The sequence below is a fragment of the Adiantum capillus-veneris genome, chromosome 10 (genome assembly GCF_014529385.1).
Source record: "Adiantum capillus-veneris isolate H3 chromosome 10, ASM1452938v2, whole genome shotgun sequence".
NCBI classification, from domain to species: domain Eukaryota; kingdom Viridiplantae; phylum Streptophyta; class Polypodiopsida; order Polypodiales; family Pteridaceae; genus Adiantum; species Adiantum capillus-veneris.
In genome coordinates this window covers 41,841,108-41,985,286 of record NC_140940.1, presented here as the reverse complement: position 1 = coordinate 41,985,286, position 144,179 = coordinate 41,841,108, and the positions used below count along the sequence as shown (strand labels likewise).

The following is a 144,179-nucleotide window of genomic DNA, read 5'->3' as shown; positions in this document are numbered from 1 at the left end:
CATTTCCTTATTGGTGATCTATTTCACAGCTTTAGCTTCTGCCCAACGTGACAAATAATCCATTACTGTCAAAATGTAAGCATTTCTTTTACCAGTCATGGATAATGGTCCAATAGCATCAAGACTTCATTTTTCAAACACATCAAAAGCTAGAATTGTCTTTTGTAATTCATACTTCAAAATTCTCTTTCCCATTCTTTGACAAGATAAACAAGATTTGCACCAATGGTTAACATCCCACTAAATACTTGGCCACACATAGCCTCCTTGCAAAATCTTATGTAACATAATCTTCATGGCGAAATGGCCTCTACAAGATCCCTCATGATTTTCTTCCAAGATCTTATAAATTTCCTCCTTCCAAGGTACACGGCACAATACTAAATCACTTACCTTCATGTTAAGCACATCATCAAGCATTTTGTACTTTCTGGTTTTTCTTATAAAAGCATATCTTATGGATGATGGTAGAACCTCAGGTAAAACACTTGTCAATAGAAAATCTATCTCCTTTGATAACACTTCCCTTCCATGATATAAAGGGGCATTAGCCTTCAGCACAAACATACAAGTGGTCATTTCTTGGGCAGCGTCATGAGCTTCTTCATTTTGAGACCTTTCAATATGCTGTACACTCCATGCTTAAAAAATTTTGAGTAACAATTTCACCTTGAAGCATAAATTTTTAGTTTAGGATCCTTATTCTTCGATACTCCCAATATTTGCTTCACAACCAACAAGGCACCTCTATTGATTTGTAGGGGCCTAATTCCCAACTGTAAACAAATGTGCAAGCCACCTTCAAGAGCCATGTGCTTCATTGTTACTTTTTGCATCAAGTTTCAGCCCTTATTTCCTTACAAGTTTTCCTTGTGCATCATAAATGACGATTCCTCTCGAAGCACCATCATGACTTCTTCGATAAGAGCCATCAAAATATAACAGTGAAGCATTGGATATTGCAAGAGTTTCAACCTTCTTCTTTTTCACCACGTCTTCCTCAACCAAAACGGGAGTCTCTTTATAAGTGGGTAAATCTGCCAGGGTAGCCTGAGTACTCTCTTCCACTAAAATAATGAATTGAAACTCTTGCATTTCAATAACCCATTTCATCATTGTCTTTGATATATTTGAGTTATTAAATCGTTGAGGAAGCAATGAATAACTGGTGAGGAAAGTGAACGACTTTTGCAACAGGTAAGGTGTTAATTGTCTGCAAGCATAAACCATACTGGTCATCACCAATTCAATCTTTGAGTAGTCTTTTTCATGAGGAGTCTTCATGATTCCTTTCCTCTTTGCAGCAACATAGCCCCAATGGCATCATCTCCCATTGATGGGAGATGATGGCATCATCTCCCACTAATGGGTTAACATAATATTCATTTTCCCAGTCAGGAGCTTTCATAATAGGTAGTGTACTCAAAACTTCTTTGACTCTATCAAAAACATCTTCACAGTCATGTGTCCACTCCAATGGATCATTGTTAACCGCTTGTTGCAATGGATACAATAACTGTGATGCCAAAGGTATGAATCAAGACAGATATTTAACCTTCTGTATGAAAGTGGCCAATTGTCTTGTATCCTTTGGAAATGACAGCAATAACAAAGCTTCTACTTGCTTCGGATCTACCTCAATCCCATTTTCTGAAATTACATGTCCAAGAAGCTTCACTCTTGGTTGTGCCAAGTGACATTTCTTAGGGTTCAACTGACCCTCACATTCATCATACCTTGCAAAAGTCATTTCAAGCTTCTGAACATGCTATTTCCTTGAACTGTATACACAAAAATCATCTATAAACCCTTTGACAAACTTCCTAAGAAATGGGGTAAGGACCCAAACCACTTTTCTTTTAAAAGCTCCATGCCCATTTGTTAACCCAAAAGGAAGGCAGCAAAAGCAAAAACAATCCCATGGAGTGATAAAAGTAGTCTTTTTTTTATCTTTAGAAGCAAGGATAAGTTGGAAATACCCCGAATAACCATCACAAACACTGTATCTTTCAAAGCCAGCCACTGTATCCAAAAGTTAATCAATAAAATGTAAGGGATAAGGATCTCTCTTGGTCTTTGCATTTAATGGCTCCAACGACCATCTTTCTTTGAGGTGACCACTAGAGAGCTCACCCATTCATCATTATCAACTGGCAAAATGAACCCTGCATCCATAAGTTTTTCCACTTCTTCCTTTAAAGCATTCATTTGCTCCTTACCATCGGCTTTGCCCCTTCAACTAGTTTAATCTTCACAAGGTCTCCAACAAAACCTCTTATTTCTTGATATGAAGTGATGAAAAGATCTGGAATCGTGTCCAAAATTGCTAAGTACTCCTTTCTTTCCCCTTGTTTCAAATCAGTACTTAGCATGTTTTGAATCAACCCTTTCTTCACTGATCATTCATGTTTAGGCTGCATTAACTCCTCAAGTTGTTCTAAAGGGCTTGAAGCATTTATATTCCTTGACATATGAAGTGATGAAAAGATCTGAAAACCTGTCCAACATTGTTAAGTACTCCTTTCTTTCTCCTTGTGTCAAATTAGTACTCAGCATGTTTTGAACCAACCCCTTCTTCACTGACAATTTCTGTTTAGGCTGCATTAATTCCTCAAGTTGTTCTAAATGGCTTGAAGCATTTATATCCCCTGACACTTGCAATACTTCACCAAATTCTCTCTTCTCCTTGTCAACAGTAAGAATGACACTTCACCCTCATCACTAGAATTAGAAGTAGTGCTACTTTCGGAGTCTTCAAAATTGTCTTCACTCTGGTAACTTTGGATTCATCATTCTCACTCACATCTTCTAGTGCCAAAGGTTGCTTGGTAGTCATATCAAACACCCTCTTTTCACCCTTCTTGCCATAAACACAGATTGTGCCCTTGCCCCAATCTTGCACAGCACCAATAGCTCTCAACCAAGGTCGTCCCAAAATGAGAGGAAAAGCTCCCAGGCCAGCTGGCATAACATGAAAGTTCATTATAACCTTCACGATAAAGACCTCAGCTTCCCAATTCTTAATCGACCCCCAAACACTTCACTTTAGCATGGTTTGCTAGTCGAATCTTGAACCCAGAGCTTTGGCATGTAACTAAACCCAATCTCTCAACACATGACTGAGTGATCACACACACTTGAGCACCTCCATCAATGTAGGCCTCTCCCATGCCCACACCTTTGTGCCAAGCATTCACCATAGGACAAATGTTGGGTAACTCTCCAATAGCCAACACTCTGACTTGTCCATGTTTCGGCTCTTTCTCTAGATTCATAATGACTTCCATTGCCTTTTAAGTTTGGGCATCATATTCATCAACTGTCCAAAACTACAATCAACTTTCCTCCCAATCAAGTCTTCCTTTAAACTATAAATTGTTTGTCCTTCTCCCAAAGGTAAATCTTCTACTTCAAACAGACTACGAGGTCTTCTCTTTCTCTTAACTTTCATATCTTCGCCCTCTTTCTCTTTCCCTTTCTTCTTACGGGGACTTGCAGCAGCATAGCTTTCCCTCTCTCTTTTGCCTAAGGTCATCATATCTGCCTCTTTCCTTTCAACCCGCACAATACCCACATGACCACCAGAGGTTGAAGCTTGGTTTTCCTGTTCAATACCCTGATCTCCCTGTATATCCAATGCATTAGCCCTATTAGGAATCTACTGAGGAAGTGGAAAAATATCACCTCCCATCCTTATTGGCCTTGGACATTGAGTTCTGATATGACCAAGCTCACCACAATTATAACAGGTACGGATGAACCTCCTTTGTGGCACAAAGACACCTTGTCCACGACCCACATTAGCATTAGGCTAAGCTTCATATGGCTGGGCCATTCCTGTACCCCGACCACAACCACGACCACCTCCAAGGACATGGAGCCGTAATTCTTGCATCATGGTCATCATGTCTTGCATATTTTTTTGTAACTGTTTAGTGTTTGCAACCCTTTGAGCAGGTTGGGCTTCAGCCTGATTCTCCTCATTTTGGCCACCATTATCTTGCACATGGACCGCTCTCCCATACTCATTGAGTCTTTGAGATTTCCATTCTTTCTCCCTGGCGCAATGGTGACTGCTTCCTCAAAAGTAGCAGGCCTTTTCAGCTCAATTTTAAACTTCAGACTTTCCTTTAAGTTTGTCACAAAACAATCCTTCTTTAACATGGGTGGAGGGATTTCATTTCCTAAAGATCGGCCCCATTTATCCCATAGAAGAGTAAATTACATGACAAAATCATCAACACTTTGATTAGCCTTCTAAGTGAACCCCAAAATTTCATGCCAAACTTCATTAGGTACTTCAATGCTCCTGTAATGTGCCAAAAAATCATGCCTAACACAATTGTACTCCAAAAACACTCCTGGAGTGTGTGCCTGTACCACCTCTTCATAATTTTGTAACCAAACTTTTGCCTCCTCTTGTAAACTATATTGCAGCAACCGCAATAATATAGCTTAATATAATATATTCCGCAACAAGCAATTAACTTTCAATTTCTCAATAAAAGTCCGTGCATTCTCATTAGGCCATTTATGAAACTGTGGAAACTCGTTCGCCATGTTCAATTGCCAACAAAACACTTACACGTGACGTCGTAAGTTCAAGGGATGTCGATGGATTGCTCTAGTACCTAATCCACCTCACATTGGGTAACCCGGCCCCCAATGCTCGGCTTCAAAAAACCTCACGACCCTCCAAAGGCTGCAATCCAATTAAACAATTGCTTTAAGTGTTGTCCATATTTTGCACATACATAAGCGGTTGTCCATAAGGACCCACATCCCCTTTACATTCTCTGCCTACAGAATAGACATATTTCACAAGAATTGGAGCACATGACCATTAGCTCCTTGGTGGGGGCACCAAAACAAAGTTAATGTGAAAACAACAAGGAAAATGAGTGCCTCTATAGCCTTTCACGAGTCACATCGTTGGAAAGAAGAACTATTGCACCGTCGAAACCACCTGTGATAAGCACCTGTAAAGATTTAAGAAGAACCCTCCTAGCATGAAGCACACTAAGAATTAGGAGAAACCAAAGACATAAAGATGTAGCTTGTCTCGAGTATATGTTTGTAGAGCATCCATGTGCTAAAAACAGATAAGCGATGAGAGAGATATAGCCCATCCGAAGTTGGGGGTGTACTCTCTTCTGCTAAAAAATGAGCTCTCTGGAAAGTTTGCAGGTGTTGCAGCCATAAAATTGGGGCCTTTTCTTATCTTTTATCCCAAGAGATCATTTCTCTCTCCTCAACCAACAGTTCTCTCTTTGAAGGCTCCATTTAATTGGTCCATTTTTGGGCTCCATTTTGGTAGGAAATGGGAAGTCGGTGCCTTTTGGCTTAAGGGAAGGGGTGGGGCTTGTGTCCAGGGGATCAAAAATATGTCCATGCACTTGGGCAGCCAATGTGAATGCAAAAGGGCGCCACCTTCTCCCCCAAGGAGGCCACGAACCCCCATAGGCAAAAGCTCCCCTCAAGTGATACAACCCAAATGGGCTCCCAACTTGCCCTATATATCCCCCATTTCCTCCTTACCCCTTCCCATGTGGGATAATTCTCCAGTGCCACATGGAATCCTCCTCCCCAACTTCTTCCTCTCACCACAAAAAAAATCTCAACTCAACCTCCTTTCGGGACTAACTTCCCAAGAGCATGGTGCACCACTCCGGCCACCAAATGTGACGTCGTAAAGCACAACTCGAAGCCCATTACTTCGGCTACTTCCAAAACTTAAAATCTCATTATTTCAAATTTAAATCATCAAGTTTTCTCAGTTGCCTTTGTCACATGCATCTGCAACCATTTTCTAAGTCGAGACCGCCCACTTCGAACGCACATAACTCATGATGTACAAGTCCGATTCACAAGATATAAAGCATGACTAGATATGCTTATTAAAAACCATCTTTTCGGGACTCAAACAACCCAAAACTCCATTAAATAAGCCCGAAAAAACCAAACCTTTGTACATGAATTTTTACATCGTCACTCTCAAGACTTGAAGCACTCCGTACACATATATTCACGAGGCTAGTTAGCAAGTTTTTTGGCATGATTTACTGGCTTATGCTCATCCAAAAAATGCATGACAGCGAAAATAAAGCTTTTCATTGACTTATCAAAAGCAGGTGTGTTTATAAGAGGTATAGTACGACCCGACTCATTAGCATCTATGTACATGTTCTTTTTCCTATACTTGAAATACATTTTTGTTTCAGGGAACTTCACATTAACAGCCATGGGGTTGAATCATGGTGCCCCTAGGATAACATTCTCATGCTTGAGAGGGGAAATGCAAAAGTCTTCTTTGTCGACATAGTCATGGACATTGTGGGCTTTTGCCACACGTATCAAAGCAAGGGACTTGCCTGACACTGTGTGCGAGCCACAGATGGCTCCAAGCATGCAACTAGCCTAAACTAGTAAGCTCAAAGATGGCAATGGTGTGTCACTCACCGCTCTATGCTTGCTCTTGTGGAGCATTCCTCGCCGCGAAGAAGAGGGAGCCGCCGTGCTCAACCGCCTCACCGTCGTCGTACCGCTGCAATGTTCCCTCTCTCTCTCTCTCTCTCTCTCTCTCTCTCTCTCTCTCTCTCTCTCTCTCTCTCAAAAGCACACACACACACACTAGTACACAAAGGAGACGGAGAAGGAGATGGAGCAAGAGCACTCTTCTTCCATTGCACAAATTAGAGAATCGCCTATTTTAGGTTTAGATTGACTTTTATATGGGCTTGCCCGTTCACATTTGGGCACCCACACTTAGCCAATCTTACCCAAACATTATAGGTTCCAGTTTTAGAGTGCGCCTCTCATTGGCGATCACTCTTAACCATTCCTACCTGATCGCAAGCCTGGCCAATAACATAATACACTACTAGCGAGTCCGACAAACTCGGCCCATGGCTACATAAAAGGTGGTCGCTTGGTGGTAACATGCCCCCCTTCCTGATGTATATTCCGCCCTCTGAAGCTAGTGAGAGAAAGCCCATTTTTTCCATGTTGTAGAGCATCTGGATTTGAATCTGCAAGGCAAAGGCACTGTTTTATGCAAGCGGAATATGGCAATAAATCATGAGAGGAATGTAAAGTACATGTGGAAATGAGTAAATGCAAGATTTTATGAAATGTTAGACTGGCATTAAGGACAAATAAATTGCACTTTGATGAAATTAATTAATCAAGAGTTTTGGGCTTATGGGTGAGTTTATCAATTAGTTAGCTATGACTAAGGTTAAAACAATTACTCTAGTACTAGCCAAGTTAAGAAGATTATCTAAATGCAAGATTTCCTAATTGTGCTTTTCAGCTTTGATTAGCCAACTAGCTCTCACAACTCCAAACAAAAGCTTGAAATTTTATCTACAAGCTCGTTGAAAGTCTTTTAAATGTCTTTTTTTTTCTTTTTTCTTTTACTTTGGTTCAAAATCATTTGACGTGTGTGCTTATTTTGTATGTCTGATACTTTTTGTTTCCCAAGGAAAAGCGCCCACACTGGGAACCTCTAGGGCTCTAGTACCATAGACAATACATGTGAGTGAAGTACCAATTCAAGCCAGGATTTCTCTTCCAGCATAAGATTTTTCATTTGTGGCACTTATGTTTTTTGCTTCCATCTACTTGATATTCTCACTAGTGTCTTTTTTTTTTTTAAGTAAGCAAGCTTCTCTATGCCTAAAACATTCCTAAGGTCTCAAACACTCAAATAATTTTATCAACTAGGACTAGTGGCCAAGTAAATGAATTAACCTAAAGTCACGGTCTCCTAATCTCAAGGCTCATCTATAAGATTAAACTCTAGTTCAATCAACTTAAGCAAAGACAAATTTATACATCTATAATGGCAGATAACAAACATAATTATTGCACTCAAACAAACCATGAAAAACCATAACTAGCAATTATACATATCCACCAACATGAATCATGGAAAGTAGTACACCTGGAGGTATGGAGTTTCTCATTGTGTCGAAGCAGATGTCCTCAGCCATGTGGATGGAAATCCATATAAGTCCTACATAACAATATCATACAACAAGGAACTATACCTCTGGGAGGCATGTCAGTGTGAAAAAATAAAAACTTCTAGAAAAAAAACTCAAAACACGATCTAGACCCCTAACCTACCTATCTATCATCCTTTTTAGAATCATGGAAAGAGGATATTATTTAAACCGGGTGGCATCCCTAAAGCTAGGCCTCTATCCTCACATCATCTAGATAAACGAAATCATTTTCCGTGAGGCCATAGTCTTCCTCTGTCCCTATTATTTCTTCTTCATCATCCTCTTGCACAAGCGTGTTAATCAAGAACCTTGCTATGAGTGGATACTCCTCTTGTGCAAAAGAATAAGCATGTGCCACTGGAGAAACATTCGCTACTGGGTAGCGATCACTAGTTATCCATAGATGTATAAGTCATTCTAACTCCTCAAAATTTCTCTCATGCGCAAGTCTCTCTATCAAATCCCATTCGCAAGAAAGTACAGGGTAGCAGATGTAAAACACTTGAGAAAAATAAAAAGGGTACCTTTCATCAAAAATAGAAGCGCATGCCTCTGGTAAACTAGCTATCTCTAAGAATACAAATAGATTTGGTTAGGTCTTTAAAACATAAGAGTTATTTTCGTGTGCTGCTTGATGTGACATGGTGAATTTGGACTCATGTGTAGGATCTGATAGGGTGCTCTCTCGTTGCTAATCGCTCTTGCTCTTTTACTATTTGTTATCTTATTTATTTTTTTGTTTGCTAGAACTAGTTAAGGCTATGTATATACAGTCCCTCAATTGCAGAGTTCAAATGTCAGGGAAGAAAATTTAAGAGGACGGGGATCCAAAATATTGACGTGAGTGAGGACTCCCCCCTTCCTTGGGTAGGTCATATTGTTTGAAATGTGCTCGTCACCCTTTGAAACCAGTTGTTCCAGTTGGTAATAGGTGATGATTTTTACCATTAGTTTTCTATTACCTTAGGTGCCTCATCGAGTTGCAAGGGTGGTAAGATACTCTCCCAGGATCGAACTTGAAGTGGTTCATCAAGTGATTGTTGAACACTGGGAGGTGTGGATTCCTTTGTAGCTTCATGGAGGTCCACTATTGTAGGTGGAGGCTGTGGAGAAGCTTTTACCTCTATGGATGCATTAAATGAGGAGATAGAAGCTTCATGGGACTCCTCCCTTCCTGAGCTAGGTGGAATAATTTGGTTTTGCCTTGGAACCCAAACTAGCTCTGGAATAGGTGTGTGGCATTCTGTGATCTTTCCCTTCCATGGTCTATCATTGGCTTTGGAGTTACACTGATTGACTCACATGGTTTTGTAGGTGATAGGGAAAGACACATTTTATTTAGGTACCCAAATTTGATCATTTCCATCATAGTAGCCTTGGGCTTCTAATAATCGTTTTGGAATCCATTGTGATTTGGTCTTGACTCTCCTAGAGCACGCTCTTGGTTTTCCATGAAAGGTTTTTCTTGAAATGGATAGAGGGGTTGAGGTATCTGGAAGTAAGGCCTTGGGGACCCATTGATATGTACTCTTAGGTCGTGTAGATTGAGTACTTGCAATATTACTGCTTTCTGCAACTACAAGTGTTGAAGTGCTAGGTTCATGGACAACCGGCAAGGACGAGTTAACCACTTTGGTTTGTGAATCTTGGCTATCCTGCAACTTTGCTAGAGTCTGCAACGTAGGTGACTTTGCTTCAATGATAGGGGTAAGAGTCGAGGGTCGCGTCGTGACACTAGCAGTACCCCAATCAATAGTGCATTTGGTTTCCAACATCCACGTTGCTCAAGGTTTATGTTGCCCTCCATAGTTCCAACAGGCATGATCAAAAATTCTTGAGCTACAAGCCCATTGTCATAACTGACAGAAGTGTGCCAGATACCAAAAATTGTGGTTTTTTTCTTGTTGACACCCTTGAATTGGATAGTACTCTCAGATAGAGATGGCTTTCCTAACTGACTCCACACCCCATATGATAGCAGATTATACTTAGCACCCGTGTCCAATAAAGCGTTATATAGTACTTTTCCATAGGCGTTGTTTAGCTCAATAAAGTATCGTAGAGGTGTGTCAGAGTCCAACCAATCCTTGTCAGTTTCAACGTGGAATGCATGTGTAACTCCAAGGTTAGTCTCTCGTTGATGTCTTATGCATTGTTGTTGCTCCTTAGCCTCAGCTTGAGCTTGTATCTTCTTCAATTTGGTTTGTGTCTTGGCTGCCTTTTTTTTATGGATGGCACGTAGTTCCTCTTGGCTAAGGATCATAGTATATTTTAAATTTGCTCCCATTGAAGAATCCAATGGTTTCAACTGCATCAAGAGTCTCCACACGAATGGTCCCTTGTGGTGATTTCACATACTCTATATGGTCCTTTTCCCGCATATTTCAACTTTTTCTTTTCGTTATGCACTCCATACATAAGGACTTTATCACCAACATTGATATCCTTGTTCTTTAGATGATGATCAAACCATTTCTTCCTCTTATCTTTCTCCACAAGTGCGTTTTGCACAGCCGATTGCCTTTCTTCATTTAACCTTTCAAGGATATATAAGCGCTCAACTAAAGGGTTACCATCCCAACCTTCTTGTGAAGCTACACGCAGACTAGGAATTACAAACTCCCATGGCATAACTCCTTGTTGGCCATATACCATTTTGAATGATATACAATTAATAGACAGTTTGTAAGAAGTAGATAAGCCCATAGGGCTGAAGTCAGCTTCAAATCCCAATCTGTGTGATGAGCTTCCACCGTTTTGGTCAAGGTAGAGATTAAGCTCTTGTTGGTGCTCTCGGCTTGGCCATTTGTTTGTGGATAATAAGGTGTGGACTTATGGTAATCTATCATGAAGTTGGTAGTGAGTTCTTTTATCACTCCATTTATAAAAGGAGTGCCATTGTCACTCACAATCTCAAAGGGACAACCAAATCTTGTAATATTGTTCTCAAAGAGAAACTTGGCAATCGGCCTTGCATTAGCCTTACGTGTCACCCTGGCTTCTGCCCACTTTGTCACATAGTCAGTGGCACCGATAATATACCGAGATTGAGTGCTACGAGCTGCCGGACTAATTGGGCCTACAAAGTCCAACCCCCATTTTTCAAATGGTTGAGTCACTTTAACCGGATGTAAGGGCATCTTATTCTTTCATTGTGTGATCTTGTAATGTTGGAATTCATCACATCCTTTTGCAAAAAGTGATGGATCTTTGAATAAGGTAGGCCACCAATAGCCTGATTGCAACACCTTTCTAGCTGTTAGTTCCCCTGAGAAATGTCCTCCGACTATACCCATGTGGGCTTCTTGCAGTATCTATAAATACTCATCCTCACAGACACAACGCCTAAGAATATCATCCTTCCCTAGCCTGTAGAGAGTTCCTGCACTGAGAGAATAAGGTTCACATTCTTTTAACAGTTTTTGAGCTATGTCCTTACGAAGCTCTTAGGTGGAAAACCATTAACTAGAAAGTTCACAATCTTCTCACTCCATTCAGGTATGGTTTCAACTAGGAATAGAGAAGTATCGGGCCATTCATCATCAACTCCAGTAGGGGCTTCACCATTGGGTATGCGAGACAAATGATCCGCCATGACATGTCTTTTACCAGGTCTCACTACAATGGTAAAATCAAACCCAAGGAGAATTAACAACCACTGTGTAATTCTTCTCGTGGAACAAGGTTTATTTACTAGATACAACAAGGCTTGATGATCCACATAGAAAACAAACTCGTTGGCAAGAAGGTAGCAGCAAAATGTAAGGTGCAACAGAATGAATGTTGCATTTTCTCAAGATTAGTGATCTATATTTGCTCAAGGTTCCTTTTAATTCTTAGGGAAGGAGAGAGCCTTCCGTCTTTATGGAGAGTGCTATGATCACGAACAAAGTGAATGGATATTATGCGTGCAATTGAATGAGACTGAGAGAAGGAAAGAGAAGAGATATGACACCGAGAGGTTGTAAAACCCTCCTCCGAAGGCCCCACTCTCGTCGGCGAGAGTGGTCTACTTTGATTGCACAAAGGTGTACAATGCGTATGCAATGGACTGATGCAACTTGGACTATGCCGATGACGACGACGGTGATGACGACGACGACTTGATGGCTGAAATCTGTGATCTTCTAATCATTGAATTTCGGGACTGTTTCGGTGACTGAAAATGATTGTTTTGGCTGCGTTTTTATGGCTGAAAATGAGGGAACTTCTGCAACCAATCTGGGGCTGATCTGCTACGGTACCATAGGCTGAAAACGCTATGTATCTGCTGCAGATTAGGGCTGAAACTCAAAAAGGTTGATGCAAGGCTGAGCTAGCAAAAACGCTAATGTTGATCTGGGATAGAATTCAAAAACGTTGATGGGCTGATTTGGGGAAAACGGTAGCAAAGCTGATGAATCTGCAATGATGGCAGTAATCTGCTAACGCTAGGGTGCTGGTGGTGTTGACGATCGAGGCAGGGATGAAAACGCTAGATCTTGGAGGTAGGCGAGGATGGGATCTCCAAAAACGCCAAGGTGCTTGAGGGGGTACTGCTGAGAAGTTGCCTGTTAAGCGGGAAGCTTCTGCTGTCTCTTCTGCCAGAAAGTGCTAACTTGGGTTTGCTTATATATTAACTTAGCAAGATTTCCCTACCTACTTCTGTTGGAAAGTCACTTAAAAATATAAGTGAAAGTAACCAAAAATAGAAAAAATAGTCTAAATGCACTGGAAAATTCCCTTACTGAATCTATTGGATTCTGAAGGGAATACTGATGATCATGCTGTGTGCAACCGGAGGATATGCATCTATGCTAAGTGACTGGGTATGCACAGTCTAAAAATAGACTCACAAAAGTACCAGATCACTGCTAATCTAAATTGACTGGACTGACTGAACCCTGTTGTGGTGTAGCTTGTCCACGGACTTGTCCACGGACACATAGGGTTGGGATGTGTCACGTGACATCCCCTCCTTTTCAAAGTGAGGTACTGGTACCGAACTGTGAGGGAGATCACCAACAGCATCCGGAATCCTGGAAGGGACTCTTTGCCGGCCCACTCTGATGTGTGGGTCGTGCGGTACTTGAACTTCATAAAGGTCTGCAACGCTTGCTTCTTTGGGCCGCGCCGAAAGTGACACAAAGTCTTATGTGGCTCCTTCGATGCTTCAACTTCGTCTAGAGTCGTACTTCTTCCATCTTCAAGAATCTCCATCGCTGAAAATTCCTAAAACCATCTCCAACACAAAACCATGAACATACCTATTCCATGTAAAGTGAAGTAAAAAAATATTGTCTTTGCTAAAGACGGTGTATGCAATGTAGATGAACATAGACATGAAGTGATAACCCGTTCATCAAACACATGCAAACAATGAGGTTGAATCTTTTCTGTTTGATCGAAATCAATCAATTGTGGAAAATTACAATGGAAATGCCCATGCTTGGTGCTCATAGTGTCATGTGCTCTTTCGGGTACTGTGTCATGCCAAGGAAGAGACATGGAATGTGACTTCCTTGAATGCATACTTTTCAACTTTTCATGAAAAATCCGTATACATTCGTGCTCATCCGTATACATTCGTGCTCATCCATGAGAGAAATGTGCTCAACATACAATATGTCATGCCTAGGAAAAGGGATCACATTACGATGCTGACTAAAATACAGGAAATGATCACGAATGAAACATTCGAACAATGCGTTGTCGTGCAGCTCCACTGCCATGTAGAGAAACAGAGCAGAGAAATACAAGCTAAGCTTCTTTGAAGCCTACACATTTAATGGTCAGTGATCATGGATTGATAATAGGCCAAGCTTAATGATTAATGTATGCCAGATGTGGCTTAAAAGGGTCAACAGATACCTCAATGATGCTAAAAATGAGTATGCTTGAAGTGAGCACAGATGGGAGATTATGATCTAGAACTGTAGTGCTTGGAGTTCTCTATCGGCCTGTCTTTACGGCTTGTCGATTGGAGCTACGATGCAAAAGTTATGGCAGTTTGAAGTTTAAGTCGATTGCAGATCCGTACCGGATTGGGCAACTGCAGCTAAGATGATAGAATTGAAATGAATGTATGGACCTGAAGTGCTCACTCTGAGGATCGCATCGGTCTTTTCAAATCAATGATCGGAGTCCCGGTCGCCAAGATATTGGCCGATGAAGATTCACCTGGGGCCGGTTCCGTACCAGTCCAATCCGCTCGGTCAGAGTGCCATCTGGGAGTTTTTGTCTCTCGACGGGGTTTTGGAATGCAATGATTGCCGGGAAATGCCAACACGGCTATGGCTTGCTGAAGAAAAATGAGCTGCTAGGCAATGCTTGGCTGATGTGTATACTAAATGTGATGCCGTTACGAAAGCACAAAAAGTTTGCTGAGCTCTTTGTCCGGAATGTCGTCTCCTAGAGCATGTTGATTGCGGGATTTACCCAATAGGCAGTGGATGAGAGAATCTTGGATAAGATTATTGCCTTGTCCGGCATGTATGCCAAATGTGGTGCCCTTACAAGGAAAAGGCCGCCCAAAGTAAGGTGGAGTGGCCGCCCAAATTTAAAATCTAAAGCCGTTAAAAAACAAGGGCCACCTATTGTGTGAAGGGAAGAAAAAAAGAAAGGGAAAAGCCTGAGGCGGCGACGAGCAGAGCGCAGGCAGAAGAAAACAGCTCACGTGGGGAGCCATGAGCATCGCATGCTCATGTCGATGAAACGAAAGTTGCTTATAGCATATGGAAGCGAACCTATTCGGCTCCAGTTTGGCTTGTTTTCATGCAGGTCATCACCGGGCCTACCATGTCATTGATGAGGCTCCCACGCCACGTCAGTCACAACGTTGTGACTGCGTGGTGGGGCCTATTTTAAGGCATCAACGAGTGAATAGGTATAGGGTAATAAGAAGAGAGAACAAGGCTCGTAATAGCAGAAAGCGAAGAAGAGAAGAGCAGGCAAGAGGGTTATGAGGGGGGAAGGCTCGGGAAAAACAAAGCTCCCTCTCTCTCGCTCTCATGCTCGGCAAGCAAAAGCTCTCTCTCTGTCTCTCCCCCTCTCATCCTCGACTAACAAAGGAGGAAGGGAGAAGAAGGGTTTTGGAGGAAGCTCGACAAGACAAAGGAAGCAGGAGGAGCTTGCACAAGGGCGTTCTCTTTCTCTCTCTCTCGAGCTTGAACAAAGGGCTCGTTCTTTCTCTTGGCCATAAGCAGGAAGGAGGTAGGAAGGGAGATCACTCAAGAGCGGACTAGGATGACCAACAAAAAGAGCAAGCAAGGTTCTCGGCATAAATTTGTTGTGGCTATGTTCACACAAGTAATGCAGAACCCGAGGTTTTTAGCCTTTCTGCAACCTCCTCTTCCATCTCAGCAAGTTGGGTCACTGGATCATAGTCAAAAGCGTGTTAAGGCTCAAGCACAGGTGATTCATACTGCAGAGTCAATGGAAACACCTGTACACTTGACGGGGACAACATGCAGTCTCCACAACCTGTGCCTAAGGTGCAAGAACAGGTGGCTGAAATGCGAGTCTTTCAAGCGGTACCAATTCAGCCAGCCACCTTTCAACAGCCTATAGCTGGTTCTAATGGGCAGGGAATCAACCTACATGCTATGCAACAAGTCTTCCCACTACCTTCAGTACACCCTGGCTATTTTGGAGGTGGATCGGTATTCCAGAGCATGGCTGGTCATGCACCTGGAAATCAGTTTTACATGCCAGGAACAGTGTTCGGGGGTGCTCAAATGATGATGCCTAACCCCAGGTATGGTGTCATGGGCATGCAACCAGGGTTTCAAAGCACTCAGAGCCAATTTGGGATGCCACAGGCAAATTTTGGTATGGCTGGAACGTTCTCTAACCAAGGTATTACGGGAGGATATAGCAAGGGCACATGAAGCAAGCAAGGAAATTTGTGTGACAAAGGATACTCGAAAAGATGTAATCAAAGGTATACAGAGCTTGAAGGCAATAAAAATCAAGTCGATTAGAGAAGATACTTGAAGCTCGTAAGCGGTAATTAAGGCATAGTAAAGCATATAAAGCAGGGAGCATGAAAATTGAAGCAACGAATAGAATTGAAACTTTCCGATTCCAAGTGCAGTTGAAGCAGATAAAATGAAAAGAGAGAATTATCATCAACTTCATCGGTTTGAAGCTTAATTAATCATTTTATTGAGCCCGGTGCCGTTAACGGCCCGGTTAATCTGTGAAGGGAGCTTAAACTCCTATTTACCAATTGATCCAAGTGTCGGTGCTATTAACAGACCGCCTTGTCTATCGATTACATTGTATTTAGAGATTGAATTGATTAATTGATGATTACGGTGATTGCCAGAGCTGTTAGTGTCTCTTGTTCTCTCTCATTAACACCTCCCATAGCCAGAGGCCCGGTGCCTGGCCGGCTCACGTAGCAAACACATATCCCTCGACATCTTTGGTGAACCTGACATGAAACGAGCCGTGGTGGGAGGTAAAGATGGAGATGCCAGAACAGTTAAAGCAGTTTATTGAAGATTTCAGTGCTAATGGATTTGATACAAATCTGGCAGTTACAGATTTGCCAAAAATGATGGAAATTGTTCAGGGGTATCTGCAAGAAGCAAAAGCCATGCAGATAAAAAAGCAGATTGATGATGCTATAGAGCTAGCACTTGATGTTGTATGTGAGCAGTATTATGTTTTTCAGGGATATGATCCAGAAGGTTTTATTGCATGTTACGAAGCTGAGATGAAGAGCCGAAATGTTCCAGAAGATCGGATGATTGCTGCTTTTGAGGAGGTTGTAAAACTCGGATTTTAAAAAGCAGGTTCAAGAACTGGCAGAAGAATATCCCACACGGTGGGAGTATTTTGCAGAGGAATTTATTTACGAAAGCTCAAGGATTCTAGATCGGGAAATAAAGGAGATTACTGAACGAATTAAGGTTGTCTTCAGTAAAGGTGAAGGGGATCAAATGCAGATCCTCAACTATGATGAATTCTGGGAGCATATTTTTGCAAGAAGTAAAGCCAAAGAGAATGCTAAGCTGGAAGTAGCAGATTCAGTTTCAGAGGAGCTTAATTTGAGCAACAAAGAAAAGGTAAACAATGAATTTAATGTTGGAACAAATTTATAGGAATTTTTTTCAAAGATTGCTTGCATGTACGCTACCTCTAATAATGGTTCCAGTGAAGACTGTCATAGACTGTACAGCAAGTGGTCCGCAAGTTGTTGATCTTGACATGGGTTATTCTGAAGGAGTTCATCAAGCAGATGAGCCTCTACAGGACATTACTGAAACTATTTGCACTATAGCCGAGCAGGTTAACATGTTTGCTACAGATGATTGCATAAACAAAGCTATTATATACACAATAGTAGCTAATGAAGTGACTAAAATTGTGGACCCAGCACAGGATGAGCCTGAGGATGTCAATGAACCTATGATTGCTACTAACAATATGCTTGCAGATGTTGCTATCACAGAAGAGGATGCTATAATCGGTGAATTTTTGTCTAGATCTGAAGGAGATGTTTATGGCAGTATAGAAGAGCTTTCTGATGCGTATACCTCTTCAGAAGGGGTGCCAGATGAGCCTTTACAGTTCTATAATGTATTGCTAAGTGCAGATGAGTAAGCAGAGGATGATATGGATGAGTATGAGGATTGCTTAGATCATGTTGATTGTGAACAGGTTATCGACAGGGATTTTACATCTATGTTTGTACATGGACTGCATGAGGAGATAACTCCTACAGTTTTGATTAATGTTGAGACTTCTAAGAGTGATTTCCCCGAGGATGCTACGGATGAATATCTATAGGATAAAGCTGTTTTTCATGATCAAGATGAAAACCCAACAGGTGAAAATTCGTTTGATGATACAGGTCGAGAGACTCCCAAGGTTTTTCGTGATGGCTATGAAGCTAGAGGGGGTGATGATGCTAAATCATCCTTGATACTGCATAAAGTGCACATGGTTTTTCATTTGCTTGGACAATGTGCCAAATGTAGCTGGATTTGGATGCTATTCCTATTGATGCTTATGTCATTGATGTCTTGGCTGCCAGTAAAAGGGAGTCAGATTTCTTTAATGCTTTCTGGTAACAAGCTTAAGTTGCCAACAGTTTACAGGATATGGGTGTTGCACTATGCTTCAGGTGAAGCTCTAGTATATTGCGGAGCCCATCAATGCTATGTGATCTCAATTGATCCAGGAGATTCTAAGGATGTTCGTAAGTAGATTCAATATGGATGGATACTGTTAAGTATGCATAGTAATTGTGTGCTATTTGAAGTAGGGATAGCATATTTTCACCAGAAATGCTTGTGTCAGCCCAAGGGCCAAACCAATGGGGTCACGGACTCGGTCAGGGGCCGGCTGCCAGTGGGAACAGGTTCAAGCAGGCTGGAAGCCTATAAAAGGGAGGTTGGGCAGATGGATCGGGCCTGGCAGTCCATTGGTTTGAAATTGGTATCAGAGCTAAACTTAGAACTGAGGGCACGTTCTGCTTTTGGGATGCATGTTGCATGCAACCTCAAAGGGGAGGAAGAAGACGAAGCCAAAATCAGCGCGTGCAGGAGCCTCTAGTCGGGGACAAAGACGTGAGTCAACTTGCATGGTTTTGCTCACTGTTGGGCTCGCTGGGAGCACGCGGGGGAGTTGGTGAATTCCTGTTTCTTGCCCGGCCTCAGTGGACCTCGCCATCGCGAGGTATCTCTCCTAAAAGCTCTGCCCAGTCGGCCGCTTCGTCTGCAAGAGAGCTTTTCGAGTTTTTTTTTTACAAAAAGAAAACCCTTAAGGGTTGGTCGTTCACACCCGGCAAATCCTCATGGGTTTTGAACAAGGGCCGTGCCCTGCGCGATTGCGATTGCGATTCCGTTGCTCTACAGCATTCTTCTCCGAATCGGTGGGCACACAAAGCACACAACGGCTGTGGATTACTGCAAATTTTACAGTTCGAATCTGCTGAAACTCGGATTCTAAAGTTTTGAAAACCCAGCGATTGGTTGAAAATTTCCCGGTTTTGGCTTCTTGCATACGATGCAAGCCAAATCGGTGGTGAAGGTACATTGATTCGTGTTTTCAAGCTTCTCATCGGCCACAACATTTGTCGGAAAATTTCAAGTTCATCTGGCGTATTGCATAAGATGCAAACCAAATCGTTGGCAACTCCAAATTGATCGATGCTTTCAAGAACATCATCGACTGCAGACTTGATCATTGTTTTCAAGCTACTCTTGGTTTTGGATTGACGTTCTGTTTCGAATTCGGCGTTCTCTTCCATCCACGGCGTAATTATACAGTTAATTACCGTAACCGACTACGAGCTCGTCGAGAATCTGGTATTTTTCTTTCTTTTCTTGCACAGTACGTTCACAACATGGATTCGAACATAGATATGCATCATGCATTCGATTTCGAGCAGTCCGCACACGTTTCGTCTGTCGATGCCACGCGGACGGTTCCTCTCATGGAGGGTAATCGTGCCACAACGGCGACAGACGATGCGTATGAGTTGCTGGACATGCAAGATTTCCGTGCATTGTAAACACGCATGAGTGTGCTTGAAACAAATTTTACACAATTAAATCAGAATGTCACAGCATTATCCGATTTGATTAAGTTGCATATGCGGCAGCAGGCCACGGGCCCTGCTGGTCAGCAAAATCAGGAGCACGGCTCCACACCAGGCCAAGGGCCAGGGGACGGGCAAGGCCCTCCTCCGGGACTGCTGCACTCTCTGACCCAAAAAGAGGTGGACGATTTGTTGAAAAATACAAAGCCACCAATTTTTCGGGGAGAAGAGCGTGAGCAAAACAAGGACACCGTGAATATTTTTCTCAGCAAGTGGGATGGTATTCATGACCTTAGACGTACCCCAGATGCAGCCAAGGTGTTGCAGACAAGTCTGACTTTGGACGGCAAGGCCTACAAATGGTGGATGTCTCTCAAGGAAAAGGGCATCCTACCACAGACTTGGGCAGCTTTTGAGACTGTCTTCAGGAAGGAATTTCTACCGACTAATGAGAAGGATAGAAATTGGACCGCCTGGGACAAATGATCTATGCACCAGCATAAAACATTATTGGAATATATTTCCCATTATCGGGATGTGATCCTCAAGCTGGAAGGGATGGACACCTTTCAGCAGTTACGTGGGTTCATCCATGGGTTAAATCCCGAGCTTAAGAAGCACATAAAAACCCAGGATCCACAAACACTTGAGGAAGCAATAGTGCAAGCTCACATCCATGATGATCCCGATGATCGGGCATTGCATAGTTCGCATGTGCATGACACTACACCTTTTTTAACACGTCCACAGCATGTGCATCATAAAAGAAAATTTGCGTCTGCTGCATCAAAGACCTCCAAAAAGCCCAAGGGGTCTAGAGGTCCTCTCTCAACGGAAGAGTTTGAGAAAGCCAAAAAAGAAAAGTTGTGCTTTAAATGTTTGGGAACTGGACATAGCAAAAAGGATTGTCCCACTGGGAAATCTGCTGCTCAAGATAAGGGGAAGGAAAAAGCAGTGCACATGGTGCAGCTTTTACCTCTTGAATCCTCTTCCCAGTTTGCGAATGTGGAAGTAACACACACCGAGGCGGTGCATGAGTGTTGTATCACTGCCTCCATGTGGCAGCAAACTTTCAGACCACATGAGTTGGTGCGTATGCATGGCTCTATCCAAGGGCAGAGAGAGCTCTATGCAATAGTGTCTGCTTTAAAGACATGGCGACATTATTTGTATGGTGCACAGTTCGAGATTGTGTTTGACCATGAAAGCATCAAGTGGTTTACACAACAAAGTGATTTGAAGGGTCACAAATCCAGGTGGACTGAGATTCTTCAGGAGTATGATGCCAAGCTGCGATATCGCAAAGGGCGGTACAATGTAGTGGCTGATGCTCTCAGCCGAATGCCAGAGATCAACTCTCTCCTTTTCACGGAATTGCGGAGTGAGTTTTTGGAATCTCTCAAAGGTAAGTGCGAGCATGATACTGCATACTCCAAGGTGTGGAGCTATGTTAGAAAGAGGGATCCTTCTCACTCCAATGTTGGTAGTGGTTTTGTTTCCTCCACACCCAGTTCTCCTCTTTCGAGTTATGAACTGCAGAGATGGAAGAATTTTTCCATAGATGATGGGTACCTACTACACAAGGGGAGAGTATGTGTACCGACGAACGCGGACATTCGGCGCCAAATTCTTTCTGAATGTCACGATAGTCCAAGTGTAGGGCACCCGGGAATTAATAAAACTTATGCACTCGTAAGACGACAGTTTTACTGGCCAATTTGCATGGGTATGTTCAAGACTATGTCTTGCATTGCCAAAAATGTCAAGTTAATAAAGCACAGCGCCTGAAAGCAAGAGGACTCTTACACCCTTTAGAGATTCCCAATGGTAAATGGGAAAGTATCTCCATGGATTTTATTGTGGATTTACCAACCACTATTCGAGGACATAACTCGGTATGGGTGGTCGTAGACCGGTTGACTAAACTTTGTCGGTTTATTCCAACCAAGTCAACCATTAAGACTCTCGAATTAGCTAAGTTATTTGTGGACAATCTTTACAGGTTGTATGGATTGCCAAGTAACATTGTGAGTGATCGTGATCCCAAGTTTAACAATCATTTTTGGAGGGTTGTTTTTAAACGATTGGGTACACAACTTAATTTAAGTACGGCTGATCACCCTGAAACAGATGGTCGGACTGAACGAGTCAACCAAGTGCTAGAGGATATGCTACGAGCATACGTTAGCAAGAAGCAATCAGATTGGGAAGATTATCTTCCTATTCTTGAATTTGCATATAGTAGTGCTAAGCATGTTACAACTGGTTTTAGTCCATTCATGCTTATGTATGGTTTTCAACCTAGATCACCAGTGATGGTGGGGTTGGCAACTGAGAAGCTCCAACAGGTCAAGGATTTTCTTCAAGATCATATGGAAATGCTGAGACTTGCTCATCAAAATGTTCGTCAAGCACAGGATAGGTATAATAAGTATGCTGATGAGAAACGTCGGTAAGTTACCTTCACGGAAGGGGAAGAGGTATTTTGCGTGTGCCAGAACATTCAGAAAGTCTGAAGACTGGGCCTACACCCAAATTATCTCCACGTTATTGTGGGCCATTCAAGATACTCAAGCGAGTTGGTGATAGGGCCTACAAACTTGAGTTACCTGCGCACTCTCGTGTCCATCCGGTATTTCATGTAAGTCGTTTATGTAAACGCTTGCATGGGGACGACAATGTTATCGGCCAACAGATATTGGTTGATTTCACTGAACCTCCCATTCAACCGCATGAACCTGAACGCATTTTAGATTTTCATGAACTACGTACTCGTCAGCATGTACGTAGTCAAGCTTTAGTCAAGTGGAAAGATCGACCTGAGGAAGGTGCCACTTGGGAAAACATTAGTGTTCTTAAGAAGAAATTTCCCACTTTTGTTTTCGAGGACGAAAATGCTTCTCCAAGGGGGGAGTAATGTCAGGCCAAGGGCCAAACCAATGGGGTCACGGACTCGGCCAGGGGCCGGCTGCCAGTGGGAATGGGTTCAAGCAGGCTAGAAGCCTATAAAAGGGAGGTTGGGCGGATGGACCGGGCCTGGCAATCCATTGTTTTGAAAGCTTGATGATGATTGATACAGGAAATGTATGCTCATGTGGATATTATGATGCTCCAGTGTGTGGGCCATTCCTTATTATCCCATTTGATCCTGGGGGTTATAAAGTGCAAGTTGTAGATGCAGAGGATACCAGATGCCTGATGTAGCAGGCTGCATGATGCAAGGTTTTGTTTTCTAGATTATGTTAAGTCAGAAGAGTGTTTGGTTATGCGTTCAATAATATCACATGATTGGCTTCCAATTGACTTCTTTGGACAATTGATGAAGTATCTTCACATCTTTTGAGTTCGTTCTGCTACCAAAACTTGAAGTAAAGGACTTGACGGCCATTCCGTATGCAGACAGAGTAAGGCATACTTGAGCTTGACATGGTTCCTTAAAGAGAGCTTAATGGTCAAGCCGTGTGCATCATTAAAATGAGCACTTGAGTCTGGCGGGGTTCACTAAACAAGTTATCCATGATTGAATGCTTTGAAGATACGGCAGATACGGTTCAAATATTTTTGATGGCCAATTACCTAATGCTTAAGCTAGAATATTGATGATAGGGTATAAGCCTTATTTCATTTTTTTTGTACGTTTCCTAGTTACGTGAGTCTGATGATGGTAAGGAGCTTAAGGTACCTAAAACAGATGCAGATTGAAGTGCAGTTGGCACAAACCGGAGGCTGTGCAGGTTCAGAGGGGGTGGATGTCGTGCAGGTCCACTGCCATGTAGAGAAACAGAGTAGATAAATACAAGCTAAGCTTCTTTGAAGCCTACACATTTAATGGTCAGTGATCAGGGCTTGATAATAGGCCAAGCTTAATGATTAATGTATGCCAGATGTGGCTTAAAAGGGTCAACAGATACCTCAATGATGCTAAAAATGAGTATTCTTGAAGTGAGCACAGATGGGAGATTATGATCTAGAACTGCAGTGCTTGGAGTGCTCTATCAGCCTGTCTTTATGGCTCGTCGATTGGAGCTACGATGCAAAAGTTATGGCAGTTTGAAGTTTAAGTCGATTGCAGATCCGTACCGGATTGGGCAACTGCAGCTAAGATGATAGAATTGAAATGAATGTATGGACCTGAAGTGCTCACTCTGAGGAGCGCGTCGGTCTTTTCAAATCAATGATCGGAGTCCCGGTCGCCAAGATATTGGCCGATGAAGATTCATCGGGGGCCGGTTCCGTACCAGTCCAGTCCGCTCGGTCAGAGTGCCATCTGGGAGTTTTTGGATCTCGACGGGGTTTTGGAATGCAATGATTGCCGGGAAATGCCAACACGGCTACGGCTTGCTGAAGAAAAATGAGCTGCTAGGCAATGCTTGGCTGATGTGTATACTAAATGTGATGCCATTACGAAAGCACAAAAAGTTTGCTGAGCTCTTTGTCCGGAATGTCGTCTCCTAGAGCATGTTGATTGTGGGATTTACCCAATAGGCAGTGGATGAGAGAATCTTGGATAAGATTATTGCCTTGTCCGGCATGTATGCCAAATGTGGTGCCCTTACAAGGAAAAGGCCGCCCAAAGTAAGGTGGAGTGGCCCCCCAAATTTAAAATCTAAAGCCATTAAAAAACAAGGGCCGCCTATTGTGTGAAGGGAAGAAAAAAAGAAAGGGAAAAGCCTAAGGCGGCGACGAGCAGAGCACAGGCAGAAGAAAACAGCTCGCGTGGGGAGCCATGAGCATCGGATGCGCATGTCGATGAAACGAAAGTTGCTTATAGCATATGGAAGCGAACCTATTCGACTCCGGTTTGGCTTGTTTTCATGCAGGTCATCATCGGTCCTGCCACGTCATTGATGAGGCTCCCACGCCACGTCAGTCACAACGTCGTGACTGCGTGGTGGGGCCTATTTTAAGGCATCAACGAGTGAATAGGTGTAGGGTAATAAGAAGAGAGAACAAGGCTCGTAAGAGCAGAAAGCGAAGAAGAGAAGAGCAGGCAAGAGGGTTACGAGGGGGGAAGGCTCGAGAAAAACAAAGCTCCCTCTCTCTCGCTATCATGCTCGGCAAGCAAAAGCTCTCTCTCTGTCTCTCCCCTTCTCATCCTCGACTAACAAAGGAGGAAGGGAGAAGAAGGGTTTTGGAGGAAGCTTGACAAGACAAGGGAAGCAGGAGGAGCTTGCACGAGGGCGTTCTCTTTCTCTCTCTCTCGAGCTTGAACAAAGGGCTCGTTCTTTCTCTCGGCCATAAGCAGGAAGGAGGTAGGAAGGGAGCTCACTCAAGAGCGGACTCAGACGACCAAGAAAAAGAGCAAGCAAGGTTCTCGGCATAAATCGTTTCGTTCTCTAACCAAGGTATTACGGGAGGATATAGCAAGGGCACATGAAGCAAGCAAGGAAATTTATGTGACAAAGGATACTCGAAAAGATATAATCAAAGGTATACAGAGCTTGAAGGCAATAAAAATCAAGTCGATTAGAGAAGATACTTGAAGCTCGTAAGCGGTAATTAAGGCAGAGTAAAGCATATAAAGCAGGGAGCATGAAAATTGAAGCAGTGAATAGAATTGAAACTTGAAGATTCCGAGTGCAGTTGAAGCAGATAAAATGAAAAGAGAGAATTATCATCAACTTCATCAGTCTGAAGCTTAATTAATCGTTTTATTGAGCCCGGTTCCGTTAACGGCCCGGTTAATCTGTGAAGGGAGCTTAAACTCCTATTTACCAATTGATCCAAGTGTCGGTGTTGTTAACAGCCCGTCTTGGCTATCGATTACATTGTATTTAAAGATTGAATTGATTAATTGATGATTACGGTGATTGCCAGAGCTGTTAGTGTCTCTTGTTCTCTCTCGTTAACACCTCCCATAGCCAGAGGCCCGGCACCTGCCCGGCTCACACAGCGAACACATATCCCCAGACAGCGTGCATATCAATCATGCGAACACATAATACTTCCTGTGAGTGCTCTTTGGACCCAGGCTCGAGAGCCAAGATCGGTTCGTCCTGAATGATTGAATCGTCCTGTGGGGGTTCTTTGGACCTCGACTCGAAAGCCAAGATCATATCTTCGTGATTGATCGAATCTACAATGAGGTTAGCTTCGCTAGAAAAAGCATCCACTAACACACATCCTTGTGAACAATCACATCATCTTCATGCAATTCATCATGCTTGTCTTTATCATCCAAATCATCATGCTTGTCTTTATCATCCAAATCATCATCATGCTTCACACAAACATGCAAATCCTGTGTGTCATGCTGTGGAGAAAAAGCGATTGAGAGAATCTCCTTATCCCGAATCCGTTCAACCTTGTCCTGCATATTAGCAATGAGAGATGCAGAAGGAGCAATGTCCTCTTCATAAATGACAACAGGAGAATCACTGTCGGCATTGAGAGTTATAGTGTTAGTCGCAAATTTCATGAGAGCGTCATTATCACGAAACCATTGAATGCCCAAAATCATATCACTTCCTGAGAGAGGAGAAACAACAAATCTTCTACTGAAGGCAGTCTGTTGAATTGCAAACAACACATCAAGGCATTCCTCTATGATGAGAGCGTCCGTACCGGGACGAAAGCCAGAGACCTCGATAGGAGATCTCGGACTAACCTCGAGGCGGGCTCTCTCAACAAAAGAGGAACTGATCACATCATGCATACTACCTTGGTCAAACAATATGGCAAAACGGTGCCCCGATGTACGACCATAACATTTAATGAGAGAATCATCAATGGGAGGGTCCTGAAAAACTTGGGGCACACTCGTGTTATCATTCATTGCATTGACAGAGGAAGTGGGTGCTGTGGGTTCTTTAGATTCATTCGATTCAAGCTTAGGACATGTTCTTTTTATGTGACCCTTAATGTGACAATGAAAACAACAACCTTCCTTAGAATAAGTGCTTTGTTCTTCCGACGTGATGTATCCTCCTACAATTCCTTGTGCTACCTTTTCATATGGAGTAAGCTTAGGTTTAGCAGTTGTGTTAGCCTTACCCTTAGATTCATTGGAACAATTCTTTGATGAGAGACTGTTGGAAGATTGGTTAGAAGAGTCATCATTCTTACCGTTTTTACCGTTTGAAGGGTTCTGAGAAGTCTGCGAGGTACTTGTGGAAGTCTTGTTCTCCTTAGGTTTTCCCTTGTTGTGCTTCATCTCCTGTGCGAGAGCAATCGCTACCGCCTTGTTGAGATCGATTGGATCGAGTACCTCGACATCGTACTTGATATACTCGTCCAATCCAAAGAGAAAAACCTCTTTGTGCTCATCATCCGATTTTCGTAATTGAGTGCGTAGCTGCAAAACACGATTAGAAAAAGACATGACTAGCATACCATTTTGCTTGAGAGAGCGCCAATCGTCCTTCAACCGTGCAAGGTACTGAGGTGGCATAAACCACGCCTTGAGCTTGTCTTGGAAATCAGTCCAACTAAAAGAGAGGGGCGTGAAATCGTCGGCTGCCTCTAGGTGTGCGGCTAGCTGTGCCTCTTGCCATGCGTGGTACCAATTAATGGCATCACCGGCAAGGTACATAGCTGCCGTCAAAACTTTGCTATTTCTTGTTTTCTTAGTTGTCGCAAAATAAGCATTGAATTGATGCAACCAAGAATGAATAACTATAGCATCCATCTTACCGTCATACTTACTGAAAGTCAACTTTTTTGTGACTGGATGGTTGGAATCCGTATCATGGCTTGCGCCACTTGATGAACTCCCACAATCTTTGGGTGGTTCGATTTTCGAGGCTAGTGTTTGTCGAAGCAATTCTTGAGTGCATAGCTCTCGTTGAGCTTCACGCTTAGTCTCCAAAGCCAATCTATGAGCGGCACAATCGGCCTCCAATGCCGTGTTTCTTGCCGCCTCGTCCGCCTTTCTTTGTTGCTTCCGTTCTTTGCGTTCGTTGCGCTCGCTTTGTAAAGCAAGGCGATTGTCTTCTTGTTGTGCGGCAAGTTTTGTGTGTCTTTCATCGCGCTCACGTTTTTTAGCAAGGCGATTGTCTTCTTGTTTTGCAGCAAGTCTTGCGTTTTTTTCATCGTGCTCACGTTCTTGTGCAAGGCGATTTGCTTCTTGTGTATCCATCATGGCCATCATCTCCTTGACCATTGTCTCCATAGGATTTGGTGCACTTGGTGGCGTAGATGGCGAAGGGGGAGGGTTAAAGAAATCATCTCCGGGTGGGGACGAGTCTTCGTCGCCTCTCTCATGCTCATCACCTGTATGCGAAGTATCCATTCTGCTTCGGGTGACGACCATGCACTATGGTCTTGGGTTATTAAGCTCGCGAGGAACTTGGGTTCTTGAGGGTCTTGAGGTTCTTGATTCTTGAGGGTTTGAGTTCTTGAGGTTTTCTTTCGCTTGCAAATCGCGTTGGAGAAGGATCTTCTCTTCACCCGAGTTCTACTCTTTTCTATGGGCACACCCCTTGGCGGCCTTGCGCTCACACGAAGGTTGCTTTTTCCCACCTCACGTCGATTGGCCGGCCGCTAAGTGCACGGTCCACTCTCAATGAGTGAAAAGAGACACAAGAGGAGGCTGGACAAGCCCTTCTTTCTTGGGATTCCTGTCACTCTTCAACAAAACGCGATTAGGAATCGACACGCCCAAGCAAACTTGGGTTCGTGCGACCGCAACAAGCAACAAAAATTATTGTGGTTCTTGTGGTTCTTTCCTTGAGTAATGCAGAACGCTTCCAAAGCTCTGATACCAATGTAAGCTGCAGCGGAATGAATGTTGTATTTTCTCAAGATTAGTGATCTATATTTACTCAAGGTTCCTTTTAATTCTTAGGGAAGGAGAGAGCCTTCCGTCTTTATGGAGAGTGCTCTGATCACGAACAAAGTGAATGGATATTGTGCGTGCAAGTGAATGAGACTGAGAGAAGGAAAGAGAAGAGATATGACACCGAGAGGTTGTAAAACCCTCCTCCGAAGGCCCCACTCTCGTCGGCGAGAGCGGTCTACTTTGACTGCACAAAGGTGTACAATGCGTATGCAATGGACGAATGCAACTTGGACTATGCCGATGACGACGACAGTGATGACGACGACGACCTGATGGCTGAAATCTGTGATCTTCTAATCGTTGAAATTCGGGACTGTTTCGATGGCTGAAAATGACTATTTTGGTTGCGTTTTTATGGTTGAAAATGAGGGAACTTCTGCAACCAATCTGGGGCTGATCTGCTATGGTACCATAGGCTGAAAATGCTATGTATCTGCTGCAGATTAGGGTTGAAACTCAAAAACGCTGATGCAAGGCTGAGCTAGCAAAAATGCTAATGCTGATCTGGGACAGAATTCAAAAACGTTGATGGGCTGATTTGGGGAACACGCTAGCAAAGCTGATGAATCTGCGACGATGCCAGTAATCTGCTAACGCTAGGGTGCTGGTGGTGTTGACGATCCAGGCAAGGCTGAAAACACCAGATCTTGGAGGTAGGCGAGGATGGGATCTCCAAAAACGCCAAGGTGCTTGAGGGGGTACTGCTGAGAAGTTGCCTATTGAGCGGGAAGCTCTTGTTGCCTCTTCTACCAGAAAGTGCTAACTTGGGTTTGCTTATATATTAACTTAGCAAAATTTCTCTACCTACTTTTGTTGGAAAGTCACTTAAAAATAATAAGTGAAAATAACCAAAAATAGGAAAAATAGGCTAAATACACTGGAAAATTCCCCTGACTGAATCTGTTGGATTCTGAAGGGAATAATGATGATCATGTTGTGTGCAACCGGAGGATATGCATCTATGTTAAGTGACTGGGCATGCATGGTCTACGAATAGACTCACAAAAGTGCCAGATCATTGCTAATCTAAACTCACTGGACTGACTGAACCCTGCTGTGGTGTAGCTCGTCCAGGGACACATAGGGTTGGGATGTGTCACGTGACACAAAATTAATTAATGACTTGCAAAGCTAATGGGGTAGTCCAATTTATGTTCTCCTGGTTGAGCTAGAACACTCCAATAGCAAAGTTTGATGCATCAATATGCACATGAAAAATTATATTCCAATCGGGCACTCGTAAAATGGGAGCGCTTGTCAAAGTCTTTTTCAATGACTCATAAGCATGGTCACAATCCGTGGTCCACTGGAACTCAATTCGAAGCTTGTATAAAGGACGAGCTATCTCGATAAAGTTTAAAATAAACCGTCGGTAATAACCAACATGGCCCATGAACCTTTGAACTCCTTTATAGTTTGTAGGTGATGGCAATTCAGCAATGGCTTTAATTTTTCTCTCATCTGTGAAAATCCCATTTTTGGACACTATATGCCCTAAAATGACTCCATGTTGAACCCAAAATTGGCATTTGAAAGGGTTTAAGGAGATGCGATACAATCTGTACTTCTCAAACACTTTTCGTAATCATGATAGATGTTCTTTCCAAGAGGAATAAACATGAAGGTTATCTAAGAAAGCTTTGCAAAACTCCCTCAAATATTCTCTAAAAGCAATGTTTATTAATCTTTGAAAGGTAGCAAGGGCATTGGTTAAGCCAAAAGCCATAACACGAAATGCGAACACTTCAAATTCCGTTATAAAGGTTGTTTTAGCTTGGTCTTCTAGCGCAATTGTGATTTGATTGTATCAAGAGTACCCATCTAAAAAGCTAAGATTCCTTTCTTGCAACTCTTTCAAGCACATGTTCTGAATATGGCAAGGGCTAATGGTCCCTCCTAGTGGCGGCATTGACCTTCTTCAGATCCACGCACACTTTGAGTTTCCCATTCTTTTTCAGTACAATCACTATTGGAGACACCCATTCTGAGTGCTCAATAGGGTATATGAATCCGCATTTCACAAGCTTTTCAATCTCTTCTTGAATGATCTTGGCATATTTAGGATTCATTGGGTAGGGTCGTTGCTGAACTGGTTTAGCCATGCTATTCATGGGGATTGTGTGATGCACCACGGAAGGTGGAACACCTTTCGTATCTTCATATGTCCAAGCAAAAATACCTTGAGAAGTTCTTTAAGTACACACTCCTCAGTCTTTGTCAGATCGTGGGCAATGAAGACAGGCTTGGACTCTTCTCCTGGTTCTGCTAACTCTATTTCCTTAACTATCACGGGACCATCATAAACTCCATTTCTTCCATCGATAGGTTTTCTTTGAGCCTTTGTGTACACAACTTTACGTTCCTCTGTGGTGTAGGATTTGAAATGTTCAGGTGCAGGGTGTAAGTCTGTGGGGTTCTATTGTTCTGTGGATTGTGATTTCACTTCCGATTCCTTTTGTTGTTGAGCTAATTCTTGATTTTGTCGTCTCCTTACAGTACGGCTCAACTTTGGCTTCTCTGTAGCCTCTACTTGTGTGATGTCAATGGGTTGTGGACTACACCACATAACGCTTTGAAGGTATTCACCCCAGTTATCTACCAACTTTCGATGAGCATCACATGCCCCTATATAATTAACCCATTCTACAGTAGATTTCTTTTTCTTTATTCTAGCACGCACATTTGCTCGATATCGTCGCCTCTGATATCTCTTACTCTTCTTGTTTAATTTTTTATTATGGCCGATCTCTAGTGAAGAGTCACTAGATGAATCGCTACTTGTATCTTCTGCTCCCTTGGATCGATTGTCATCTAGGGTACCACTGGGCCCTAAATGGTTTGTCCCCACATTTGCACTAAGATTTAACTCAGATTCTTTGTTCTCACAGTCAATTTCAATTGATGATTCTGACCCCAAATCGTGTGGGCTATAGTCTTGTGAGACGCTACTGGTTCCAATGCTAGTTAGACCTTCATCTTGTAGGTCATCAAAAGCTATATGCATTGTTTCTAGCATATTTAAGGGTACGAGTGGTGGCATTTCATTCCCCTCAGGTGTTACCCAGGTCGTCCCCCTGTTTCCCCAAGTGTCTATAGTTGCATAAGAAGCTATATGCATTGTTTCTAGCATATTTAAGGGTACGAGTGGTGGCATTTCATTCCCCTCAGGTGTTACCCAGGTCGTCCCCCTGTTTCCCCAAGTGTCTATGGTTGCTACTAGGTAGACCCAATCCACATTGTCCGACACAGTCATCCCAGGTAGTACATCCATATAAGGAGAATCTTCCCCAACATCAGTGTCTGCTTTACACGTATAACAATACTGCAATGGGGCCGAGTGAACTGTGGTGTCAGATCTATGATCAATTATAAACATGTTTCTTAGAGGATGTGCTTGACCAGTTACAAGATCCACTCGAATGACAGAATCTTGGAACTGCAAGTAGACATGGTTTTTAGACCAATCAAGCACCATTTTTGCTTCCCTCATGAAAGGACGTCCTAAGATCATCTCAGATGCCATAGTGTGCTTAGAGAAATCCATAAAATGAAGGTAATTTTTATTTTATGTCCAAAGACCTTGATCTTGAGATCTTCTAGCATCCCAATAGGTTTAACAATAGACCCATTGGCCATCTTTACTACTATGGTTGTGGTCCCAAGGTGAGGTCTTCCCATAGTTTCCCAGTAATTTTTAGTCACAATGCTAACCCCAACGCCACCATTAAGGATTCCCTTGACAGTTAATCCCTTGGTAGTGATTGGTATGGCTGCATTGGATTCATCTCCCTCAAAGTATTGTCCCAAATTGTTAACAGGTATTTCTACAATAGGGTTCTCATCTAAGTTTGGTTGTGGATCTAAGTGTTCCTCCTTTATTGGCATCTCCCTAACTCCATCCATCTTTGCAAATTGTGGTAGCTTGACCTTCAATTCTCCATTGAGGAAATCTCGAAGAGCTAAGAATAGCTCAGGGTCTCCATATAATTTGGACATGATGGTGGTTCTAACCTCTGAAGCCATGAAATCCATCAATTTGCCAATATTTAACGGCACCTTTTGGTCCCTTGACGTGGGAAAAATGGGATCTCCATTTCTTCGATAGGGTCAGGTAGTCCCTCTGTAAACAGTCTTTCCAAGAAGAAGTGAGTACGCCCACTTTCCCATGACTTTAAGTCACTTTCTTCTTGGATGACACTAGGTATGGCTAGGGTTAAGAGCACTTGTTATCCATGAGCACTCAAGATGTGTTCTGTCTCATCTTCTCAATAAACTTATGTGAAACAAGGCTTCACGTCATGCATATTGCATATAAGCTTCCAAAGTTTGGAATATGTTATTAGCGTACGAACTTGGGGAAACTTGGCAACATACCGCCCTAATTTTTCCTTAACAGTTGGTCGGAACCAAGTCATAAGGGCATGCAAGGTACACTAACAACTCAAAAAATTTAGCACACATGGCTATGAGCCAACTTCACGCTAAGGCATCTGCTCTCAAAGGGGCAACAAGGTTAGAAAATTTCAAGTCCTACTTGTGTTTCTGTCTTTCAATTTTCATTTGAAAAAGATTTCTTTGTTGTGCAAGTAAAGCGCTTTGACAGACTTAATATGAAGCAAGGCTTTTATTTCGTGTCAAAGTATTATCATTAACTTAAGATCATGGATAATGGCACACAGGTTTGGCAATAATGAACTGTGATATATCTATGCCAGTGCAATTGTCCAAGGCATGTATGGCATCATCTCAAAGTATTGAGATCATCCTTAAAACCAAAGACTTAATTCACATGCAACATGCTATAGTTAAGTCACTCTAGTACGGTCATGACCACATACAAGGTAGGTGGGTCCAAATGTGACTTTTGTTATTTGCTAAATCTCTATGAGAGAGTGTCATGCAAGCAGATTATTGTATTCTTATAGAATAAGCTACAAGCCAAGTATAGAATGCACAGAAGCATACACAAGGGCACACATTACAGTAGGCTATGGAATTTTCCTCAGCCCAACATGTTCTCTATCTCTATCTTCCTATTTCTTTGAAGGAATAATAAAATTAAACGTGTTTTCACAAAAACCTTCTAAGTAGGTAGTCAATACATATTTTGGTTGTGTGTAGTCATAAGCCAAGGTGCTCGAAGTCTCGAGAAAGAATTGGTGATGATGTCACAAAAATTGATATTCATTGGTCAGTAGAGTGAATACTCTTTTGAAACTGGTGTAAGGGCTAAGATCCAAAAGGGCTAAGAGTCATACGGACTACAAGTCATCTGTTTTTGAAAGCCTAAGAGCCAATTGTTTTTCATCCACAAGTGACTGTTCTAAAGATCGACCAGATCTACCCAGTGGCAAACCCATCAACTTTAATGGACAAGCAAGAGGCTTGCCCGTTCCTGATTTTTTGGGTGTCACTTTAGTAGTACGTACTTCTGGTGCAAAGATCAAGTTGAGTTTTTGATTATCCTGAACTCGTATAAACCAAGGTATATAAATGAAGCATGCATTTTTTACTGCACGGCTATCTACAAGAACCCAAGATTATAGACTTTCAAGTCTAGCAACAAATTAGTTGTTGTGAATACGATTCCAACTTGAGTGAATCTCCTACTTTGTCTATATAGAACTGAGAGTGTCTATAGGAGCACAGTTTTGAGGTAAGACCCAGCTTGTGATTACTAAATCACTCAATAATTGTTGATGGTCAATTCTTGGAACCTTCACACTTGTACTTTCACGGAAAGATCTTCTCGTATGCCAAGGGGTAGTCATTGTATAATTTGGAACTTGCCCTAGGGTTTTAAATAGCCAAGACAAGAGCAAAGATCATAAGGTAACTGTCTATGTCTATTCACTAGTTTCTCTTTAGCATTTAGTTGATAGGTTGTGTCAATATTGGGCCCCTTGAAGCAGGGCTTTGGTACCCCCGATATATTTTTAACTTAATCTTAGTATCTACTTTGGTTGTGGTCTAGGAACTCAGGGAGTTTGGTTAGCCAGTGTGGAATGAGGTTCATGAGGGTCCCTCTCACTCATGGTGCTGAGTGTTTACAGTTACTTCCACACATAGGTACTTCTTGTACTTGCTGGATGTCACTTTTTTTGACATCGTTTTCTGATATATATTTCACATGTGAAGAATATGAGTCTCGAAGAGATTGAGACTGGCGCCTATTTCGCAACAGAGTCCCTAGCTGGTCGCATTAGTTTATTAGACCATTTTGAGCACATAGTATCAAGAGAAATTTCAATGGGCCAAAAATTGTTATGTACTAAGTACAAACTTGTTGAGGTTACAAGTATTGTAAACAACATTGGCAGATGGTTGTTTACATATATAGAATAGCTGAGTTCAGTTAATGAAAATATTTCATTGTTGGTACCTAGATGTGATTGAGTTTTACATTCTATTATGGTCCAACTTTTGACGCACATTTTTCACGTAGTTACCACGGAAAGCCTAGTCATGAAATGCGGGTTCGGATAGGTTTGTGTTAAATGCATGCAAACTAGGTGTTATGGTCCCTAGTGCTTAACACATGCTTGTTTGGAAAGACATGCAAATTCATGGACAAGATAGCTTACGAAGCATATTGCACCACATGTACACCATTTCTATGAGATTTATGATGGATCTACCAACTACCATACGAGATGCGAACTCGGTATGGGTGTTTGTAGATAGATTTTCTAAAGTGTATACGTTTATTTCAATCAAATTCACTCTTTAAGCAAGTTGGTTTATCACAATATGTATAGCTTATATGGATTGCATTAAAATTTTGTGAATAATTGAGCACTTTTGGAAGTATTCTTTGTAAACGGTTGGGGAGAAAACAAAAATAATACATACTACCACTCGTCTAAAGATAGATGGGCAGCTGGTAAGTATTAACCTAGTGCTAGAGGATATGCTAAGAGAATACGTTAGCGAGAAGAAACCCGAATAGCAAAGATTAACTTTCTAGTTTGGAGTTTACTCATCATGATGCAAAGCATGCTGCTACTAGTCCCTACATGTTATTGTCGGGTTTTCAACCTTGATCATCAATTTCAATGAGGTAGCCTATTATTGAGAAACCAGAGCAAGTCAAGGACTTGGTCACTGCTAATGACGTATGTAAGCATATCACTTTCATGGAAAGTTTTGATGAGGCATTCTTGCATGTTCTTGTATCTTTAGAAAGTCTAAAACCTAGTTATGCATTTTGACACCTCTGAGCTGTGGTAACTCATTTACAATACTCAAGCGAGTTATAAATTAAGTCTACATACTATTGTATTCATCCAGTTTTGGATACAAGCAGTTGCAAACGGACAAAAAATTGGAAAATCAAGATGTTTCTCTTGATTTCATTGAGCCTCTCATTGAACCTCCTACTACAACATGTATCAGCCAAATCGACAGTTGGCCTGAGTGAAAGATGCCATTGTGGAAAACATTAGTGTTCTTACAAAGACATCATCACTTGTGTTTTTGAGCACAAAAATGCTTCTCCAAGGGGGGACAAATGTTAGGCCAAGGTCTAGGGCCAAGTTAGAACTCACATGCGGTCTAGGGGTACTATATTTAGCAGACTAAGAGCCTATATATAGCAAGGTTGGGTGGAGAGTTGCATGTGCAATTACCTGGTATCGTAGAGTATGCTAGATGTGGTGTGCTTGAGAAAGCACAAAAAGTGTTTGAGGAGATATCCGTCGTCTCTTGGAACACACTGATTGCATGATATGCTCAATAGCGGCAAGGCCAAAAAGCTCTAGGTTGTTTTTAAAAAAAAGTTATGCTTGCCATTGCCTTGGTCGACATTTATGCCCAATGTGGCACGACCAGCAAGCCCGAGGATGTTTTCAGCAAATGCGAACCTAGGCGATCTCTCCAGATGCAATCACCTATGCTTTTGCCTTGTTAGCATGTGGCACTACGCAAGCCATTGACATGGACAACAAAATTCATGATGATATTGTTAGCTAGGGGCTACTGAAAAAAGAAATTGTGCTTGGCATTGCCTTGGTCAACATGTAAGCCAAATATAGTGTACTTCAAAAAGCACATAAAGTGCTTGAGGAGCTTCTTGTATGGAATGTCGACACTTGGAACACATGGATTGCATGGTATGTAAAATAGGGGCAACACCAAGAAGATGTGGTGTACTTCACAAAACACAAAGAGTTCTTGAGGATCTACATGTTCGAAATGTTGTCTCGGAATGCATTGATTGCCAGATATGCCAAACAAGGGGTGGGGCCAAGAAGCTTTGGATTGTTTCTAGTTGATGTAAAGTGAATGTATCTCTCCAAATTCAATCACCTATGCTTGCATCTTAAAAGGCACGTGGAGATTTGAAAAATGTTGAGATGGGAAAAAGAACTCACAATGATATTGTTAGTCAGGGGCTATGAAAAAAACATTATGCTTGGCACTACCTTGGTTGACATGAATGCCAAATGTGGCAAGACATGAAGCCCTGGGTTGTTTTTAGCAAATTTGGAGTGAGGACATTGCTCCAGATGCACAGGTGATTGCTCCAGATGCAATCACCTATGCTCTCATCGTGATGGCATGTGGCAATATGCAAGACGTTGATATGGCAACAAAAATCATGATGATATTGTTAGTCAGGGGCAAGAAGTTGTGGATTAGTTTTAGTTGATATGAGGCAAGCACATCTCTCTAGATGAAATCATCTATGCTTGGAATTTGAAGGCATGTGGCAATTTGGAAGATGTTGAGATGGGCAATAGAACTCACGATGATATTGTTAGTTAGAGGCTGTCAAGAAAGTGTTATGCTTGGCACTCCCTTGGCCGACATGCCAAACGTGGCAGGGCTAGGAAGCCCTGGGGTGTTTTCAGTTGAATTGAAGTGATGGCATCTCTGCAGCTACAATCACCTATGCTTTCCTCTTGAAGACATATGGCACTATGCAGGATGCTAATATGTGCAACAAAATTCACGATGATATTGTTAGTGAGTACCTTTTGAAAAAATAAGTTTTGCTTGGCATTGCATTGGTAGACATGTATGATAAATGTGGAGGGGCCAAGAAGCTCTGAACTACTTTTAACTAATGCAAAGTGAGTGCATCTCTCAAATTCAATCACCTATGCTTTCATTTTGAAGGCATGTGGCAATTTGGAAGACACCGAGATGGGGAAAACAACTCATGATGATATTGTTAGAGTCATGAGCTATTAAAAAAAACGTTATGATTGGCATTGCCTTGGTCGACATGTGTGTCAAACATGAAGCCTTGGGCTATTTTCAGCAAATACAAAGCGAGGGCATCGCTGCAAATGCAATCACCTATGCGTTCATGTTGAAGGCATTGGCACTACGCAAGACGTTGATATGGGCAACAAACTTCACAATGATATTCTTGGTCAAGGGATGTTGAAAACAGAAACTGTGTTTGGCATTGCCTTGGTCGACATGTATGCCAGATATGATGTACTCTAGAAAGCACAAAAAGTGCTTGAAAAACTTCTTATTGAAATGTTGACTCTTGGAATGCAGTGATTGTAAAATATGTGGAGCAAGGGCAGGGTCAGGAAGATGTGGTGTGCTTCAAAAAGCACAAAGAGTCCTTAAGGAGCTGCTTGCATGAAATGTTAAACCTCAGAATGCATTGTTTGCGGGATATGTCGGGGCCAAGAAGCTCTGGATTGTTTTCAGCTGATGTGAAGCAATCGCACCTCTCCATATGCAATCATCTATGCTTGCATCTTGAAGGCATGTGGCAATTTGGAAGACGTTGAGGTGGACAAAGAACTCATCTTTGATATACTATTTGTTGAAAAGGTTCTTTGAATAGCATTTTACTATATCTCAAGAAAATAAATTGTCACAAAAAAAGGCCAACCAAGCTTGTCAATGAACCTGTAACGAGAAAAGGATGGCAAAAGATAATCAAAAAAGAAGTTGAGGGCATGTTAGTTACCTTTAAGTTGAGAGAGAAGCTTCTTAAAAGGTTAATTGCTAATGTGGTTACTTCGTTGGCCTAAGGTATTTTTATGAAATGAGCCACCAACCTCCTCCACGTACCAAGTTCTGTGACGTCCTAGCAAAGTGTCAGTAGAGATCATTATGCACATAGATTAAAGTCAACATTGGATGTCTTGATTGGTAGAGGAGCAACAATTGAGATAGATTGATGGCATGCTAGAGCTATTAATCAAGGACTTCTCGTTATCGACACAGAATCCTTGAGATTGCATATGTCTCCAACCTTGATATTGCATATGTCTTTGACCTTGATAGTGCATATGTCTCGTTTGAACTTTCAAAGATTATTTCTCGATGTGAAAAAATGCCAATCATAGTGATCGCAGTGAGCTCTATCACCATCTGTCTCTTGCGGCTAGGTTTGCTATGAGGGAATGCACGCTGGGCTTCGTGAGTACTTTGTCTAAAAATTGCACACCAAAAAGAGGAGCAGTAGCAAAGGAACATGCTTGATTCCATCCCAAAGAATATAAATTTTCCTTGGAAAGATTGCATGCTAGAAATAAAAGAGAGGCATCTTGATGAGCATTCTGTTTAAAATTTCATTTCTTGGAATGCGTTGATTATAAAATATGCCCAACATGGCTATAACAAGGAAGCTTTGGGCTCATTATTCCTCTACCTCTACTACGATAGCTTACTCAACTCAACTCTACTAATGTTTTGCATCAGCTTCATTGCTCCTACGCATGTACTCCGACAGCGTCTCAAACCAATCCTAATAGATTTTTTCATCAGTCCCCCCAACTCAGTCCCACCCTATTGATTGAGCCATTCTGTTGTAGTGATTGTGTTAGAGCTTATGAACTAACAAGTCATCACTACAATAAACAGTACACCGTTTATGATGTAGAGCATAAAGTTACCTCTACATTCTTTTAAGTTAAATCTATCTCTTGCATCTTTTGTATTTGTGTTAACTCCTATTTTGTGTGTCACAAAAAGCACATATATTCACAACAACAAACTTTTTGACTACACAAGTACGACTCCAACTTGACAACATGACAAGGTCCGTTATCTACATCCAATTCCCCATACCTATGCATTTGCTTAGTTCACACATAAAGCCTACTGGGCAGGGCACGACCTCCATTTCTTATAATTTTTGGAGAGTTCATATTGCCAACTCTACCCCATACTTTTATATGGCACTTTTGCATGATGTGCACTGTATACTTAGCATTTTCACTCTATGATGTGCACTGTATACTTAACATTTTCACTCTATGATGCTTCATTGCAAGGCAAAATGTTTAACTATTCACATTGCTTTTATGTAAGTTGACTCAAACATTGTCCTCCAGCTTGCATAATTGGACAACACCCATCACGATTACCAGATCTATACTACAATGCTTTCTGCATTTTTTGAGTTTATCAATGCTTCCTTAAGTTTAGTTAGATACATGTTTTCCTCATTAGTGCATGTGCAATCTTGATCATCGTATCTATATATCAAATAGACACACACTTCTTTTCTCACAGCTCGGTAATTCAACTTATGTAGTGCAATACTCAATACACTGTGTAAATGTTTACTTTATTCCTAGATGTTTGATATAAATCTATGTATGTCCTTGTTTGGTTTGGCAATGCATCTTATATATTGCAACCCAACATTTTCCTCTGCATAACCGTTTTGGTTGTCATGAATTTTTTGGATGAGCATCAAGTCATTAGGCCATGCCAAAAAGCTTGCCAACTAGCCTCGTGTATATATGTGTACATTGTCCTGTAAGTCTTGGAAGTGACCATGTAAAAAATCTTGTACAAAGGTGTGATTTTGCCAAGCTTGGGTGCTGATGTTTTGGGTTGTTCAAGTCTCCAAAACATGGCTTTCAATAAGTGTTTTTAGACGTGCTTTATAGCTCATGAATCGGACTTGTACATTATGAGTTATGAGCATCCCAAGTGGGTGGTCTCAACGTAGAAAGTGATTGCGGGTGCATGTGACAAAGGAAATTGGGCCAACTTGATGATAGGAATTAGAAATGCTGAGGTTTGAGAATTTAAGAAGTAGCCGAGAACTTGGGCTCCAAGCCGTGTGTTATGGTGTGTGATATTCGGTGACCGGAGCAGTAAGTTATGCTTGGGGGAAGTTTGTCTGAAAAGCTCTCCTGCTTTGGGGAAAGTCTAGAAATTTATTGGGCACAAGGGATTTGGGAGGATTGAGGAGGAGGTTTCCATGTGACGGGGGATTATCCCACATGGGAAGGAAAAAGTGGAAAGTGGCCGTTATATAGCCGAAAAGGGGAACCCATTATGGGTGTATCACCTTGTGGGGAGCTCTCAAGCCTATAGCTATGGAGGGGCTCGTGGACTCATGGGGAGGAAAGGGTGCATTTTTGAGTTCCCATCAGCCTGGACATGCACTTGGACATATTTTTTGGTCCCCAACCACTTGCCCCCACCCCATTCCCTTGGTCAAATGGTCACCGACACCTCATTTTTTGCCCAAAAAAGGCAAAAAATGAGCCAATTAAAAGGTGCCTACAACTGAAGCCTTGTCGGCTGAGAAGAGATAGAAGATTTTTGGGGAATAAAAGATAAGACAGCCCCCGTTTTAATAGCTGCAACACCTGCAAAAATCTTAGAGAGCTCATTTTGAGCAAGAAAGAGAACACCCCCAGTTTTGGGCGGCCATAACTTCTTCATCTTTCATCTGTTTTTTGTCTATCGATACTCTACGGACATCTCCACAAGACGAGATTTGTCATGATGTCCTTGATTTCTCTTAGTTTTGAGTGTGTCTCATGCTTGAAGGGTTTTTCATAAATCTCTATAGGTGTTTATCACAGGTGTTTTCGGCCGTGCAATAGTTCTTCCTTTCGACGGTGTGACTCGTGCAAGGCTATAGAGGCACTTGTTTTTCTTGTCGTTTACACGCTAACATTGTTTTGGTGCCCCCACTGAGGAGCAAGTGCTCCCATGCTCCAATTCTTGTGAAATATGTCGTAGAGAATGTAAAGGGGATGTGGGTCCTTATGGACAACCGTCTATGTATGTGAAAATTGTGGACAACACTTGAGGCGGTCATATAATTGGATTGCAGCCTTTGGAGGGTTGTGAGGTTTTGTGAAGCCAAGCACTGGGAGCCGGGTTACTAAGTGTGAGGTGGATTAGGTACTGGAGCAATCCATCGACATCCCTTGAGCTTTGGACGTCACATGTAAGTGTTTTTGTGGCAATCAAACATGGCGGACGAGTTCCCACAGTTTCATGGATTGCCTAATGAGAATGCACAGACTTTTATTGAAAAATTGAAAGTCAATTGCTTACTGTGAAATATACTAGACCAAGCTATATTGTTGCGGCTGCTGCAATACAAATTACACAATGAGGCAAAAGTTTGGTTACACAATCATGAAGAGTTGGTGCAGGCACAAACTCTAGGGGTGGTTCTGGACTACAATCATGAGAAGCAAGCTTTTTAGGCACAATACAGATCCACTGAAGTACCTGATGAAGTTTGGCATGAAATTTTGGGATACACTCAAAAGATTAATCAAAGTGTTGATGATTTTGTCATGCAGTTCACCCGTTTATGGGATAAATGGGCCCGAGCTTTGGGAAATGAAATCCCTCCATCCATATTAAAGAAGGACCATTTTGTGGCAAACTTAAAAGAAATTTTGAAGTTCAAAGTTGAGCTAAAAAGGCCCGCTACCTTCGAGGAATCAGTCACTATCGCCAGGGAATGGAAGGTTCAAAGACGCAATGAGTATGGGAAAGCGGTCCCTGTGCAAAGTAATGGTGGCCAAAATGAGGAAAATCATGCAGAGACTGGAGCCCAACCTGCTCAAAGGTTTGCTAATACTGAAAAGTTACAACAAAATATGCAAGACATGATGACCATGATACAGAAATTGTGACTCAGTGTTCTTGGAGGTGGAGGTGGTCGTGGTCGCGGTTGTGGTAGAGAATGGACCAGGCATGTGAAGCTCAGCCTAATGCGAATGGGGGTCGTGGACAAGGTGTCTTTGAGCTATAGAGCAGGTTCATCCCTACCTGTTATAATTGTGGTGAACTTGGTCATATCAGCACTTATTGTTCAAAGCCAACAAGGATGGGAAGTAATATGTTTCCACTTCCCCATCAGATTCCTAAGGGCTAATGATTATGCATTGGATATACAGGGAGATCAAGGTACTGAACAGGAAAATCAATGGTGGTCATGTGTGTATTATGCGCGTTGAAAAGAAAGAAGCAGACATGCTACCCGTAGGCAAAAGAGAGAGGGAAGGCTATGCCTCCAAATCCCAACAAAAATAAAGGGAAAGAGAAAGAGGGTGAAGATGCAAAATCCAAGAGGAAGAGAAGACCTCGTAGACGGTTTAAAGTAGCAAATTTACCTTTGGGAGAAGGCCAAACAGCTTATAGATTTAAGGAAGACCTGATTGGGAGGAAAGTAGATTGTACTTTTGGACAATTGATGAATGTGGTGCCCAAACCTAAGAGGCAATGGAAGTCATTAGTGAATCCATAGAAAGAGCCGAAGCATGGACAAGTCAGAGTGTTGGCTGTGGGAGAGTTACCCGACATTTGTCATGTGGTGAACGCTTGGCACAAAGGTGTGGGCATGGCAGAGGCCTACATTGATGGAGGTGCTCAAGTTTGTGTGATCACACAGTCATGTGTCGAGAGACTGGGTCTCATTACATGCGGAAGATCTGGGTTTCGGATTCGACTAGCAAACCATGCCAAAGTGAAGTGTTTGGGGTTAATTAATAATTTGGAAGTTGAAGTCTTTAACGTGAAGGTTATATTAAACTTTCATGTTATACTAGCTGGCCTAGGAGCTTTTCCTCTCATTTTGGGACGACCTTGGTTGAGAGCTTTTGGTGCTGTGCAAGATCGAGGCAAGGGAACAATCTGTGTGCATGGCAGGAAGGGTGAAAAGAGGGTGTTTGATATGACTACCAAGCAACATATGGCACTAGAAGATGTGAGTGAGAATGATGAATCCGAAGTTACCAGTGAAGACAATTCTGAAGATTCAGAAAGTAGCTCTGATTCCAGTTCTAGTGATGAGGGTGAAGTGTCATTCTTATTGTTGGACAAGGAGAAGAGGGAAGTGGGTGAAATGTTGCAAGTGTCATGGAATATAAATGCTTCAAGCCGATTAGAGCAACTTGAGGAGTTGATGCAGCCTAGACAAGAATTGCTAGTGAAGAAAGAGTTGATTCAAAATATGTTGAGTACCGATCTGACACAAGGAGAAAGAAGGGAGGACTTAGCAATGTTGGACATGTTTCCAAATCTTTTCATCACTTCATATCAAGAAATAAGGGGTTTTGTTGGAGATCCTGTGAAGATTGAACTAGTTGAAGGGGCAAAGCCAATACAACAAAAATTAAGAAGGATGGGTAAGGAGCAGATGAATGCTTTAACGGCAAAAGTGGATAAACTTTTGGATGCAGGGTTCATTGTGCCAGTTGATAATGCTGAATGGGTGAGCCCTGTAGTGGTCTCTCCAAAGAAAGATGGGTGTTGAAGAGTTTGTGTTGATTACAAGCCATCAAATGCAGTGACCAAGAAATATCCTTACCCTTTGCCTTTCATTGTAGATGAAGTGGCTGTCTTTGAAAGATACAATGCCTATGATGGTTATTCATGATATTTTCTTGCTCTTGAAGACCAGAAAAAGACTACTTTTATCACACCATGGGGTTGTTTTTGCTTTTGTTGCCTTCCTTTTGGGTTGACAAATGGGCCTTCCTTTTGCTTTTGTTGCCTTCCTTTTGGGTTGACAAATGGGCCTGGAGCTTTTGAAAGAAAAGTGGGTTGGGTCCTTACCCCGTTTCTTGGGAAGTTTGTCAAAGGATTCATAGATGATTTTTGTGTATACAGTTCAAGGAAAGAGCATGTTCAAAAGCTTGAAATGACTTTTGCAAGGTATGACGAATGCGGGGGTTAGTTGAACCCTAAGAAATGTCATTTGGCACAGCCACGGGTGAAGTTTCTTGGACATGTGATTTCAAAAAATGGGATTGAAGCGGATCCAGAGAAAGTGGAGGCTTTGTTGTCGATGTCATCTCCAAAAGATATCACACAGTTGGCCACGAGGAATCCCAAACCCCGAGCGATATTTTCAAGCGACCCCTAAACCAAGAATAACAAGGCAAGGTACCCTATCATAAAAACCAAGATAATCAAGGAAAAACAAGATCTCGTCTCTTTACTGCCCATCAGCTGACCACCCTTCCTCAAGTCTCCTTGGTCTTCCTCTTGGCAAAACACCCCCCATTGCAATAATAGTTGGAACCACTCTGAGCACATCACACACATAATGGTGCAATAGATCATGAATAATAGATTTGTCACATTGAAACTCATTGACCTTAGGTACTGCTACATTAGCATAAACACTTGTTTGGCACCAAAACAAGACACTTAGGTGTCCCTTTTTTTAGGAATTGGATCACCTGCCATGCAGGTAAAAATAATCTAAAAATATCCTCTTGTGGAAGTCTAGAGAGAGAAAGAGGAGGATAAGGTTTTGAACACATGAGAAGAGCACGACTAAAAACAAACCTATTTCTAACCATCCACATTGTCCTTGACAGATAGCAAAAGGAAGAGTAGGGGAATATTTTTAACAAGTGAAAACAAATCTCTTCCTAGCCATCCACATCGGCGTGGACTACGAGCAAGAGAATAAGTAGGCAAAACTTTAAGCACCACAAAAAATCTATGTATATCCATCCACATCAGCATAGTGTATTAGAAAGAGAAAGAGTGTGTGAAAATTTGAGCACCCAAAAAGAGAAAAAGTAAAAACAAGTCTCTATCTAGCCATCCATGCCGATGTGGCATGCTAGAGAGAGAAAGAGTGGATGCAATTTTAAGTATCAAAGAAGGGATACGGAATGGTCATGCAATGGCCATTCCTTGTAAAACAGGCAACCACATGGCGATCGGTACAGGCTAGGAGCCAAGGTAGGAGCACGTTTTGGAGGGAATGGTCACTGCACGACCATTCGCCACTGTCACAGTCGGGGGGAGGAAAGCCACATAGTGGAGACATCAGAGGTTCACACGTCAACAAACAAAAAATTACATTTTGCATGCTGATGTGGCATTTATTATGTGCCATGAGCGACTATAGGTGATTGGACGAGGCTACAAGGAATTACAACAGCTGATGTGGCAATAATCAAACAGCTACATGCTTATATTTTTCCAATAATGGCGAGCAGATAAATGGCCAAGATGTGCTACCTCCGACCCTCGACTGTGACGAGCAAGAGAAAAAAAATCTCAATTTAGTCATCCACGTCGGCATGGGGTGCTAGAGAGAAAACGGGTGGGAAAAATTTTGAAGAGACGGTAAAAATTTTGAGTACCAAAGAAAAGCAAGAGCAAAAGCAAAAGCAAAAGCAAAAGCAAAAGCAAAAGCAAAAGCAAAAGCAAAAGCAAAAGCAAAAAATATATCTCTCTAGCTATGCACGCCGGTGTGGGGTGCTAGAAAAAGGAAGAATGGGTGAAATTTTGAGTACTAGAGAAGAGAAAGAGGGAAAAGAATCTATCTCTAGCCATGCACATTGGCATGGGTGCTAGAGAGAAGAAGAGAGGGCAAATTTTTGAAGAGAAGAAGAGTGGGTGAACTTTTGAGTAGCCTAAAGAAGAGCAAAAGCAAAAAATCTCTCTCTCTAGCCATGCACGCCGGCTATAGAGAAAAAGAATGGAATAAATTATGAATGCCAAAAAAGATGAAGGGTGTAGAAAACTCTCTCTAGCACTCTAGCCATGCACGCAGGCACAGGGTGTTATAGAGAAAAAGAATGGAATAAATTGTGAATGCCAAAAAAGAGCAAGGGTGTAAAAAACTCTCTCTAGCATCCCACGCCGGCGTGGGGTGCTAGAGAGAGATTGAGTGGGCTATGCCAGTAGCTTCTTCTTAGCACGGGAGATTTGCCAGGGAGGGCTCTGGTTAGATGTAACCCTCAAAACCGTATATTAATTACTTGCCGAAGTCTCGAGACCTAGTCAATTGCAGGTAGAGACAGAAGCCTGCAACAACGAAGGGAAAGCCCAAGGAAATAATTTCTCAAGATGATGCACAGGCTAAAGGAAACCGAATGATGGCCAGGGATGAGGAGAAAACACCGGGAGCACGAGGCAATACAACAAGCTGCAATTGCGCAATAGTTTCAACCACTGCATAATAATGGAAATTGTCGAATTTCATGATCCGCGAGTCGTATTAAGTTCTGAACTAAACGATAGGCAAGAGTGACGGGGGAGAGTTGATAGGATTTGGCTTTAACTGCATCAATCTGCGCATTTTGGAGGTTTCTGCTACAACCTAAAAGGGGGCACGCCGCATGGTTGAGGCCGGCCTTGACCTTGATAAGCACATTGGTGTTGACAGCAATGGTCATATGACGTAGTTCTGCGTCAGCAACCAGCTTATGAGCCATGAGATGGCTGCACGCCCAAAAAAATCCTTGTTTCTGTTTTCGTTCAGCATTAATCTCACTTCTTTTTGTTCTGCCTCCGTTCACTAGTGTCTCTGTGCTAAACTGAACGGAACCATTCATCGGAATCTAGGACATTCCATTCACCTTTTACTCTGTGTGTGTGTGTGTGTGTGTGTGTGTGTGAGAGAGAGAGAGAGAGAGAGAGAGAGAGAGAGAGAGAGAGAGAGAGAGAGAGAGAGAGAGAGAGAGAGAGAGAGAGAGAGAGAGAGAGAGAGAGAGAGAGATGCAACTCTAAAGATGTACTTAAACCGAAATAGCTATCCTGAGATAGAGCCACTCATCTAGCATTTGAAGAGAGAGATATAGGCATTTTCCCAATTACCATCACGGGTTGGTTCTCAGAGTGTCGTATTGCTTAGGCAGTAGACACCTTAATTATGGGGCGAGCACCTAATTCAGTTCAGTGTGTTGATGAGCATGGTGGCGGTGATGGGGCATGCCCTAGTCACCCACTTGGTGCAAATGGATGTGGCCGTGGAGTGGATGTAGTTAGGAGGGTGAATGGAACATCGTTTGCACACCTACTTTGATTCCCAAATCTGTTACTAGTCGATTAAGCCAAATTGATTCTTTGCATGCCTCTGATGTTGCAACATAATGAGCCTCTGTAGTAGACTGAGTAACACAATCTTGTAATCTAGAACGCCATGATACTGCTCCACCAGCCAATGTAAAGACATACCCTGACGTAGACCTTCGATTGTCTAAGTCACCTGCATAATCTGAGTCTATAAAACCCTTTACACTTAGCTCCTGACTCCCATAGCATATGCGCATACTCTTTGTAGCTTTCAGGTATGTCAATATTCCTTTCACTGCCTCCCAATGTTTCTTGCCTGGGTTTGACATGTATCGACTTACTACTCCCACTGCCAATGCAAATGTATGGGCGAGTAGCAATCATTGCATACATCAAACTACCCACTACAGACGCATATGGAATCTTATCCATTTCAGCCTGTTCTTCCTCAGACACAGGACAATCTTGTTTGCTAAGTTTCACAGTATATTGACAGTGTATATAGACAGTGATCGAACTCACTACGTTTGTAGCCTTGAGAAAGCATAAACTTGTGGAGCTTATGGTACCATGCCCTCGATGATTGTTTTAAGCCATAAAGACTCTTTAACAACTGGCATACCAAATCTTCCTTGCCTTTCTCAACAAACCCTTCTGGCTGCTGCATGTAAATTTCCACATCTAAATCACCATGCAAGAACGCTGTCTTGACATCCATTTGGTGCAACACCAAATCTAATATGGCAACCAATGCAAGAAAGCATCTCAATGTAGTCATCTTGACCACCGGAGATAAGACTTCATCAAAGTCAATGCTTTGTTCTTGCTTAAAGCCCTTGGCAACAAGCCTTGCTTTGTACTTTGGCTGACTATCATGAGCGGTGATCTTATACCTGTAAACCCATTTACAAGGTAGAGCCTTTTTGCCCTGTGGTAATTTAACTAGCTTCCATGTCTGGTTTTTATGCTGAGCTGTCATCTTTGACTGCATGGCCAATTGCCAATTCCCGGAGTCCTTCATTTGCACTGCTTCCTTGTAACATGAAGGCTCATTGCAATCAGTCAACATGACATAGTTCATAGATGGAACAAACCTATCAGGAGGTCGCGTGATACGTCCAGATCTATGCACAATAGGTGGCTCTCATGCTCAGCCACAACCTGTGGTTCCACTCTATCCTGTCCTTGCTCCTCTTGAGCCCTGACATTTTGTCTTGCACGTGCAGGTCCATCTTCTTGGAAGACAACTCTTCTAATCTCCTCAACCCTCTCTAGTTTAGAATGATATTTGGCTTCATTAAAGTGAACATCATTGCTGCGGATAACCTTTCTGGATTCGGGATCCCAAAGTCTGTACCCCATCTCACCAGAATTACCATAGCCTAGAAAGATGCACTTTACTCTTTGGCTCAAGTTTGTTCCTAAATTCCTTTGGAACATGAGTATATGCCTCACAGCCAAAGACTCTAAGATGCTTGTATGAGGGCATTTTGTCTGACCATACCATCTCTGCCCACTGAATCCTTGTGCAAAACCTTGCTAGGAGATCTATTTATAAGATGAACAGCTGTTGATACAGCTTCAGCCCAAAACCCATTTGGCAGTTGTGCATTAGACAACATACTTCTGACCTTCTCTTGTATGGTCCTATTCATCCTCTTAGCAACACCATTTTGAGGAGGATTGTAAGGAGCAATAAGTTCACGTTTTATACCTTTTGACTCACAAAAGTCCTGAAAGGCCTTTGAAACATACTCTCCACCATTGTCAGTGCGTAAGCATTTAAGCTTCTTGCCACTCTGATTCTCCACAAGTGTCACAAACGTTTTGAAAACACTAAACGCTTCATCCTTGTGCTTGAGAAAGTAAACTCATACTTTCCTCGAGTAATCATCTATAAATGTCATAAATGTTGAAGATGATCAAACAGGAAACAGAAGGAAGACAACAACTCAGAGTAGGAAGAAGATGGAGAAGGAGAAGACACAGAGCTTGTGTACGAGATCTCTGTAGTCTCTCTCTTTGTATTAGAATAATAGTTGTGTACAAACTCAGAGCAACAAAGCTTATATGAAACCCTAAGAGATAAGGTGTCCTTTCACACCGGATGTCCAGGGGGAAAAACCCAGTGGGAGAAAAGTGCCCCTGGTGAAGCGCGTATACACACTAACACTACTACATGTCTACAAATCCCCCTTGTAGTGATAGTGTGAATCCGTACAAGGTAGCAGATCATCATGTGTATGAGAGTAAGCCCAAAGCTTTTCGGAAAGCTTCAAACTTTTCTCGTGATAACGCCTTCGTAAATAGATCTGCAATGTTATCCTGTGTAGGACAGTAAGTTAGTGTGATCTCCCCTGCATGTAGCCTTTCCCTGACATAGTGGTAGTGAACCTCTATGTGCTTTGTTCTTGCATGAAATACTGGATTCCTTGCAACTGCCATAGCACTCTGACTGTCAGTGAAAATGGTAGTGGGTGCCTGTTGACACTCACAAAGATCTGCCAATAACCTACGTATCCATACACAATCAACTGTTGCCATGAAAGCTGCCCTGTACTCAACTTCACAAGTTGATGTAGCCACTGTGGGTTGCTTCTTGCTTAGCCAAGATATACATGCATTTCCCAAGCAACTGCCTCCATCCATAGCTTATGAGGCAAACTCTTAGACTTGAGCATACATCTAGCTGTCTCCATTAAAGACCTGTTCTTCCTTTCTGCAACACCATTCTGTTGTGGTGTGTATGGCATAGTGCATTGGTGTTTAATGCCTTTCTTTCCCAAAAAATCCTTAAATGCACCTGACATGTATTCACCTCCTTGATCGGTACGAAGAGTCTGTACTTTGCAACCTGTTTCATTTTCAACCATGGCGACATAATGTTGAAAAACTGCAAACACGTCTGACTTTGCTTTGAGTGGATACACCCAACAAAACCTGGAAAAGTCATCAATGAAGGTCACAAAATAAAGGCTGTTTCCTATAGATGGCGTCCTCATAGGACCACATACATCACTATGTACAAGCTGCAACTTTCGTGTCTCTCTAACTGGACCATCCTGCAAAAATGCAAATCTGTGCATCTTTCCAAGAACGCAACCTTCACATACATGTCTTGGTGGCATCTCCAATAAAGACAAATCATGCACCATATTATGACGTTGTAAAGTCACCAAACTGCCATAACTAACATGCCCAAATCTAGCATGCCACAACTCAGCATCCTGCATGGCCTGAGTCTTTGTTTCTGCAATACATACCTGAATCTGCTTTTCATAACGATCTAGCACAAATAGTCCATTTTCCAGCGTACCTGTAGTGATAAGAGAATAACCATTCTCTCGATCTCGTACAACACATCTGTCATCCTCAAAAATGACCCGAAGACCATTTTTTGCAAGAGAGGATACAGACAACAAATTCTTCTTGATCCCTGGAACATATAAGACATCTGGCAAGCATAAATCTGAACCATCTGAAATGGTAATCAAAATCTTACCAACGCCTTTGATTGGATAAGAAGCATTATTTGCACATGTCACCTTCTTTCCTGCTGGAGCTGCATCCAATGAACAAAACAAATCCTTCCTTGAAGTAATATGCCTGGATGCACCACTATCAAAGTACCAAATCATTTGTGTCTTGTCAACACTGTAAGCAGAAAAATCTGAACATACTACAAAAGCATAAGAATCCTGCACAAAGTTTGCAGACTCTTCTTTAGCTGTAGAAGAATCACCAGAAGCTGAAACAACCAAACTTGACTCTTTCTTCTTTTCTTTAGCAATTCGCTTTTTACACTCACTAATGTAGTGACCAAGTTTCTTGCAGTAGTGACATTTACCTTTCTTCTTGGACTTGTAGGAATCACCTTTAGACTTCTCTGAAGATTGTCCTGCACTAGACTTGGAGTGATGAGCACTCTCTTTACCCCTGTTTTTGTTCTGTACAACAAGAGCATGATCCATACCATCCACCTGTAAAAACTTGTTCTTACGTGATTGATCCTCCTGCAATAGCAATGCCACTAACTCTTCAAAATGAAGAGGGTCAGGATTAGCTCGCAAAGACAGAGTCAAAGAAGTCTGAAAAGTCAAATAAGATGGTGGTAGTGAATTGAGTGTTTTGGAAACCAAGTCCTTCTCTGGAATCACTTCATCAATGCTAAGCAATTGCTCTTTAAGATCCCTGATTTTTGTAAGATGCTCGACAATATCGTCACCTTCGTCTATCTGTATTTTGTCAAGTTGTTTCTTCAAAAACTCTATTCTGGCAGCGTTTCTTCCTCCAAACATAGCTTGCAGAGTGTTCCAAGCATCCTCAGAAGTTCTGCAAGATCTGATATGTGGTGTGATTGTCCTCTTTATGGTTAAGGCAATCACAGCCATAGCTTGTGCATCTTTAGTATCCCATCTCTTTTGCTCTGGAGTGACTTGTGAGGGTCCTGCACCAACAGCTGCACCACGACCAAGCGTGGCAGGTGCAATGCTACCTGGACGAACTTCATCTCCAGATACATAATCCCACAATCCTTTACCAACCAAAACATTTTTGGCCATAAAAAACCAAAGAGAATAGTTGGTACCATCCAATTTGTCTTCGGATGTAAACGCACCAAAAATCTCTTTCTCCGTAGATTGAGCCATATTGTGGATGCACACAAGAAAGCAAAAGAACCTCCAAGAGATTCACAAATCTCCTCTCCAATGCAAGCAAAACTCTACACAAAATCTCAGCACAAAGCTAAGACAAGCTGCTTCCCAAAAGAACTGTTTACCTGAAGAAAATCTGTCAAAAAGCACACCCTCTTGATCTAAACGCCTCCGAAAAGTAACTTCTGCTACGCTGCTCAGAACAAAATTCTGATGGCTCGAACGGCTTCGAAAGGGGGGTAAAACCCCAGGTCGCCTACGCAGAATACTCCCTGAACGTCGAGGATGCTCCCACGAGCAAATTTTCCGAAAACTGCCTTAAAACTGCGATTGCGCGCGCAGACGCGAAAACGCAAGTAGAGGCTCTGGAAATCACCTCGCTCTGATACCAATTGTTGAAGATGATCAAACAAGAAACAGAAGGAAGACAACAACTCAGAGTAGGAAGAAGATGGAGAAGGAGAAGACACAGAGCTTGTGTACGAGATCTCTGTAGTCTCTCTCTTTGTATTAGAATAATAGTTGTGTACAAACTCAGAGCAACAAAGCTTATATGAAACCCTAAGAGATAAGGTGTCCTTTCACACCGGATGTCCAGGGGGAAAAACCCAGTGGGAGAAAAGTGCCCCTGGTGAAGCGCGTATACACACTAACACTACTACATGTCTACAATAAAGTAAGAAGCTCCCCCTAGAGATAGGTTAGGCATAGGTCCACACAAATCACTATGAACAAGTGCCAACTGTGTATCTCTTCTACTGCTTCTATGCTTATGTGGCTGCTATGTTTGCTTACCATACAAACAATGTTCACAGAATTCAAAATCATTAAATGACAAGCCAGGCAAATAACCAGAACGAGACAAGATTTCCATTCCCTTCTTGGACATATGTCCTAACCGGCTATGCCACAAAGAAACGTTCGGCTGCTCGGTTACATTGATTACATTTTTAGAGACATTTGATACATAAATCATGTAAAGTCCTCCAGACTTTACTCCATGTGCTACTGTCATAGAACCCTTGGATATCTTCCACATGTTCTGTCTAAAAGTGGTGACGCAGCCAGCATCATCAAGTAAACCTGTGCTGATCAAGCTCTTTGTAATTGCAGGAACATGTCTCACATTCTTCAGCGTGAAAGAAGAGCCATTTTGAAACTTCAATTGAACACCTAAGATCTCACATGTCTGCCCATTGCCTAGCCGAACATGATCTTTAGTGGTCACATAAGAGGTAAACCACTCCTTGTTTGGAGACACATGAAGTGATGCCCCTGAGTCTATAATCCAGTCACTCAGTGCATTTCCATCAGATGCTGTAAGAAGAGCTGAGTCCATTGTATTCTTCAAGAAGTAGATGTCTCCTGACACTAGACTGTCATCCTCTGCAACAGTCTTTGTCACATTTATTTCTTAAATCTTCACTGAGGACTTGTTCTTCTCACCATGGTCTTCAGCTTTCTCTTTGCCTTTTTCTGCTTTCCATTCTCTGCAGTCTCTTTTCATGTGACCCTTCTTGCCACAATGGTAGCATTCTATGTCACTCTTGCCTTTAGCACTGCGGGACTTGCTACGAGACTGATCCCTCTTTCCACCTTTGTACTTTTCTTTGGTCCTTCCTCTGACAACTAAGGCTGTTCCTTTGCCTTTGTCCATTGTCTTTCTGTTGGTTTCTTCAGTAAGCAGACTGCCTTCTACACCTGCTATGGTCAAACCATCTAGAGGTGCAGAATTACTCAAAGCTGTGCGAAAAGTGTCCCAACTTTTCGGCAATGTGATCAACAGGAACATAGCTCTAACAGGTTCATCAAACTTGACACCTTGAGCTGACAACTGATTGTAGATGGTGTTGAATTCATTCAGATGATTGGACATAGGGGTCCCTTCTTTCATCTTCAAGTCAACAAGCTTCTTAAGCCAGTATACTTGTGAAGCTGCACTCTGCTTCTCATAAAGATCACTCAACTTTGTCCATGCTTGATAAGCCGACATCTCGTCTGCTACATTGAAGTAAACGCTTTCTGCCAAAGTCAACATAATGGTAGAAAGTGCCAATTCATCCATTTCGCTCCATTCATCTTGGTCCATATCTTCTGGTTTTATCCCCTTGAGCTTTATAGGTTTTATCTGCTTCTTTTGTACCAACACGTGCCAAATCTGCTTCTTCCACAATGGGAAATTGGTTCCATCCAGCTTCTTGATATTGTAAAGAGCAGTGTCCTGTGATCCAGCCATAACTACGCTTCACAGTAGTTTACTTTCCTGGGAAAATTTCGACAGAGTTTCCCTTGTAAACTGTCCTTTGAACCAATATCAACCTGATGAACTAGTGGATGTCGCCTACAGTCTGTGTGTAGGTGCGCCCGTGTCGTATGTGACACGCCTCCAAGAACTGTAAGCTGTCCTTCGTTGTGTAGATAGCCACAAATCAGCAGTCTGGAAGTGCAGATATCCTCAGCACTTGCAGTCGTAGGCCGAAACCCCAAATTTGCAGAGTTGAATCTGCACCCGCCGAGACCACATAGTCGAAAATGGCCTGCGCAGATCTTCGTCGAAGCCGAACGGTGGCCGAGACGACCTCAGAATGAAATTCTGAGAACACCGAGTCCTTCGGGCTCACTCACAGGAGTTGGGGCCGTGTCTTCGCCTGTCGAATCTCACTCCAATCTGTGCAGGTGACTCTGGCTACCTGCAAATGCTGCCCCGAGCCTCGATCTGAGCTCTGATACCAGTTGAAGGAGTACAAGCGAAAGTGCGACGCGAGAGAGAGTGCGAGAAGAAGAGCACGACGATATGGTGAACTCGCTCTACTGTAATGTGTAGAGCATAGTGAGTTCTTATTACGTTTTTACAAAAGAATATGTGTACATACCTGGCGGCCCGCCCACTTACCTGGGCGACCACATTGGGCTTTATACCCCAACAAATAGTAGGCTCCACTTTAGGTGCACAAGCAGTCCAAGGCAGGACGATTTAGAGCAGGCGTGGGCAAATCTTATTCATGCTGGAGACGGTTCAATCCTTGTTGGCGCTCGTGCCTCTAATTACCCCCCAAAACCGTATTCTATTCCCCCCCCCCTTTTTATTACAAAGGATTTCGAAATCCATGTCGCGTTTGAGCTATGGAGTAGCGATCATGCTGCCGTCTTTCGTTGCAGATGTGCGAGGTCACGATGCATGAGACGCACCCTCCCCGCCTAGAATGGTTCTGTATAGCTGGAGCTAAAGGCGCCAAGATTTCACCGCCTCTAAACTGGCTCCTCTACCCTAGTTTCTTTTATATGCCAAACTTCCAATTTCCCAATTTACAACAATGTCGACCAAGCATGTCTTGTCGTAAAACCTGAGATTCAAATTTATAGGTTTGTCCCGACGAGCATATAAGTTGTCTCATCAACTCAATATTGCATTAATGGTCGTGGTAGCTGTTGCTTCGTGCTCTCTTTGGCTTCTCTGGCGTCGGGAGTCCATAGCTAGGGTTTTCTGCACCACAACTTCTCTTCAAGGTTTGCCCTGACGTTTTCGGAAATAACGTAGCATCATGGCGGAGAATCAGCCAACAGCTGTAACTGTTGAGGGGATCTTTGAGGGGTATCAGGGCAGGAGGCATGGAATGCTGAAAGCTCTTATTACTGGTAATTTTGTTCGTAGTCTTCTTCCTTTATGTATGTGTGTGTGTGTGTGGGAGAGAGGGAGAGAGGGAGAGAGAGGACCTATTCTTACCCTTGTTTGTTGTGGCAGAACGAAAGAAATTCTTTGACCTTTGTGATCCAGGTTATTCTCTGCCCAAAGCTTGCAAGTCGTTTGTTGATGGTGTTGTATGTGTATCGTACAGAACCCTTGTTTTCTTTATTTTCTTGAAGTTGGATATGAGCCTCTGTCTGAGCTTCTCTTGTCATGCATGCAGCACACGTCAATCTCTGTCTGTACAGTTTTCCAGATGGCGAGTGGGAAGTGTCAAAACCTGCTGACGAGATTCCGTCTGAGTTACCTGAGCCATGCCTCGGAATCAACTTCTCAAGGGATGGAATTTCTAGCAAGGACTGGTTCTCGCTCGTTTCTGCCCACTCAGATTCTTGGCTCATGGCAGTCGCATTTTTCTATGCCGCAACTATCAGCAAAGAGGAAAGGTTTGGCTGCCACCCCTTGCTTTTCTTTTTGGTTTCGTAGTGGATCTGGCTTGTTCCTAATTCCATAGCAACAATTGTTTTGAAATAGTAGTCACAACCATACTTATGGTGTCAGGGTCTGACTGTCTTTGGCAGCCGAGTGTTTTTTATTTGAACTACTATCTTTGGGGAAGAAATTATGGAAGCATTTTTAAAAAGGTTATATGATGTTTCAAAGTTCAAGCTTTAGATATATTTGTAACTTTGATAGTTATGCTTGATTCAGATGAAGGGACTGAATCAAACTGGCATCATACTTTCGTACTAGTCTACGCTTGAGATTTGATTGGCATTTAAAGAGATGAGCAAACTGCCATAGGTCTCTAGCCAAAGATTCCTAAAAGAACTCTGGCAAGGCAAATTTGTATATCGAATCAGGATAGGACAGCTCAATCTAAATTCATGGTTTTACCAGCTCTCTGAACTGGAAATGCTGATGCCAGAAAGAGAGGGTTTCAGTTTTGCATAAGCGTCTTGCATGTTGCTTGAGTGTGCTTGCCTTAGCCTTCTTTGAGATCCTTGAATATCTTCTATAGCCAGTTAACTTATGAGTCAAATTGTCTGAGGGAGCGTAAATTCCTGTGTTGAGGTTCTGAGCAGCCAACACATTAAGCTACTCAACTAGGTCGAGTTCTCTGATCTCAATAGTGAATGAATGAGATGTTGGCTGTACACCCCTTGACCCTGTTATGGTTGGCAATCATTATGCAAGCTTCTTCGAGGGCCTCAAAGATACGTCAAATAAAATTTCAGTAGTCTTTGGTTTGCTCTGTTTGCTCTTTTGTAGGACCGGTGTGCTTTTTACCACCTGGGGAATCGGAGGGGGTAACAGTAGTTTAAAAATTTTTGAAAACTTTGTAGCATCGAAAGATTCTGTTGAGATGCCGTGAAAGAATGTCGTGAAGCTCGTTGACCAAAAATTGCAAATATTCTGCTGAATCCATGAATTCCTCGTCTTGGGTGCTTTATGGCTTATGCCCTGTAAGACGGACGATGAAGACAGGAGCGCGTTCGATGCGCGATGAAGTAAGGGTGGGAGTGCCTAATACGTCCAGGGTAGGGCCTCAAAGATACTTCAAATAAAATTCCAGTAGTCTTTGGTTTGCTCTGTTTGCTCTTTTGTAGGACTGGTGTGCTTTCAGAAAAGCACTCTTGATGCTCTGATACCACTATCACAAGACGGGCACCACATGCCAATAGAAAATAACAGACTGAACAGACTTTTAGCACTTCAATAACAACTGAACTGAGAGAGAGAGAGAGAGACGACACACGACACGGAGGGGCGGAATTTCACCCCAGAGAGCATTGGCCCCAAATCTTGGCGTCCCTTTCGGTATTTCTTTATATTGCATCAACACAGTACAAGCCGGTACTCTAGACTCTACACCTTCTCCAGGAAGCATGCTAGAGAATGAGTCCTAACCTCATATTTAAAGGCCCTTGGTCTGAAAAGCAGTTATAGTGAAAAGCCTTCAAAACTCAAAAGCTTTTGGTCCAAAAGCAATGCCAAAAAGCTGCCAGTGCGTCTTGTGGAATTCCGTACAACTGTCACGTCAGTAGTCAGCGCAAAACGTGGAGTGTCCGTACAACTACCACGTCATCAGCGTTTGCGCGTGCATGTGTGGTCCTGCTTTATTTTACTTCCTTTATGTCACTGGGGCCCCATCGGAGAGGGTCTCCATAAGTTGATAGGACTTCTTCTTCTGTTACTTGTTCTTCTTAGGGTTTAGGCCTCTCGGCCAGGATCTGCAAGTTGGCTCCATTCTTCAGGGCTTTGACACGTCAGCAGCTTGTGACATCTTTTCACTTACAGCTTTTGGGGCTCTGCTTTTGGGGTTCTGCTTTTGGGCATCTCTTGTAACCTTTAAATACGTGGGCAGGGCCCTCACAACTTAGAGCATCTCGATGCAGAGTTTGAGAGTGAGAACCCTCCCACTCTCTTGTACTTTGAACTCATATTAATACAAAAAGAAATACCGAAAGGGGTGCTAGCCTTTGGGGCCAACACCTCTAGTCACGGAACGTCGTCGGGCCGTGTCGAATCAATTGTGAATTGTGAACTGTTTTGAAGTGAATCTCTGCTGTGTCGCGGTAGAATCTTGACTTAGAGTGTCCAAGTTTGTTACAGCTTGCTCACACTCAAGCTCCATAGTTGCCCTTCTTTCTTCGCGGTCGCGATCCATGGTGGCGCGTTGTGCCTCTTGTAGCATCATGTCCATCATTGACTTGACCAAAGCCTCCTTAGGATTTGGTGCAGTCCGAGGCGTAGATGGGGATGAGGGAGGATCGGGGAACAATCCTCCTGGTGTAGAAACTTCTTCTTCACCAACTCCACTCTCATCACCTTTACGAAAAGTATCCATTCTACTTCGGGTGATGACCATACACTGGGATCTTGGGTACTTAAGTTCTTGAGGAACTTGGGTTTCTGAGGTTCTTGTGTCACGAGGACGTGGCAGTTATTAACCATGTCACAGAGATGTGGCAACTGTTAACCTTGGTTGTTGGTTTCTTTCCAATGGGGTTTATTTTATTTGTTTAAGACCCTCTTTTTGAAGTAGCAAACGGTCGGACATTGTATGGCCAATGTGAACGGTAGATTCACCCGCAGACGGGAAGTGGTCGGCACTGGAATTCGTATGGTAAGAGGATGTCTAGGCTCAGAGCAAGATCATATAGGTCCCCCCGTCGCACTTAGCAAGTTGGTGGATACTAGGAAGTGAACTCAATTAAGGCGTAAAGTCAAGGTGGGACTACCAACAAAAAGTATGCGACAGTTGGGCCACATTGCATTTTTGGATGCGGTCCCAATGAGGATAGATGGTCAGAAGACCAGTGGGAGCCCAACGGAAGCATCTCCTAAAATTTAGGGAACTGCTATTTTGGGCCGTGAAATGTGTTCGCGTCATTACCTTCGGTATGACTAGGGGAACACTTTATAACTCTGCCGCGAAGTCAACTGACGCGTCGGTTGGGATATTTTTAAGCGGCGAACCCGAAACGGGAAAATGCTTGTAAATGTGCCAAGTGTCACATTTTCAGGGACTTGCCTCTTCCAGAAAAATGGGCGCTGATTTTAAGCTGGGAGAAGCCTCATTTGCAACCTGTCACAGGTTAAGAGCTATGGAGTGCTTTCTTTCCCTCTCATGTACAGTGTGGTGCTAGGAGTGATGCCCTGCACACTACACACTGCTCTCTCTCTCCCCTACGTGCAGTTATGTGATGCCCCACAAGAGGGCTACTCATTTGACTGATGTACAGTTGTGTGGGTTCATGCTTTTGTGCTGAGGCAAGAGCCTCCTTGAGCAGGAACAGGGGTAGCTAACTGTTGCTCCAAAGCAGGCATTGGTGAGGGTCATAACCTCACCGTACAGGTGCAAAATCAGCGCTGTGTATGCGCTGTAAATTCACTGTTTTTCAGCCATACGGACGCCAGGATCATTGGGAATCGTGCCCCACTGGCAAAGGACAGTTAGGGGACTGTTTGGGGCTGAAAACAGGGCAAAAACCAGTAAATACAGCGTGCTGAATTTACTGTTTTTGGACAGGAATCAGAGGGTATACGTCAGTGCAAGCGAGTTCCAGCAGGGGAATGGGTTTCGCGCAAGTTTTGGGGTTGTCATGCTGCCGAAATTTGGCCAAATCAAATGGTATCTAGGTGGATACACGTGAAGGATTCCCATGACCTTACCTTGTAATTTACCCTCCTAAAGAATAAAGAAATACCGAAAGGGGCGCCAATTTTGGGGCCTACAGGTTGTCGGCGTCTGCTCGGAGCATTCTAGCTTCCGAGCTGTGTGTGTGATTAAGTGTTAATTCCCATTACAGGTTCTCTTTGCAAAGTGCTCTGTGTGTGTGTATAAAGTAAAGAATTTCGGGTGAAAGCCAACGCCTACCGCCCTACGGGCCGGTTTCATGGTTCCATTGCCGAGACCTCAATCACTTTTTCCTCAAAGAGTGAGCCTGGATTGTTCAGGGTAAAGACACACAGTGCAAGAACGCGGGGATTACACTATGGCCGACAAGGGGAAGGGAATTATGGAAGAGGGTTCCTCTCCAAAGGACAGGCAGGAGATTCCTATGGTTTTTGAGATTGGCGAGAGCTCACGGCCACGTCAGTCTGTACCTACTGTTAACGTGAATGTCCCTCCAGTAGTACAGGGCTTTATGACAGGGCAACTTGAGGATGATGCGTTTAAGACTCAGTTAGTTGCCGCGGTGAATGTCTTTTCGCAGCTGGTGCAGAATCCGAGGTTTATGGAATTCTTGCAAGTGCCACCAGTGCAACAGCAAAATAGGCAACCTACGCCGCGTACGGAGCTTGTTGAAGCTGAAGCCCAGGTACTTCATGAGGCGCAGGAGGAAAGGGAACACTCGCATGTTGCGGAGTCGGGGGCTCCAAAGCAGGTTCCTCCCGTGCTTGAACAGGTGGCTAGAACGCCTATTCCACAGGTTATGCCAGTTCAGCCCGCCACCTTTCAGAGCCAGCATGCTGTCTTGAATGGGCAGGGAGCTGGATACCAGGCTATGCACTCAGTTTTTCCACCACCCACGGTACATCCTGGGTATTTCGGGGGTGGATCAGTGTTCCAAAGTATGGCTGGTTATGCGTCTGGAAGTCAGCCGTACATGCCAGGAACAGTGTTCGGGGGTATGCAAGGCATCATGCCAAACCCCATGTATGGTACTATCGGCATGCAGCAAGGTTTCCACGGCAACCAGGGCCAGTTTGGGGTGCCACAGGGTCATTTTGGCATGGCTGGTTTTTCTGGACAGCAGCCAGATATCGCACCTCTGACGCAAAATGTGAATGGCCAACACGTGCCGATCATGCCTAGTACAGTGTCCATGTTGCAGACCATTCCGTATGACAACTTGGGGGCACTAGAGAAGCCAAAGGCTTACAAAGAAGGTGGTGCAGCAGTAAAGTTCAGTACCTTCAGTGGTTTCGAGGACAAGACAAAGGCACTCACTTTCCTCCAGCAGTTTTATACAGCTTATGCGGGAGGGAATTTTACAGAGGCCTCGAAGGTCAGGAAAGCTGCCACTTTCTTAAAGGACAATGCGCTTACATGGTGGACGACATTGTTAATGCAAGGACAGGCACCCGCCACTTGGGTTTACTTCAAGCAAATGTTTGCATCTGCTTGGCTATCAAATGAATTTGAAGCCGATGTCCTGACAGATTGGCACCAGCTTACTTCAGCTTCGTGCAAGAGCTTGCTGGAGTACAATAGGAGGTTTTGTAAAGCGTTACTCTCAGTGACCTCCTACAGATTTGTGCCACTGACAGAGCAGATAGAGAAGTATTGTTGTGGGCTGCCTAAAGGGCTTCGCGATTACTGTACAAAGAATAGAGTGGCTACCCTTACTCAGCTTATGGAAGTTGCGAACACTGGTCTTGCCCTGTTGAAAGGAGAGGACAGTGGATTTCCGAGCAGTGATAAAGGAGGGCAGCAGAAGAAAAATTCAGCGAAGAAGCCCTTTGTGAAAACGGCTCCTGATGCGTCACAGGGGTCTGAACAGGCCACCAAAGACAAGGATTCAGCTGGGACTTCTGGAGCGCAGGCAAAGAAACAGAAAAGGAAGCCTTTTGTGCGCAAGTCGCTCGAGGAAAAGAAGGTCCTAATGGCTGAGAACAAATGCTTTATATGCGAGCAGCCTGGTCACTTTTCTATCAATTGTCCACAAAGGAAAAGGCCAGCTGACTCAGAGGATAAAGAAGACCAGAAAGGCAAGAAGCCAAAACCCACGGTAGGTTTAGTGCCAGACATGGTGGGTGACAGGCCCAGTGTCACAAAGTGATGACGTGGCGGACAGCAGAAACCCTAATTTCTGCCAGAAACCCTAAAATTCCTGCAAACCCTAATTTTTGCCAAAAACCCTAAATTCCGGAAATCGCGGAGGCGGATTATTATTATTATTATTTTTTTGGAAAATGATGAGCGACGCGAATTTTGCTTTTGCTTTTTTAAAAAAAAAAAAAAAAGAGAAAAGACTCTCTAAGAGAGAGAGAGAACTGATGCTTTTGATTTTAAAAGCTTTTGGGGCTCTGCTTTTGGGCATCCCTTGTAACCTTTAAATTAGTGGTGAGGGCCTCACTTCTCAGGGCATCTGGACGCAGAGTCTGAGAGTGAAACCCTAACCGCTCTCTTGTACTTTGATGATTGATTAATACAAAAAGAAATACCGAAAGGGGCGCCAGTCTTTGGGGCCAATATCTCTAGGCACGGAACTCCGCCGGGCCAGTGCAAATCTATTGTGATCTGTGAATTGTTTTGAAGTGGTTATTTGGTGCTGTCGCGGTTGATTCTTGACTTGGAGTGTCCAAGTTTGTTACAGTGGTATCAGAGCACGGCCGATTTCTCTTCTACAGGAAATCCGATCCCCGATTTTTTTTTTTTTCCGCGGCACCTATGGCTTCAGGCAATGATCAGTCGACTCCCTCTGCATCTGGAGATGCGGGCTGGGATCACAACGAAGATTCAGGCAGAGAGTATGGCCCGCCTCAGCCTACTCAGGCGGAGCAAACAGAGATGGAGCGTCGTCAATTGATTGGCGATGCAACAAAGATGATGCTCAATTTTGCCAAGGACCCGAAGATGGTAAAATATATGAACCAGACCTCTTTGAAAGAGGTACAGATGGAGTGGCAGAGAACCACAACACCACTCCCGAAACCCGCTCTCAAGAAACCTTCTACCTCCAAGAAATATACGGAGAAGGAACTGGAGAACGTGGTTGATGCACGGATTGCTCAGCTTTTCGACGTGCAAAAGAAAGGCAAAAAGCACGGCAAAAAGCACGGCAAAAAGCAGAACAAAGGTACTGACTTCCCGGGATATTTGGGTCGTCAGTCGACATTCGACAAAGCAAAGAAACGGAAGAAGCGTGTTCGATTTGAAGGAGTACCCAGTTCTTCTTCTTCTTCTTCTGACAGTTCTTCTAGCTCCTCGGATTAGAGCGAAGAAGACAGAAAAAAAGCAAAAAGCGAAGCAAGACACAAAGCTTCGGAACGGGCAAGAAAAAGGCAAAGAAGGCTACATCTCGCCCAGAGACTGACAGTTCTACTGAGGACTCGTCTACAGACAGCTCAGATTCCGATGACGGAAAGTTTTATGCGAACAAGAAGAATTTTTACAAAGCCAACCAGTATGACTTTCTCGAAGATAACAGCAAGAAAGTCCGAGAGTTTAAGGAAGGTGGCCACTCGATCAAGTTTGATACTTTTCAGGATACTCAGATGCTTCGAAGGCTTTGTCTCTTATACAGTAGTTTGACATCGCTTTCGCGGGAGGACGCTATTCAGAGCACTCCAAGATTCGGAGAGCTGCCTCTTACTCTGAGGGGAATGCTCGTACTTGGTGGTCCACGCTTCTATTAAGCAAGACTGTGCCAGTTACATGGCTGAAATTCAAGAGGCTTTTTATTTCTTCTTGGTTGACTCAAGAGTTTGAGCGAGATATACGAGCTGCTTGGAACCATCTCCGGATGACCAAGAGCGATACAGTGAATTCTTATTGTGAAAGATTCTGGAGCTCTTTTCTACCCGCCTCTTCATTCAAGAAGATCTCGTTCAGAGAACAAATTGAGCGGTTTACCTTGGGTCTACCTACAGAGATCCGAGATCACTGCTTGAAACAGAAGTCAGCTTCTATTCAGGAGTTGATGAGTCATGCGAAGCGGGGCTTGGCCATTCACTCTTGCAGTCTGACCTACCCCACAGATGAGGCCATGACACAACGAGCCAAACAGACTTCTGGGAATGAAAGTAGAATGAAAAAGAGCAACCCAGAGAAAAAAAAAAGGATGCACGACCCAAGCTTACTCCTGAGGAGAGAGCTCGCTTCATCAGAGAGGGGAAGTGCTTTGGATGCGGGAAACATGGAAATATTTCCGCAAAGTGCCCTGATAAGGCACAGAAAGAACAGAATGATAAAGACGACGACAGGTCTGAGAGTTCGAGAGCAGCTGAGGAATGTGGCAGAAAAGGCAGATAGAAAAGCAGAACTGGTACCACATGGCGTGGGACTTGCACCGAATCAAATGAATGAAAGTACAAACTTTGCCGTTTTTTTTTGGGGCAAAGTGAAGGATCAAGAAGCTCTTTTGAAGGAGCCAAGGCCAACTTCTTTTCACTTGGAATTGGCGGCTCGATTTGGAACTGCGCCCGACAGACTGACGCCACTGGCGGAGGTAGTTCGACTGGCACCCGGATGGGATGTTGCCATTACACCGAGCATTGGCAAACTTCGTTTGCAATGACAGGGGTGTTCAGGGCACGTGAGTGACGTTCTACTCGGGATCCCTTGGTACCACAAGAACTACGCCGTGGTTGACTACCGGGCCGAGAAAGCGACTTTGATAAATGAAGGGCTTAGAGATTGTACTTGATGAACTTCAGTTTTCTTACTCATTCTTTTGGGAGAACTGAACCATGGATAAAAATTGAATATGTTTTGACCTGAAGAAAAGAACGCCAAGATTTTTTTTCTCCACGCTCATGCCGATTGCTTTTGAGAGGGCCTGAAGATCATACCATTGATCTGATATCTGGAAGCACACCACGGAATCGGCCACCTTATTGTGTGAGCCGAGTACAGAATGAAAAGATTATGAACTCAGTGAAAGACCTCTTGGAAAAGGGTCTTGTCCAGCTTAGTACTTCACCGTATTGCTCTCCAGTGTTGTTGATTTTGAAGAAAGACAGATCTTGGAGAATGTGCATCGATTATAGCACTCTCAACGAAATCACCATCAAGAACAGATTTCCGATTCCTAGGATCGATGATATACTCGACAGGTTACAGGGATCCTCGTGCTTTAGCAGGATTGACTTGAAGAGTGGATATCATCAGATCAGGATAGCGCCAGGAGATGTCTACAAGACAGCTTTTCGGACGACTTTTGGGTTATTTGAGTTTTTGGTGATGCCTTTTGGCTTAACCAATGCTCCTGCGACATTTAACCGGATGATGGACAGGATTTTTCGAGAGTACAGGCTATTTGTTGGCACTTTCTTTGACGACATCATTCTTTTCTCCAAGAATGAGGCAGAACACAGAGATCATCTGCTTCAAGTCTTTTAGGCATTACGAGATCACACGCTAGTGATTAATGCAAAGAAAAGTGAATTTTTTCCTACCATGGATACACTTTTTGGGACACATTGTGTCAGCAACACAACAGGAGTGCAAATGGACCCGGCCAAGATAGAGACTATCCGTGATTGGCCCGATTTGAGGAATGTCCATGAAGTTAGAAGCTTCTTGGGACTATGTTCATACTACAGGCGGTTCATACGAAAGTTTGCAGAGGCTGCTTCCCCTTTGCATATCTTGACACAGAAAGGAGTACCTTTTTCGTGGGGACCCACAGAGGTGACTGCCTTTCGGACATTGAAAGAGAAATTGACTACGGGACCTATTTTGACTTTGTCGGACTTGCAGAAGTCATTTGAAGTATATTGTGATGCTTGTGGTCGTAGTCTGGGTGCGGTCTTGATGCAAGAAGGCCATGTCATAGCTTACGAGAGCTGTTTGTTCTCTAGGCCGAAGATGACAGTATAGATCTATGAGAAAGAGCTTTTGGCGGTTATCCATGCTCTTACTCAGTGGCGGCATTACCTACTCGAGCGGATTTTACTGTCTTTACAGACCATCAGAGTTTGCGCTACTTCTTGTCACAGAAGCAGCTTTCGGAAAAGCAGATGCGGTGGGTGAACATCTTGTCACAGTTCCACTTCGAGATTGTCCATGTGCAGGGACAAAAGAATGTGGTGGCAGATGCTTTGTCTCGGAAACCGTTGGTTCTGGCTATTTTCGCGATACATCATAGGAGCTTCGAGGATATGGTCGATCAGTATGCCACAGATACAGATTTTGCAGATATTTTCACACGGATACGGGATGGGGAGAAAGTAGCTGGATACTCCCTTCGGGAAGGCTACTTGATGAAAAAGACTATGTTGTGCGTTACACAGCCGTTGAGGGAAAAGGTTATGACTGATTGCCACTGTCCACCTTTTACGGGTCACCGCAGCATTGCTACCACCATGAAAGGGGTAGAGAGAGATTTCTTTTGGCGGAGACTGAAGAAGGATGTGGAAGAGTTTGTGCGCAGTTGCTTGGTATGCCAGAAGGTCAAGTTTTACAGGCATAAGGCACAGGGATTGTTACAGCCTTTACCCATACCCACCCGCCCCTGGGAAAATATTGAAATGGATTTCATTTTTTTTGATCTCCCGAGAATACAGAATGATCACGATGATTTTCCGATTACATGGCACGTCTGAGACGATTGTCTTCGACAGAGACCCCAGATTTATGAGTTTGTTTTGGAAGGCAATTGGCACGCGGTTGCAGTTCTCGTCATCGTTCCACTTGCAGACTGACGGGCAATCTGAGATTGCCAATTCAGTGATTTTAGATTTATTGAAGTCTTGTATCTCGCATCAGAAGACTCAATGGGAAAAGAACTTACCTTTGGTGGAATTTGCCTACAATAACACGATACACTCTTCGACGGGGAAGACGCCATGAGAGATTGTTGAAACTGCTACGAAGGTTCCATCCTTCCTGAGCACGAAAGATTAGAAATTTGAAGCGGATGAATATTCGCGAGATTTGGATACGACTTTTGCCAAGGTTCGCGAGACTTTACAGAAGTCTCAAGAACGACAGAAAAAGGCAGCGGATCGCCATCGTCGCGACTTGAAACTGAAGGAGGATGATTGGGTGCTCTTACTTTTGAGAAGGCACGCCTAAGAAAGAAGAAGGGAAAGGAGAGGCTTTTTCCAAAGCTTAGTATGTGATACTACGGACCTTTCCAGATTACTGACAAGATAAATGATGTCTCCTTCCGATTGGACCTGCCAGATACTTGGAGGATTCATAATGCATTGCATGTGAGTCTCTTGAACCCTGTTAAGGGTGATGTGCCTGATGATGGGGAGCCTGATGAGCAACCCGAAGTGGAAGAAAACGAGGAGATCCTTGTTCCTGAACAGATTTTGGCACATAATGATACGAAGAAAGGTAAAGTCCGAAGGCGGTTCTTGGTTAAGTTCAAGAACTTTCCTGCATTTGATGCGAAGTGGATGGAGGAGGAGGACCTAGCAGATACTCCTCGGATTGTGAAACTTTACCTCGATGTTTTGGTTTAGCATAGTCTACTCCAAACGGAACCCAGAACTCAGCTTGGCCGAAGATCTGGTGCAGTGGGATGCACAAGAGGGGAGTCACTCCACTCCTTTGTCAACAGATGCCTCGATTTTGATACTAAAGTCACTGATGTCTCTTTGAGCTTCAGGGATACTGAGAGCTGACAGTATTCTGCTGGATGACTTTATGAAATGGAATTCCTTGTTATGATACTGATTTGTTCTTGACTTCTTGTGAGTGCAGGAACTGATAGCCGAAATGACTGCAGCATTTTGGTCTGATTGATCTCGAATAGACATGGTTGCAATAGGGGTTAGTCAATCGGACATCGATGAGGTCCCGATTGGACCTAGATGTGATTGCTAGCTACATTGCCGATAAATCATGGTCTAAGATCCGAATGAATGTTGAATGTCATGTGATGTCCTGTGATGTCTGGTGATGTCCTGTGATGTCGTGTGATGTGACTGTCGATTTTGTACATGTGCTAGATGTGTGTTCCTAGTACGTAGGTACTAACAGTCAGTGTCTGCTAAGACGGTTTATGGCTTTTGTCGGTTTTGCAGGCGTAATCGCGGTCGATTACAATGCTTTCAAGAGGGGGGTATGTCACAAAGTGATGACGTGGCGGACAGCAGAAACCCTAATTTCTGCCAGAAACCCTAAAATTCCTGCAAACCCTAATTTTTGCCAAAAACCCTAAATTCCGGAAATCGCGGAGGCGGATTATTAATTTTTTTTTTTTTTTGGAAAATGATGAGCGACGCGAATTTTGCTTTTGCTTTTTTTTTTATAAAAAAAAAAGAGAAAAGACTCTCTAAGAGAGAGAGAGAACTGATGCTTTTGATTTTAAAAGCTTTTGGGGCTCTGCTTTTGGGCATCCCTTGTAACCTTTAAATTAGTGGTGAGGGCCTCACTTCTCAGGGCATCTGGACGCAGAGTCTGAGAGTGAAACCCTAACCGCTCTCTTGTACTTTGATGATTGATTAATACAAAAAGAAATACCGAAAGGGACGCCAGTCTTTGGGGCCAATATCTCTAGGTACGGAACTCCGCCGGGCCAGTGCAAATCTATTGTGATCTGTGAATTGTTTTGAAGTGGTTATTTGGTGCTGTCGCGGTTGATTCTTGACTTGGAGTGTCCAAGTTTGTTACAGCCAGCACAGGTGCCAGTGAGTTATGCAGGGCATGGGGTAAAGTTAGAGATCAGACGGCACTCATCTTCTTTGATCCAGGTGCCAAAGCCAACTTTATCTCACCAGAGTTAGCTATGAAGCTCGGCATCAAAGCTGAAGAGATGGGGTACACAGCAGAGGCAGGGTTGGCATGTCCTGGCCACTCAGAGTGTGTTACTCCCATCATTGGAAAACTGCGTCTGCATATTCAGTCGTATGTGGACACTGAAGAGTTTTACATCATGCCGCTGGAAGGTTGTGACGCCTTGTTGGGGATCCTGTGGATGTTCCGAGTGCATGGAGTCTTGGATGCCTACAACAAAAAGATCACTGTACAACATAGGGGCAAAACTCACATCTTGGATGTAAAGCTTAAAGGAGAGTCAGTCCCTATTGTATCTGCTTCTGCTATCACTTCTGTAATAAAGAATCATCTTTCTGTGTACTTGATTTTGCACGTGATGTCTCAGATAGTGATCAATCAAATTTATCTGTGTTAGATAAAGAAAGGTCAGCATTTTTGCAAAAGTTTAGTGACTGTTTTTCTGATTCATTACCGTCGCAATTGCCGCCAGAGAGACCTGAGGACCATCGGATAGATTTGGTGCCAGGGTGTAGCCCACCAAATAGACCTCCCTACAGGGTTAGTGCGGCGCAGCAGAAAGAGATTATGGGCCAGGTTGAGGAGTTATTAGAGAAGGGGCTGATTCAGCCTAGTTCTTCACCCTTTTGCTCCCCAGTGCTCCTAGTGCAGAAGAAGGATGGCTCATGGCGCATGTGTATTGATTACCGTGCGTTGAATAAGAATACCATCAAGAATAGGTTCCCTATTCCTCGCATTGATGATATTCTCGATCGTTTAGAGGGTGCTGCAATTTTCAGCAGGATAGACCTGAAGAGTGGGTACCATCAGATTCGTATAAGCCCAGAGGATGTGCCCAAGACTGCGTTTAGAACGACATTTGGTCTTTATGAGTTTCTAGTGATGCCGTTTGGGCTAACAAATGCTCCTGCCACGTTCAACAGAATGATGGACCGGATTTTCCGCTCGCATCAACAGTTTGTTGGAACATTCTTCGATGACATGATTGTGTATTCGAAGAATGAAGAGGAGCATAGGTGTCACTTGACCATTGTGTTCGAAGAGCTGCGCAGTCATAGGTTACTTGTCAATCCTAAGAAAAGTGAATTCTTCCTCGAAGAGATCCACTTTCTGGGCCACATAGTCTCAAAGGATGGTGTTAGAATGGATCCCGCAAAGGTCGAAGCTATCAAGACATGGCCAGACTTGAAGACTGTGCACGATGTCAGAAGCTTCTTGGGATTGTGTTCCTACTATAGAAGGTTTATCAGAAATTTTGCAGAGATAGCATCGCCTCTTCACGCATTGCAAAAGAAAGAGGTCACTTTCAGATGGACCCAAAAAGAGATTTCAGCTTTTAGTCTCTTAAAGGAAAAGTTGACTTCAGATCCAGTTATTGTTTTGCCAGATCTCAGGAAGTCATTTGTGGTCCAGTGTGACGCGTGTGGCAGTAGCATCGGAGCAGTGCTAATGCAAGATGGACGGGTAGTAGCATATGAAAGCCGAATTTTGCAAGGGCCAGAGAGGACTATGCAAGTCTATGAGAAAGAACTCTTGGCCGTTATTCATGCGCTTTCTAGCTGGAAGCACTACCTCTTAGGTGCTGATTTTGTTGTCCAAACAGATCATCAGACCTTGCGATACTTCTTGACACAGTCAAAGTTATCCGAAAAGCATATGCGATGGGCAAACATTCTTTCCATGTTCCACTTCCAGATTATGCATGTGGAAGGCAAGAAGAATGTTGTGGCTGATGCGTTATCAAGAAAGCCACAAATTTCAGCTGTGTCAATTCCTTATCATCATGAGTTAGATGACATGAAGGAACAGTATATTGCTGATGAAGATTTTGCAAGGATCTTTGAACAGTTACAAGAGGGGCAACATCATGAGCACTACCTCCTCAGAGATGGTTTTATGATGATGCATGGCAGACTTTGTGTCACTAGGCCATTGCGACGTAAGGTCATGGAAGAGAGTCATGTCCCACCGTATGCAGGGTATCGTGGCATGGATGCAACAGTTAAAGCGGTAGAGACGTTCTTCTATTGGCCTACCTTGAGGAGAGATGTGGATGCCTTTGTGCGAGCATGCATAGTTTGCCAAAAGGTCAAGTTTGACAGGCAAAAGGCACCAGGGTTGTTACAACCACTGCCGATTCCGGATAAGCCATGGGAAAGCATTGCTATGGACTTTATCTTTGATCTTCCAAGAACGCCAACAGGGAATGATGGTATATGGACCATTATCTGCAGGTTCAGCAAGCAGGCCCATTTTATCCCTGTCAGGAAGAAGATAAAATCTGATCAGATGGCACGCTTGTTCATGTACAATGTATTTAAGTACCATGGTATGCCACAATCGATTATCAGTGATCGTGATCCTCGCATGACCAGTTTGTTCTGGAGAGGATTGTTTGAGAACATGGGTACTACGCTCAAGTTCTCGTCTTCGTTTCATCCACAAACTGATGGACAGTCAGAAGAGGCCAATTCTACTGTCTTAGATCTGCTGAAATGCTATGTGTCAGATAATAAGGGCAAGTGGGAACAGTATTTGCCTATGCTTGAGTATGTGTACAATAATACGGTGCATTCGTCTACTGGCAAAGCACCTTTTGAAATTGTTGAAGGCGGCAAAAAGGTTCCTCCCATTTTGCACACAAAGGACAAGATCTTTGAGGCAGATCGATATGTTGAGAACATGGATGAGATGTATAAGAAGATTAAAGTTGCCTTGGAGAAAACTCAGGCAAAACAGAAAAAGGCTGCTGATCGTCACCGTCGTGAATTGCTACTATCACCTGGTGATTGGGTTCTTTTAAGGTTCGAAAAGGCAAGGTTAAAAAAGATGAAGGGCAAGGAACGGCTGTTTCCTAAGCTCAGCATGCGTTACTATGGGCCTTTTCAAGTGCTTGACAAGATCAACGATGTGGCTTACAGGCTGAAATTGCCTGATGCATGGAAGATTCATAATGCGTTTCATGTGAGTCTTCTAAGACCCTTCGTGGGTGATGTGCCAGAAGATATGCCAGTTGAGGATCAGCCAGAAGTTGAAGAACTTGATGAGATCTTGGTACCTGAGCAAGTTTTGGCACATAAGGACAGAAAAGTTAAAGGACAAGTTGCAAGACGCTATTTGGTGAAGTTCAAGAACTATCCGCCTATGGATGCAAAGTGGATGGAAGAGCATGAACTGTCAGAGTCACCAAATGTATTGCAGCTTTACCTTGAAGCCTTTGGGTTACAGCCTACTTATGCCCCAACCCAACGTGTGCAAAGGAGGGGTAATGATAGAGCTAGTACATCAAATGTACATATGAATTCAGTGCCATAGATGGAAATGGCAAAAGTATGAAGGCCTCATTAAGTCATTTGTATCTATGTATGTTACGACCTTTCTTGCGGATACATGCGATGATAAAAGAGTGTTAATAGCACAAGATCATCAGTGGCGTGTATTTATGGTATGCAATCGAGGACGTTTGCGATTTCAAGAGGGGGGTATGTCACGAGGACGTGGCAGTTATTAATCATGTCACAGAGATGTGGCAACTGTTAACCTTGGTTGTTGGTTTCTTTCCAATGGGGTTTATTTTATTTGTTTAAGACCCTCTTTTTGAAGTAGCAAACGGTCGGACATTGTATGGCCAATGTGAACGGTAGATTCACCTGCAGACGGGAAGTGGTCGGCATTGGAATTCGTATGGTAAGAGGATGTCTAGGCTCAGAGCAAGATCATATAGGTCCCCCCGTCGCACTTAGCAAGTTGGTGGATACTAGGAAGTGAACTCAATTAAGGCGTAAAGTCAAGGTGGGACTACCAACAAAAAGTATGCGACAGTTGGGCCACATTGCATTTTTGGATGCGGTTCCAATGAGGATAGATGGTCAGAAGACCAGTGGGAGCCCAACGGAAGCATCTCCTAAAATTTAGGGAACTGCTATTTTGGGCCGTGAAATGTGTTCGCGTCATTACCTTCGGTATGACTAGGGGAACACTTTATAACTCTGCCGCGAAGTCAACTGACGCGTCGGTTGGGATATTTTTAAGCGGCGAACCCGAAACGGGAAAATGCTTGTAAATGTGCCAAGTGTCACATTTTCAGGGACTTGCCTCTTCCAGAAAAATGGGCGCTGATTTTAAGCTGGGAGAAGCCTCATTTGCAACCTGTCACAGGTTAAGAGCTATGGAGTGCTTTCTTTCCCTCTCATGTACAGTGTGGTGCTAGGAGTGATGCCCTGCACACTACACACTGCTCTCTCTCTCCCCTACGTGCAGTTATGTGATGCCCCACAAGAGGGCTACTCATTTGACTGATGTACAGTTGTGTGGGTTCATGCTTTTGTGCTGAGGCAAGAGCCTCCTTGAGCAGGAACAGGGGTAGCTAACTGCTGCTCCAAAGCAGGCACTGGTGAGGGTCATAACCTCACCGTACAGGTGCAAAATCAGCGCTGTGTATGCGCTGTAAATTCACTGTTTTTCAGCCATACGGACGCCAGGATCATTGGGAATCGTGCCCCACTGGCAAAGGACAGTTAGGGGACTGTTTGGGGCTGAAAACAGGGCAAAAACCAGTAAATACAGCGTGCTGAATTTACTGTTTTTGGACAGGAATCAGAGGGTATACGTCAGTGCAAGCGAGTTCCAGCAGGGGAATGGGTTTCGCGCAAGTTTTGGGGTTGTCATGCTGCTGAAATTTGGCCAAATCAAATGGTATCTAGGTGGATACACGTGAAGGATTCCCAGGACCTTACCTTGTAATTTACCCTCCTAAAGAATAAAGAAATACCGAAAGGGGCGCCAAATTTGTGGCCTACAGGTTGTCGGCGTCTGCTCGGAGCATTCTAGCTTCCGAGCTGTGTGTGTGATTAAGTGTTAATTCCCATTACAGGTTCTCTTTGCAAAGTGCTCTGTGTGTGTGTATAAAGTAAAGAATTTCGGGTGAAAGCCAACGCCTACCGCCCTACGGGCCGGTTTCATCTTGAGTTCTTGGGTTCTTGAGTTCTTTAGCTTGCAATTGGTGTTTGAAAAGGCTTTTCTCTTACCCGAGCTCGACTCTTTCTTGCGGGTGCATCCCTTGGCGGGCTTGGCTCACACCAAAGTTGCTTTTAAGTGCACGGTCCGCTCTCAATGAGTGAAAAGAGGAACAAGGGGAGGTTGGACAAGCCCTTCTTTCTTGGGTCACCTGTCACTCTTCAAAAACACGATTAGGAATCGACACGCCCAAGTGGACTTGAGTTACATGTGAAGTCGACAAGTAAAAAAATTGATGTGGTTCTTTCCTTGAGTGATACAGAACACTGCCAAAAAGCTCTGATACCAATGTAAGGTGCAGCGGAAGTGAATGTTGATATTGCTCAAGATGAGTGCTCCGAACTGTGCTCAAGGGTTCCTTGTACTTACGGAAGGGAGAGCCTTCCGTTCCTTTAAAGAGAGAGTGCAATGATCACAAACAAAGTGAATGCTACTATGAATGAAAGTGCTGAGACTGAGAAACAGAGAGAGAAGAATACGACACCAGTCAGTTCTCAGACCCTCCTCCAAGGGCCCTGCTCTCTATGGCGAGAGAGGTCGATGCTATAGATTGCACAAATTTGGTACAATGGTCTAGATGCAATGGACTTGCCGACGACGTCGACGACAATGACGACGAGGACGAGGACGGGCTGAAAACTGAAAACGCTAACTTTCTGCTGAACATTGACACTGTCGGCGAGGACGGCTCGACGACGGCTCGACGACGATGCACTGAAAACGCAGATGCTGAAATCTGAAAACAGTGGGCTGAAACTGTAAATGCTGGCTGATCCGATGGTACAACGAGGATCTTCTCCGGGTAGGTGAGGTTTGCGAAGCTAAGGGCTGAATTTGCAAAGGCTAAGGGCTGAACAATGGAACGCTACCTGACTTGGTTGATCAAGCGACGGGAAACTGCAAAATGCCAGGCTTGATCTGCAACAGAAATGCTAGGCTGATCTTGTTGGCTAAAAACGCTAGGGCTCTTTGTCGGTCTTGCCGAGAAGGTGCATTGCAAGTTGTTGGAACTTCTTCTGCTGCCTCGTCTGCGCGAATTGAGCGTCCCCTCCTTTGCTTATATACCTGCTGAAGGCTGGGTCGAGCAGTCATCCCTACATCCCCACGACCTTGAAAATGTGGCATAATTTTTAAATAAATAAATAAAATGCCTGCAACTGAACTGCCCCAAAATGTCATGGAAATTTGGGTGTACTGCCTTAAACAATGCATACTAGGTGTGCAATTAAAGGATATGCAACTACTCTAAGTGCTTGGACATGCACGGCCTGCGCACAGGCTCACAAAGGTGCCAGAACACTTCCTAGGCTAAACTGAACCCTAGACCTGAGATAGCTTGTCCACGACTCCACATGCACATAGGGCTAGATGTGCACGTGATAGAGGTTGTTGTCCCCCATCTTTTGAATGGGCAAGGGAAACACAAGGGTTTGCTTGAGGGCACAGGCTTCACAGAGATCATCATGTCTACGTAGTCACATTCTTTTAGGTTTGCAAATTCTCTACTTTATAGGAACCAATGTGCTCACTGTGATCCAATATTTTGGCTGCAGTTTGTACAAAAATCAGAGGTTGGCCTATATGCTATTCTTTCACAAACACTGGTTGCATGCTGGTGCTAGATTGTATAGCTTCATGTAGAGCAATCCTCAGAATATCAAAATGAAGGCGATTGTTTTATGACATGCCACCTTTGTAGTAGATACCAAGTAAAAATCTGCAGGCTTTTCATCCATATGAGAAACTTGACTGTCATGAAACACCCTTCCAAGGCCCAAGAAAAGGATGTCTTGTCAAATCGAGTGCCAACAGGAATCGACCACTCTTTTTAGTGTATTGAGGAGATTGCTTCTGTTCGAGGGTTTCTTAAAAAATAATTAATGGATTTAATTCAATTTCATTTTTGTAAAGGACTTGCCTCTATTGTTCTTTTGAATTTTTTGAGATGAAAGTTGCATGTTGACCAAAACGGGGTTTGGCTGTTTGCAGGGCCAGATTATTTGACATGATAAATGATCTTCCTACAGTTTATGAGGTGGTGACCGGTCAAGCATTTATGGCACAGCCAGCGGGTCCATTGCGTCATGAAATTGATGGTGAAGTGATTGCCGAAGGTAACAATAGTGAGGAAGTAGAAGATGGAGATGAAGAGGCTTACTGTGGTGCTTGTGGAGGCAGCTACTCATCTTCAAAGTTGAAATTTTGGATCCTTTGTGACGCTTGTAAAAAGTGGTTCCATGGGAAGTGTGTGGGGACGACATCAACAAAGGCTGAGCAGATAGAGTATTATAATTGCCCCACTTGTGCAAAGAAGAGACCACTACAACGTACTTAGCCAGTAGCCCTTTTTTTGTTTTTAGCATACTAGCTGGATTAGCCTCTTGTAAAAAGATTTGTGCAGATGCTTGATTACACACAGTATGCTCTCATGATCTTTGATCTGCTATTGTTGTTGCTTAAGCCACAACATTAAAGACAGAAGAATTTTGACCCGATTTTTGATCTGTTCTTGTACAGAAAACATCATTTAAAGCAATGGAATTTTGTCACTCATGGATGACTACTGATTTAGCAGGTTCTCCGTTTTGTTCGTTTTTTTCTTGTGCTATGTTCTTCCCTGCCAAGTTTGGGTCATCAGTGGTTTCAGATAGGATGTCAGCTTGCTGGTAAAGCAGAGTTGGAACTTTAATCTCTCTTTTTTTTGGGTATTGTAAGTCACTAGTAAATTTTTGTATTGATTGGAAAAGACATTTCAATGCGTTCAATATTGTCAGAAATACTCAGTCCATTCAAAGTTTTAACAGACAGAGTCTCAAATAAGTCTTTGTTCGCTTATCAGCATTTCGGTATTGATTTTTAAAAAGCTTAATAAGTAGAAGCTTTATGTCAAGGGGCTGAAGTGAGTATTTTGCATCAGAATTTTCAGTGGACCAGGTATGAGAGACAAACATATGTGCAACTTGAGGATTTGAACTCGGACAAATAGCACATATTCTGTCAACTCGAAGGAGCATGCTACAGCTTTTTGCTGCCTGCTAGTGCAGGCTACTCTTCTCTGTTGGGTGACCGGGGCATGGAGATGACTATTTTCTGTGAATTGCTCGCACGGCATGATTTTTTTTTTCTTAGTTTTATGTTGCACAAAATCGACCCATTGCAAGAGCACAGCTCTCAACACTTGTCTGCAATGAAGAGCTAGGGGCCCTCTAGGAAGTCTGTTCATGAAGCACATATGCACTAGTGTGACATGTCATATACATGCTTGTAAAAAATATTTGGATGCTTGGTGTTTTAATTGCTGAAGAAGAGCACACTGTCTCTTAAAGTCAACCCAACGAAGCCATCACCGCCAGCAGTAGCAACAGATGTGGCTTCGAAGAGCAACAAGTCCAAAAGCACATTGGCAAAAACCCATGGTAGTTGAGAAGTTACTCATAATTAATGATGTTGGTTGGGTGTGTGTAGTCAATGCCTTGCGTGCCCTACTCGACTCATGGGGACCAAAGGCCGTGTCTATATACTCTGCAATGGACAGGGAACAATCCCTGTGGTTCGCGAGGATGGACGGGTATTGATTGCAATGATTGGTCTCCTCAAAGGGTTACTTCATTGTAAGTGAGATAACCTCTTCGATTCCACAAGAAGTTTTGGACAAATTCTCACAATAATTCCCCCATTGTGACTTACCTCAAAATCATGAGCTTCTGTGAGGGAGGCACTGCAGACCTAGCTAGGTACGATTGGGGGCAGGGGACCGCCGGCCCGGTGGTCCCCTGCCCCCAATCGTACCTAGCTAGGTATATGGTGCCTCTCGAGCAGAAGCTCATGATGTTATTCATTGTCAGAAACACACTGGAAAAGACTCCGTTTTCCTACATGAGAAAATTTCTAAATCTTCTTGTGTTCAATCCAATCCAGACAATCGTATGCAAAACCATATTGAACCCTGTACTATTGTGCTATGTTTGCAGAAATCTTCCTGGGCTTGGTTTAGTGGGTGATCTCCCTTCTGATATAAGTCTCTTGAGTGAATTGACCACATTGTAAGAACCTCATTTTTGTCACGCTTTTCTCTCTTAAATTAAGCCGGATAAAACTAACTTGCTAGTGCCAAATGTTTCACAGGGACTTGTCTTACAACAAGTTAACTGGTTCTATCCCAAGTCAGATTGGGCAGCTTGATCACTTAAGTGCACTGTAAGAAAACAATGTATGCCTTTTTGGCTGTTGTAGCACATTGTCTGCGGTTAACCGTGTGTGGTATTAACTTGTGCAGGTATCTACAATATAATTCTTTTAATGGGAAAATACCACGGGAGATCTGACAGCTGAAAAACCACTCTGTATGCCTTCTGTTTGCTTAGTAAATTTTGTAGTGATTGTTTTTCTGGCATGGTTTGTTAAAGCAACGTATATCCCATCGGTCAGATCTTTGAATGGGAACTCTCTAACTGGCGAAATTCCGAATGAGATTGGGCTGCTGGAGAACTTGTTCTGGCTAGATCTTGCTCAAAACCAGCTTAGTGGTCCACTCCCTTACTCTTCAGATGGAAAGAGTGATGTGAATGCTGGCTTTGATAATGTGACAAAAGCTGGACACTTGTATTCATCTGACCTTTATTTCTCTCTCCCTTTTTTAGGGCAATGCCTCTATGCAGTTGTAATTAATGAGTTTGTTTGATTTTTCTTTTGTCAGCCACTTGAATAACAATAGCTTCTCAGGAGCAATTCCAGCATCCATTTGCCATTCAGGCATGAGTTTGGTTCACCTGTAAGTAGCCATAGTTTATTGTGTTAATTCATGTGTATGCAGCATGCATCCTATTTCAAGCACCAAAATTTGCATTCTGCTGCTCCTTTTGAGCTCAAAGTGTTTGTAGCCAATTCTTGTGGTTTGATATGGGTCTATTGTTGTTGGCTAGGCTCCTTGATTCCAATCGATTGACTGGATCTATTCCAGGAGAACTTGGACAATGTGAAAATTTACTTATAATGTGAGTATTAAGCTTTATTGACTTAGACAGATTTAAAGCTATGGTTATAAGGCTTTCTTGCAGGAAACTCAACAACAATCAACTGCAAGGTGCAGTTCCTGACGAGATTGGTCAGCTCATCAATATTACTTTACTGTAAGACATATGGAGAAGCCCATGTCTGGATGATCTATTTTTTAGCTCTCAATTTGACATCCACACATGCCTGAATATGTGATGGGGTCTCATGCAGGCAACTTAATGACAATCAGCTTGTTGGTCCCTTGCCCGACTTATCAAATCTGACAAAGTTGGGCGTTTTGTAAGTAATTTATGTAAAAGTAACTTATGATTTTAGTAAGTGTGGACTTCTTTCCACCTACCTCTTTTCCCATAGTCCTTACACCTAATTCCCACATGTACCCCTTTTACCTATGGAAGTCTCAACATGTGTCTATTCCCACCTATCTATAACTCACATGTGATGGATAATCCTCACTCCCTCAACTTGTATATAAATCCCATTAACTGCCCTCATTTGTAACAAGGTTTTCACTCTCCATTCAAGTGCAATCTATTGTCATTGCTCTATTTCTATCTTGCACTCTCTTATGTCTTGACATTAGCATATTAATTAATAGTGATATTAATCACATTTAAGTTAATCTCTAAGTTCTCACATGGTATCAGAGCGATAGAGCTTAAGATTAATTTTTCTAATTAGCGTTAACAGTATTCCATCTCTCTAGCCCACACTCGAAGCCTCACTCTCCATTCTTTTCAAGGAATCCGGAACCTCGAAAGATGGCCGAGTTAGCTTCTTCATCTTCTGCATCCACCTACAAGCCCCGCTACATTATCGACAAGCTTAACGGCACTAACTACCAAGTGTGGAAGATTCAGATGGAACTCTACCTCACGCAGCTGCAACTTTGGGACGTCACGTCAGGAGTCGAAGAGCAACCTGACCACCCCGAAGACAAAGATTCAACATACTTCATTGACACCTATAATACTTGGCATAGTAGAAACAATAGTGCCAAGATGGAGCTCATTCTTCATTGCCAAGATCGGCAAGTCCAAATGGTGAAAAAGCTAACTACTGCTAGCGTCATTTGGAAGTTCTTCGAGAAGAACTACGAGCACACCGACCTCGTCTACCAAGTTTCCCTGATCAAGAAATTGGTAAACACTACCATGCAAGAGGGTCAATCATCCTCCAAGTTTTTGGAGACGTGGCAAATACTTCTAGATGAAGTACTTATCTCAGGGCTTGCCATCCCTGAAGAGCTTCAAAGTATGCTCTTATTGGCTTCTCTATCTGCATCATGGAGAGCCTTTATCACTACACAAGCCACTACGGCTAACTTGCAGCTACAAAATCTTGTAGCCAAGATCCATCGGGAGGAAACGCTTCGCGACCACACTAGCAGCTCGCAGAAGTCCACAGCACTTGTCACTATGACAAGAAACTCACGCCCTTACAACGGCAAGAAGCCTCAACATTCGGGCCTCCTCGACAACACAATAATTTTGGAAGAAAGTCGCAATTTCAAAGCCACCACAATCACCAAAATTCAAAGCAATGCGGCAACTTTGGACATCTCACAAAGGACTGTCGGCAACCACGCAATCAAGGTAATCGTCCTATCTCTCACCCTAACCTATATCCTTCTTACCCTCAAGGGGGGACACGCCATGGCCAGCCATCTCCTTTTATTTATGGTCAAGCTCATTATGCTGACATATCTACTTATGATAGCCCATCTTATCCTTTGCAACTATATGCCACCACTATAGCTACTTCATATCCCAATAGCTGGCTACTTGATGCAGGCGCCACCCATCATATGACATATCACCTACACTGGCTATCCAACATCACTTATCTAGAACACCCTCTAGAAGTATGCCTCGGTGATAACAGCATCCAGCTCGCCAAAGCCTATGGAGATGCTGTCATTAACCTACCTAATGGCCTACACACCACTATTTCTCACGTATATTATGTCCCTGGTCTCAAGAAAAATCTCATCTCTGTCAGCGAGCTAACCGACAACGGCATCATCATCAAATTCATGCGAGAAGGCTACCACATTTCGGCACTAAACAAAGATGGTCAGTATGTCACACTTTTGGTCCCCAAAACTGGGCGTCTTTATCCATTGGGTGACTCATCGCCTGCACATGCATCTGCATCATCCATAAAAACACAAGAAAACACACTCAAATGGCATTATAGACTAGGACATATTTCTCAACATGTTTTGCACCAACTCACTCATCGCCAACTTGCACTAGGTCTTCCCAAGCACCTCACTCACGTCACACTTTGTGAGGGCTGCATTCTTGCTAAAGCACATCATGTCCCATTCCCCACTTCATCATCACGAGCCACTGCAGCTCTCAATCTCATCCACTCTGATGTTTGTGGCCCATTGCCCGTCAACTCCCTCACTGGCAATAAGTATATGCTTACTTTTATAGATGATTTCTCAAAATACACAACTACTTACTACATGGCCGAGAAATCCTCAACCTTCTCTCATTTTTGCACATTCAAGGCATTAGTTGAGACTAAACATGGCTGCCATATTAAAACTCTCCGCACAGATCATGGTGGGGAATACACTTCTCATGCATTCAAAGATCTATGTCTTTCTGCTGGTATTCGACATGAATTCTCCATCACCGACCACCCACAACAAAACGGTCGTGCCGAGCGCAAGAATCGCACACTATTTGAAGCTGCTCGTGCCATGCTTCTTCAAGCTAGCCTCCCAGACACCTATTGGGAAGAAGCTACTGCCACTGCGTGCTACATTCAAAACCGCATTCCATCCACCCGCAATCCTATTACTACACCCTACACCCTCTGGCACGGTCACCCACCTCATCTTGGCCACCTTCGCATCTTTGGAAGCATTGCATACCCACTTGTGACGCAACCTTTATCAAAACTCTCACCACGTGCTCAACACACAACTTTTGTCGGCTATGGTGATCGCTTTGGCATCAAGGCATACCGCCTCTATATCCCATACCATCACAAGTTTATCTTTGCCCACACCGTCGTCTTTGATGAAGAATTCATCATCTCAGGCAAATCTTCTCATCAATCTTTGTTGACGGCCTCACCCACACACACACCCATGCAAATTTCCCACCCTTCTAGGCACAATCTTGAGCCTTCCTTAACCATCCAAAGGCCTTTCCTCATCGCCCATCCACCTCCTCATGTCTCGCGTTCTCATGCACAGCCAATCGGCAACACTCTTGCACCACCTCTTGCACCCATCTCCTCACAGTTGATACCGTCACCAACACCGTCCATCCCGACTGCCGCTACTTCCATCACACCGCAGACACTCGGTGCTCCACCTCGTGAGCTCCCATCACCTTCGCTACCGGTCTCACCTTCACAATTGCCATATTTTTTTCACAACTCCCACGAAACATTGCCAGTTACTCCCATCTCAGCAGATGTCGACGAAGTCGAGCCTCATAGCTCTACTTCTGCCACCTCGCCATCGAAACACACTTCGGCTATACACTTGGACCAAGCTGCCTCTAGCTCGCATGGTCGCCACACCCGCTCTCTTCGCGAGATCTAGGAAGCCACCAATTTCTCTGTTGTCCTCAGTGATGAATGATTCTTGAACATCCATCAGAGCCTCTTGAAGATGCCCTTCCCCTCTCTGTTCTCGATGCCCTCGCTTCTAGCGAGAGCAAGGAGTGGCATGCCGCCATATTGGATGAACTCCAAGCCCTCAAAGAAGCTAACACTTGGGAGCTTGTGCCACCTCCTAAGAATCATAACATTGTCTCTTGCAAATGGCTATTAAAGAAGAAATACCACCCCAACGGCTCAGTTGATCGCTGCACGCCTTGTCGCTCGCGGCTTCACTCAACAACAAGGTGTGGATTACTTCGACACCTATTCGCCAGTACTGGGTATGACTGCATTTTGGCTTCTTATTGCACTTGCTGCTAAGTTTAATCTTCTTTTACATCATCTTGATATAAAAACTGCCTTCTTGTCACAAAGTGATGACGTGGCAGATAGCAGAAACCCTAATTTCTGCCAGAAACCCTAAAATTCATGCAAACCCTAATTTTTGCCAAAAACCCTAATTTTCGGAAATCGCGGAGGCGGAATATTATTATTATTATTTTTTTGGGGAAATTTTGAGCGACGCAAATCTCAGCTTTTCGCTTTGATTTGGGAGAAAGAAAGAGAAAAAGAGAACTTGCTTTTTACTGACTCTCATTGAGAGAGAGAGAGAATCTGCTTTTGCTTTGAAGCTTTTGGGGCTCTGCTTTTGGGCATCCCTTGTAACCTTTAAATTAGTGGTGAGGGCCTCACTTCTCAGAGCATCTGGACGTAGAGTTTGAGAGTGAAACCCTAACCGCTCTCTTGTACTTTGATGATTGATTAATATAAAAAGAAATACCGAAAGGGGCGCCAGTCTTTGGGGTCAATATCTCTAGGCACGGAACTCCGCCGGGCCAGTGCAAATCTATTGTGATCTGTGAATTGTTTTGAAGTGGTTATTTGGTGCTGTCGCGGTTGATTCTTGACTTGGAGTGTCCAAGTCTGTTACAGTGGTATCAGAGCACGGCCGATTTCTCTTCTATGGGAAATCCGATCCCCGATTTTTTTTTTCCGCGGCACCTATGGCTTCAGGCAATGATCAGTTGACTCCCTCTGCATCTGGAGATGCGGGCTGGGATCACAACGAAGATTCAGACAGAGAGTACGGCCCGCCTTGGCCTACTTGGGCGGAGCGGCGAGAGATGGAGTGTCGCCAGTTGATCGGCGATGCAACAAAGATGATGCTCAATTTTGCCAAGGACCTGAAGATGGCAAAATATATGAATCAGACCTCTAATATACAGAGAAGGAACTGGAGAACGTGGTTGATGCACGGATTGCTTAGCTTTTCGACGTGCAAAAGAAAGACAAAAAGCACGGCAAAAAGCAGAAGAAAGGTACTGACTTCCCGAGATATTTGGGTCGTCGGTCGACATTTGACAAGGCAAAGAAACAGAAGAAGCGTGTTCGATTTGAAGGAGTACCCAGTTCTTCTTCTTCTTCTTCTTCTGACAGTTCTTCTAGTTCTTCAGATTTGAGCGAAGAAGACAGAAAAGGTAAAAAGCGAAGCAAGAAACAAAGCTTCGGAAAGGGCAAGAAGAAGGCTACATCTCGCCCAGAGACTGACAGTTCTTCCGAGGACTCGTCTACAGACAGCTCAGATTCTGATGACGGAAAGTTTTATACGAACAAGAAGAATTTTTACAAAGCCAACCAGTATGACTTTCTCGAAGAAAAAAACAAGAAAGTCCGAGAGTTTAAGGAAGGTGGCCACTCGATCAAGTTTGATACTTTTCAGGATACTCAGATGCTTCGAAGGCTTTGTCTTTTATACAACAGTTTGACATCGCTTTCGCGGGAGGACGCTCTTCAGAGCCTCCAAGATTCGGAGAGCTACCTCTTACCTTAAGGGGAATGCTCGTACTTGGTGGTCCACGCTTCTTTTAAACAGGACTGCGCCAGTTACATGGCTGAAATTTAAGAGGCTTTTTATTTCTTCTTGGTTGACGCAAGAGTTTGAACGAGATATACGAGGTGCTTGGAACCATCTTCGGATGACCAAGAAAGACACAATCAATGCTTATTGTGAAAGATTCTGGAGCTCTTTTCTACCCGCCTCTTCATTCAAGAAGATCTCGTTCAGAGAACAGATTGAGCGGTTTACCTTGGGTCTACCTACAGAGATCCGAGATCACTGCTTGGAACAGAAGTCAGCTTCTATTCAGGAGTTGATGAGTCATGCGATGCGGGGCTTTGCCATTCACTATGGCAGTTTGACCTACCCCACAAATGAGGCTATGACACAACGAGCCGAACAGACTTCTGGGAATGAAAGTAGAAAGAAAAAAGAGCAACCAAGAGAAAAATGATGCACGACCCAAGCTTACTCCTGAGGAGAGAGCTCGCTTCATCAGAGAGGGGAAGTGCTTTGGATGCGGGGAACAGGGACATATCTCCGCGAAGTGCCCTAATAAGGCACAGAAAGAACAGAATGATAAAGACGACGACAGGTCTGAGAGTTCGAGAGCAGCTGAGGAATGTGGCAGAAAAGGCAGATAGAAAAGCAGAACTGGTACCACATGGCGTGGGATTTGTACCGAATCTAATGAATGAAAGTACAAACTTTGCCGCTTTTGGGGCAAAGTGAAGGATCAGGAAGCTCTTTTGAAGGAGCAAAGGCAAACTTCTTTTCACTTGGAATTGGCGGCTCGATTTGGAATTACGCTCGATAGACTGACGCCACAGGCAGAGGTAGTTCGACTGGCACCCGGATGGGATGTTGCCATTACACCGAGCATTGGCAAACTTTGTTTGCAATGACAGGGGTGTTCAGGGCACGCGAGTGACGTTCTACTCAGGATCCCTTGGTACCACAAGAACTACGCCATGCTTGACTAGCGGGCCGAGAAAATGACTTTGATAAATGAAGGGCTTAGAGATTGTACTTGATGAACTTCAGTTTTCTTACTCATTCTTTTGGGAGAACTAAAGGATGGATAAAGGTTGAATATGTTTTGACTTGAAGAAAAGAACGCCAATATTTTTTTTCTCCACGCTCATGCCGATTGCTTTTGAGAGGGCCTGAAGATCATACCATTGATTTGATATTTGGAAGCACGTCACCGAATCGGCCACCTTATCGTGTGAGCCGAGTACAGAATGAAAAGATTATGAACCCAGTGAAAGACCTCTTGGAAAAGGGTCTTGTCCAGCCTAGTACTTCACCGTATTGCTCTCCAGTGTTGTTGGTTTTTGAAGAAAGACGGATCTTGGAGAATGTGCATCGATTATAGCACTCTCAACGAAATCACCATTAAGAACAGATTTTCGATTCCTAAGATCGATGATATACTCGACAAGTTGCAGGGATCCTCGTGCTTTAGCAGGATTGACTTGAAGAGTGGATATCATCAGATCAGGATAGCGCCAGGAGATGTCTACAAGACAGCTTTTCGGACGACTTTTGGGTTATTTGAGTTTTTGGTGATGCCTTTTGGCTTAACCAATGCTCCTGCGACATTTAACTGGATGATGGACATGATTTTTCGAGAGTACAGGCTATTTGTTGGCACTTTCTTTGACGACATCATTGTTTTCTCGAAGAATGAGGCAGAACACAGAGATCATCTGCTTCAAGTCTTTCAAGCATTACGAGATCACACGCTAGTGATTACTGCAAAGAAAAGTGAATTTTTCCTACCAGAGATACACTTTTTGGGACACATTGTGTCAGCAGCAGGAGTGCAAATGGACCCGGCCAAGATAGAGACTATCCGTGATTGGCCCGATTTGAGGAATGTCCATGAAGCTAGAAGCTTCTTGGGATTGTGTTCGTACTACAGGCTCATACGAAAGTTTGCAGAGGTTGCTTCCCCTTTGCATACCTTGACACAGAAAGGAGTACCTTTTTCGTGGGGACCCATAGAGGTGACTGCCTTTCGGACATTGAAAGAGAAATTGACTACGGGACCTATTTTGACTTTGTCGGACTTGCAGAAGTCATTTGAAGTATATTGTGATGCTTGTGGTCGTAGTCTGGGTGCGGTCTTGATGCAAGAAGGCCATGTCATAGCTTACGAGAGCTGTTTGTTCTCTAGGCCGAAGATGACAGTATAGATCTATGAGAAAGAGCTTTTGGCGGTTATCCATGCTCTTACTCAGTGGCGGCATTACCTACTCGAGCGGATTTTACTGTCTTTACAGACCATCAGAGTTTGCGCTACTTCTTGTCACAGAAGCAGCTTTCGGAAAAGCAGATGCGGTGGGTGAACATCTTGTCACAGTTCCACTTCGAGATTGTCCATGTGCAGGGACAAAAGAATGTGGTGGCAGATGCTTTGTCTCGGAAACCGTTGGTTCTGGCTATTTTCGCGATACATCATAGGAGCTTCGAGGATATGGTCGATCAGTATGCCACAGATACAGATTTTGCAGATATTTTCACATGGATACAGGATGGGGAGACAATAGCTGGATACTCCCTTCGGGAAGGCTGATGAAAAAGACTATGTTGTGCGTTACACAGCCGTTGAGGGAAAAGGTTATGACTGATTGCCACTGTTCACCTTTTACGGGTCATCGCAGCATTGCTACCACCATGAAAGGGGTAGAGAGAGACTTCTTTTGGCCGTGACTCAAGAAGGATGTGGAAGAGTTTGTGCGCAGTTGCTTGGTATGCCAGAAGGTCAAGTTTGACATGCATAAAGCACAGGGATTGTTACAGCCTTTACCCATACCCACCCGCCCTTGGGAAAATATTGAAATGGATTTCATTTTTTTGATCTCCCGAGAATACAGAATGATCACGATGATTTTCCGATTACATGGCACGTCTGAGACGATTCTCTCCGACAGAGACCCCAGATTTATGAGTTGGTTTTGGAAGGCAATTTGGGAGAACATTGGCACGCAGTTGCAGTTCTCGTCATCGTTCCACTTGCAGACTGACGGGCAATTTGAGATTGCCAATTCAGTGATTTTAGATTTATTGAAGTCTTGTATCTCGGATGAGAAGACTCAATGGGAAAAGAACTTACCTTTGGTGGAATTTGCCTATAGTAACACGATACACTCTTCGACGGGGAAGACGCCATGTGAGATTGTTCAAAGTGCTGCGAAGGTTCCATCCTTCTTGAGCACGGAAGATTAGATATTTGAAGCGGATGAATATTCGCGAGACTTGGATACGGCTTTTGCCAAGGTTCGTGAGACTTTGCAGGAGTCTCAAGAACGACAGAAAAAGGCAGCGGATCGCCATCGTCGCGACTGGAAACTAAAGGAGGATGATTGGGTGCTCTTACTTTTGAGAAGGCACGCCTAAGAAAGAAGAAGAGAAAGGAGAGGCTTTTTCCAAAGCTTAGTATGTGATACTACGGACCTTTCCAGATTACTGACAAGATAAATGATGTCTCCTTCCGATTGGACCTGCCAGATACTTGGAGGATTCATAATGCATTGCATGTGAGTCTCTTGAACCCTGTTAAGGGTGATGTGCCTGATGATGGGGAGCCTGATGAGCAACCCGAAGTGGAAGAAAACGAGGAGATCCTTGTTCCTGAACAGATTTTGGCACATAATGATACGAAGAAAGGTAAAGTCCGAAGGCGGTTCTTGGTTAAGTTCAAGAACTTTCCTGCATTTGATGCGAAGTGGATGGAGGAGGAGGACCTAGCAGATACTCCTCGGATTGTGAAACTTTACCTCGATGTTTTGGTTTAGCATAGTCTACTCCAAACGGAACCCAGAACTCAGCTTGGCCGAAGATCTGGTGCAGTGGGATGCACAAGAGGGGAGTCACTCCACTCCTTTGTCAACAGATGCCTCGATTTTGATACTAAAGTCACTGATGTCTCTTTGAGCTTCAGGGATACTGAGAGCTGACAGTATTCTGCTGGATGACTTTATGAAATGGAATTCCTTGTTATGATACTGATTTGTTCTTGACTTCTTGTGAGTGCAGGAACTGATAGCCGAAATGACTGCAGCATTTTGGTCTGATTGATCTCGAATAGACATGGTTGCAATAGGGGTTAGTCAATCGGACATCGATGAGGTCCCGATTGGACCTAGATGTGATTGCTAGTTACATTGCCGATAAATCATGGTCTAAGATCCGAATGAATGTTGAATGTCATGTGATGTCCTGTGATGTCTGGTGATGTCCTGTGATGTCGTGTGATGTGACTGTCGATTTTGTACATGTGCTAGATGTGTGTTCCTAGTACGTAGGTACTAACAGTCAGTGTCTGCTAAGACGGTTTATGGCTTTTGTCGGTTTTGCAGGCGTAATCGTGGTCGATTACAATGCTTTCAAGAGGGGGGTATGTCACAAAGTGATGACGTGGCGGATAGCAAAAACCCTAAAATTTTTGCAAACCCTAATTTTTGCCAAAAACCCTAATTTCCGAAAATCGCGGAGGCGGAATATTAAAAAAAAAATAAAAAAAATAATATTTTTTTGTGGGGAAATTTTGAGCGACGCAAATCTCAGCTTTTCGCTTTGATTTGGGAGAAAGAAAGAGAAAAAGAGAACTTGCTTTTTACTGACTCATTGAGAGAGAGAGAATCTGCTTTTGCTTTGAAGCTTATGGGGCTCTGCTTTTGGGCATCCCTTGTAACCTTTAAATTAGTGGTGAGGGCCTCACTTCTCAGAGCATCTGGACGCAGAGTCTGAGAGTGAAACCCTAACCGCTCTCTTGTACTTTGATGATTGATTAATATAAAAAGAAATACCGAAAGGGGCGCTAGTCTTTGGGGCCAATATCTCTAGGCACGGAACTCCGCCGGGCCAGTGCAAATCTATTGTGATCTGTGAATTGTTTTGAAGTGGTTATTTGGTGCTGTCGCGGTTGATTCTTGACTTGGAGTGTCCAAGTCTCTTACACTTCTTACATGGCTTGCTCCAAGAGCTCATCTATATGCTACAACCTCCTCATTTTGAAGACCCTCACCACCCTGATTATGTATGTAAATTGCATAAGCCCATTTATGGCTTAAAACAATCTGCACGAGATCGGAGTGGTACATCCGCATGCACCACTACTTGCTCAAATGTGGTTGGGAACGTCTTATGGCAGACTACAATATCTACATATGGCAGACCTCTAAAGGCATGGCTATCTTAGGCCTCTTTGCGGATGACATTCCTCTTCTTGGCACATCGGAGTACATGCTTCTGCAAGCGATTGACTGCATCTCTCACGCCTCATCTTGTAATTTTAGTTTGATCCCTACTAGATGAACTTCTCATTGAGGGGTGATAGCATGTATCTGCGACATAGCTACTTCACAAAGCTTTTTTGTTCATCAATCTCAATGCGTTACAACGAGAAGTCCACCCTTAAGGGGGGATGTAAAAGTAACTTATGATTTTAGTAAGTGCGGACTTCTTTCCACCTACCTCTTTTCCCATAGTCCTTACACCTAATTCCCACATGTACCCCTTTTACCTATAGAAGTCTCAACATGTGTCTATTCCCACCTATCTATAACTCACATGTGATGGATAATCCTCACTCCCTCAACTTGTATGTAAATCCCATTAGCTGCCCTCATTTGTAACAAGGTTTTCACTCTCCATTCAAGTGCAATCTATTGTCATTGCTCTATTTCTATCTTACACTCTCTTATGTCTTGACATTAGCATATTAATTAATAATGATATTAATCACATTTAAGTTAATCTCTAAGTTCTCACAAATTAAAGCTTTTATTACCTACAGGTTGACAATTATTTCTTTGCATGATTATGAAGTTATGTGTGTGTATATCAAGGACCTCAGCAATAATTTAATCGACGAGGATTTTCCTCCTTGGATGTCATCTCTGGAAAGTCTGACCGATCTGTAAGACACTTGTAACTGCCAACTATTTTGCTTCCATTGCACGCTTTTTTGGTTGTTAACTTGTTGTTTGTGGTATTTATTCGTAGGAGTATGATCAGTAGCTCATCTATAAAGGGTCAGATTCCGCCATCTTTCTTTGCGTTACCTGATTTAAGATTTGTGTAAGTACACCCACTAAGGAAGATCTCTTGGATTATCATGGGGGTTTCCTTGTTAGTGAGGGTTGAAGGTTGGGGATTGCAGGAAACTGGCAAATAATCATATCAGTGGGACATTAGACATGAGCAGAGCTACTCATCGGTTTTCACTGGTGTCTATGGAGAAAAACAATATAAGCAATATCGAATTGGTTTCGGCTAAAACTAACAGTGAAGTCCTGGGGTATGATCGTGTCATAAAACTAATTGCATAGCAGAAATCATAAGAACAAGGTGGATACAAACTGATGATATGTTATGGCTTATGTTGGATGATGCAGACTGCAGGGTAACCCGGTGTGTGATGAGGGAAGTCTTCTTTTTTATCAAAAGGTCTGTTCTGATAATTCGGCGCTCTCTACACCAACATCATATGGAACAGACACCTCATGCTCCAAAACTTGTCCCTCAGGATATCAAGTAAAACCGGCTCAGTGCACATGTGCAGTCTCTTACCAAGGCATCCTTACCTACCGAGCACCCATGTTCTTGTCACTCAGAAATGATTCTGTCCAAGTGCTTGCTGCAGCTCTTGCAGCCAATCTGTCGGTTGATCAGAAGCAGGTTGTAATACCATCTGCTGCCTTCAATGCCCAAAATCAGCTGCTTGTTGTTATTGCAATATTTCCAAGTGGCACAGCGATCCGATGGGATCGGGATGATGTGTTACGAATGGCAACGATTCTAGGCAAAGATGTTGTGTCCCCTCCTGGATTTGGACCTCCCATGTTCCAGCAATATCCAGTGAACTTCCCTGGTAAGATATTTATGTGAGGTGCCCTACATTGTATTCAAGCTTCAAGGGGACAATCTGAGAGTGAGTTTTTTCCCAGCCGAAGGGAGCGGACTGAGTACCGGTGCAAAGATTGGTATAACTGCTGGTTCAGCAGCGTTGTTGTTGATTGTCCTTACTGTGATTTGCTTTGCTTGCTTGCAAAAGCGCAGGGCATATGAAGCAGTGGAGTTAAGCAAGCCTTTTGGTAAGACTATGGCCTAATATTTACTTTACAAATATTAGTACTTGAACTTATTGATTTTGCATTTCTATGCCTCAAGGTTTCTCTAAGACTCAAACTACTCCTTGATTTTCCGTTTTAAAATGTCGGGGAGTAATTCAAGGGCTTCTCATATTTGACTTTGGTAGGATAAATATTTTGAGTTTCATTTTGTTAGGAACTTATAGTCTTGCTTACTGAATTTTGTGCTTCTCATATCTCTCTTCTTTGTAAAAGCGTTTTTAATGTGATTTTCTGATATGGGTTTATGTATTTATTTTGAATTATTGTGATAGGTTCATTATCTAGGACTGGTTACCTGAACTTGTAAATTTGTCTGCATTATGTTGTAAAATTTTATTATTTATATTCCTTCCCTCCATGTGGAGCTGATATTTTACACTCTTTGTAGCTTCTTGGGGAGCAGGTGGGGCAGAAAGCGGTAGCATGCCGAAACTGAAAGGGGCTCGCTTTTTCCCTTATGCCGAGCTAAAGAAAGCAACAAACAATTTCAGTGAAAGCAATGAGATTGGATCTGGAGGCTATGGCAAGGTTCGTTCAAATTGTCCGAGAGTCAATGCAAGCTCTCTATTTGCTATTAAGAAGGGTAGCTCTTCAGATGGTTTGTTTGCGTCTGTCAGGTTTACCGAGGTATTCTCTCTAGTGGGGAGCAAGTTGCAATAAAGAGAGCTCAAGGGAATTCTATGCAGGGAGCCTCAGAGTTCAAGACTGAAATTGAGCTCTTGTCTCGTGTGCACCACAAGAACGTTGTAGGCTTAGTGGGATTTTGCATTGAGCAGGGAGAGCAAATGCTAGTATATGAGTACATGGCAGGTGGAAGTCTCAGAGTTTGCCTTACAGGTATCTTTAAGGAACATATTTCTGTAGAGCTCATTATATGCTGTTGGTTTGAAAGCTGAGGCAATAGCATGAACATTGATGACTGTCACTACTACATTTGCCCCCCTATAGCGACGGCTACAGCGACGAATTTTCGTCGCATTAGCGAGGGAAAAAGGCGTCGCTGTAGCCGTCGCTACTGTACGTCGCATAAACGAGGGCTATAGCGACGAGTTACCGTCGCATAAGCAACAGAAATAAGTCGTTTACTTTTCGTTGCATAAGCGGTGCGTGGCAAAATGCGTGGTATACGCGGCGTGTGGCATAAGCGGCGAGATGCTTAAGCGACGAGTTGTTTTTTTTTTAAAAAAAAAGACCGCATCAGCGACGCTTTGAACACGCAACGACTATATGACGTGCAGGGTTTCATAAGATCTCTCTCCGCTCCCTCTCTCTCTCTCTCACACACACAGTACATACAACAATCTAACTCTAATGCTCTCTCTCTCTCTCTCTCTCTCTCTCTCTAGGTCTTCTACACACACATACAAACTCTAGCTCTCGAGTGGAACACACACCCACAAACTAACTCTCTCGTGCGTCGGTGTTCTTGCAATTGTGATTGCTCTCGTTGCTCATATATTTGTTGGCATTTCGCATAGTAGTGCGGACGTTGATCGGATCGGTGCGTACGTAAGCGATATAAATTTATAATTTCGGCTTCAAGATGAATTATGGTAAACAACTCTCTCTCTCTCTCTCTCTCTCTCTCTCTCTCTCTCTCGTTTTGCTAATTTTTCTAATTAGAACTTTAAATTAAATAAAAAATAGACGATCATGTTTGTTTATTAAAAATATATATTAAAATAAAATAGTAGGCCCTCAAGCCAATATTAAATTTCAATCCCATGATTTTTGTCATGTAGCAGACGTTTTTATAAGTTCTAAATTGGCTCCCTTTGTTCAGTTAAGAAAAACGTTCTTGATGTATAACATAAATAACTTTTGCGAACTTCTAAAATGATCAATTGGCCAGCCGCTTCAGATCTCGTGAGCCATATAGCTTGCCAAGATGTCTCGTTGGCACGTGGACAAGCTATGTGGGCTCACGAGATCTCAAACGGCTCGCAAATGGACCATTTTCAAAGTTCAAACAAGCTGTATAACTTGTTCACATGCCTCATTGGCACGTGGGTTCCATGCATTAAAGCTCACCGATCGACCATTTTTGAAGTCCATGATAAAAAAAACGCTCGTAGACTACTTTGGACGGACTACTTTGGAAACGGTCCATTGGCGAACCATTTAAGATTCTGCGAACCCACATAGCTTTTTCGCGTGCCAAAGAGGCATGTGGGCAAGCTATAGGACTCGCTGAGAGCTCAAACAGTTGATCGATGTATTGTTTCTGAGCATTTTTTGCTCGAGGACTTTGAGAACGATCCATATATCAACGAGTTGTTTGATCTCTTAGCGAGCCGTATAGCTTTCCCATATGCCTCATTGGTACATGGACATTCCATGTGGGCTCACAAGAGCTCTAACGGCTCGCTGATGGACCGTTTCTAGAGTCCAAAAAAAAAAAAAACTTGTCCCTATTTCATACAACTCGGGACATGTGGGTTTAACATGAAAATAAAGAAAACTTGATACATGTCGGTACTTGGTACTTGGTACTTGGTACATGTTGATACTTGGTACTTGGTACATGTCGGTACTTGGTACTTGGTCCTTGTTTTAATTTGGTTGTAGGTTCCATAATGAAACTTCGTACTTGCAATTGGTACATGGTCCATGGTATTAATTGGTCAATGTAACTTTGTGGTACTGTAATAAATTAACATGAAAACAATAAAACCTCTTTAATGTTAGATTTGGTATAAGGTACTTGGTACTTGGTACTTGATTTGGTACTTAGTACTTGCAACTTGAAACTTGGTACTTGATTTGGTACAAGATATGTAGAATCTGACACTTAGCGTAAAATCTGCTACTTTTACAGAAAATATGAAAATCAAAAGCTTGTTAATACTAGAGCCTGACATAGAAACCAAGAAAACTTGTAGTGTTAGATTTGGCAGTTGATTTAGAGTTTGGTATCAGGTTCCATAATGAAACTTGATAGTTGTCGTTGGTGCATGGTACATGGTACGTAACTTGAAACTTGGAGCGTATGATGCTTGTAGTTGGTGTATGGTACATGGTACGTAACTTGAAACTTGGAGAGTATAAAATCATCTTAAAAAAAACATTGGAAGCATTTTTAACAATGTGTAAACCGATTTGGCGAAAAGCCATAGGCGGTGACCCAAACCAGGACAACAAAAACTGAACAGAAAGACCAACGTCCCTAGCGATATTTCTTTTATATTCTTAAAGACTTGCACAAGAGTGCTATAAGATCAAAATGCCTTAATTTTGAGAAGTAGAGCAACTAACAGAAAACTTAGGACTAGGTTTCACATGTCACATCATCATTTGGTAACACAATGACCATGATTTTAATCCATTTATATATAAAGACAAATAAATAACATTGAGATGGTTACTTAGGTTAATTATCTTATCGACAAATAATTAATTGTTTGACAATAGACAAATTCAGTGATGCAACAAACACATGTCAGTATATATCATTAGTAAGTTTATGTACATGTGTCCAAAATGTGTGGTGATCAATCCTCACATATACAAAACAAATCTCATCGTCACATACGATGTAGCAATGCATACTGAAAAATACATATATAACGATTCCAAATATGCAAAAGAAATCTCTACGCAGGATCACTATGTGATCCATCACTACTGGAAGATTCACTATCATCGGTCTCATGATCGTTAGTGCCACCACCACTAGTTCGAACCGTGGGACTACGACTGTCCCCATCTCTGCGATCGTCACCATCATGGCCAGTGATTGGGCCGCTGCTCCTCTCAGCCTCTCGACGTCTCGCCTCGGCCTCCTGTCGAGCCACCTCTGTCATATCAGCCCTCCCATGCTGCTCTTGTATTAGTTAGTGAAATAAAAAAAGAATATATTACAGTTACCATGAAAAAAAACTACAAAGCCAAACAAAGATACGTACAAGTGGATCTGGAGTGTCAGTAAGTGTCTGACACAAAGCACGATAGCCGCAGTATGTGGCGTACTCTATCTCTTGTGCCGTCGGTGCACGATCATAGTCTTTCGTCTACATTAAGACACAACCAAAGACTTATTAATTTTTGCATTCAATAATACTACCTTTAAAAGTTAAAATGTGAATGGTCTATACTCACAAATGTGGCAACAAATCCATCCCGCCCCATCCGCCCTAGTCTAGATGTGTGACGTAAAGCTACTCTCTTTCTTGCTGTCTCCTAAGCAAATTTGAATAAACATAATAACATAGATTAGAGAAAGTTAGAATCAATCTAGGAAAGTTCATATTAATTCTAATATATATTACCAAAGGCACACACCTTTTGTTGAGGAAAATTAATGTGTAGCACATCTCCTTGCGGAAGAATTGCCATGTCTCCATGCAAATGGTTGCCTTTCTCTTGTTTGACGGCACCATACAATAGCGCCTGTTTATTTTTTAAATTACAATAAGCGTCAGAATATACCATATAACTACTAGACTTCATTGTTTTGTTACTTTTATTGAATTTTTTATTTTGGTCATTTGATAAATGTCATGTTTTTATGGTAATTGAAATCCAAATTCGGATCAATCAGAGGGTACACCACCACCTCCTACTAGTGGTAGCCAGGGTGCACAAAGTTCCGATACTGCACATGAACCCTTTTAAGATGATTTCTACTATGAGGAGCCTATTATATGATGGTGTGCTCGTTGTTGTGGCACGTATTGCAGGCCACGACGGGAGTGCTTTTCACATCAGATGACTTATGGTACTTTTGAGCAAGCACCACCACCTGAGGAGCGACATCGACCTATGGTATATTTCTAATCTCCCTTTGTTTGATATTGGAGTTTTAAAAATCAAAGAGTAAAATATATAATGTAACTAGATTATATATGTAGGTATCTTCACTTGATGGCGAGGATGACTTTACTACCAGTGGTGCACATGTCTCTCGCACACGGCACGGACAGGTCATTTGTCAGTCGAGGTTTCTCGACATCCTCTACCTCCTCCATTGGAGGCTGAGATGGGTGGAGATCATCCATTGCCTACTCATTTACAGGATCTAGTACAGAGCTACGATCGTAGACGATACGGAGGTTGGCAAGGAGGACCACTTCCTTCAGATGGAGTGGTTTTTGGCTTTTGGGGCAATCGCTACATGATTGCTCCGTCCACTATTAGTGGAGCGAGACGAGGCGTCTTTATTGCACAGGATTTGCATGTGCCCCCTCATTCAGAGGTCACCCTTATGTCTTTTTGTGGACCTATATATAGATGGGGTCCATGGCATCAGCTCACTTGCTGCATCCAGAGCATGACTACTTATGGATTATGTCTCAATGCAATATCTCTTTCTGTTAGAGGGATTACACATGCAAAATGCCAAAGACTCTATGTTGATGGAAGACCTTACACTCAAGGAAACATAGCAGGTTTAATCAATAGTAGTCGAGGGAGAAGTGCAAGAACCAATTGCACATTTGTGGAGTGTGAGAATAGTCATGAACCAAGACACATGACTAGGGATATACCAAGATATATAGTTGTCCATGCTATTAAATCATTACGTGCTGGTGATGAATTGCTAGTCAATTATGGATGGCGTAGACCTCCACGAGCATCCTTAACGAATGAGGGTTAAGAGCTCATTGTATACAATTCCTAATGTTATTTTGAACTCTTGTACCCTAATTCTACACTTTAATTTTCATTACGTTTCATGTTGTCGCTAATTTATTTTGATATTAATTTTTATTGTTTCCAAATGTTATTGAATTCAGTGTACATCTCTCTCTCCTTTTATATATAAGCATGCTATTGATACAATCTTCTTTACCTTCAAATATGAAGATTCCAGATTATGACATCGATAACGTCACAAATCAACATTCACATGACGTATCTCAAATGTTAATAGAATGCATGAGGATCCTATGCAGGAGTGATCCTAATACGTATGCAAGACTAAAGGAACAATATTCTAAGGACTTTAATGGACGTGATGATATCTTTGATAATGACGATGGTATGGCTGATTTTATTGAGGATTGGCATCAAAATGATAGTGCGAGCGATATTCCTAAAAACGAGAAGTATCTTCGAGAAGAAGCTCTAAAGCATATCTACGAAGGAAGCCAACTGACACGATTAAGTGCAAGCTTACTTATTCTTAATCTTCAAAATCGTTTTGGATGGAGTAATGTATCCGTTTCAGCACTATTGAAGTATGTATACATCTAACATATTTGTTTGCTACACTCTAAACATTGGTGCTTGTTATTGATCATATTTTTAATCAACTTGCAGGCTAGTCTCTCAAAAGTTCTTGTCGACAAGCAATTCCCTTCGTGCATCACACGACGAGGTGAAGAAGATGATAAGTAGTCTTGGACTTGACTATTCTTCTATACATGCATGTCCCAACGATTGTATTTTATATAGACATCAGTACCAGGACAATGTGATGTGCCCAAAATGTCAAACGCTTCGTTATAAAGATGAGAAAGGTAAGGTCCCTAGAAAGGTATTGAGACATTTTCCCTTGGCTCCGCGTATAAAACATATGTTTCAAAGTCCTGAATTAGCTAAGCTTATGACATGGGGAGCGGAGCACAAGAGGAAAGATGGAGTAATGCGAATTCCACAGGATAGTCTTGCATTTGAGCATATTGATTCGCTATGGATAGATTTCGCAAAAGAATCACGCAATTTAAAGATTGGTGTAGCATTAGATAGTGTGAATCCATTTTCTATAAAATCAAGTAAATGGTCTACATGGCCGGTGGTAGTTATTAACTATAATCTACCCCCATATCTTAGTATTAAGAAAGAGCATTTAATGCTCTCTCTTAATCCCAGGAAAGCGACAAGTTAAAGACCTGAATGTATATTTGGCTCCTCTCATTGATGATCTTCAAGATTTGTGGAGAGGGATTGATGTCGTGGATATGTCAAGAAGCATTGGTGAAAGGCAGTTCATTGTTCGTGGGATTTTAGCATGGACTATCCACGACTTTCCAAGATATGGTTTTTGCTCAAGTAAATGGTTTATTTATATACATTTTCTCATATGTTTTTTGTATATTTATTGTGCTAATAATCTTTGTTATGTTTTTCATGCAGGAATATGTACCAAGGGTTATAAAGCTTGTCCTGTGTGTGGTGATCGGTTGAGATCAACTTATAGCAAAAACCTCAACAAAAATATATATCTTCGACACAGACGATTTTTACCTGAAGAGCATCATCTACGAAATAGAAGGCAAGCTATACATTTCAACGGGAAGGTAGAAGAAGGGAAATGTCCAATACCAAACACACCAAAGGATTGGTATCTAAAGTGGACTGTTGGGCCCGCTATCGATCCGGAGTCGGAGATCATAAGCGGTGATGATGTTGACGCTGTGAAGGTGCGAGCCAGAGGAAAACGTTCTCTGGCTCAAAGTCCTTCGATATGGTATACTTTGGAATATTGGAAGGATTTGAAGATATGTCATCTTCTTGATCCTATGCATATATTTAAGAACGTTGGTCATTCTTTATGGCAACTCCTTGTTGGCTTGAAAGACACAGTGGTAGCAAGAAATGACTTAAAGGATCGAAACTCGAAGCCTAATCTATGGCCACTTTCTGATGAAACTGGACGTGACACAGCCGATGAGCCTGCCCCATGGATACTCAGCGCAGAAGAGGTGCAGACTATCAATAAGAGGATTCAATTGATTCGTACACCTACAGGATATGGAGCATCTTGTCGAAACATGTTTACTTTAGATGACAAGAGCTTGTCTGGTTTAAAAACACATGATTGACACAATTTTGTGAAGGTAATGTTTTATCAATCTTCGTAAGTATTTATTTTCTTGCATGTTTTGTTGATTGGATTAATCATCTATACAGCATGTTCTACCCCTTGTTATTGATGGATGTACTACCCAAGGAGTCCGAGATGTAATATATCACTTTGGATCGCTTGCAAGGTATTTATCTCTCATTAAATTTTAGTGTAAAATTTTAGTTGATAAGTTTTTAATTCAAATATAACTTTAATATCTTCTTTCTTTTATGATAGATGGATTACATTCAAAGAAATTGACAAAGGATTAATTCCACAAAAGAAGCGTGAATGTATAGAGCTTCTTTGTTTAATGGAGAAGGAACTTCCAACCTCTTTTTTTGATATCCAAGTTCATCTGCTAATCCATCTAGTGGACGAGATAGAGCTTGCTGGTGTTGTTTCTACTTGATGGATGTTTTGGGCCGAGAGATTTATGGAAGTACTGAAAGGTTATGTACGTCAAAAAGCAAGACCAGAGGGTTCTATGGCGGAAGGATGGATGCTTGAAGAATACATGTATTACGTTTGTGAATATCTTGAGCAAACCGATTTTGAAGCTCCACGCGTATGGACAAATGCGTCTTCTTCTACCATGTCAGACGAGGTATTGTCTGGTAAGGGAGTCCCTTTTCGACTTAAGATCCAAAATAATTTGGATATTTCTACTTTCATTGTCTATAATAGCGAATGCATGCAACAATTTGTTGAGGAGTATGAGGAGAAACTTGTGAACCAACGAGTTGACAGACGTAAAAACAGGAGATCCAGACGTCAAACCAACGTAAATAATATCGAAGACGTACCTACTTTCATGGATTGGTTATACACCTGTATGCAACGGGCGGATAGAGATCATGAGACAATCTCAAAAGGAACAGAGAGAGTTTATGATCGGATGTGAAAGAAAGGTAACTTTTGGGTTTTGAAAACTTTAAACTAAACAAGCAATATTCCTTTTTTTCTTATATCATTTATATATTGATCTAGGCTCGAATGTATACAAACATGTGGGCTTATGGTTAACATCTTTGAATAAAAGCTATTGACGACTTACGTGTAACTCAAGATTCTTCCGTTGTTGCCTCTTTCAAGCAATTATCACGTGCAAGTTCAAGAGACACAAATCTTGTTGATAGTGAACTGGGTTATGTGGGAACCATAGTCGGCATTTATGAAATATCGTATCGGATCTTCAAACAGGTGAATGAAATCCCTCTTCATACAACAATGACATGTAGATTTCTTGAAGTTATACATAATTCTAAAGTTTTGATTCGTGCATTTTGACAGGTGATTCTGAAGGTGGATTGGTTTCGTGCCGAGTATAAAGGGAATAGTGCCACAATGAGAAGAGAACCGTCTAAATTTGGTCTGTCGACTCCTCAAAGTTAATGCGTGCAACAAGAGAGCCTTACATTCTGCCAATTCATGTTGAGCAAGCGTTCTTTTACAAGAACCCAGATTCTCATCCATGGTGGCAAGTTGTGCATGTCCAACCTAGAGATCGTCAGTTGTTTGATAGCATTGACCCCGAGGAAGCAATTGGTAACATCTTCGAATCTAGACATATCTATGTTAGAGACGTGTAGAATTTCCCTTGCCGATCATGATGACATTGTAGATGATGATGAGAACGACAACCATCCGTACTCTGACACTACAGACACCGAAGAGGAAGAAATAGTGGATGTCGAGCACACGGAGGAAATGAACGTCAACACAGATTTAACGGCAGAGGAGTTTGAAGAAGTAAACAAAGATAATGAAGATGAGATTTTATTGACGGTTAATCTCAGAGATGACGATGAGGACTATTAGCCGTGCGTATCAACTCACAAATCAACCTATATTGGGTAAGATTTAATCTCGCAGTAATTCATTTTGTTAAGTAATGATTTTTATTCTTTTGAAATCTTACTAATAAGGGTGGGTGGTGGGAGTCTTGTGGTGATAGCCTCATATGGCTAGTGTTAGGGTTCGATTCCCTTCAGACTCGTTTTTCTTTTTGTAGCTATGTACAAGGTAATCAAAACACGCCGCTGCTCAAGATACGAGGACGCTGCCACCGACAGTGAAGCCCATCTGAAAAGCCTAGCATTTTGCATGACAGATCAGCCCTGGCGTTTTTGCACTGTAGATCAGTCCCGACAGCAGCAAAAGATAGATCAGCCCTAGCATTAGCAGATTCCACAGCAAGATAGCAGATCAGCCCTAGCGTTTTTGCATCAGCATAACCATCCAGCATTTTGTAGATCTACCGCGACAAAACCCAGATCTAGACCAACGTTTTCAGTTTTCAGCAATCAAACTCCGCCGTAGAATCATCGAACCTCGCAAACCTCACCTTCCCATAGCGGTTCCTCACCGCATGGTCAGATCCACGAGCGTTTGCAGTTTCAACCCAAAAAATGTAGATTTCAGTATCTGCGTTTTCAGCGCATCATCATTGCATCGTCGTCATCGACATAGAGTCAAAATTCAGTGGATAAAGATTCGCAGATTTCAGCCATAGTGTTTTTCAGATTCCGGCCCGTCTTGTTGTCGTCCTGATCTTCGTCGACGTTGTCGGCAAGTCCATAGCATATGATTGTTTGTGCTTTGCTCAAGATGACTGCTCCGAATTGTGCTCAAGGTTCCTTTTAGTTCTTATGGAAGGGAGAGCCTTCCGTTCTTAATCGAAAGTGCTATGATCACAAACAGAGTTAATGGACACTGTTTGTGCAAGTGTAGAGACTGAGAGATAGAGAGAGAAGAGAGATACGACACCAGAGACGTTGTAAAACCCTCCTCCGAAGGCCCCACTCTCGTCGGCGAGAGTGGTCTACTATTGATTGCACAAAGTGGTACAATGCGGATGCAATGGATTGATGCAACTTGGGACTATGCCGGTGACGACGGCGGTGATGACGACGACGACTTTAGGGCTGAAATCTGTGGTCTTCTATTTGCGGAATTTCGGGACTGTTTCGGTGGCTGAAAATGATTGTTTTGGCTGCGTTTTCGAGGGCTGAAAATGGAGATCTTCTGCAACCAACTAGGGTTGATTTGGGGCTGTTAAAAATACTGATCTGCTGCGTTTTTATACTGCTGAATTTTCGTTTTTCTACTGCTTGTATAGATTCCCTTCTTGAGTGTGGCTTGTATAGCTTCCCTCCGCAAGGGTGATCACCCGAGGTAGAGACCTCCCGTCGGCCAAGGGCCCTCGAGGTCGCGTCTCACGAAGTCGACTCAAGAGGACGAGTGACTGTGGAGGATCTCGGAACCCGCCTATGCATAGAGACCCGTAACACTCTCCCCGCCTACGAGAGAGCACGATGTCCTCATCGAGTATATTCGATTTGAGCAAAATTGTAGCCTTGTCCCTACTGTCTGCTCTAACCGAGCAGGTTGCCCACTACCCTGTAGACATGGATGTCACGTACATAGCATGTAAACTATGCCATAAAGCATGAGTTGTAGTCTCCCTCGAGACCTGCCAGTAAACAGACTCAACTAGATGCAAATGAATCATAGACATTGCTAACTCATCAAGATCCTGCCAATCATCATCACGCATAGACTTGGGCTTCACCGATAAACCACGCAAGGGTTTATCCTGCCCCAAATCCGCCAATGCAACAACCTTCCAAGCAACAAAATCTGCACCATCAAACTGTGTTAGACCATAACGTTGGAAGTCAAATGAAAAATCAGTCATAATGCTCGCAAAAGAGCAACCAACAATGACTAGAAAATGTCAACCAAATCAGCCCTAAACTGCTCGAATCGCATCAACAAAAGTTTGCAAATATGGCTCAAAACCTGATGCAAAATTGCACCAATAACCGTGTAACACCTTGCACAAAATCACAAGTCAATATGACTCAATCGCGCATAAATATTTGACAAAATTTTGGCAGAGTCTCCTTTGTAACTAAAGCAAAGTCTCAACAGTAAACCTCAAAGAGACAATAATATATGCCACAATGGCCAATCCGGGAATAAACTCAACCGGAATCACCTTACAAAGTCATACATATGAGCATACCCGCTCTTGCCGGAGTACCACTCAACGGCACCTCAAATGATATACATGTAAGTGATGATTGCTGCCAAAATACCTTCCATCGATGACCAAATGTCTGCCAGATAACTTTAGCAACATTTCGCAAAACCAAGATCTGTCGCTATGTGCAATGCGAAATATGGCACACAAGGGCATACACAAGGGACTCCAAACTCCAACCAAATGATGGCTGAAAATCACCTATCAAAGTGGGAGTAAACTCAACCACTAAACTGTCAAAGAGCAACCTGCGAATACGTAGAAGCTATGGCGAGAACCTGAATAAAATCCAACAGAGTTTCTTCTATAAATTGAGCCAAATCTCAAATAATCTCAGCCATAAACAAATACACAAATCCATATATGGCATACATAAAACGCCAAGACCATGGCAACATAGCTCACTCTCGCATGAGTGGCTCTCTGGACAAATGCATATCCAAAAACCTGTGTACACCTATGAATCTGCTGGTTGCTGCAGAAAATACTCTGTGGTGTGTGAGATATACCAAAAACAGTGTTTTTGGGACCCGAAAGGGCACAAACAAACCTGCTGCTGTGCCTACTGTAATTCAAAGCAGAATTTCAGCAAGTAGACATCGCCATCGCTTCCGGAGCGTGCCAAAATCCTGACCTAGACTCTTGGATCATGTAGATCTGATTCTGTATAACGGAGCTACGCAAAAAACTGCGTTTTAGAGCCCGAAAATGGCAAAAAACGAGTTGTACATAGATCACTCGCGCAGCACAGCTCCCCGAATGAAAGGTGGGTTGGTGTTGATCGGAGCCCGCCCCCTTACAATGCGTAGTCGTGTTGCATTCGCACTCAGTGGCTCGCCCGTCTCTTCGAGGCTCGCCCGTCTCTTCGAGGGGAAACACATCGGCCATACATAACCTGCCCCAGCATTGCTGTTCTTCTCGTACCTGCATATCTCACCCTGCACCTTAGTTGTTTGCTGGCCCTCCGACTCAGCCCAATACCTCCTAGTTGTGGTACATCCTCGATTATGCGATCGAGTCCTTGGCTACCTGGTATGATGTCGAGTCCACCTGACTTGCTCCGCATCCTCTTGCAACCTGTCTTGTCGCGGTGGGATCCAACGGCCATCTGTGGCCTGCATTTGTGCCAGCACTCTTCTTGCTACATTCCGTCTGTCAGAACCAGCAAACGGCTCTAACCCTTCGGGCTTAATCCCGCATCGGCCAAGTATATTCCAGCGTGCTGTCAGCTCAGTACCTCCGCGCATTCGGGTCATTCCGTAAACAAATGCATCCCCGCATGGGTAACCTTCTCCCGGGTCCCATATGCATATCTTCACCTCCAGTAGGTCACTATCCACAACCCCAAGCAGCCCTGCTTGCCACACATGACTTGGGCAGTCGCATTTTTTAACACCCATCACCGAACCACGCGGTGAACTGTAACCACGCGGCGATTAATCCCACTGGGTTTGCCTCAGCTAGCTTATGGCTCGCGTACACTAGTCTATAAGGCCCCTTCAGGGACATTCCCAATCGGGTCTCCATGACCTCCTTCGTGACCCAATGACCTTGCACCACTGTCAATTCATAACCCTAGTCACACCTTGCTGACCACCTTTTCCGGGTAATCCCACAATCATCCTTCCCATGTGTGCTCCAAGCCAGTAGGCTTGTTGCTGACCTTCCTGTTTTCCCAACCGCCATCTGGTCCAAGCTATTCACAGCCATACTGTGAACACCATTTGCTGAGGGGTTCGGCCTCATGCACACACCCCAACTTAGCGGTATACCGTAGGTTATATGCATATCAGCAGACCCTGCCTGGCTCACATCCTTTATCTTCACTTCACAATCAAGCATCACGACCACAGTGCCACATTCCAGGTTCGCCACATCTCCTCTCAATTCTTCGCATACGAATGGCTTATTGCCATGGATTTCCACAATCCCCTTCTCGAGCAATTCGAAGGTAGCAACCTGTAGGTCGTTGCGTGTCACATGCTCCAGCTCTCCCCTCTCGTGTGGGGGATAGGAGTCCGCAGGGTTCACCTGGTGCTCCTCCTCAATTTCTTCATTGGTACAATACCCACCATTTAAGTATGGCTGGCAAGCCAACAACTCCCCATCCAACAGGGTATGACTAGCACTACTTCCGGTTTCATGCAATAGTTTTTCCTCATAATGGGCATCAACATAGCCGGGAAACATCGCATCCAATTTCTTCGTCAACTCTTCCTCACTCATACATTCTTCTCCTTCGTCCACACAGGGGACATCCATACATTCTTCTCCTTCGTCCATACACGGGGCATCCGTCTCCTTCTCTTCTTTTGCTTGTTTTTCCTCTTCGCTCAGCTTGGCATGCATCATCGACACCTTTTCAAAAAACCAGGTCATCACTTGCTCTTGCCGACGGAACTCGGCATCCATAAGCATTTTCTTTCTCTCGAGCTCTTTTCTCGCTCTTCTACTTTCCAGCCGCATCGCCTCTACATCCTTGTAGTAACTCTCAGTCGTCCTCAAGAGTGTCTGAGTCGAGGTCTACATAGCCTTTTGCACCGCATCCCAGCTATATCCTGGTTTTCCTTCTCTCCATCCAGCAAAGCGTTCCCTCACGCGTCGTATCGCTCTTTCAAAGCATAAGAGGGCAACCTCCACGTTGAACCATGCCAATCTGTTTTACGTGGAGCTATGAAGTCACTTAGTGTAGATGCATATCCATCGACAGCAGAAGCTCAACAACCATCGACAGAAGAAGCTCAGCAACCTAGCGTTTTTGACAGTTTTCAGCATGGCGTTTTTCAGCAATGAAAGACCAGCAGATTGAGCCCCTAAAGAGTAGCACATTCAGTCCCAAGAAACCTCAGTTTTCAGCCCTAAACCTGCAGATTTTCAGCGTCAAAGACCTACAGAATAATCCCAGAATCAGCGTTTCTGGACATAGTCGTAGATTTCAGCCCATAGCGTTTTTCGAAAGCAGATACGAGATTGCAAATTTCAGCCCTTAGGACGGTGTCGTCATCCCCTTCGTCATTGCCGACATAGCCTAGACTTGCATCAGTTCCATGCATTCAACTTGATCCAGTTGGTGCTCTCCTACGCGATTGCAGCTATGAAGTTACACCTGTCTCCATTGGGTTACTAGCATGGGAGCTTTTGATGGACCAGAAAAACAAAGTCGATCTTTTTCTGACGGAGGTCGTGATGCCCTGTTTATCAGGCATAGGTCTATTGGGGTGAATTATGAACCATGGGGCCCTCAAGCACATTCCGGTTATCATGATGTCCTCTCATGACTCCATGAATTCCATTTTCAAATGCTTGTCAAAGGGAGCTGTGGACTTTCTTGTGAAACAAGTGAGGAAAAATGAACTGAAGAAGCACTTGCAGCATCTTTGGAGGAGGTGCCATAGTTCAAGGACCTGAGCATTGGGAAGATAAATATTTTGATCTAAGAGGAGTGGCTGCTGCAACGAATGCACCTTTTCTAGACCTTGTGCCATCAACACACGAAAATTCTAGGACAATTGGAAGCGTTGAGGATGCTCATTTGGCTGGACACCATGTACATTTGATTTGTCTCATATGGCCCCAAGTGGCGAGCATGATAGAAGAGAGGAAAAATCATGCACCCCAACAGTGCATGGTGCACCCTTGCGAGAGTTGCCTACAGCCTGCATCTACTATACACTACACTTACTCAGAGAGTAGCTCCGATCGATTTCCACCTTGACAGATCGAGAGTAGAGAGAGAGAGAGAGAGAGAGAGAGAGAGAGAGAGAGAGAGAGAGAGAGAGAGATGTTAAAAATATTTCTTTCTTTCAACTTACCGTGCTGCATCGCGTCGATGATCCATGAGTTTGCACATTTGCTTGACCATCCACCTGGGACTCCATCCTGTCCCATACTCCGTCTCTAGTGTGTTGAGAACATATTTCTTGTCATCCTCATGCTGATCACTACAGTGCAAAATAAATCCGATTAGTAATTCAACTAACAAACTAAAATTTATATTTTTTATGTTGATTAATACTTACTTCCATGGTATATGAACTTGCTTTAGATAAGACGAGCAGAGGTCTCCCATCCGATGTTTGAGGGCGATGCCGGCCCCGAGCTGGAGGATAGCCCCGTCAGGCAAGATGTCGCATGTGACACCCAAGCTGCCAATGCACGTGCGCATTGGTGGAGGTGGAGGCACTGATGGGGGAGCTGGCAGCTGAGGCGGTGTCTCACAGAGTCGATCGGCCCGATGACGTGCTACTCTGCCGGTGATGCCTACATGCAATATAAACATACGGCAGATTAGATGAGAGTTCTTAAAAACTACTTGATATTTAATTCATAATCACCATAATAGATATACCTTCCAGATTGACGGCCACTACCTTGTGAATCAGGTGTCAACTGAGTACTAGGAGGTACATTAGGAGTAAGCCGCTGACTCTCATGATGTGATGTACCTGGAATAGGAGACATCAAGGGAATACATATATTAAGATTTCTATATTAAAAAAAAGAATGACATTACTACTTTATCAATCGAGAAGATTACCGATGTGCTATGGTCTGATTTGCATGAGAGGAAGTCTCCACTCCTGCGTGTGGCTGGGAGGATGTACCCTCTCCAGGACGTACGAGCAAATTGAATCGCCCAAGAAACTCGATGGAGCTGTCTAAACTGGCGTCATCCATCTCCATATAATCTGACATAGCCTCCGTCAAAGCCTCTCCTGATAGTCCAGTGGTACGTAGCAAAGTCTTGATGAACGTCAACTTTACTCTATGACCCTGGTCACTCATCGTATCTGTATATTTAAAACAAATCATATGTCAAACTAACACAAACATCGTATCTGCATGTAACATCAATGCAAGTAAAAATATTAATAGATCAAGAATCTACAGATGAGGTCGAAGCAGCCATGAATGGAGTGGACTACAACAAAATAGATCAAACAAAAATGTTACAGATGCTTCAAAAGGTTATGAATCAAATGCAAGATCAGGTAGAAAAACTAAAAGAGAAACACGCTCAGTAAAAAATTCAATGCAAGAGTAAGCTACATGAGAGATTTGATGGTTTGTGGACGAATGCAGCACGAGCTTATAACCCTATGGCAGATGTAGACAAAATGAAGTAGACCTGGATGTATTCTTGGAAAGGACTAAACCTGAGCTATACGTTGTTGTTGGCAGCGCTTTCGCTTTCGCTACCTACTCTCACATGGTATCAGACGCTGAGGTTCTTCTCCCAAGCCGACGATCCCCTGTTGATTGCTTTCGTAACGAAAAACTCCCTCAAAACTGAGATCGCTCCCCCTTGGTGGCTGTGTTTTCTACAAACAACAGCGTTTTCACGTCTCAGGCTGCATTTTCTGTGCTATGGATCCAGATCAGCCATCGCTACTCCCTTCTCTCTCAGCCCTGAAGGGATTACCCCAGCTATCGCTACTCCCTTCTCTCTCACCCCTGAAGGGATTACCCCATATCAGCCGTTGATAAAGCACTTGCAGCAGCGTTTTCAGCATTAGACACAGCACCCGATCAACCCCTTGAAGCATTGCAAAGAACCCCCATTTTCAGCCATAAAAACGCAGCAAAACAGTCATTTTCAGCCACCCGAAACAGCCCAAAGATTTGCAGAATTTCAGCAGTTATTAATAGACCACAGATTTCAGCCCTAAAGTCATCATCGTCATCACTATCGTCGTCATCGGCAGGTCCCAGGTTGCATCAGTCCATTGCATACGCATTGTACCACTTTGTGCAATCAAAAAGTAGACCACTCTCGCCGACGAGAGTGGGGCCTTCGGAGGAGGGTTTTACAACGTCTCTGGTGTCATTGACAAAGCTGTTGCCTCCGCATCTGTCGTGCTGAAAGTCTTTGATGCCATGCATGACCTCGAGCACTCTCTCTTATGTGATCCCCAACATGATCTCATCGGCTACATTAGTCTCATCTCCCTCCTTGAGGAGGCTATCTGCTTTCTGTCTCAAAATTGCCCTATGGCCATTGAATGGCTTAAGGAATTTGTTGATTTTTTAGATTATAATGAGGACCTTCAAGATGCACCCATGAAAAGAATTTCATCTCATCTCAAGCTTCTGCAAGCGTGTCAGTCCAGCGGAGATTGGGCCAAGCTTGATGGAGGACTTCACTCCGTGTCCCTAGACACGTTGGAGGGTGAATTTGAGAGAATCCTTTCTGTTGATAGCTTGCTAGTCCCTCCTCTTTGTACTGAAGTGTTAAGGAAATCTGATTCTGGGAGCGACAGAAAGCGTCAATCACAGAATTTGAAGAGCTTGCACCTAATCATGCAAAAGCTGGTCTCCAATGGAAGGACCCATAGAAGTATGGAAATTTTCATTGAAACTCGCGTGCGAGTTTTTAGAGAGAGTATGAAGGCTCTACCACTTAATTATCTGCAAATTAAGTCTGGCTCAAAGGTTGATTGGAAAAGCTTAGGAATGTACATTGGCCCATGGACACAACATATGGAGGTAGTTGTTAAGTCAATATGTGAACTAGAGTATCAGCTTTGTAGTCAGGTTTTTGAAAAGCTTGCCTTTGAAGATTGGGAAGGCAGCTTTGGCAAAATTGTCGTGTCTGGAGGTTTACTGGAGCTTTTACATTTTGGGGAAGTAGCAGTAAACAGTCCAGATGAACCACAGAAACTCTTCAAGCTTCTTGACATGTTTGAAGCCATGACTAACTTGAGACCATTGTTTGGAAGGCTCTTTGGGGGCCTAGGATGCAAGGATGTTCAACAGAGGATGGAAGGTTTATTGATGTTGATAGTGCAAGGTGCTCATGACATTTTTTGATGTTGATAGTGCAAGGTGCTCATGACATTTTTTGGAGCTAAAGTAGCAAATAGAGAATCAGAGAAGCTCGAAGGCACCCATTGATGGCAGTCTGCCAAAGGTTTTGAGCTTTGTGATAGGATATGTCAAGCACTTGGTTGGAGATTTCTATGGACCGATCATGACCAAGGTGCTTATAATATATCGAAGTTGGAAAGATGATGTTCAGGACAAGACAAGCACAGAAACTCTGCTTTCTAAAGCGGTCCTAAGTGTGATGAATGCACTTGTGCTAAATGTCAATGAATGGGAAAAGTCTTTCAAGGAGGACCCAGTCTTGTATCATCTCTTCCTTTGCAATAACTTCTAGTACCTTGCTGTGAATTGCCAAGCATCAGAGTTCAAGGTTCTTCTGGGTGAGTCTTGGCTTAAAGAGCAACAGCAGCAAGCTGAGATTAATATCTCTATGTATATGAAGGAGGGCTGGGTAAAGATAATTCATCATCTGAATATACCAGGGGTTATGACCTTGACAGGTAGCCGTGCCGCGGCTCGAGACCTCCTCAAGACCAAGCTCAAGGCATTCAATGCAGCATTTGAGGAGCTTTATCAGATGCATGTGAAGTGGATTCTTGTGGATGCAGAGCTGCGAGAAAGGATTGGTATAAAGGTGGTGAAATTAGTAGTCCCAGCTTACAGAACTTACCTTCAGAACTATGGACCTTTGTTAGAACAAGATGGCACTAAGATCAAGTATGTGAAGTATTCTGCACAGAGCTTGGAAAGGATACTTGGAAGCCTCTTTCAAGGGCGATCTGAGAGAATTCTCAGTGGGTCTGATAAGAAATTGAATGGGTCAATTGCCATTGCATACCCAACCACTGTTAGTGTTGTATAATTTTTACTTGAGTGAAATTAAAACTACAGCATTAGTGTTAAGCATTGGTATGGTTGTTGTTGAGCCTGTCTTAGTTGAAGGAGTTTACTGATTTTAGATTTCCCACATTTGTGTGTGTAGCCATTGCCTTGTTGAGTAGTTGCCTCCAAGGTAGGGGCATAAAGGTTGGTGACGGTAGCAGTAGTAGTTGCAGGTCCGGTGGCTAATCAAACTTCCTGAGCTGAGAAGGATCAATTTTCCATGCATGCAGGCCCTGTTTTCTTGTGTTGACAAGCTTGTTTAAGCATATTTTGAGTAGCACATTTTGTCACCATCTGGGCTTCTCGGCTCAGTATTAGTTGCTTTTGCCTTTCTTGTTTTTGGGTTATCGACAAGCTTGATTGAGGAAAACTTGAGTAGCATACTTGTCACCCCTTGGCTTCTATTATCCAAGTAAGTTACTCAGGCTTCCTTTCTCAACATGGAGTGCTGACAAGCTTGTTTGAACATATCTTGTTCTCATTTTGATCATCCCCAGTGATGGGGTTAGGGCTACACATAATGTAGCTACAGCATAGCGGCCAAAAAATTGAAGGCGGATGCGGTGAGCCCATTAATCCAGGCATCGGGACAGTGGGTGAACTCCCCCTCTGCTAGCATAGCACCCCCTAATTCCAGCTATTTTTAGGAGACCATAATCAGTTTTCAAGACCCAGATTCATAGATCCTCTCCCTCTCACTATCGTTAACAGAAATTCCTCTCTCTCCTACCCGTTTGGTCACACCTTTGAATTACATAAACCTGCGGTATTGCATTTTTCACTAAAGAGGCAAGTGATGAAGAAGGGGGGGGGGGGGGGGGGGGGGAGGCGGGGGAGTACCTGCTCTTCTTTTGCGTATTTTGCTGTACTGCTGCTGTGGAGCTCGGTACTGTGTATAATTTCCCGCGAGTCACATTTCAAAGGCTTTGCAACAATAATATAGAAGTGTCTCGTCGCATGAGAGAAGGGGTAGTGTGCAGGCGTCGCTAGGAGCCTCGTTTCGCTGCGTCGTTTAAGCAAGGCCCAATTTGAAGCGTCGATTATGCCACGGCTACAAATTCAAGTCGTCGAGATTATGCAATGGTAGTGGTTGTTTATGCGACGGCCGATTTTTTTAAATAAAATATCCTTGCTTATACGACTGAAACCTCGTCTATGCGACGCGTTCGTCATCGGTTAAACGACGCCCGTCAATTATTAGTCCCTCGCAAACCCCCCCTATGGCTAGTAGTGTGTATCAAGCACCACTCAAAAGCATCGAAATTCTTGCCCAATTAGTCATCAAAACAAACAATGGATTTCTACCTGCAGGACGCTCGGGCGTGAACATTGATTGAGTGGCGCAGGCGACTGATGATTGCTCTAGGTTCTGCAAGGGGAATTACGTATCTGCACGAGCTGGTCACTCCTCCCATTATTCACAGGGATATCAAATCAACAAATATACTGCTTGATGAGAAGAAAATAGCCAAGGTGGGAGACTTTGGGTTGTCGAAGATAGGTCATGGAGAGGGTTCTGGAAACCAGCATGTGTCATCACAAGTGAAAGGAACTCTGGTATGCTCTTGATTGTGTTAGTGAGCTTGTGGATCTTTCAGTGCAAATAAGTTTTTGAAGTCTTTCAAGTTGCTCATTAGATGATTGAGAAAATTACCATAATAGCCCTTTATTTGTGGAAATTCCCAAAACATCCCCAAAATATATACAACTCCCAAAATTGGATTGTTGCCAGTTCTTACGTAGTTTCTTCCTTTTTAAGATGATGACCTATCTTCACGTGCCTTCAAACAAGAAATTTCAACCAATTAGCTCACAAATAGCGGCAATCGTGTGTACGAAAAATGAACATCTCATCCTATGGAATTGCGAAATTGACAAGGGGTACTATGGAAATTTTGGCAAAACTTGCCGAATATAAAGTATTTTGAGGGGTATTTTGGGAATTTTCACTATTGTGAGGGGCTTACTCGTAATTTTTTACCTAGATGCCTTTTTTTGCAAGGGTATCTTGATCCTGAGTATTACATATCACAGCAGCTTATAGAGAAGAGTGACGTATATAGCTATGGTGTTGTGCTACTGGAACTGCTTACGGGCAGAGCTCCTATCGAGCATGGAAAGTATGTAGTGAAAGAGGTGAAGACGGCCATTGACAAGGGTGGGCTGAGCGCTCTACGCTCAATGTTGGATCCAAGGTTAATGTATGAGGAGTTACTGGAGCTGAACTCATTTGTGCGCATTGCATTGTCATGTTTGGAGGATGCGGCTTCGAATCGCCCTTCAATGGGAGAAGTGGTGAAGCAACTCGAGGAGTTAGTATGATTATCCTGAATCTGGCTCTTCCAACATTGATGTGCTGCCGAAAGGGCACCCAATTCGCAATCCTTATGGATCGGACTCTGATTTTGTGCATACCTCCAGGGACTCCTCAGATCTCTCTTTCTTCAACAGTGCAAGTAACGTTGCCGCCTCTTTTGGGTCCAGATGATTTCTCACGGGTCCTTTTAGGTAGGTCTTCTGCTAACCCTGCTTTCATGCATAATTCTTGTACCGGAAGATTTTTGTTGCTGTTTTTTTTAACCTCATTATGTGGGTGGGCAGGTTCTCTTGCTTGAAATTGAGTGTTTGCACGGCATTGGGGGGGATGTTCATTTTACCCGAATTAATGCTTGTTTGAGCTCTGTTTCTGCGCTCATTATGTAGGTGTGCATGCTTTCTTGCTTGCAAGTGAGTGTTTGCACACATATCCTTAGGATTGGGATGTTAATTTCATCTATAGTAATGCTCGCGTGCGCTCTTGCATAAGGGGGCCTCTGTTTTGACCTTCCAAGGTGTTTTATCTGCACAGGTATATGCATCTGTTGGAACTTCCTTCTGAAGTGTAGCTGGGCAAGGTCAGCTATGTACAGTATTAGGATGGGATATTCATGAGTGATGTTTTCTCTTGATTAATATAGAATAATTTAGTTGTTGAATTATTGGATGTAGTTGATCTCTCTCTCTCTCTCTCTCTCTCCCCCCCCCCCCCCCCCCCCCCGCCCGGAGTGATAGGATTTGAAGGGCTACCTCAAATGTCTAATGACAGGCATGTGCAACTTATACCCTTCTACATTGAAGGGCAAAATTTACAATTGCCCTTCTAATGAACAAAAAGAAAATTTTGCACCCACTTCCATCAAAATGCCCAAAAGATAATTCATTATTAAACAAGTTAATATGTCACTTATCTCATACATTAATATTTCACTTATTCACACTCTTCCATGCATTTAATCTTCCATGCATTTAAACTATCCTTTTAATATAACTTTAGGAAAATTCATTATTTAAAAGATGTATCCTCAAGCCACGCTCCACAAATCATGACTTGATAAACTTTTGAAGATTACAAAATAATAGAGCAAACGAAATCAATGACATAATAAATATGAGTTCATTTCCATCATGAAAGTACCAAATTGGACAATAATAACTACTTTGAAAAGAACTTTAAAAGTCATTCAATCCTAATACAATGCAAAAGAACCTTGGATACAAAATTATATCGTCTGCCTTGAATATTCAAGCAAATAAAACTCCATAGCAACAATCAATTTGTTTCCAAGCTTGCTATCCTTTGCTTCCTCATAGATTTCCATATATCAAAGCATTCTTCCCACAACACATCTTGAAGATATGAAGCTTTCAGAGTATTAAGTCCAACAAACATTGCTAAGCCCAATGATTCAAGCGACAACCTATTACGAGACTTGTTTTTTATTTTATTCATTTTTGAGAAGCCTCTTTCATAGACAACTGATGAAAGTGGAAGTAGAAGTAGAGCTCTCCATAATTTCATGGTCCATGAAAAAGATACCTCTCATTCCTCATGGTTGCAACAATCTTGCCAAGTTGAATGCATACTCTTACCTTTGAAGCAGTTACGAATGCGTGTGCTAAAAGATTTGCGTTCTCCTTTGTATTCTTCTTCATTGATGAAAGAGTTGACTCCCTTTCCAAATTGTTTGCACAATATATCTAGCCACCTTATGGTAAAGAAATCTAGTTTTTTGCAAGTCTTGATCATAATCCTTCGGGCTAAAGTACTTTGCTGCCTCAAAGAAATCAAAATCAACCTTAATTAACGATTTGACAATGAATCGAGCAGTCCTTTGATGTACATAATTGCCATGTAAGCCAGATTATTCACCATTCCCTTCATGTGGATCAAGAACATACTCATCACACATAGGGCCAAGATGTAGTGAATGAGAATGCATATTTCTTGAGGAATCAATGTAATCAATGATGTCATATTGATTTATCGCCTTTGACAAAAAAAGTTGAGTATACCTTGGTCTCACATCCAATTCCAAAGCCATTTGCAAAGACTCCATAGCAGCCTTCAAATGGTTATCGATAGTAGAAATATCAATGTGATCCTCTTGAAGTTTACAACTCAAGAAATTGAGCTCTCCAAGGACATCTGCAAAGAAGTGCAAAAGAAACTGTATTTGTAGTTTGTGAGAGATGCATATAAGTCGGCTTCTTCTGCCTTCAAGACAATCAATAAAGCTGGTATTGAGTGCACTACCCTTATCATAACTTGTCCTTTTGAGAGCCAACAAACATCCTACATTTTTATTAACTTCATCTTTCCATTGCGACCAAGATCGAAGTCCTTTACAACTTCTCTCAATGATAGATGTCGCTTTGCGGATTTGGAAACCCATTCATACAACTTTTAAGCCACTTTTTCCACAAATTCGAATACCTTGTATAGCTTGAATGCATCACCTGCACCTAAGGACTCCCTATGTGCTACACAATGAAAACACAAAAGATGCGGCACATCCTTCTTTAATCTCGAAACCACACCATTATTAGCACAGGTACCATAACACTAGCACCATCAGTTACAATGACTATCATTGTATGCAATGGAGCTTCATTTTAACCAGAAATGCCGTCAAGCTGGTATACAAGCTTTTAGATTCAACATTTTTGATATGCAACAAACCCACAACGATGTGCATATAGATCCATTGCCATTCTCCCGCATGTAAGTCACATAAATAATCATGTATTGTTGAGTTCATTTGTACTCTCATCAATTTGCAAAGAATAAAAGGGACTAGAACCAATTTCCCTTTTTAGTCTCTCCTAATAGACCTGTTTGATGGCATTTGCAAACTCCTTCCGAGCACTTGTGCTCGTATAAGCTGAATATTCACTTGCAATTGGCATATTCGAGTATCCATGAAACGCTAAAAATTACAAAGCTTTGAAAACTCAACAAAAGGCAAATTTTTACCAACCACATACCACAAAGTTTGCATAACTGAGATGATTCTTTCTCTCTGCTCATCTATTAGCACTTCAATGCGTTTCTCTATAGGAACTGTAGTTTTTTTAGTGTGAGCATTCCAAATTGTCTTCGCATCTGAGTGCGGGCGTGACGTCACTCGCATGCTCATCTAATGCAGACCTTTGTAAGGTTGAAGAACCTTCTCCACTAAATTGAGACTTTCTATGTGGGAAGATACACCACTTACATTTCACCCTCTCTTTTCCATCATTACCAATAATTGGAAAAGCCCAAGAATGAGGTAAATTCCAATCCCATTGCTATCTAAAGCTATAGTAGCCACCTCTCCAACCTATTCATCAAGAGAAAGTTGAGGATTATGTAAGCCAAGGACTTGTTGAATGTCCTCTGCTTTTTGGTTTTCTTAAGTCGTCCAATAGGAGCCACCTACAAATAAGTTTAAAAAACAAAGTATAAACTATCTTCATGACTATAAAAGATAAATTAAAAATATACAAATCAAATCTTCAAAATAGAAACACTTGCAATACATTGATTGAAACAAAAGAAATACATCTTTGATGACCAACATCCAGTCCAAAAGAAAGTTACGCCTTTGATAGCCAAAAACTTTCACAAAGGCAAAAGAGTTTAACTCAATAAAAAGCTGGCATCATTTCTACCAATGGCCACATATATTTATTCCCATCCAATTGCATGTGGTGTAAAGCTTGGGGAACTGCCTAGGCTGGATTCATCGCCTAACCTCCCTTTTACAATAAGGTAAATCATGTTTGTGACTCAGTTTAGTCCTTTCATGTTTAAGTCCGATTGTCAACCTTAAACACTAGTTATGGTGGAGTTGTTTACTGATGAAATTTGCGAACAAGTCAAGGACTTAAACTTGGCGACGAGTCATGTCAGCAAGTTACTTTCATGAAAAGTGAAAAGTGGTACTCTTTCGGGTACATCTTTGTTGTGATAACTCGTTTAAGCATGCTCATGTGCGTTCTAAATGGAGTCTACACACTATGATTGGATATGAACTAGTAACACAAGATGGTTACAAATGGACAACAATGTGGAAAATCAAGATGTTACTCTTGGTTTCATTGAACCTCTTATTGAATCGTGTTCTAATCAAGCAAACAGCTGAATCCATGAAGGATGCCACTGTGGAAAACATTATTGTATCATCACTCTTGTTTTTTAGGACAAAAACGCTTCTCCAAGAGGGAGTAATGTTTTGCCAAGGGCATATCCAGGGGACGTTACAGACCTGGGCTAGTAAGTGGCCGACTGCTAGTGTGGAATAGGGGATTCAATAGCCAGGGTCTATATAAGGGAGGTTGGTGGCCGGTGAATCCAGTCTAGGCATTTTCCGGGCTTTACATGTGGGTTAGGTTTGCATACAATTCTTCAAATTATGATTTTCTATTCTTTTCTTGCAGAAAATACCCAGCTTTTACAATCTCTTGAATATGGTATGCTTCACTTGTTGTTAAACGAGATGCTAGCCAATCGGTATTGTACTCCATACAAAACTTGACCATTTGATCAATAAGCCATACTAATGCATAGAAATCAACCTCTCTGGTATACAAATGGTCATTATGTGTGTCCTTCAATAGCTTTAGAGCAATCTAAGGTTTAGGCTTATGGGATTTGCTTTGAAAACAATTTAGTGACTTTCGCCTCTATGATTCAGGCCTCATGGCTAATCCCCAATCAATGATGCCAACTCAAGGATCTGAATCCCTTGTAAAATCCAACATAACATTGAAAGGATACAGCTCACAATGAACAACACCCAATTGATGGATATAGGCCACTATGTGTACTAAGACAACTATGAGATTTGGTAGATTGTTTGAAAAGGCCATGACGCGAGTTAATTCTCCTTGATTCAGCTTAGTTGCCTTAACCTTTATTTGAATCTGTGCCATCTTTGTCTTCCTTCTTCACAATTTGACTAAAGGTACCTTTCTCAAAAGGTAAACTGCGTATCATTTTCCCAATGCTTCCTCCATTGAAGTAAGGAAAAATGGCTACCAAAGTCTCATTGCATGTATGTGCAATACTGCACACAATCCTCATGTGTCGAAGATCAAAGCTGATCTCATCCTTAAAGGACCTCAATTTTTGTCCATACATTCCTTGATACTGCTTTGCTGCATATGTATTTTCACTGGGAAGATACAAAACACCATTGATTCTTACTTGAAAGCATGTACCAACAAAGGAGCCGACACCCAAGTTCTGCAAATAGGTGATAGTATCATGTGGTATGCCAAGTGTCAAGGTACACTCCGAGTTTCTCACAGACCTCTGTAAAGATTTCACAGCTGGATGTCCATGGCATTTTATCTCTAACTTTGTCTTCTCTTGGGCATGGTTGACTTGATCCCTTCGTAGATTTTTAGATAACACATATTTTGTATCTATATCTTTGGCACGCTTACTCTTCTCTCTTTCTACATGCTAAGCCAAATTCCAAGCCTTGAGCTTTATCAACCGAACACCTTCGGGAAGAGCTTCATATAAATCATGGGCACACTTTTCCATGTTACCAATAATACTATAAGAAGACTGGTGAGCTTTGCCTTTACTTATAACAAAGGTTTCCTTAGAGACCACACTTACAATTACTTTTTCAAGCATTTTGTCTATGAGCATCTCATTTTGCATGATACTTTGCACCTGCTTCTCCGGTAGTTCACTAATCATCTTGCAAATAGTTGACCTTAGAGACTGAAGAAATGCCTTCTTGTTACCCTCTGCCATAGTGACTATATAGATATCCTATTAAAAAGAAGAAGCATTCAGGTCAACTATATATATATATTTTGAGTCTACTTAAAACTATGACATCAAGGCTCCTACGTCAATCTAATGTGGCACATTGGTATACCATATATCATTTTGAAAGCTAGAAGAACTGAAGGTAAAAATCAATAGCTCAAGATGGCACACCCGGTCAAGCCATATGACCATGTGACAAATTGAGACTATATTTTTAATTATACAAAATAAAGACACTATGTATGTGTGACACACAAACCCAAGGTATGCTAGACGTATCTTGGTAAGAAACTATAGCTCAAGATAGCACACTCGGTCAAGCCATATGACCATGTGGAAAATTGAGACTATAGAATTTATAACTACATAGAAAAGAAATTAACAATTTTAAAATCTATAACACTTTTTATTGTAAAAAGAGTCACAACTAAACATTTGGTAAGAATGGATAGCTCAAGAGACCCGGTCAAGCCATACGGGTAGTTAGAAGAACTGAAGGTGAAAATCGATAGCTCAAGATGGCACACCCGGTCAAGCCATATGACCATGTGACAAATTGAGACTATATTTGTAGTTATATACAAAATATAGACATTGTGTAAGTGAGACACGTAGACAAACCCAAGGTATGCTAGACGTATCTTGGCAAGAAACTATAGCTCAAGATAACACACCTGGTCAAGCCATATGACCATGTGGGAAATTGAGACTATAGAATTTGTAACTACATGGAAAAGAAACTAACAATCTTAAAATCTTTAACGCTACGATGTCACACATTCAGTTTGAGATTGAATGTACATTCTTTATTGAGTTAATACAACACTACCACTAAAATTGTGAGTATGAACAAAACAAAAAAGATTGTGGCGTATTAAACTCTTTAATTAATGGACATGGAAAACTGAGATAATGTATTCTAATTATTAAATATTATCACTAACTTGCAAAATCTATGCTAGATTTTGAGCTTGCCTTGAAAAATTTAACAAAATATGACAAGATTTAGTGTAATTACCGATAGATGCTTCAAACTGTTATCTAAAAACCGATTTAGTGTAAACTATGCCTTCAAACTGTGCTTTACTGTAATTACGTACAGATGCTTCAAATTGTGAGCTAATATCGTAAAATCCCGATTAGATTTTGAGCTTTCCTTGAAGTAAACCAAACAAATTACATAATTTTTAGTGTAAGCATCGGGAAAACACTTCAAATTTTGACCCAAAAAACAAGAGGTTTCTGGATGCATCACGTTACAACATACCCCCCAATGCACGCATGGGGTCCATGGCGCAACCAATGGTCCACATTACCAAGGCAACAATAACTATTATAGGTCCGGCCCCTAGGCTGTCATGACTCACAACTTTAAAGACCACAAATAAAAAAATTATTTAGGACTCACAATAGCCTGCAATGAAGCCGAAGTTGGGACGAGGAGATGAGGCTCTTGATTGGCTACTGTGGCTGAGAGGGCAACGATAGAGCAACAATAGAGCACTCATGTGCATCAACGACATGCTCACTGGCTCATGACTTCAGGAGTCAAGAGCACTGCAGCGAACGAAGTCGAAGTTGATGCCAACAACTCGGACGCCGTAGCTACGAGCAATGAGCAAGCAAAAACGGGCGTCGGGCAATGAATTCAAAATTTTAGAAAACAAAATGTTGGCCCTTCAGCCTTTAGGGATTTTTTAGGGGTTCAAACCTCACACGACCATGGACAAATCCCAGTCCCCAGGTCCACACTTCAAACTTTAAAGGTTGAATATGGATAAGCAACATACCCCTCAAATTTCAAAAATTCCCAAAGTACCCCCAATATTCTATAGTCTTTGACGCCGGATTTTGAAGGGCAATTGAATGGCTAGACCTTATGATGCCGGATCGAACAAATGTTCTTGTTCGTAGTTGAAGGGCAACTTCAATTTGATCCCTTCAAGTGTAGGGTTTTCCACCAGCTGACCCTTCTTACACAAGGTTGACAGTTGTTTGAAGGGCAGAAGGGCGTCAAAAACTATCGCTACCCCCCAAATTTTAGGATGGGATTTTTTTTCTAATTAATCAGACTTTTTAGAATGATTCATCTGCTAAATTACTGGATGTAGTGGATCTCTCTCTCTCTCTCTCTCTCTCAGCTGCATGGAGAAACATTACAAGCTGCTGGGTTTAATCTGATGTACTCTGCATGTTTTGGCATCAGGGATCGAGTTCAAGACCTCACAAAAGCATATAAGACCGCTACCAATTGGGCTTCTCTCTCTCTCTCTCTCTCTCTCTCTCAGTTCTCTTGGGATAGTTTAATACGATGTTAATATTCTCTTCTTATCCTTCTTCTTCTTCTTCTTCTTCTTCTTCTTCTCTCTCTCTCTCTCTCTCTCTCTCTCTCTCTCTCTCTCTCTCTCTCTCTCTCAATGGATGTGGCCATGGAAGCCCGAAAGAGTGATATGTATGCGCACATGAGGAATGCCATGCAAGAAGAAGTGCTAGGGTGAATTTAGAGATAAGATATACACATCAAGGAGAGGGGAAATACAAGCTATTTTGAGAGTAGAGGAGCTATGGTGCTAAAGAAATTGGGTGATGCACATCAACTTGCTATCTTTGAAAAAGTGTTTTGGCTTGATTGAAGGCCTCAAGGGTGAACATGCCATATGTAAGAGGTAGTTTATGCAAATGAGATGACTCAAGATGTTTTATCGGTCATCGACAAGAAGAGATAGAAGAGTTGGTCATATGTATAGAAGGATTTGAAGGTGTGGATTGATGTCAAATTCATGAGGAATAATGGATAGATGTGGTTAACCATTCACCTTCTCCTATAATCATAGGTGATACATCAGAGAAGAAGAGAAGAATAATGTGAACTTTGAATGTACGGGTTGTGGGATGGTAGGATGAGTCAATAAGAAGATGCATTGGCTTATGGTAGCACAAGAATATGTGTCCATAGATATATGCAAAGTAGGGAAGGGTGTATCAAAAGAGAGATTGCATATAATAGATTTTGTGATTTGGAAAGAAATCAAGATTTCTCTCATACTGACATGCCTTGAAGTGCAAGAATGGAATCTGAGAGGAAGATCTAGCTCATGCACACGTAAGTGTAGACACACACTATTGACCTAGGGACATGTAGAAAATAGGTACATGAGGGTTAGCAGGTGGATGGCACAGTGCTTGATGCAGGGTACAACAAGCATGCTTAGGATGTGTATGCCAAATGGGGCATTTAACAGGTCAAATGTGGTTTAGAAGCTTGTTAATTGGATCTCTTGAGGATACTAAAGGTGGATGTATATCTCCATCCAGTAGTACCATGGTGTATGCAGAATGCTTGCTCATGTTTGGCGAGTTCAAGTCTCTCTAGGTGCTTGAAGACCAATGCCTATTATCTTCGATCGGACATTATGATAAGTGGTCTTGGCTTCAAAATAGATGGTCTAGATCAACCAATCCAAGGTTTTTTGTGTGCTTGAGTTCAAGAATATTATAGCTCGATGATTGAGAGCTATTGGAGAGGAGCATACCATGTAGCCATCTTGTGGACTAATCATCAAAGAGAAGTTTGGGGCAGGCAATTGCGAGCGTGTGAAGTAAAGCTAAGCAAGGGCTTTTTAAAAGGTTAAAGTTGGATTCAACATGCAAAAAAAAAGAAACGAGTACATCTGCAGTTGAAGGGTGGAGCCACTGGAGTCAAGGGGCCATTTGAGAAAGAGACATGGCCCTTAGAGCTTGTACATAGTGATGCATGCAACCCCATGCCAAAATTTCTCGGTGGCACATCTTATTTTGTGATGTTGATGCAGCTAAAGTTGGTCAATGCTATGAAGTGTGCAAGGCAGAGCCATGTGTGTTTACATGTACATGCTATAGTAGCGAAGCAAGTATGAATGTCAAGGGCAATCAAAGGCCAGCGAATGCGAAGGCTTTATGTGGTTTTTGGGGCTGAGGTACCTTGCTATGGTGTTTATTGAAGGTGGTTGTTGAAAGTGTTCAAAATGAAAAAATGGAGGCCCCCTAGGTGGCCCTCAAAGTTCTCTTCAAGCTTGTCTAGACAGCTCATCAATCGAAGCTACGGAGTGTAGGTTATGGTAGTTTGAAAGTAAAAGTGGTTTGCAAAACCCCGTCAAATTGGTCAATTATAGACGGTTGGTGAGAGTGAATGTGAGTGCATAGACCTGAAGTGCTTGACTTACGGTGCATGACGATATTCTTGGATTGGCAAGTGGAGTTTAGATGGCCAAGTTGTAGACAATTGAAGAATTGTTGAGGGCCAACTATATGCTAGTTAGGTGCCTCGATAAGTGTACCATCATGGATTTTCTTGAGCTTGTCGGGGTTTGCAAGGGTACTATGTGTTGTGCGTGTACGGAGTGTGTGCAAGAGAGGGGAAGAAGAGAATGGGGAAGGGGATGAAGCACAGTACACAACAGGGAGTTTGGGTTAGTGGAGAGGAAAGTGAGAGAGTAGTCAACTCTCTCCCTATATTCATTTAGGTGAAAGTATAAATAGGGGCGGTTTCCCACAGCCACCTGGCCTACACCCCAACAACCTCCCACTTGAAGGTCACGGTGGCCAATAGTGGCATTAGTATAGTTAGTCTATACAAAGTTGATGAAGCATTGCCGAGGCTTCATCCTACACCCATAAGCTCTATACAATGTGTAAATAGCTCCGAGGCTAGGCTCTTTGTGAAAGCATCTGTGGGGTTGTCATCAGTGTGAACCTTGACAAGCTCGATACGCTTGCCAGCCAATGCATCTCGTATGACATGGTATCTGACCTCTATGTGTTTTGACTTTGAGTGAAACACCGGATTCTTTGCCAAAGCAATGGCACTATGACTATCACAATGTAGTACTGGAACCTCGTGAATGTCCAAATCTCCCACTAGAAGAGCCAACCATATGGCTTCCTTACTGGCATCAAATGCAGCAACATATTCTGCCTCAGTGGTAGATGAAGACGTGCAATCTTGGAGACACGATCTCCAACAGATAGTTTCTCCAGAAAACATGAACACATAGCCAGATGTGGATCTTCTACAATCCACGCAACCCGCATAATCTGCATCCGTGTAACCTACAATAGATGCATCACTGTTTCCGAAGCGTAAACACTTGCTAGCTGTACCTTTCAAATATCTGAGGATTTTCTCCACTGCTTCCCAATGCTTCTTGCCAGGGTTTTCCATGTACCTACTAACCACTCCCATTGCATGTGCAATGTACCATATCGTACATCAAACTGCCAACTGCTGAAGAATATGGTACTTTTGCCATTTCCTCTTTCTCAGCCACTGTCTTGGGAGAGTCTTCCTTGCTAAGTTTGGAGTATGCTTGCATTGGGGTACTCATTGACTTCCCCCCCTGCATACTAAAACGTTGCAAGACTTTGTGAATGTACTTTTCTTGAGATAATTCAAGAATTCCACATTGCCTGTCTCTCTTGATGTGCATACCAAGAAAGTGATTGGCATCTCCCAAATCCTTCATGGAAAACTGAGTGTTTAGCATCTTTTTCAACTGATTGATCTCATCAATTGATTTGCCTACGATAAGCATATCATCTACATACAAGATCAAGATGATTAAAGAACCATCGTTTAATCTTTTTGTGTATAAGCAGTGATCCTCTTGACTTCTTATGTAACCCCGAGAGTGCATGAATTTGTTGAATTTTTGATACCATTGCCTTGAACCTTGTTTGAGGCCATAGAGTGCCTTTTTAAGTCTACAAACCAATTCTGTCCTCGTTGTTTTTTGGGTTTCACATACGAATCCCTCTGGTTGTTTCATGTAGACATCTTCATCTAGATCCCCGTGAAGAAATGTTGTGTTCACAACCATTTGGACAAGTTCATGTCCTGGATAGCAACCAAGCTAAGCACGGTGCGAAGTGTAGTCATCTTGACTACTGGAGAGAAAATTTCATCAAAATCCACACCTTTTTGCTGCTTGAAACCCTTGGCAACTAGACGAGCCTTGTATCTAGGCTCGGGATCTTCCGCTGTATACTTCTTCTTGTATACCCACTTGCAAGGTAAAGCATTTTTGCCTTTTGGTAATTCAACCAAATCCCATGTCTCATTAGCCACAATCCAATTGTATTTTGATTGCATAGCCTGCTCTCACTTAACACTATCATCCATTTGTAGCAGGTTGGCTCTCCACTGTCAGTGACCAAAATGTGGTGTATACCCGGCTCAAACCGCTCGGGCGCATGTGATAATCTCTTAGAGCATCTCAGTGCCTGACTATTGGAGCAATAGTAGTATCTTGCACTTGAGGAGTAGGTTCAACACTACTGAACTGAGTTGGTTCGGAGGCTACATCCTCAAAACGAACACGTCTGTACTCAACATCTTTGATGGGCTTCTTGTGCAGTTTTGATTCATTGAAAATCACATGTGAGCTACGAATGACTTTGTTTGATTCTGGGTGCCAGAGACGATATCCCATCTCTCCGTTTGCACCATAGCCAATAAAAATGCATTTGTGTGATCTAGGATCTAACTTTTGACGAAGTTCTTTGGGCACATGTGCATATGCCTCACATCCAAATACACGTAAATGCTCATAGCTTGGCCTTTTGCCAGTCCATAATTCCTCTGGAATTTTGAAATTCAAAGGAGAACTAGGTGACCTGTTGATGATGTGCACTGCTATCAGAACAGCTTCCCCCCAAAACTCTGGAGTAAGCTTCGCCATAGATATCATAGAGACAACTCGCTCTTGAATCGTACGATTCATTCTTTCAGCTATCCCATTTTGTGCAGGTGTGTATGGAGCAGTAAACTGCCTCCAAATGCCTCTTCTATTGCAAAAATCCTTGAACTCTGTGGAGACGTATTCTCCACCATTGTCCGTGCGAAAATCTTTGAGCTTTGTTCCTGATTGGTTCTCAACCATGGCGAGGAATTTTTGGAATGTCGAAAAAACTTCTTCCTTACGCTTAAGGAGATACACCCACACCTTTCTGGTAGAATCATCTATGAATGTGAGAAAGTAGTTTGCCCCCCTTAGAGTTTTATGTGGCATTGGACCACACAAATCACTGTGCACCAAGTCTAGAGGTTTGCCTAGTTTCTTATTCAATGGCGAAGATGTCAATCTAGTCTGTTTGCCATATAGACAATGCTCACACAATGTAAAGTCCGTGTAATCTAACACAGGTAAGTAGCCAAAACGCTGAAGTGTTTTCATTCCCTTTTGGCTAATATGCCCTAGCCGGCTATGCCACAACTCAGGGGACGGCAGCTCGGAAACATAGATAGAGTGTTCGTCGACACTGAAAACAAACAAAGAGTACAAGGATCCATTTTTATTACCTTTCATCATGATAAGGTTGTTTTTGCGGATCATCCAAGAACGATTATAAAAAATTATAGTGTAGCCAAGATCATCCGATTGCCCTATAGAAAGCAAGATTTTCGTAAGCTTGGGCACATGTCTGACATTCTGTAGCACAAAAGTAGTGCCATTATGCATCTGAAGTTTCACATCACCAATGCCAATAATATCAAGCTCATAGGAATCACCAAGCTTGACTATTCCATGCATGGATGCATAAGAGGAAAACCACTCTCTATGCGGTGTGACATGAAAACTTGCACCAGAATCAAGAATCTAATTCTGTGCATAACCCTCATCCTGTGCAATCAAAGCATCTCGAGTGAGATCTGAAGTGAAAATGAGAACATCTGAGGCATCTTCTATCACCTCGGCATGAATCTCTGTCGGCATAATGAGCATCACTGGAGGAGGAGCATCCTCTACTGCAGTGGTAGGTATGGGAGACTCAACAATATTGAGCTCCTCAATCTTTACTGTACTTTTGCCTTTGCTAGAATTATCCTTTTGCATGTTTTCTCAATCTCTTAGAAAACTACGACAATCCTTTTTGTAATGACCCTTCTTGTGGCAATAGTAACACTCAACATTTCTGGCATTGCGGTCTCTACTTTGGTTCCTGTGTCTGCTAGGACTACGAGGATTTCACTCTCTACTTTTGCTTTTGTATTTGTTCCTGTCATGGCCTCTTGCCTTTGGTGAACTGCCAGCCATATATGCATCTCCATGACTAGCACCATCAAGAGATTTACGACGAATCTCTTCAGTGAGCAACGCATCTCTGACAGCATTGAACTCTAACTTGCCATTCGGAGCTGAATTGCTAATGGTTGTGCAAAAGATATCCCATGAACTGGGTAGAGAGCATTACAAGAATATAGACTTGAGTTCATCGTCAAACTCCTTAAAGCCCTGAGATGTCAGCTGGCTGAACAAGGAGTTGAGCTCATTTAAGTGACCAGAAACTGTGCTACCTTTTTTCATGTTGAGCTTCATAAGCTTTTTCATGAGAAAAACTTTGTTGGATGCACTTTTGCTCTCCCATGCTGAACATAAGCTATCCCAAAGTTCCTTGGTTGTTTTCTTCCCTATGACAGTGAAGAAGATTGACTCGGCTAGATGTAGACGTATCGTAGCCATTGCTTTTGCATCCAAAATCTCCCATTGAGCTTGTGTATAATCATCATCCTTTGCGCGCTCTTTCAACGGTTCTGAGAGGCCTTTGTTTATCAAAACATCTTTCATGCGCTCTTTCCACATGGTGAAGTTGCTGCCATCGAACTTCCGAATGAAATACTCCTCCTTTTCTTAAGAAGAAGCCATCGCTGACAAGAGATTTTGAGAGGTGCCAAACTATGGCGAGAAACTGTAGAAATTTGGGCAGAGTAACCTTTGTATCGGGAGTAAAATCTCAACCAAAATAGACTCAAAAGTGCCAACAATGAAAGTCACGACTCGCGGGAAGGAAATCTAGCAGAGTCTCCTTTGTATGAGGAGTCAAAACTCAACTCAAAATTTACATAAATGTGCCAGCTGCACTAACTGGGCATCTGCTGCACAAAACCACTGCTATGTGACTGCCAACTCGGCGTCAAAAGCATAAATAACCGTCCAGATACATATCCTATGGCGAGGGTACCGTAAAGGGGAACTCCAGCTACCTGTATCACCGAAGGTGTCTCAACATTCGAGCACACCCCAGCTCAAAGAAAACCTCACGCTATCGACCCTCCAAAGGCTAATGCAGACACAAAGGGACTAGCCACAGTCTCAGAAAGGGCTCTTCCGGTCCGAGTCTCAGAAATGGCCGGGAAAAACTGCCAAAATAGCCAAAAATGGCTCCACACATAGTACAGTGGACAGTGTCCGCAACTCAACGTACATGAGTAAAACCGCGCTCAAACAAGCACCAAGAACTGCTGCATGCAGTGAAAGTGATCCCTGTGGGGATATCTGCTCTCAAAAGAGCTCAGTAGCACTATGTGTGCTCACAACAAAATGCATCTGTCAACGCATGTGTTCGTAGAGAATTTACTGTCGAAATGACTGCCAAATCGCCTGTGAAAGCACTGTGTATGGTAACCTAGAGAATCTGTGAGTGAATGGGCTGAAAAAAAAACCCCTGTAACCTGTAACCTGCATGTTGGTGTCGCTATGTGCCGATTTCTGCCACCGGGCTGAAATATGCTAGTCGAAATAGCCGCCAAAGGTGTTGTATCGGTAAACTGTGTCGTACAGTGCGATCGGTGCGCTCGATGCCAATGCCGGGTGTCACTCCTCTATGATAGAGGTACCTCACGCGCGCATGTCGCAAGTACGGTTGTCGATGGCGGGAACGCGCTCGTCTGGGGAAAGCCCGGTGTTTGGGTCGGATGTCGGAGATCCTCCGCAATGAGTAAGTAATGCCGAGCTGGTGCACTAGAAATGGTGTCGTAAAATGATGCCAATAGCCGGTGCTCGAAGCCGCCATCGGCGCTCTCTCTCTCTCCCTCTCTCTCTCTCTCTAGCGCTATCTCTCAAAGTCGGTCTATGTCTACTCAAGCTAGGGACTTGGAGTCGGTCGAGGGTGGTGGGAAGCAACTCGTGCACACAAGGGATTTATCGAATTCTGTTGTATCAATTTTTGCAGGTCCTGACAAGCCAGGGCATGAGCAAAACGAGGGTGTGTGTGTGTTACGCTGCTTTGCTCATGGCCTTGTAATTGCACCCAATTCCAAGCTCATTTGCAAGCAATGCTCCTTTTGCTCTCGGTTCTGCTCAAGCCTTGCTTGGTGTAGCGCTGTCTGAATACGCACGCAAGGGAGTGTGTGTGCACTGTGTGTGTGTGTAACACACCACAAGCTTGCCAATGTCCCGCTCAAATTCCACCCTAGCTCAAGTTGTCGAGCCTTGTTCTGCTGCCCGCTGTCGGCTACTCTACTCACGGCCTTACTGCTCAATGTTGGCTCATTTGATTCCCCCAATTGGGTGCTCGATGTCTACTGCTTGCTCTGTGACCTGCTCGACTACACATTGGATGCCCCCAATTCTTAGCGCTGCCTTAATTGACACTAAGTCTCCACCAAGGCTGCCTAGTCTCGGTGCATAGAGCCTCCTGCTTTACTCGATATTGCAGCCCCAAAGTCTGTCAATTTTGCAAGCTGCCTGAATGATGTTACCCCTGCAAGGTAGCTATCACATAGTGTGTGTGTGTGTTGTCACCACAAACCTATTCCCCCTCGCTTGGCCTGCTCACGGTTCTGCCCGCATTCCCCTGATCGGTCTGGCTGCTCAAGGCCTCTTTGCTTCGATTCCTTGCTTGCAATCAAATGCCTTCAAGGCTTACATCCGATTCACTTCAGCCCCTTCGATTGCTCTCCTTGCAAGGCTCTAGCCTCGGCTTTCTTGTTTCACAAAGGTTTCGACTGCCTGCTCCCTTATCTCGATTGGGGTCGCTGCATGCGCGGTGAGCCGGGGCTCGGGGTCGGATGCCCTGAGCTCTGATACCAATTGTTGTGCGCATGTAGTGCGTGTACGGAGTGTGTGCAAGAGGGGGGAAGAAGAGAATGGGGAAGGGGATGAAGCACAATACACAGCAGGGAGTTTGGGTTAGTGGAGAGGAAAGTGAGAGAGTAGTCAACACTCTCCCTTTCTTTCCCTATATTCATTTAGGTGAAAGTATAAACAGGGGCGGTTTCCCACGGCCACCTGCCCTACACCCCCACACTATGCAACATAAGAAGGTTGCCAAAAGTTACAAGACATCAAATGCAGCTCGAAGTGTAAAGATACATCCCATTGAAGCTGGTGGATAAGTGCAACGGTGAGGAGACGGATGGGTTTCTACAACTTATAGGCGATTTGTTTGAGGCCACAGACAAGTCGAAAGACCGGCAAGGTCTTTGGGGTTTGAAGGCATTGCTGTGCAGATATTTCATGGCTTTACAGAATGGAGATCCAAGTCTAGAACGGGAAATGGGAGGTTGTCAAAGTGCCATAAAAAAGGGTTTCTTTAGGTGAGGTTGTGGAGCTTTTTGGGGAGCTTGGAGGGCAGTTGAACTTGGATGTGTGTAGAAGGCAAGGACGGTCCCAATAGGCAATAACTGCTCCTTAGAAGGCCGACCAATCGGAATTGCTACACGGGCAATAATTCGGTAGTAATTACAACAGTTACTATAGTAACTTTGTAAGCCTATAAATAGGACCCTCTACAATGTCTCGGGGGCTTTTTGGCCTTTTGGTTCTTTTTAGACTTTTGGCCTACGGCTCTTGCTTCTAGACTTTTAGCTTCATAAGCTTTTAGCTTCAACTCTGTAATCACTTACTCCTATACTCAATCCTCAGACTCCATCTAAGCTTAAGCCTTTTGTGCATTGTACTGATTATCTTTGTACTACTAATCTGAGTCTATAATACCATTCCTAGTCTTCCAGTTTGTGTCTTCCATCTCAGTACATTATTCCAATTCAGTTCTCTGTTTGAGTCCAGAACTTAATTCGAGTCCTCACTAACTGAACTGCCTAGATAATCAGGAGCTCTGAACTCTAACACTGGAATATCTGTCTGAAGATACCAGGTCCCATTCCATTTTGGCGATCACGGTGGCTAGAGCTGATGGCTCTTAGAACAACGAGCTCTATCTCCTAGTCAGAAGTCTTAGCTACAAACATGCCGCCCAGAGTCAGTCTTGGTCGAAAATTATCAACCCGATTGCGCACTGATTCCACACAAGTCGACCCTATTCCAGAAGTGTCAGAAAGAGAGTCTGATACTAAGAGGGACCCCAGAGAGTGAGACTGAGGCTCAGGTGGAGCAGAGTAATGTTGAAGAGGCCAGAGACTCTCAGCATTCTAGTCACTCAAGGAGGGGCTGAGTGTGAGGAACGCGAAACCAAGACTCAAGGTTCTTGGTCCACACACAAGACAACTGAGGCCAAGGGTAGCAAAGGCAGTCATCATGGTACAAGCAGAAAGGCCAAGGTAGAGACTGAGACTGAAACTGAAAAGGAAGGTCACAGGGATGCCGACACTGATCATTACAGGAAGTCATCCAGACGCAGTCAGGCTACCAAGACCAGAGAAACAGGAGAAGATACAGACAAGCATGATTACACTGCTTATTTAAAGATCTCTTTTCCAATTTTCAAAGGCAAAAAAAAGACAATCTTGATGTCCACATTCAAGCCTTTGAGCAATATGCTGAATTGAATCATATTGAAGAAGATGACTGGGAGAATATTTTCCTCAAACACTAAAGGATGCGACAAGAAAATAGTATTACCACTATTCAGCTTGCCAGCTCAAGTCTTACAATAAATTGATCAATGCTTTTAGACTTGAGTACTCAGACAACAGAGGCGATGAAGACATTCTCTATGAGCTGGACAAGATTAGGCAAGGAAAATTGTCTGTAAGAAGCTATATGGAAAAGATCAAACAGTTGCAGGAACCACCTTCAAAAAAAAGATTGCGTGCATGGTTTCTAGATGGATTTTGTAGCAAGAAGCTGAGAGAGCAAGAGGTACCTGCACCTACAAAGAAGTTTAATGACTTGGTGCAAAGAGATCTAAAGCTCAAGCAGCAAGCCAAGAAAAATTGAGAACAATTTGGTTCTCCTTCTGCATCATCTTCCTAGTAATCCGGACCAACTGAAAGATTTTTCAGAGAGTAGTTGCCTGTTCTCCTACTGACATTTGGGTTCGGGGTCCTTTACTACTGGAAGACTGATCTTCAATGATGGCTTGCACCCTCTGATCCAAGACACCTCTGACAATATGCATCTGAAGCAAGAGTTCTTTTTATTGAATCCTGACCTCCTTCATACATTGTATGTAGGTCTGTTTCCTAGCAGCATATCCAGTTCAATAGCTATGGAGTGATGATCTGCAGTAGACTGTCTCTGCCAATGTGAATAGACTATCATATCATCAGAAGTCAATGTCCACTCAGGCACCCTTTCCAGTAGTAGCTGAATACTGTTGGGATGAGCAGGTAGTTGACACAGCTCTTGATCATGAAAAGCAGTTGACTTCCAGTGCTAAACCATCGCCCCCTCCTTCATTGCTGACTATGCCTCTTTGTGTGCTCACAAAGGCTCGGCTAGATCAATGCCTCCACCCATTGACGCAGAGACACAATGACGAAGCCTTTTAAGTAAACCATCGTAGAAGGCAAGAAGGAGCAAAGCCATAAAAATTGAAGGTCTAGCAGTAACATCTTTTCTACGGAGAATTCCAACTCCAGTGAGACTTCCTTGCTCTTTTCCTCTAATAGTAGTTCAGAGGAAAAGAGCAAGGACAAGGCTAAGAAAGGGTCTTGGTCCCAAAAAATCGACGAAATGGCCAGGCAGATTGCTAAAATCAGCCAGACCAGACAACCAGTCAAGAAGATGGAAACATGGTGCTGTAAATACAAATCCAGAGATCATGTTTCCAACTAATGCCCACAGTGCACGTATTGCAAAGCGTATGGCCATCTGAGGAATAACTGTGGCATATGAATCCATCATTTCAAGAAAAGTAAGGATCAATCTCTAATTGCATTTACAAACGCTGAATTAGCTAAGTTAGAGACGACTAGTGGACCTAAAGACGAATAACTGTGGCATCTGAATCCATCATTTCAAGAAAAGTAAGGATCAATCTCTAATTGCATTTTACAAACGCCAAATCAGCTAAGTTAGAGACAACTAGTGGACCTAAAGAGGAAAATTCAGGTACCAGTGGAACTGGTATTGGACACGGCAGATACCAAGGGGGTACTGGCCAAGGCCAAGGTTGTGGCAATGTCCAGAATCAAAGTCTTAACTGCTATAATTGTGGGAAATATGGGCACTTTGCAGCTCAGTGTCCAGAGGCACCCAATACTGAGGCTACTCAGGCAAAAGCGTTGGAACCAGTTCCAGTACGAGTAGTCACTCGCAGTAAAGGGGTGATTATTGAAGAACTTCCAGACGATCCAATGAAACTAGTCATTCCTAAAACTAGTAAATGGACTCAACAGAGATTGGTCCAGAAGGCTAAGGGCAAGCAGAAGGTAGTCGATGAATGGCAAGAGCAGCGAGAACTAGCAGCTAAGATCACAGAGGATCTAGCTAAGAAGATACCAGAACAGCCAGAGAGTTATGATGCTCGTGTTATTCAGAAGATACCATCCTAGTCTTCTGAGAAAAGACAGCTAGATTAGTCAAGATCTGAAATCTTTGAGACCATGCTTGCTCCAGTGCAAGGACTAGTGGATGATCTAGGGTAGGTCAAATCAGATTTGACTGAAGTAGAAAACACTGAACTGGGAAAAGCACAATGTCTTTCTTAGTGTCAGTCAAGGCTCAGTACAGATTCCAGAATAGAGGATCGGCAATGTGCAGATAGTCCTGATTCCTTAAGTTTTGATGATAATTCTGACTAGGAGAGAGAAGAGATCCATGTCAAAATCTATGAACAAATTCAAAAATTGACAATCGAATTAGATGATATTAGGAAGACTTTGCCTGAAGCAGCAAATTTTATCAAACTATGGAGGAGAGATGAAGCAGATGCCAGAGTAGTTGATTTGTTGACTATCAGAGATGATGAGGTGCTAGTAATCGAGGTGGATTACAAGGTTTGGAAACAATGGGAGCCGCTATCCGGTGTTATACTGGATGGAGGGGCAGGTGTGAATATTCTGGTGGCCCATCTTCAGCAAAGGCTTGGTATCACAGATTTAATACCAGCACCCTTTAAGGTTAGAATGACTTATCATAGAGTTGTTCAGGCAACTGGTATGATTGAGAATATGCAGATTAGGGTGGGAGAAGAGAAATTCAAAATCAGCTTTCTGGTACTGGATGTCCAAGGATCATATGCTAATGCTACTGGGACGCCCATGGCTTCGGATGGCATAGGATGTTCATGATTATGTAAATCAGACCTTAACTATTTAGGGAACCAATAGGAGAATCCAGCTCCAGAAAAATAACACCAAAAGCTGGAAGAAAGCACTTTGACCTGAGGAACTTTGCCAAAAATATGGGCTTTAGAAGATTGAAGTGATGCTTGCAGTCATGAACATTTTCCCGTTAGCTGAAATCGATTTGAATGTAGTATTATTTGACAAGGCTCAAGTTGAGAAACAGAGAAATCAATTTCCAGATCAGTTCATTGAACTGAATCCTGGAGAGAGAACAGTTCAGTTGACTGGTTGACCATAGGAACCATCTGACTCCAAAGAGGGATATTTAGATTCGAGTACACCAGTGCACACTGAAGAGGTCATTGGAGTTCAGAATGAGAATCTAGAACTAACAGATCCGTCCTGGGATTATGCTGCGGAGTCAACCAAAAGGAAGGGAGGTGGCCCGAATTGGCTACTCCCAGATGATTAAGAGATTGAAGAATGGAACTTGGATTCTAAAGAAAGTCCTCGATTAATCAAGGTAAATAATCATCTGAACCCAGAAATGAAGTAAAAACCAATACTTATGTTCCAGAAATACAAAGGTGTATTTGCATGGGAACATACTGATTTGGAAGGTGTAGATCCAGAGGTTTGCCAGCACAGAATACCTCTGAAGCTAGATGCCAAATTAGTACGTCTGCAGAGGTACAAAATGAATCCGAACTATGCTAAGAAGGTCAAAGAGGAAATTGACAACCTTCTGAACGCTGGATTCATCACAGAAGTTGCCAGCAACGATTGGCTATTCCCTATAAAGGTCGTACCAAAGAAGAATGGGAAACTTAGAGTCTGTGTGGACTATCGGAAATTGAATGCTCAAACTATCAAAGATCCCTTTCCATTACCCTTCATTGATATGCTTCTTGACAATATTGCAGGCCATGATATGTATAGTTTTATGGAGAAAAACCACTTTTATTATTGAATGGGGTGCATTCATGTATTTAGTCATGCCATTTGGTTTCTGCAATGCTCCAACAACATTCTAGCATTGCATGATGGAGATATTCAGTGAATTCTTGCACATATTTCTAGCTATATTTATGGATGACTTCATTGTATTCTCAATTGAGGAGAAGCATCTACTATTTTTGGAAATGGTTTTTGAGCGATGTCAGGAGAAAAGGATTTGCTTGAATTCATTCAAGTCTATCTTTCTGGTTTGGAAGGGAAAATTACTGGGGCATATAATGTCCAAAAATGACATAGAGATGGACAATGACAAAGTCTTATGTGTCCAACAGGCCAAGGCACCCCGCACAACGTCTAAATTGAGTTCATTTTTGGGGTATATAAATTTTTACAAAAGATTTGTTCACATGTTTGCCACAAAGGCATTACCTCTGTATGAGCTTAATAAGAAAACCACTAAGTTCATCTGGACTTCTGAAAGTGAAGAAATCTTTCAATGTCTTAAAAATGCTATTATTAGTAAGCCAATACTCCGACAACCAGACTGGAATGCTATATTCCATGTGCATGTTGATGCTTCGGGGATGGCAATGGGGACAATACTGGCTCAACCAGATGGCAGGACGGATTATCCAGTTTATTTTTCCAGTCGAAGATTCAGTCTAGCTGAACAGGGATATACTACTGAGAGGCGGAAGTGAAAAAATAGACCCGGTGGCCTCTACACCAAGACTATGCACAATGGCCTCATCATGGGGAATACGCAATAGGGGCACCACTTAGCAAGATATGCGGCTAGGACGCATACATATACACAATGAAACATGCCATGGAAAACAATTTCAAGATCCACACCCAAATGTGGAGTGGGGTGGTCAGAGAATAAGGTGAGAGGAGTGGTGAGTGAGTGAGAATGGGCTCGCTACTCGTGCATGTAGTAAGGAAGATAACAAGGTCAGGGATACATGCAAGTATGCTCACTTCTCATACAAAAGGTGGCGAATCTGCACACCTCAAGATGGAAGTAGCAAGATGATAGGAATATGAGAGGGAGAGAGAGTGTGTGTGTATGGTGGCGAATCCGCATACCTTAACATAAGCAGAAAAAAATGGCAAGGAACAAGCATATACCATACTCACAATGAGATGTATCCAAAGTGACACAAAGTATGGCACCAAGATGGAGTGTGTTGATTGCTTGCAAAAGATGAATACAATAGGTAGCGTATGGCAGGAAAATGAGAAGGGAACAAGATCGTAGGAGGCATAATGGAGAGATGGGAGTTGATGGCAAGGAATATCATGAGTGTGTCCACCCTTCTTCTTCTTGAAATTGTGCCTTCAACCCTTAATTACAAGTGGTGTGGAGGTGTGGTGCTCATCTTTTGTGCATGGTGATGGTGATGATGATGGTGTTGTGATTATGTGATTAGGGTTCATGCTACAAGTATGTAGCACAAGAGTGTGTATGGATAGGTGTGTGTGTGTGTCCCCAAGTGAACTCTCATGGCCTCCTTATATAGGGACGGAGGGAAGGTTTTAGCAATATTTCTAATTGAGGTGAGTGTCCCACTCTGGTGACTAGGAAAATGGGGTGCATGTGACTGTGGCTCCCATCTTGTCTCCTCATTATTTAAAATACCAGAGTCAATAGAGAGAGAAGAAGAGAGAATGTGGGTAGGATGTAGATGATAGGAGATATTTACAATAGTCTAGCTTTGGCTAGACATAAGCTTATTAGGGAGAGAAGAGAGAGGTAAGAAAATTATAAGAGAGGTTGTCGAAGGTGGATAATTGTTGATGAGGATGGATCCTCCAAAAATGGTGATAGAATCACTCTAGACTTGCCAAGACCTCATTAAAAGAGCCTTGTCTCTTGTAATCATGCTTGAAGACTTGTAGAACCATAGCCATTCTAGAGGGAAGAAAACTAGGGATGGCATGTGTCACCATTACATGAGAAAACTGGGGTCCACTACAAAAATCATAGCTCCGCATTCATAACTCCAAAAATTTTGAAAAAAATTGAGCTAAAAGTTGAGATCACGAGCTACATCTTTCATGTTGAACGCTCCTTCAGATTCGGGGTTCTTCTTTACTTAAAAAATTCAGCCAAATAATGTATTATTTGTGGCTGCAAAAGTCTTTTGGTGGTCCCCTTTGAGTGGACTTCTCTCTTGCCTTCAAGTGTAAGCTCCTTCATGTGTATGAAAACATGACCTAGAGTTTTGAAAAGATTGGCAATCATCTAGATGGAGGTATTATTGAAATTTGAAAGTGGGGTTGAGGTTTGAAAATGAAAACTAGTGAATAAAATATTTGGTAGGGTGGAATAATATACATACATGAAAAATATATTAGAAAATACTAAAATATATAATGTAATTTAGAATATATATATTTAATTTTTAAGGTCAAAAGAGAGATCAACAAAGAAAGCTTACTTATTTATGCTACATCGTGATTGATTAGCATAAGTCTTATTTATTTAATAAAGGCTGAAACATTTGTGAAAAAGGAAGAAAAAAATCAAAAGTAACTTATATAATAGGAAATATTTTGGTAAAAGGGCAAAAATATATGCGAGGTTCCCATGTATGGAAAAGCTTGCCTCATTACCCTCCCCCTAAGGCTAGAGGTATTCATGCCTCTAGCGCTGTACTTGATCCTTCTTCAATTGAGGTGGAGGAGTCTCCCTCCTTAGGGATTTCCATCATAGGTGCTTGATCAAACCTCAAAAAGTACTGCTTCAACCTCCATCCATTGACACGTGTTTTGTGGAGCCTACCATCTGCATCCATCAATCGGTAACTGCCATTGGCGTAGCGCTTTCTAATGACAAATGGCCCCTCCCATCTGGGTGAAAACTTTTTATCCTTCCTAGTGTCAAACCTGTTATCATACCGTAGGACCAACATACCTTTCCTGAGACCTTTTGCCCTAAGTCCCTTGTTGAAGGTAAGTCGACGTTGCTTTGCCTGTGCTGCATAATAGTTGATAGCATCTTCTCTGTCTAGTTGAAGCCTCTCTAGATCAAGAATGTGGTTGTGGAGATGAGCATTAGGACGTTCCACCTGCGCAGCTAGCACCCTGAGACTAGCCGATTGTACTTCAATGGGTAAAATGGCTTCCTTACCAAACACCAAGTGATATGGTGTGAACCCAAGGCATGTGCGAAATGAAGTGCGATAAGCCCAAAGTGCAGCCATAAGATGCTTGTCCCAATCACTTTTGTGATTGTTTACATGTTTAGTGATGATCTTGCAGATCATACCATTTACCTTTTCCACCAAACCATTGCATTGTGGGTAGTAGGGAGTTGAGTGTCGTCGTGAGATACCTAACTTCTCCATTAGCTCTCCTACAAGGTCTCCTCTAAAACCTGGTCCCCTGTCAGAAATTATTTCAAGAGGAGTGCCAAAACAACAAAAAATGTTTTCAAATACGAACTTAGCCACTTCCTTAGCTGTAATCCAGGTGGTGGCAAATGCTTCAGCCCACCTGGTCATGTAGTCCACACCCATGATGATATAAAATTTACCTGATTGGCTCCTTGGCAAAGGACCAATAGCATCAATTTCCCATTTTTCAAATGGTCCATATGAGATTATAGGAGTCTGTGGCTCATATGTGAGCCTCCTATCCCTTGCCTTTTGAAATTCCTTGCATGTTTTACACCAATGATGCACATCCCTATGTAGACTAGGCCATACAACCCGGCTTGTAGAATCTTTCTACTAGTGATGTCAAGTGCAAAGTGTCCTCCGCAAACACCATCATGGAAACTTGAAATGATTTTAGTGATCTCTCTAGAGAGAGGTACACGCCTAGGAATTTGATCCTTACCCTTGCAGTAGAGGCCGTCATTGATAAGGCGGTATTTTGTTGCCTTGCGCACAAGCCACTGCTTTTGGCCCTTAGTAAGATCCTTAGGACACTCTCCTGTGTCCAAGAAACTCATGATGTCAGGCATAGCATCGCTACCTTGCAAGAGAGGCAGCTTCAACTTGATAGCACCCACCACTGAAACATCTTGCAGCTTCTCTCTAGCTAGAGCATCTGCTTCTTGATTTTCTGCTTGAGGGACATGATGTAATTGTACAACTTGAAATTTCCCTAAAAGTTCCTTGACTTTGCGCAAATGGCCTAGCAAGCTATGATTTTTACAAGCCCAAGTTCCTTGTATTTGTTTTATTAAAAGCATGGCATCACCAAATACATTTAACCGTTGAATGCCCTATGTCACACACCACTCTAACCCAAGAGTTAAGGCTGCATATTCTGCCTCATTGTTAGAGTGAGAATCCAAGAGATTCCCAATGGAGAAAACTTTATCCCCTTGCTCGTTGAAGATGACAATGCCTGCTGCAGCTTTGTCCACTTTCCTCTTGTAGGCTCCATCAAACAAAAGAGAGCGAGCCTTCTCTACCTTAGGGACTTCCAGTACGGGTGTAATATCTTGATCATTTGACTTTATCTTTAGCTTCTTTTCATAGTGGCGATGAGTGAGAATACCTCCTAGACTGGACCTTGTGGAGTTCTCCACTTGCATTGTGTAGTCAAACTCTTGCAGCCTTGTGAGCCATTTGGAAATCCTAGAAGAAACATCCATGTGCTGCATTACATAAGGAAATACTTCTTCCATTGTTAAGATTATGAATGGTCTAGACAATAAATAAGAGCGAAATTTGGTGGTAGCAAACATCAATGCAAGCACCATGTGCTCCACTACCGTGTATCCCTTTTCTGATGGAGTCATCATTCGACTAGAGAAGAAGATAGGACGCATGAAAGAAGTTTGAGGATCCTTTTGCATCAATACAGTCCCAAGTGTGTCATTGCCCACACTAGGGTTTACATAAAATGGCTCGTCCCACTTTGGAGGTGCTATGGTGGGAAGTGAAGCTAGAATTTGTTTTACCTCATTGAATTGTTGTTCATTTTCTTCACTCCAAGTGAAAATCTCTTGATGGGTAACTTGTTGTAAAGGAAGAACCACTTGGGAGAGCAAGTGAATGAACCTACTCAAATACCTCACATTTTGAAGAAAAGAGACCAACTGCTTTGTTGTGGTGGGAGAGGTCAAAGCCACCAAGGCTTGAACCTTGCTTGGGTCAGCTTCAATGCCATTGGCCGAGATCACATGGCCAAGAAGAGTAACCTTGCTTTCACCAATGTGGCATTTCTCCACATTGAGTTGGCCCCCCAAAGCTTGTAGCCTAGCTAGACCTTCATAAACTTTCTCCAAATGAAGAGAGCGAGAGCTATAGATACAAAAGTCATCAATAAAAACACGGATTGATTTTCCAAAGAATGGCTGAAAAACAAATGTTGAAGTGGTGGAGATAGAGGAAATCTAGGATCTTGAGACAAAAGAGGAGGTGGAAATAGTTTATAGTATTTCTCTGGATGTGGATACAACCTGGGAGACTGATTCTTCCTATTTGAGGTATGATGAGTTCGATCTCTTGCATGTTGGCAAAGATGCAATAAATGTGCGTGAAGAGTAGGGAAAAGTGCAAGTAGATATGATGGGCATAGATCAAGAGGAAATATCCAAGCCTATAGACAAAGACATGCAGGTAAAGGTGCTACCTTGTGGCTATGGTGAAGTGGACCCATGTTCGAGTGTTGTAAGAATAGATAGTGATTAAGTGGGGCACAAGCAGTCACTTTTAGCTTACAATGAAGAGTAAGTGCTATGACTTTTTGTCATAATTTAAATAGTTTGTTTACAATGAGTAGTAGCTAAATTCATTCTTTGGTTCAAATAGTATCAATTGGAGCTTTAGCTTTTGGTTTACAATGAAGAGTAAGTGTTGTCATTTTTTGTCATTGTTTAAATATTATGTTTACAATGATTGAGTAGCAACTAAATTCATTCTTTGGTTCAAATATTTTTCATTGAAGCTTTTTTGGTTTGAACATGGAGTGCAAGCTTTGCTGTTTTTTAAACACTGCGCACGGGGTCCACGAGAATGTCCAAGGGTAAGTGAACTTTATTTAGTTTTGGAACTATTGATGCAACCAGGCATCATCCTCTATTTAACCTTGCAGATCTATTCAAAAACTTATGGTTTGTCCTTAAAAGGTCGACACAAGAGAAAATCTGGGACGCCATGTTACTTCTGAATTGCAAAGAGCCGAAATAGGATGACGAGCATTCTTGTGGATGGAGAGTACTTGCAAATGCAAAACTCCTTTTGGAGCGTATTTATACAGAGGAGCATAGAAGTATAAATATTATATTTTTTTATTTGTTATAGATGACAAAGCATCATATTTTAAAGCTACTGAGGATGAGGAATGGTTTTGTAGGCTAGGAACTTGTTGACAGAGTATTCTCAGGCTCATGTGAATGTCTTCAAGACAACCGTGGTCCAAAATTGAACTAACTTTATGGAGACATGCCCCAATGGAGTCCCCAATGTATTTGTCCCATCAGAACCCAGGCCACAACAATGCCCTTCACCTCGGAGGTATGAAGAGGAGCCTCCAACAACACAACAAGCGCATGTAGAAGCCTCTGCTCATTTTTTTGTGGACTCTGCTTCTAACCTTTTTTCTAGACCTAATTTTCCAAGGACAAGGAAGCTAGTACAGAATCCTCTCCTTTCCCCTTAGTCCATCACCCAACATCCCCATGCTCTCCCATGTGCTCTCCTCCTTGCTAGTACAGAATCCTCTCCTTGCCCCTTAGTCAATCACAACATCCACATGCTCTCCCGTGTGCTCTTCTCCTCATGACCCAACACCTGGGCACTTTCCCTCGCACTCTCCTACACATCAAACAACACCTTGACCATATCCCTAGTATCATTAAGCACCCTCTTTTTCTCATTCTGCAGAGGTTGGTGCCCCTTCACCCGCTCGCTCACTTTTTGTCCATGCTGCCTTGCCCTTTGTATCTCCCCTTAGTGCAATCCTTTACATTCTATATTGATGCTGAATCCCGTGAAGGATCTCTCTCTATTTTAAATTAGAGTAATCTTAATTGTGATTATACCCAATGTAAGGACAATTAGACATGGAATAAAAAATATATATATACTCAAAATATTTTTGCAAGAAAATAGTTTCTACATTGATGTATATATAATGTGTATAAAAGTGTTGTCTAGAGCTTCACTATGAAATTGCAAGGTATATCTCTTTGATTACCTCATGCAGCTTTGTGTGAGCCACCTTCTTGGATCAAGAATTGCACTCCACTCCATTTGGTCGGTCATCTCTTCTTTGTACATAGTATCTTCTTCTCCTTTCTCTTAGGGACCTATACCACAAAATTACTCCAAAATAGAGATTAAACCAAAACATATTTACAATAGAAAATAGGGAAATAAAAGAATGCATAAACTAAACAACAATGTATACTTGTAAGGAATACTACCTTTTGCATGTTGCATTAGATTTTTTTTGGGGAGGTGGGTTGAGGTCAACCTCATTTTCCAAGTCCTCATAAACCTGACATAGTGTGACATTACCTCAAATTCGAAGAACTGGCACTAGGTCATGTCCACACCATACCTGAAGCATCCTCAAAGGATTATTAATGTCATCAGATAAATCTTGGTCCAAAACTACCAAATGACCATTCACTTGATGCCACCCCATGTAGTAGAAGGAAGATGTGAAGTTTTAAGAGGCTATCATGCACTTACACACAGTAGACTTTTTATCCACCTTGCATAAAATGCCATCAGAATCATGGACATTCCAAAAATTATGTACAAAATTAAGGCATTTCTCTGACTTACAGATAAGAATAGTAATAGTATTTCTATTCTCCTTATGATGGAAGAAGTCAATAAATACGTGCATGGGCATGAAGATGGAGTATTAATAGTTTGATCCTCTAGTTTATGGCTTTAGGAGTAGGGGAGAATTCACAAAAGTAATGCAAGGCTTTTCCTTACAAAAAATGAGGATTTTAGTACACAACCATGGGATAAATAGGGTTTCCAAAGTTACAACCACTTTGGAAAAAAAGGTAGTTCTTAGGAAAAACACAATCAAAATTGGGTGACTCCAATTTGACTATAGTGTCCCCTTGAGTCCTTTGCTACACTTCATAGCATCATGTTGTACTTTGGTGGCTATTCTGAAACTTTTATAGTTATGTCTTCCCTTATGTGCACTTGTGGGCACACAACTCCCTTTTATAGTTATGTCTTCCCTTATGTGCATTTGTGGGCACACAACGCCTCCTTGCTAATTTGGCTCCCCATCCTTGAAGGAAACTTTTATAGTTATTGTGGGATGGGTGTCTAACCTCACTTCTGTCTTATTGTAAACATAGCGAGAACCACGAATATAATTGTCAATCCATGGGAAGAAGCTGACTCGACTAGTGCATAGAGGCTATAAGAGGTTGTCAATCTCTTGGAAAACAACAAACAACTCGCATCTAACTCAGGCTACACTCAAGTGACTGAAATCACCAAAAGCCAATCGCTCATCGGCAAACAAATCACATCCGTTACAGCATCAAATGACATCCAAATGTAACGAAACTTCTAGGACATGTTTATAAGACCTAAGCACACATGTTTATGGTCTCAAATCTCACTTTAGGTCAAGTGAAAAAATCACGATTATTAATAGCAGTGGATTTTTGACCTAGTTGTTTTGGACCCAAAATGCATCTAAATGCTTAGCAATGATGCCCCAATACCCCGCCTATGCTTAGTTTTTGATTTTGAAGTGTAAATTCCTACTTATGATGAAATTAGGTCGTGGGTTGGCGATGCCAAAAGCTATGAAATATCGTGAAATGCTTACATCAATGCGTAGAGCTCTTAATTTCGGTTGCAATGCAACAGACGCACCTGCAATGTGACAACCGAGGAGGGAGAAGGAAGCATGAGAAGGAGAGAAGTGAGCACCATTAGCTCACACTGTGTATTTTATTATCTAAAACTTAATAATAACTTTACAAAATTGGCTTTTATACCTTAGCCAAGGTTTTTGGTGGTCAAAACTAATAATCTTGGAGCTCTAACTAAAGACAGGTAAAGACAGGTTTATACAATCTAAAAGCTTATAGCCCCGGCTCATCAATTACAAAGTTTATCCGGAAAATAGGAGTTACAATATTCTCGATTCATCAAAATAATAAA

The 144,179-nt window shown here is 42.7% G+C and overlaps 6 protein-coding genes and 3 pseudogenes across 6 annotated transcripts; 6 read left to right on the top strand and 3 right to left on the bottom strand.

Moving 5' to 3' along the window:
* Nucleotides 1-55,330: 55,330 nt before the first annotated feature.
* Nucleotides 55,331-76,176, top strand: LOC147448743 (PHD finger protein ALFIN-LIKE 7-like). Its single transcript, XM_086521255.1, has 4 exons — nucleotides 55,331-55,620; nucleotides 55,727-55,759; nucleotides 55,893-56,115; nucleotides 75,603-76,176. The coding sequence occupies exons 1-4, from the start codon at nucleotides 55,527-55,529 to the stop codon at nucleotides 75,946-75,948; spliced, it is 696 nt and encodes a 231-aa protein (XP_086377381.1). The 5' UTR covers nucleotides 55,331-55,526; the 3' UTR covers nucleotides 75,949-76,176.
* A 151-nt stretch (nucleotides 76,177-76,327) lies between these two features.
* On the top strand, nucleotides 76,328-78,180 carry LOC147448742 (uncharacterized). Its single transcript, XM_086521259.1, has 5 exons — nucleotides 76,328-77,224; nucleotides 77,585-77,656; nucleotides 77,739-77,810; nucleotides 77,890-77,956; nucleotides 78,042-78,180. Exons 1-4 carry the CDS (start codon nucleotides 77,082-77,084, stop codon nucleotides 77,936-77,938), a joined length of 336 nt encoding a protein of 111 aa, XP_086377385.1. The 5' UTR covers nucleotides 76,328-77,081; the 3' UTR covers nucleotides 77,939-77,956; nucleotides 78,042-78,180.
* LOC147448741 (putative leucine-rich repeat receptor-like protein kinase At5g49770) lies at nucleotides 77,959-93,306 on the top strand. Its single transcript, XM_086521452.1, has 12 exons — nucleotides 77,959-78,215; nucleotides 78,310-78,384; nucleotides 78,536-78,607; nucleotides 78,671-78,742; nucleotides 78,840-78,908; nucleotides 89,903-90,025; nucleotides 90,112-90,186; nucleotides 90,269-90,406; nucleotides 90,504-90,979; nucleotides 91,056-91,202; nucleotides 91,630-91,769; nucleotides 91,859-93,306. The coding sequence occupies exons 1-12, from the start codon at nucleotides 77,959-77,961 to the stop codon at nucleotides 92,135-92,137; spliced, it is 1,923 nt and encodes a 640-aa protein (XP_086377578.1). The 3' UTR covers nucleotides 92,138-93,306.
* Nucleotides 93,307-94,765: 1,459 nt separating this feature from the next.
* Nucleotides 94,766-95,059, bottom strand: LOC147448740 (uncharacterized). Its single transcript, XM_086521257.1, has one exon. The coding sequence runs from the start codon at nucleotides 95,042-95,044 to the stop codon at nucleotides 94,835-94,837; it is 210 nt and encodes a 69-aa protein (XP_086377383.1). The 5' UTR covers nucleotides 95,045-95,059; the 3' UTR covers nucleotides 94,766-94,834.
* Nucleotides 95,060-95,211: 152 nt separating this feature from the next.
* LOC147448737 (uncharacterized) lies at nucleotides 95,212-107,147 on the bottom strand (annotated as a pseudogene).
* LOC147448739 (uncharacterized) lies at nucleotides 100,378-100,897 on the top strand (annotated as a pseudogene).
* LOC147448738 (uncharacterized) lies at nucleotides 103,813-104,334 on the bottom strand. The gene is made up of 2 exons (XM_086521258.1): nucleotides 104,108-104,334; nucleotides 103,813-104,002 (listed from the first exon to the last, which is right to left on the bottom strand). Exons 1-2 carry the CDS (start codon nucleotides 104,332-104,334, stop codon nucleotides 103,813-103,815), a joined length of 417 nt encoding a protein of 138 aa, XP_086377384.1.
* Nucleotides 107,148-107,931: 784 nt separating the features above from the next.
* LOC147448736 (exocyst complex component EXO70A1-like) lies at nucleotides 107,932-110,765 on the top strand (annotated as a pseudogene).
* Nucleotides 110,766-112,138: 1,373 nt separating this feature from the next.
* LOC147448735 (leucine-rich repeat receptor protein kinase HPCA1-like) lies at nucleotides 112,139-113,107 on the top strand. The gene is made up of 2 exons (XM_086521451.1): nucleotides 112,139-112,342; nucleotides 112,820-113,107. Exons 1-2 carry the CDS (start codon nucleotides 112,139-112,141, stop codon nucleotides 113,105-113,107), a joined length of 492 nt encoding a protein of 163 aa, XP_086377577.1.
* The last annotated feature ends 31,072 nt before the right edge of the window (nucleotides 113,108-144,179 follow it).

What these genes read in the sequence shown, in the direction of transcription:
- LOC147448735 (XM_086521451.1), top strand. Translation starts at nt 112,139, where the DNA reads ATGATTGCTCTAGGTTCTGCAAGGGGAATTACGTATCTGCACGAGCTG. An exon ending in CACAAGTGAAAGGAACTCTG is followed by an intron (nt 112,343 to 112,819) that starts GTATGCTCTTGA and finishes TACATATCACAG; the next exon opens with CAGCTTATAGAGAAGAGTGA.
- LOC147448742 (XM_086521259.1), top strand. Translation starts at nt 77,082, where the DNA reads ATGCCTTGCGTGCCCTACTCGACTCATGGGGACCAAAGGCCGTGTCTA. An exon ending in TTGAGTGAATTGACCACATT is followed by an intron (nt 77,657 to 77,738) that starts GTAAGAACCTCA and finishes AATGTTTCACAG; the next exon opens with GGACTTGTCTTACAACAAGT. An exon ending in CTTGATCACTTAAGTGCACT is followed by an intron (nt 77,811 to 77,889) that starts GTAAGAAAACAA and finishes TAACTTGTGCAG; the next exon opens with GTATCTACAATATAATTCTT.
- LOC147448740 (XM_086521257.1), bottom strand. Translation starts at nt 95,044, where the DNA reads ATGACAGAGGTGGCTCGACAGGAGGCCGAGGCGAGACGTCGAGAGGCT.
- LOC147448741 (XM_086521452.1), top strand. Translation starts at nt 77,959, where the DNA reads ATGCCTTCTGTTTGCTTAGTAAATTTTGTAGTGATTGTTTTTCTGGCA. An exon ending in CTCATCAATATTACTTTACT is followed by an intron (nt 78,743 to 78,839) that starts GTAAGACATATG and finishes GGTCTCATGCAG; the next exon opens with GCAACTTAATGACAATCAGC. An exon ending in CTGGAAAGTCTGACCGATCT is followed by an intron (nt 90,026 to 90,111) that starts GTAAGACACTTG and finishes ATTTATTCGTAG; the next exon opens with GAGTATGATCAGTAGCTCAT.
- LOC147448738 (XM_086521258.1), bottom strand. Translation starts at nt 104,334, where the DNA reads ATGACCCGAATGCGCGGAGGTACTGAGCTGACAGCACGCTGGAATATA. An exon ending in TGGACTCGACATCATACCAG is followed by an intron (nt 104,003 to 104,107) that starts GTAGCCAAGGAC and finishes TGAGATATGCAG; the next exon opens with GTACGAGAAGAACAGCAATG.
- LOC147448743 (XM_086521255.1), top strand. Translation starts at nt 55,527, where the DNA reads ATGGCGGAGAATCAGCCAACAGCTGTAACTGTTGAGGGGATCTTTGAG. An exon ending in GCTGAAAGCTCTTATTACTG is followed by an intron (nt 55,621 to 55,726) that starts GTAATTTTGTTC and finishes TTGTTGTGGCAG; the next exon opens with AACGAAAGAAATTCTTTGAC. An exon ending in ACTATCAGCAAAGAGGAAAG is followed by an intron (nt 56,116 to 75,602) that starts GTTTGGCTGCCA and finishes GGCTGTTTGCAG; the next exon opens with GGCCAGATTATTTGACATGA.